Source organism: Schistocerca cancellata, chromosome 9 (genome assembly GCF_023864275.1).
Source record: "Schistocerca cancellata isolate TAMUIC-IGC-003103 chromosome 9, iqSchCanc2.1, whole genome shotgun sequence".
Taxonomy (NCBI): Eukaryota; Metazoa; Arthropoda; class Insecta; order Orthoptera; family Acrididae; genus Schistocerca; species Schistocerca cancellata.
In genome coordinates, this window is record NC_064634.1 from 120,845,298 (window position 1) to 120,989,476 (window position 144,179).

Genomic DNA, 144,179 nt, shown 5'->3' on the forward strand with positions numbered 1-144,179 from the left:
AAACAGAACCGGACGACCTCATACATTGGCAGAGAAGGACCGTCCAGCCTTGGGGAGGGTGGTTGTAAAATTTGGCACCTGTGAGTTCGAAAGTGCTACCAGCAATCCAGCTAGTACAATGATTTGGAGTAGGAGTTGAATATAATGAGGTACAATGGTCGAAAAATGGTTCATATGGCTTAAGCACTATGGGACTTAACATCTGAGTCATATATCCCCTAGACTTAGAACTACTTAAACCTAACTAAACTAAGGACATCACACAACTCCATGCCCGAAGCAGGATTAGAACCTGCGACTACAGCAGCAGCGCGGTACCGAACGGAAGCGCCTAGAACCGCTCGGCCACAGCGGCCGGCTCACAATGGTCGAACAGCTCCGCATTAGCGACGTATTTCTGTAGCCACTGCTAAGTGACTCTAGGGTTGATGCTAACAGCAATGCCACTGGACAGCGGATGACTATAATCGAATGATTTGGAGTGATAAATCACGCTATATCCTGCGGCAATACGATGTTGGCGCTGAGTATGGTGAATATCTAAGATCTTCCAGAATGAGAGTTTTCACTCTGCAGCGGAGTGTGCGCTGATATGAAACTTCCTGGATGATTAAAACTGTGTGCCCGACCGACACTCGAACTCGGGACCTTTGCCTTTCGCAGGAGAGCTTCTGTAAAGTTTGGAAGGTAGGAGACGAGATACTGGCAGAAGTAAAGCTGTGAGTACCGGGCGTGAGTCGTGCTTCGGTAGACAGATGGTAGAGCACTTGCCCGCGAAAGGCAAAGGTCCCGAGTTCGAGTCTCGGTCGGGCACACAGTTTTAATCTGCCAGGAAGTTGCATATCAGCGCACACTCCGCTGCAGAGTGAAAACTCTCATTCTGGAAACACCCCCCAGGCTGTATCTAAGCCATGTCACCGCAATATCCTTTCTTTCAGGAGTGCTAGTTCTGCAAGTTTCGCCGGAGAGCTTCTGTGAAGTTTGGAAGGTAGGAGACGAGGTACTGGCAGAAGTAAAGCTGTGAGTACCGGGCGTGAGTCGTGCTTCGGTAGCTCAGTTGGTAGAGCACATGTCCGCGAAAGGCAAAGGTCCCGAGTTCGAGTCTCACTCGGACACACAGTTTTAATCTGCCAGGAAGTTTCTTATCAGCGCACACTCTGCTGCAGAGTGAAAACTCTCATTCTGGAAACATCGCCCAGGCTGTGGCTAAGCCATGTCTCCACAATATCCTTTCTTTCAGGAGGTCTAGTTCTGCAAGGTTCGCAGGAGAGCTTCTGTAAAGTTTGGAAGGTAGGAGACGAGGTACTGGCAGAAATAAACCTGTGAGTACCGGGCGTGAGTCGTGCTTCGGTATCTCAGTTGGTAGAGCACTTGCCCGCGAAAGGCATAGGTCCCGAGTTCGAGGCTCGGTCGGGCACACAGTTTTAATCTGCCAGGAAGTTGCATATCAGCGCACACTCCGCTGCAGAGTGAAAACTCTCATTCTGGAAACATCGCCCAGGCTGTGGCTAAGCCATGTCTCCACAATATCCTTTCTTTCAGGAGTGCTAGTTTTGCAAGGTTCGCAGGAGAGCTTCTGTGAACTTTGGAAGGTACGAGACGAGGTACTGGCAGAAGTAGAGTTGTGAGTACCGGGCGTGAGTCGTGCTTCGGTAGCTCAGTTGGTAGAGCACTTGCCCGCGAAAGGCGAAGGTCCCGAGTTCGAGTCTCGGTCGGGCACACAGCTTTTATCTGCTAGGAACTTTCTTATCAGCGCACACTCCGCTGCAGAGTGAAAACTCTTATTCTGGAAACATCCCCCAGGCTGTGGCTAAGCCATGTCTCCGCAATATCCTTTCTTTCAGGAGTGCTAGTTCTGTTAGGTTCGCAGGAGTGCTTCTGTAAAGTTTGGAAGGTAGGAGCCGAGGTACTGGCAGAAGTAAAGCTGTGAGTACCGGGCGTGAGTCGTGCTTCGGTAGCTCAGTTGGTAGAATACTTGCCCGCGAAAGGCAAAGATCCCGAGTTCGAGTCTCGGTCGGGCACACAGGTTTAATCTGCCAGGAAGTTTCATCTGAGATCTTGTTTGGTACCAACAGTGAAGTGCAGAGGAGGTGGTTTTATGGTATGGGAGTGTGTCTCATGCTCAAGGGGCGGGACCCACTTTGCGCTTAAGATTGATATTTTTCTCTGCACAACGCACTCTCTCAGAGAGTAACGTCTGAAACGCAAATGACAGGTTTGCCCAGAATCATGACCTCAATCCAATGAAAGATATTTGGTATCCGTTATAACCTCGGCATCGCTATAAAACCCAAAACATATAGGGTCACTATCACCTTCGATTTCGGCTCTTGAAAAGAATTCCCCCACGAAATTCAGACAACTCATTGCAACTCTCCCAAACAGAGTTGCAACCGCCATAAAGACTAGGGATCGCCCGTCACCACATTAATATCAACCAGTATATGTCCGGACTCTTTCAACGAGGTAATGTACCTGCTTAAACAAGAATGCAGACGTATTAATATGGATCTAGTGAAGCAGGGGATACAACCCCATGTGTGTGTGTGATGTCCTTAGGTTAGTTAGGTTTAAGTCGTTCTAAGTTCTAGGGGACTGATGATCACAGAGGTTAAGTCCCATAGTGCTCAGAGCCATTTGAAGCATTTGATGCAACCCATCGACTTTGACCAGTGACGCTCGAATTGGCCAGAGTGCATTAATTACTTAGTTGAAAAAACTGACAAGAATTTTCAGAAAGAAAGGAATACCAGGGACGAAAAATATAGTTGACATATATAAAGGCCAGTAGTATTTTCACGTTAAGGATATCGTGTGTTTATATCGTATTACTTCTCTGGAAAATAATTGGGAAAAAATGGATGAAAAATATTCGTAGCATAGAATACATCACGTCACATATATATGAGTTGTATCTCGAACCTCATCCGAACTGTATTGCTTAAGTTATGAAACGTCCCCTTAGAACAATTATACATCACTGTGCTTAAACTGACACACAATATTTTTAGCGCAAAGCAATCTGACTTTCAAAAATCCCTACAAAAGAATGGCCCTGACTAACATTAACCTATGCATTTCACAAATCGCTTACCTCACAAAAATCTTGGTTACTCGAACTACTGCATTACAGCGAGCGCCACTACTGCCAGCTAAATAAAAGATTCAAACTATGGACAGCACTAACTACTGATAGGCATAGTTAGCAAATAAAAGATTTTAATAGAGAACAAACAATGTATTTACCTTAATAGTCATAATATATATAGTAGTTCATGACATCCATTCTGTACTCAAAAATCCGCCATCTCATTTCCCACATCCACCACTGCTGGCGGCTCACCTCCATCTGCGCAACGCTACGCGCTGTTCACATCCAGCTGCCCAACACTATAATGGCAGACAACAATGCGCACAGCACAGCCAGTGATTTTTCATACAGAGCACTACGTAACGTTGCCAATAAGGAAATACAAACAGCCTACTTACATAGCCCCCATGTTCCCCACAAAAAATTTTACAAATTGTTTTGGGCAGTGGCCAATAATGATTTGATAAAATTTTTCATAATTACAATAACAAAGATATCTAATGCACACACTTATTGATACAAATTTGGTCAAAAGCTAAAATTTCCTCACAGTCCATAAAGACAGTCCTGATCATCCATCACAGTAAAATTGCAGTGTTTTTTTTCAAAGTCTGAGCAGTAAAGAAAATGCACACGGAAGTAGTAGATTTCCATGCAGTCTTAAAGGAGTAGTGTTGTCCTTCCAACAGAAAGACAGTGCTGACTCTGGACATGCAGACAAGTAATGGGCCACAACAGAGCAAACCCACAGCAGAGTCATTCGAAGTTTTGAAGAATACTGGTATGTAGGTCACCACAGAGTAGACCCACTGTAGTCCTGGTAGAGATTACGGTATTGGTGGACCACCAGAGGTGCAGACCCACTGTAGTCCTGGTAGAGATTGTGGTATTGGTGGGCCACCAGAGGTGCAGACCCACTGTAGTCCTGGTAGAGATTACGGTATTGGTAAGCAACCAGAGGTGCAGACCCACTGTAGTCCTGGTAGAGATTGTGGTATTGGTGGGCCACCAGAGGTGCAGACCCACTGTAGTCCTGGTAGAGATTGTGGTATTGGTGGGCCACCAGAGGTGCAGACCCACTGTAGTCCTGGTAGAGATTGTGGTATTGGTGGGCCACCAGAGGTGCAGACCCACTGTAGTCCTGGTAGAGATTGTGGTATTGGTGGGCCACCAGAGGTGCAGACCCACTGCAGTCCTTGTAGAAATGGCCAGCAGCCATCTGTTGTGACTGTGCAGGTGCACAATCACCATTGAAGAGTCTTGCGGAAAATATAACAAGTCCATAACCACCACTTGTGCACTCACAAAGTTTTTGGAAATGTCCTTAGAACCAGCAATGCTGTTATCCAGTCCCTTGCTGAATTAGTAACACATGTACAAACACTAACAGTCCCAACTTCTCACATATTGTGCATTACTATGACCAACAGAAATGTGTGCAGCGAAATGAATGCTTACAAGTTACGTAATTTGATGAACTGGTGTCAATCACAATATTATAACATGAGAATACAATTACAAAGGTACAAAATACATCATTAAAGAACATAACAATATAGATAACATTTGTAGTAATACAGGCTTTACAAAAGAATAGAAATAACATACACATCAGTGTTACAGGAATTATGACATGAGTACATACGTAAAAGATCAGAATAGCTTTCGAAACATCAACTTCACACATGAGCATTAAAACAAAACGGAATAAATAATGTCTAAACATCTTTATAAAGAAAATAGCATATTATCAGAAAAATTCTACAACATAGCTCTCATCAGCTAAACACATAAAGACAGGAAAAAGACAAATAAACAAGGGTACATAAACACATAGTGGGATAACACAAGAAAAGGACAGGTTTTGTTTTATTGCAGTATTTTGCAAACAAAACTTTCTTTGCTTCTTAGAGATCTCCCTTCATTCATCATTATTCCCAAAAAGTCCTATCTATACCTCCTTCCTGTATTCTATTCATATTTCTTTCTAATTAATTATTTCTCATTGTACAATACTCATTTTGGCCCAAATCTTTTTCATATAACTTCACAATGCATTCTTTACCTATTCTTCATAGTCAGTTTCTTATATAGTCTACCCCTTTTAAGCTAACTTAAATCTACTGAGCTCAGATGCTAAACTAAGGGATGAGGCAATGCAGCAGCACAAAACAATTAATGCAAACAGCAATGAAAAAAATGCAGATTTGCGAAGCAAGCAGCATTATAGAAATTAGCAAAGCAATTGCAATATTACAACTAATATAAGGCAATGTGCAGCACACAAGAAAAATAAATCAGTGGTAAACTGGCTTAGCAGAGTAACACAAAGTCAAATTCAGTAACACTATGCCTGGCAAACAGCAGCAGCAAACGAAATAACTTATATCTAAACATGACATAGCTCAAGCAGAAAAAAACATTACACTAAAGACAATAATGCAGACAAGGGAAATGTATAATCACATCTTAATGTCTATGTAATTGAAGTTGTGCACCACAAAAACTTATTCTATTAAATAAATTACCAAGTACTTGAAGAAAATTATATATGCAGTTATTGTTATCAGTCCCTTCTTATTGTTCTTTCCATTCCAAGAGCTCCTTTTTCGAAGAATGTGGATCATAAAATAATTATTTAATAGATCTGTTGACAGAAAGTGTTCACATTAGCAAATGCATCTAAGTTTATTTTATAAAACTAATGCTGCAACACAGCTGGAAACCAGATATTAAACAAAATGAGCAATCTCTCAACTACAAAGACAATAGATGTAAAATGTTTCTCATCATTTCATTAGGCATTGTAGTAAATATCATAAATTACGAGCTCCACAGTATGCTTTCAACAAGGAAATGTCAATAGCGAGGATAATGGCCTCCCCTTTCTTTTTTTTTTACCTGTGCCTCTGAAAAGGCACACAATAATGGCTTGTTCTCCAGGCGTCTGACACAGCTGGGTGCCCACGACGCATTACGTGCAGGTGGTCACTTAACTTTCTTACGGAAATATTTACGACAGCAGTTTCCGCTACAGTGACAGTCTCATATAAAATATTTCACAGTTCAAGAATTTGTGTTACAAATCTGTAGAAACAAAATCCTATAAATATAACAGTGTCCAAAAAATTTTAGTCGGCATTGTAATACATTCACGCATTTACAAACATTTCATAACTCTTAAAGTACAATTCTTGGTTTCCAACAACCTTTTTCACAAATCAGCGTCCCTAACCACTACTCATTATTCCTTACTTTATTACACATATACATATTCGTCGACACTTATTCAATATTTCATCATAACAGATATGTAGCATAATCAAATTCCTCATACACGGTAGCATCATCTTATTGATCATAAACATACCTCAGCAGCATAGTACACATCGTCGTCATAAAAATAACATCATAACACCTCAGTCAAATCTCAAAAACGTCGTAGCTTTCTGCAATAAATTCAAAACCTAAAGAAAATTCTCTGCTCGTTTCAGTAGTGTCATCTACCTCAAACGTATTTTAAAATCACGCTTCCTTACCAAATACATCATTCAAAGCTCTTACAGTATCACAATGGTTCCGAAAAAATATGAAGAGTTCACACAGTACAGACAAAATACAATTTCATAAGTGTGAAGTTACCCAACTGTGTAATTGCGTAAACATCTGTCACTGACGTAGTAAAAAAGAAAGTTTGTCTCTCTTAGTTAAATGATCAGATAGCTATGTAATTTATGTGTTAGAGAAATATGGTACCGATGTGTAAAGTTGTATAAGCAAATACCATATTAGCTAGGGCTCCTTGCGCTTGCCAAACACATGGTACACAAAGTAGGTGTGTACTCCCTGAGGATTAATGTAATTATACCCTCAGGTGTTACAGATTACAACAATGGAATGAAATGTGTTACAGAAAACCTTTGTAGCATTGTACTTCAAATATCTTTAAAAGATAAATGATTTAAGTACAAAATTCATCACTCAAATACATGTCCTGTAGCGCTAAATGTGCGTCTTGCTGTAAGATAATCTCTGTGGAAGTGTCGTAGTTATTGTCCTCCGAAAGCTAAGTTCTGCAGAAGCCAATGTACTTACCTCATTATAAACAAAAGTGAAATGCTTTGCGTATAGATATCTTAGTTATTACGCTTATGGCCATGATGAAGAAAGTACTGTGCTGTAACGTATTGTTGTGCTGCGAAAAAGGCTGTCTCATTGTAGCTATACCACAAAAGTTACTATTAAAACATGTTTTACTTTCCAGGAGAATTCAGAAAAACTGTGCAGATATAAAACAGAAACACCGCAAAAGCAACATTGTAAATTGTCACTCATTAGTAGCGTCGTGATAAAATCGTGAAGCTGTCACAAAAACTAACCACTGTCTCATCTGGTATCTCACAGAAAGTACCTAAAATCCAGAATGTATTTTCAAGTAAACCAAAATGTTGCATTAGAATCTCATTAGCAGTACCAGTATATGTTCTAAGTATGTGAGCCTTATAGTCATTACGTAATCGTGCAACTAACAAGCAAGAATGTACACACACAATAACACTGTGTCATCTGTTTGCAATAACAATGCAATCGTAATTTCTGTTTAAATAAGTTCTCTTCGTTCTTGACTGGATATTTAACTTCAAACACTGTTGCATGTTAACAGATACTAAGTCTGACAAAGCATACTGGTAATGTAAAGTGAAAAGTTATATGGCAAAGACAAAGTTAAAAAGCAGATTATCTTTCAATAAACGGTTTTACATGTGAAACGTGGTGTAAACCTTTACTCTTCCTAGTACGCAGAGTTTCAACTTCAACGCAATTATCATGCGGTGTTCGTCCGTAAAAAATACTGGAATTTTGCTCAAGGTTAGCGCCAATGTTATTTTTTCCTGACCCAGTGGGCGCTAGTGTTTCCCTGCGGTGTGAGTCATTGTCTGTTTCTCTGTTGGCGCGCGTCGTTATTGGGATTAGGAGACCTAACTTCTACAAATTCACCTTGCCGAGAGGGCCCTGCCCTGTTTAAATCCCGCCAGTTCTGATGAAATTCACGTCTGTCGTTATGATTATATCGTCTGTCGTCATATCGGTAGTTCCTGTAGTTTCTTTCTTGTTGGTTAAGTGGTGGAGTATTTCTCCCTGAATTATCACTGCACGGTGGACTCTTGCGTCTGAAGTTATTGTGTCTCCCGTGATAATAATTATTTTGGTTCCCATATTGTCTGTTTCTCTGATTGTCTCTGATAGTCATTACCGCGGAGAGGTTATCTTTCCCTGTAATTATTACTACTCTGCCAACGGTTGTAATACGGGTGGTGTCTGTTTCGGTCACGATTTACATTGAAAGAATAGCCTTGTCGTATATTATTTCTGTCATCGCGGAATTCTGATGGATGTGATCTGTAATTGTTGTGCTCCTGTTTTCTCGTTCCGCGATTGTCAGTGTCAATTTCCAGTTCTTGTAACAGTCCCAGAAAAGCTTCAATGTCGTCTTTGCAACGTCCTGCTAAAATAATATGTCGCAAATGTTCAGGCAGTTTGATTAAGCAAATGCGGATGAGTTCTGAGGGGCTGTATGGATTTGACAGGTACTGATTCTTGTGCAACATGTCTTCAAAATATTTCACAAGACTGGAAAATTAAGATTGTTCGAAATGTTTCATCATTATGATGCTATGTTTTACTCGGTCTTGTGTAGCTTGAGACCAATATGCTGAGAGGAAGGCATGATAAAAATCTCCTTCACTGTGACAATCGTGAATGACTGATCGCATTCTTACAGCTGGTTCATTCTCCAAGTAGCCACACATAAATTATAACCTGTGCTCCAATGACCAGTTGGGAGGAAAACAATGAGAGAATTGATGGAGCCACGCTTGTGGATGAATGTCGTGGGCAGAATTCTTAAACGTTTTGAATTTACGTGTAGTAATGAACAGCTTATAGTCAAAATCATCGTGTCGGCGAGTAGCATATCGGTCATTGTTACGTCGTGTTGGCGGTTCCATCTAAAAATTCGGTGTACCTTGCCAATTTCTTTCATAATTTCCAAAGCGCCCCAAGTTATTATTTTGTGGCTGTTCCATATTTCTATGTCCCTCTTCCCATATTGGAGTGCGAGTGGCCTCTGAAATACGTAATTCTTGTATTACCTGTGTCAGCTGATCTTGTACTTCCCGGATTTCTGTTTGGTGTTGCGTATTAATTTGATTCTGATTTTGTTTGAATTTCCTAATTTGTTCGCACTCTTTTGTGTCAGTGATGGCTACAGGTCTTGTGTCATTCAGATCATCATCTACCTTTGTAGATAAGTTAGTGAACTGATCCGAAAGTTCGGCTACTTTCTCTGATAGTGTACTTATTTCCTCCGTGTGTTTTTATGAACCAAGTTTCAGAGTGTCCATTTGTGTTGAATTCGTATCTACTGTGTCCTTTAAGTTTTCTTGAGTTTTTGCAAGTTGCGTAACCGAATCGGTAGATGCAACTGAGTCAATTTTAGCTTGCAAGGTGTCGTGATTTTCATGAACAATAGTTTGCAGTTCTTTTATGGCTGCTTCATGATTCTGTAATGCTTTTTCATGACGCAAAAAAATAGGTTGGAAATGCTCACATATTTGTGTTTTTACGTCATTACAGACTTTCTGACATTTCGATTCAATGTTATGTAACTCAGCAGTTAAATCTTCACGTGTTTGTTCGAGAGTGTGTTCCAGTGAGTCTAATTTTTGAAGCTTTTGCTGTGTTTGTCTCTGATTTTGTTTCATTGGGTGTAACTGTTGCTGTGTTTGTCTCTGGTGTTGTTCCATTGTGTCTAACTGTTGCTGTGTTTGTCTCTGATTTTGTTCCATTGTGTCTAACTTTCGAAGCTTTTGTCCCATTTGTTGCATTAATTGTAATAACAATGCACTGGTGTCTGAAACATGTTCCTCAGTGCTTTTCGGCAGTGAATTTGCACCGGCAACATTCACATTTTGACAAGCGGAAAATGTGTCTTGACTCGTTTGAGAAAACGTTGAAAACCCAAAACCTGAGTCTACAGTATTTGCAATATTGTGTTCTGTCATTCCCGATTCTTGAGGCGAGCTGTTGCCGACCGATCGATCGATAATACTTCCCTGTTCACTACCTGTTTCACTGTCTACACCATTATTTGACGCCTGCTCCATTTCCCTATGCACAATTGCCAAATTACTACTTTGAATATTTGTTAATTCATTACACAGTGGTGCTGATAAGCTACGCTCGTCGTCACTATTATTTCTCAGTTTACTTTGAAGCCTAGTGTTACGTTTTTCACACGCCATTATTGTCACAATATTTCACACGATAACACAGAAAAGCACAATTTGAAGAGCAAAAATAAGAGAACACATTAACATAGCACCGAAAATAATATGTAGTTAATTGCAAGCGCAGCTGCGAAATACTTGGTGCAAATCTACATGCATACCACAACTGTTTTACTGTACAACAATGAAAGACTGCAACTACAAAGGAGATTCTCTCTACAATTACGCGCTAGCAATAAACAAAATCTACACTAATTACACAAACTACAAGAAAAAATCAGAAGATTCCAGTGAGGTATCCTCGGCTAAGGGTCGACATATGAAACGTCCCCTTAGAACAATTATACATGACTGTGCTTAAACTGACACACAATATTTTTAGCGCAACGCAATCTGACTTTCAAAAATCCCTACAAAAGAATGGCCCTGACTAACATTAACCTATGCGTTTCACAAATTGCTTACCTCACAAAAATCTTGGTTACTCGAACTACTGCAATACAGCGAGCGCCACTACTGCAAGCTAAATAAAAGATTCAAACTATGGACGGCACTAACTACTGATAGGCATAGTTAGCAAATGAAAGATTTTAGTACAGAACAAACAATGTATTTACCTTAATAGTCATAATATATATAGTAGTTCATGACATCCATTCTGTACTCAAAAATCCGCCATCTCATTTCCCACATCCACCACTGCTGGCGGCTCACTTCCAACTGCGCAACGCTACGCGCTGTTCACATCCAGCTGCCCAACACTACAATGGCAGACAACAATGGAAACTACCCACAGACTGCGCACAGCACAGCCAGTGATTTTTCATACAGAGCACTACGTAACGTTGCCAATAAGAAAATATAAACAGCCTACTTACAAAGTGCAGTATGGGATACAAGTTTGGCGTATGTCGATTTCTTCGTTTCCAATAACATTAGTGTCCTGTTGTTCAGCTGAACTATGTATCCCCTGCTTCACTAAACCCTGAAACAAGCACGGGATACAAATTTTACATCTGTTGTTTATTTCGCCTCCGCTATCACTAACAGTCTGTTATTACGTAGATATTAGTACTATGGATGGCAGAATGAGCTACGTACATAATATTTGTATCCCATACTTCCGTTGACTTCTATATATGTGCACTGTTAACGAAAATGTGGAAATGGATGTACGTTACTTTTGCAACCTATACCTCAGTTGAACTACGTGAAGAGGCAACAAGACGACACATATACTATTTGTATCCCGTATTCACTATGAAGTACAGTTTTTTTTGTCTTCGATGCTAATAGTGTCCCATTCATTACTTGAGCTATATAGCTATACACAACATTTGTATCCTGCTCTCCAGCTGACATATATTGGTAAATCTCGTCAGTGTTACATATGTCGTTCTTTTCGAATACATAGTGTCAGTGCAAACGTCAACTGAAGGACGGGATACAAATTTCAGTTGTATCGACCGTTTTGCCTTGAATATTGCTAATACAGATTCGAAAAGAATCGCACTGATGCTAGTGCTGGGAAACGAAAGAAGAACGACAGCTGTGAAATTTCTATTACGTACTGAACTACACGAAAACATACCTATTGGTGTAATACAACAATTAAATATGTCAAAATAGTCAAATGCAGTAAAAGAAGTACATGGAAAAGTGAACTTACCAGATGGGAACTTCCTAAAAGAAACAATGCTCGCCTAGAGAGACATCAACAAAAATCACATACCACATACACAAAAAGCACCTCATTACGAAAACACATACACACACACACACACACACACACACACACACACACACACACACACACACACACGTACACACACACATACACACACACGTACACACACACGTACACACACACATACACACATACATACACACACACAGACGCACGCACAGACACACATACATGCACAGACACACACATTCACCCCCCACCCCCAATCCTAATGTGAAATTAGCTAACATATTTCGGACGGTACATGTGCCCAACATGTTAATTAAAACATTTAAACGGGCAATACGTATGGGGAGTACTATGTCTCCATGCATGATTATTCGTCTAGGTGACTTTGAAGTGTGGAAATCTGGCGTTTCCATTTCCCTACAAGAAATTTCACAGCTGACCAATAACCTGCTATGCTATTTGTGCAAGCCCCTCTGGATTATGATATGAACTTACTATTGTGATTTACTATGAGATGCTGATAACCCCTTTCCCACCAATCCCTATATGAAGAAAACCTGTCTGTAATTAAAATGGAACCCTCTGTAACGTGATCTTCAATTAAGCTGACCAAAATTTCTTTCCTTCGACTGAGTACTACTTTGAAAATTACATCGTCACCCTCCGGACCTGAAAGTAGTGCCCCCCAAACCCATAGTCCCATCGGAGGTCCCCCCCCCCCCCCCCCCCTGTTGTACCTCCTTTTGCCAAAATGTGATTCGTCAATTTTGGCCATACCACCCGCCCCACCAAAGGCCCCCTATATTTCATGTATTCCCCACCAACTTCCCCACAAAAAGAGTACCAATCCACAACTGTACGCTTACTCGCACGAGATTCATGGGCACACAGCCACACAGGATATCTCAAACACCAAGAGTAAATGATTTTCATAATGTCTATCAATGCGAGCTTAGATTTTTCAAACCACGTCCCTCTTCTAATGGATCGCCACAACCCATCTCTGCTACAGCACCGTGCGAATAAGTCGTGAGTACCGCGACGAGATACATTTGTGAGGCGGAAATGTTCGCCGCACTCACGACATCGAACATACTCAGGAATGAGATCACACATTAGCAAAAAATAAATCGTGGTCAACACGTCTTCGCCCAAAGCCGCCCGTAAATCATCAGATAAAATCGAAAATGAGATAGTAAAAATTGTTCTAAAATAAGAAACTAATAGTCCAATTTACTTCAATATCAGGAAGAAAGAAGTTAAGTACCGAATCAGAAACAACCGATTGATTTAATAAATGCACACGGAGAATATTTTCAGCATTACGTAGCGATCTCTTTTAAAATCACATTCAATTACTTTAATGTACAATGATAGCGCTTATCCGGAACACAGAACTGTTGTATTATCTATGGCTCGAAATGAAGACATTACTATCTATGACGTCACTGGTCAAAGCCGACGGGTTGTATCCCCTGCTTCATTAGACGCATTAATATTATGCTGCTGTATTCTCGCAGTAATTTCGTATCGTTCTATTTGTTATTCGTTGTTTGAATCAAAGAATTGTAATTCCCAGAGATCAGAAAATGACGTCATTAGTGATGAGCGGTCACTGGCGATTGTTGTATCCCACCGCCATTTCCATGGAAACTACGAAGTTAACAGCATTCGGCGTAATCGGATCGTCTTTCGGACCGCAGCTGTATAGCGTGAGTATTTCAGCAGCGCGATGTTTCTCTTTTTATGTGGAGTGAACGCAGCCGTGTAGCACGGCATACGAACACTAGTCGCAGCTGCTGGAGGCGACTGTCACTCTTGTTAATGACAGTCGGTTTCAAACCCGATAGGAGTTACTGCTGTCTGTGTCAGTCAGTTCCCGAGTGAACATTGCGAAGCGAGCTGCGTACAGTGAACATAGGAGTCGGGCATCTCGTAACAGGTTATTGCACACAGCGGCATTTGCGACACTAATTGTCGACTTTGATGAGTGCCGTCATTCTAATGGCTCATTTGACGTCATTATTTCGGAAATTGTTTTCTTGTTTTCTTCATAGCGTTATTAATTGTCATATTTACGTAGAGTAGGAAAAAATTACATTTTAATTGCTCCTGTGCACGAGAAACAAAATAATGCCATTTATATTTTGGTGGGGAATTCGGTAATTTCCAAGAATGATTGCCTCTCGAAGTCGCCGGGTTCAAACGATACATATCGAACGTGCGATCCTAAATCGATCACGCGACTCTGGTGGCGGGCGTTATGAGTATGTTTACGGTGATCACTGATAAAAGAAGACCGTAACAAAAATACTTGTAATTACAAAGGAGACGACTTGCCTTACTCGTTGTCGGTGTTGTCGTCATATTAAAGTCAATGTGATGTGTACGCTACGGGAACAATTCCCTTTTTGTCATTAATTCGCGGAGTTGTGTAACTTAGAGCAACTGCGGCAACGACGGAAAACAGAGAAAGGTGACGATCACAAATAATTGATCATAACGCACGCCACCAAAGTCGCGTGAACGATTTAGGATCGCACGTTCGATATGTATCGTTTGGACCCTGCGACTTCGAAAGGCAATCATTTTTGGAATTTAGTGGGAATTCTATTACTTCGTCATTTACCAGTTTTCTTTCTTCCCGAAAAATGAGATTTTCTTTTTATTTCGTACTGTGAATAGTGGTCTCCACTACAGTTGTAGAGTTTCTTTTTACGATATTACATTCCCTTCCATTTCGCTAAATATTTTAAACTCTGGTTGTGGTAACCGCTTAAGTTTATCAGTGATACATGCGTATTTTCGTAGCTACGTTTTCCCGCCTCCACATAGCTGTATAGCTAAAACATGTTTTGGGATACTAAATTCAATAGCTTTACTCAATTTGTAGACTTCAGGGCCTCATTCGGTAAAAACGGAACACTTACAGGATTATTTCGTTGTCTGTCTGCGTATCTGTCTGTCCAACTGTTGAGACCACTTTTTCTCAGTAACAGGTAGACGTGTGAAGCTGAAATTTGTCACATTCTAAGTTCGGCAGACTCTCTGCGATTTAAATAATTTAATTTTCTAAGGCAATGCAGTCAAATCATGCGTCCATTTATGTCAAATATTTTGATAGTCGCAAACCCACTCATCAAAACCTAAGATTACTTGCCCTCGAAATAAAATCATGAAATTTGGTAGGACGTAAGGCTACACAGTACAACCAAAGAAAAAAATTCGGAAATTCGTAATCTGTAACTATGTGACACGAAAAACATTGTTTCGTTATTTGTTATGCGACTCTGCGTCCGTCAAAGACGTCCTTTCTCTCACAATCAGGTTAATGTATCAAGATGAAATTTATGTCACATACTAACATCTATGCACGCTAGGCGATGTGAAAAATTTAAGCTTCCAAATCTATGCAGTCAAACGGACGGACATTTACGTTAAATATTCTATAATCCACAAACTTACTAATCAAACTACAGGAGGAAATCCGCAGTTACACAATAATTGTAAACATTAAACTCAAAATTTAAAAAAATTGGAAGTCTTGGTAATCGCGAGTTCGATATCTTACCAGCATCGTTATCGATAACAAGCAAAAATCGACATCATCTAGATTCCCGGGACGGATGAAATATCTACATACATAATTAAGTTTGTGCAGAAACCTATGAACACTAGTCCTAGTCGAAACTGACTCTTTTTTTTAGTTCATACACTGTATTGTTGTTTGTACCACAACTGTAACGCTTTTTTAACGACATTCAGATTGTTTTCTACGTTAATTTGTGATAAGTATGTAGTTGTGGCTCCAATCTACTCTTTTCCTCACAATCTAAAAACTGACTCTTTTAGTTACTTTCTAAAACATAGCCAAAGCTAAGAGGCTGCAATCGCCATGGTTTTTATGTCGTCCGACATATTTTCGCGGCGTCACAGGTCAAAACCAACGACTAATATCGCAATATTAGATTTCATAGGTTTTTACGTAGAAAATCTCCTTTCTAAAACATCATAGGCAGCATTATGATATCAATTTAATTATCAACCCCATCGTGCTTCACGCATGGCAGTGACTATCGAACTACTTCGTTATCACGAAATAACTTCGTGGTGTAATAAAGAGACAATGTATTACTCGTTTAATATGTCTCCCCCCCCCCCGCTTCCTAATGCTACGTGATGCTGTGTTCAGATTGTTAGGTTTTATTTGACCAGGACGAACATAAACCAACGACACTTAAAGGCGGCAGTTTTAAGACATAGGATGGGGTGTTCACATCAGCAAGTACTGGAAACCATCGCTGTGTGACGTTAGGGGGAGGGACCCGTTCATACGCATTCTCTCTCTCTCTCTCTCTCTCTCTCTCTCTGACTCCCACTCGCTCTTACAAACACACACACACACACACACACACACACACACACACACCATCATCAACATACGTGTATTCGAAGCGACGGCGAGCGCCGATACGGCTAACTCTGCCTCAAGCAGTTATTGTCCAGGCGGGTGATCAACGGACCAGCTGAGCCGAGAGGGATGGAACGGGAAGCAGGCGAGGAGCGCCCCCCCCCCCCCTCCCAAACGCCTTCTGTTCACCGTGTTACTCGCGACGCGCTGCTCGCGCCCCTGGCGGCAGCCAGCAGAAGCAGTTTAATTAGAGCCCGGAAGCCAGACCGAAAGCCCCGCCGGCGCGCACAATGGCTCCAGCAACAGCTCGTGTTCCGCACGCCCGCTCCAACTCCTCTCCCCGCGTTACGTCATCACTTTCCCGCCCTGTCTCTGCTTGCTTCCTAGCCAGGCGTACGCTCGATCGTGGATCTTGTTTCGCGAGGGTCGCTTTCATCAAACATCCTTCGGCAGCTGATTCAGGTAACGCACATGTCTCGTGTAAGTTTAGGAAGCGAGGCACATAGATTAACCCAAAATTAAACCGCCTGTTTATAATCCAATATATACACGTTTCAACACAGGGAAACATATCGTTTATAAGCGCTCTACTTGACTGACTCGGTGTTGGCGGTTATCTTTGCCCGGCATGAGCTGGCATGTGATCTCGTAAAAGGATAATTATCACTTTACAAAACCGTTGCAACGAATTGTAAATATCCAGTACACATGGTGAGAATAAACCTCTCCCTGGTTACCGTTTTTTACGGAACTATGTTAGATACAGCTATGCAGCTCGATGCTATCTGTGGCTTAACACGGAAAGTTCTTTACAGACGCACTTCCACTTGTGCTCTGTTTGCTTTTCGTAGAATGTTTAGGCGTAATTCAATTCCTCTTCATGTCTGTGCCAACACATTTTCCGTCACTGCCTCTACAGGCCACAAGAAAAGGGAAGAGGTAAATGTGGTAGCCTCGATGTAGGACCATATCTGTCAATACATCAGCGTGGAATGGTTTCATCATAGAACTTTTAATAGTACCCGTTCTTACAGAGATAGCAATCCATCGATAATGTTACTTCTGCGAAAGGAATTAGATTTGACTGTAACTATGTAATGATTGTTAAGGTATCGGACTTTTTTCCTTTCACGAATAATTTCTATTGAATGGAAGTAATACCAGCAAAACAGGGTTCGTGCCAACGTTTTATTAGTTCTAAGTGAGCTGCAAATTTTTGAGGAAACGGAACGGTCACAGGCCTAGTTAGGCAAAATTGTAATAAATACTTTCACTATTCGTGAATAAAGTTTGCTATTGGAATGGATTTTCCTTATTACTGAGGGTATGTTTTGCAAAACAGCATAAGAGACAGTCGCACACTGTAGCTATGGTTAGACATGAACAACACAGTAGTAACAATAAATGTTGTAGCAACAACTGGCTCTGAATAACACTTACCATCAGTATAATATAGTAGGAAAGCTGATGCTCATAACATGCAAAGGATTACCGCTGACAGAGTACAATTATACTGAATATGACGTTCTTTTATCACTTTAACTATTGGAAAACAATCTCACTGAAATGATTTTCAGGCTGTAATTTTTTCTGTTCTGATTACTAATTGTTTTCTTAAGGATCATTCACTTCTTTATGCTATATAACTCAAATGAAACATGTTGCCCCTAATCTGTTACAGTCTGAACAACAGTAGCCAGTTACTTATTAGAGCACACAAACTGCATAAAACTGGTAGGTGCACTTCATTAGAACTGTTATTGTAATATGGAAAGCAAAAGGGGCTCAACAACTAGCATGGGGGCATGAAACTAATCTATCATTAGACTCAGAAGAAGGCTGAACATGAAAAACACTGAGATAAACACATTATTACAAATCTCTACGGTAGTTATTCCTTATGCCCGCATCTCGTGGTCGTGCGGTAGCGTTCTCGCTTCCCACGCCCGGGTTCCCGGGTTCGATTCCCGGCGGGGTCAGGGATTTTCTCTGGCTGGGTGTTGTGTGCTGTCCTTAGGTCAGTTAGGTTTAAGTACTTCTAAGTTCTAGGGGACTGATGACCATAGATGTTAAGTCCCATAGTGCTCAGAGCCATTTGAACCATTTTTTTAGTTATTCCTTATGCTGGTCCTTGACGATTACTAGCGAGTAATTACTCTGACTGATCATAGCTTTACGCAGAAAATCTTAATACTTCACTCAGATTTCAAAAAGGATAACATTTAAATAAAGCACATCAGACCTTTTATTTGTCGTTGTAACTTTGTAATACCTTAATTATCTTTCTATGAAAATGATGTGCAGTACTTGAGAAAAAAGGCTCACTGTTTGGAAATAAATATATTACTTCACAAAGGATATTCAACGTTATTAAAGGAAACAATTAGTTTTCAATGTAATGGAATAGGATACTAGGACGCTTTGCAGCACGTGGATAAGCACCCTGCCTAGGTAAATGACTAAATACTAAACATTTGTCTTCAACAAAAGTTTAAGCAAAACAACCCACTATTTGGATAAGAAACCAAATAACACGTACATGCTACTATACAGTACTCAACTGGTTATTTGAGATGAAGGTGGGTTGCTTTGCAACACGTGGATAAGCACCCTGCCTAGGTAAATGACTAAATACTAAACATTTGTCTTCAACAAAAGTTTAAGCAAAACAACCCACTATTTGGATAAGAAACCAAATAACACGTACATGCTATTATACAGTACTCAACTGGTTATTTGAGATGAAGGTGGGACGCTTTGCAGCACGTGGATAAGCACCCTGCCTAGGTAAATGACTAAATACTAAACATTTGTCTTCAACAAAAGTTTAAGCAAAACAACCCACTATTTGGATAAGAAATCAAATAACACGTACATGCTATTATACAGCACTCAACTGGTTATTTGAGATGAAGGTGGTGGCTGTCGCGATCTTCTGTCGCCACCTAGAAAGGCCGTGATTCTTACTTTATAACAAGCATTCAAAATTCTCTTTTAGCGCCTGATTTACGTATTTCAGAGATAACTAATGTATCTCATCAATTACAAGCTAAAATTGTGCCACATCCGAGTCTTTATTAAACAATATTGCAGCTCTTGTTGCTCATTCAGCACACAAGATGCGAGCAGTTTGCATAGTAGCCACCGACTAATTTTTTCCAGAATGGAACCTTGCAGGTAGTCAGCCAAATTCACCTTTTCTGTTCGCGACAAGCCAATTTCGTTGGGGAGTAACTTATCTTCAGATTTTACGTCATTAAAAACCTACTTTCCCTGTGCATGAATCAGTGTTACAAGAATAGCTTTGACATTTAAGTGCTTTTACAGAATATTAGTTTTTATATTACATATGAACATTAACACTACTGACATGAATCATTAACCAAACACTTTCATTGGTTTAACATCAAAACTTGTTGAACCAGATGTCACCTTAGTACCAGCAGCCACGTAAGATATACGACATAAGTACTAGCCGGCCGGGGTGGCCGAGCGGTTCTAGGCGCTACAGTCTGGAACCGCGCAACCGCTACGGTGGCAGGTTCGAATCCTGCCTCGGGCATGCATGTTTGTGATGTCTTTAGGTTAGTTAGGTTTAAGTAGTTCTAAGTTCTAGGGGACTGATGACCTCAGAAGTTAGGTCCTATAGTTCTCAGAGCCATTTGAAACATTTTTTAAGATACTAGAGTTACAAACTGGCAAACAAGTAACACGGTGTGTCATCCAGTTGAAACAACAGAGACTGAGAGGAAATCAGATGCTGTCAGAGCCTTTGTAGAAGTGTATCCATAAAACCTTCATCAGTTAAACTACTACTTGCTGCAAACTGAGCAACTGCACCTAACATAGTTTATTGGCAATAAATTTTTGGCGTCACGGAAAGAGTTTACGCTCACCCTGTGGGTTAGTCAGCGCCTTATCTGCCTAGTAACCGTGGATAGTTAGCGGAAGTCAGGTGCTTTCCGTACTTTTTCTACGTAGCCCAAGACCAAACAAAGTCGTCTCTGCGTGTTCTTGCGGCAGACAAAGTTAGGCAACACTGTAACATCAAATTTTAACATTTTGAGATCATATATTTTCTCTGCTGGCTGGTGTAAAAGCACGTAGAAGTAAGGAATGCGGAATCTGAAGATAATCATATAGACAGTTTCCCTAAAATTTTGGAAATTTTGCAACCAGTACATATTAAAGCTACGTATTTGAAAATTTTACAATATATCTCTTTGGATACAAATAATGATGTAGAAGGCTTGGTAAAGTTATGTTTATTACTTTTCGAGATTTCAAGAAAAATATACATTTTGGACTAGAAGAGAGAAAATCTTAATATATTATTCAGTTCATTGATATAAGATGCAGTATGCATATCACAACAACTTATTATCTGTACAAAACGATGACGATATAACGAATTTGAAAAGAGAGAGTTAATTTAACAAGAAAAAGTGACAAAAAGCAGACTTCAGAGTACCTGTTGGCTCAACACAAAAGGTGTGTCTCAAGTACAGAGAGTGTTGAAGATCAGTGGCCAAGTTCAAAACCATCGTACATTATGCGTTAGATGAGTATGTGCCAAGCAAGATCGTAAGAGATGGAAAAGAGCCACCGTGGTACAACAACCGAGTTAGAAAACTGCTACGGAAGCAAAGGGAACTTCACAGCAAACATAAACATAGCCAAAGCCTTGCAGGCAAACAAAAATTACGCGAAGCGAAATGTAGTGTGAGGAGGGCTATGCGAGAGGCGTTCAGTGAATTCGAAAGTAAAGTTCTGTGTACTGACTTGGCAGAAAATCCTAAGAAATTTTGGTCTTATGTCAAAGCGGTAGGTGGATCAAAACAAAATGTCCAGACACTCTGTGACCAAAATGGTACTGAAACAGAGGATGACAGACTAAAGGCCGAAATACTAAATGTCTTTTTCCAAAGTTGTTTCACAGAGGAAGACTGCACTGTAGTTCCTTCTCTAGATTGTCGCACAGATGACAAAATGGTAGATGTCGAAATAGACGACAGAGGGATAGAGAAACAATTAAAATCGCTCAAAAGAGGAAAGGCCTCTGGACCTGATGGGATACCAGTTCGATTTTACACAGAGTACGCGAAGGAACTTGCCCCCCCTTCTTGCAGCGGTGTACCGTAGGTTTCTAGAAGAGCGTAGCGTTCCAAAGGATTGGAAAAGGGCACAGATCATCCCCGTTTTCAAGAAGGGACGTCGAACAGATGTTCAGAACTATAGACCTATATCTCTAACGTCGATCAGTTGTAGAATTTTGGAACACGTATTGTGTTCGAGTATAATGACTTTTTTGGAGACTGGAAATCTACTCTGTAGGAATCAACATGGGTTTCGAAAAAGACGGTCGTGTGAAACCCAGCTCGCGCTATTCGTCCACGAGACTCAGATGGCCATAGACACGGGTTCACAGGTAGATGCCGTGTTTCTTGACTTCCGCAAGGCGTTCGATACAGTTCCCCACAGTCGTTTAATGAACAAAGTAAGAGTATAAGGACCATCAGACCAATTGTGTGATTGGATTGAAGAGTTCCTAGATAACAGGACGCAGCATGTCATTCTCAATGGATAGAAGTCTTCCGAAGTAAGAGTGATTTCAGGAGTCTCGCAGGGGAGTGTCATAGGACTGTTGCTATTCACAATATACATAAATGACCTGGTGGATGACATCGGAAGTTCACTGAGGCTTTTTGCAGATGATGCTGTGGTCTATAGAGAGGTTGTAACAATGGAAAATTGTACTGAATGCTGGAGGATCTGCAGCGAATTGACGCATGGTACAGGGAATGGCAATTGAATCTCAATGTAGACAAGTGTAATGTGCTGCGAATACACAGAAAGATAGATCCTTTATCATTTAGCTACAAAATAGCAGGTCAGCAACTGGAAGCAGTTAATACCATAAATTATCTGGGAGTACGCATTAGGAGTGATTTAAAATGGAATGATCATATAAAGTTGATCGTCGGTAAAGCAGATGCCAGACTGAGATTCATTGGAAGAATCCTAAGGAAATGCAATCCGAAAACAAAGGAAGTAGGTTACAGTATCCTTGTTCGCCCACTGCTTGAATACTGCTCAGCAGTGTGGGATCCGTACCAGATAGGGTTGATAGAGGATATAGAGAAGATCCCACTGAGAGCAGCGCGCTTCGTTACAGGATCATTTAGTAATCGCGAAAGCGTTACGGAGATGATAGATAAACTCCAGTGGAAGACTCTGCAGGAGAGACGCTCAGTAGCTCGGTACGGGCTTTTGTCAAAGTTTCGAGAACGTACCTTCACCGAAGAGTCAAGCAGTATATTGCTCCCTCCTACGTATATCTCGCGAAGAGACCATGAGGATAAAATCAGAGAGATTAGAGCCCACACAGAGGCATACCGACAATCCTTCTTTCCACGAACAATACGAGACTGGAATAGAAGGGAGAACCGATAGAGGTACAGAAGGTACCCTCCGCCACACATCGTCAGGTGGCTTGCGGAGTATGGATGTAGATGTAGAATCACAGAATGGACAGTTGAGAGAGTAAACACTATTTAAAATTCCAATTAAAAAATCGTACTACCTATATATGTCCATACATATTTTAAAAATCGATGTACCCTTATATGTATCAGCTCTCGTTTCACATCCCCTAAACCATGGGACCGGTTTCTAGCAAACTGGCTGCACATATCACTTACCATCTGGAAAGAATGGTGGTGGGATTATCAAAGCTCCTGTGGCGGGGGACAAAAAGTAGTACAGCCAACGATGGGTCAATTTGAAAATTGTATTAATCAAATATTTGTGAGGGGAGCACTTAGCGACTTGCAACGAACTATTCGCTTAACTGTAGACTTTTAGGAATTTTTTTCTCTTACAAAACACACAGAGTGATGAAAGGAAACAGGAATATTTCTCACTACATTTTCTCTGTTCATTCAGTAAAATGCCACATCAGAAACGATATTTTAATTTACTACTTCGATACTACTAACTGAATTTGCAATACATTTTGTAGACAGTATTCAGATGTACCACTGTATGTAGTTGCAAAATTGTGTCATTTTACGATGCGTATTTGAGGTGATACGACGTCATAACCACTGAGAAACGTGCACCATGCATGCCGTTTTAATTTACTGCATCTTACTACTAACTCTATTTGCAACTCATTTAGATTAGAGTTTCCGAATATACAAATGATTGTACCTGCAAAATTATATCATTGCACGAAATAATGTTCAGGAGCTATTACGTCATGTAAGTGGAGCTGCGTGAAAACGACAGTGCAGGGAGAAATTCGCTACAGACACAGGTCACATATTTAAAAAAATATGTGCGTAATATATTTTATGTAAAATATATGTGACATATGCATACTCTGGCAAAGCTGCTGGTATAGCGCTCCTCATAAACACTTTGATCAATTTCCACTAAACATGGTACAATTATTATTTATTCTGTGTATCTGAAAAGAAATGCTGTGAGGATAATAACCAGCAGTCACCAACTGTGGTGGGAATGATAACGTGGAGAGAGAAGGGGATAACAAGAGATGCGCAGAGAGGGGTAAAGAGAGACGGACACAGATATGAGGGAGGAGGGGGAGGTGAACACAGTGATAGGAGAGATGGACAGAAAATAGGAACAGGAAAGTACGGGCAGAGAAAGGCGGAGAAAGACATAAAGGAAGGATAAAGGGAGAGATTGACAGAGGGAGAGGGAAGAAGTAGATGGACAGAGAGAAGCGATTGTTCCGTTTCGCTATCCGCTCCCGTCAGAATCAGGAACTTCCTAGTGGGTTCACTAGCCCTAAGTATTTGAAAAACAGTTTTTGTCGCCATCGAATAGCTCCGAGCTTGGCGAAGGTGTTGGTTACGACGTTAACTGCGACAGGGAACGCTAGCGAATGGCTGTGTACCGTCACCTTTGAGTGATAAGGAGAAATTTTAAGATCAAGTTTTTATTAAACATTTGGTAATTGAACTTTCACGTGACCTACAAATAATGTAATTAAAAGCCGTTTCCGTTTCAGGGTAGGGTGTTTCGCTTGTCACCCGTTTCCTGAATCCGCGTGGCGGGTGGAATATTAAAACCTACCACTTTTAGGCATTCGAAACTGTACTTGGTGTTTTCCAACAATTTGTCTCTAAGAGAATTTCATACATATAGCATATTTGATAAGAACTAGGCTTTGAGCAGTACATGTGCTGATTAGAGCAACAAGGATTTTATGTGCATTATTAGCAAATTAGTGTATTTGCAGCAAAAATGTTTTTTGTACATCTGATTATCGAATACAGTGACTTCTTACTATTTCATTGTTACTTCGTGACTCCCTTCGCAGCAGTGGGTAGAAATTTATTTTTCAGTACCGGCTGGCCAAAATGTGGGCTCCTCACAGTGTTGGGAGGTGAAGACTAGATTAGAACAGAATATGAGGAATCCGTGTCCCGTCCAAGATTCGTTCCCACGACCTATCGTTTTCTAGGAATCCGTTTTTCCACTGAACCATCTTTGTATCTAAATATTTATTTTTTGCATTTTTGTCTTGTGTTTGATGACACTGCAACACACACATGTAGTTAGTTTCAGATTAATTGCAGTTTCTCTTCAACTGAGTCAGCCAATATACTGTACTGGTTCCCGCTAAGCACATCTCATGAAAAGACCGTGGAGGTAGACATCAGAGGGAATCGATCTTTCTCGGTGACCTGCCAACAATCGATCTTATAGCGAAACATTTTCGACTGGATCAGAACAAGGGGGAAATAGCAATGTTTCACATATTACCGTCCGCCATGTACCTAACAAGCGAGTTGATATAGCATTGCCCTCTAGTTCTGAGTTATGTAAAGAGTTCAAGCATGTAGCTGCCTGGAAAGTTAGCATAAAATTAATTGCAAAATTTACATCAAGCAGAAAGACAGCAAAACAGTGTACCCTCCGTCACACACACGAGACAAGGAAGCTAGTTACTATAGCATTCTCATCCATATAATTTGAGGGCTCTGTAGAATGTTTCAAGTCACTAGCTCATCGGGAGGTTAACTTAAAACCAGGGGTCCCGTAAGAAGCATTACAACTTTTATAAATTTAAATAATGACAGTATTTGGAGTAAGTACAGTCGTTGGGATAAGGGTAGTAGTGGGAATGTAGACAGAAAAAATTAACCAAACGACGTGAAATAATGATCATGAATTTATCATACATCCTTGTATAAGCAATTTGAACAAAATTCTTTACAGAGCATTAAACTACTACGGTGTAAACGATATTTGACGTAAGAATGTAGACTTCGTGCATTTTTTGTTTTTCATTTTCTATAAAGGGTACAAAAATATAGTTAATTTAGTTACTCTTCAAAAGGTAACATATAACTGTCCATAAGTAAAGACAGAATTTGGTAAACACAATCCTGCTCTATGAAGCGTTTGTCCCTGTGATTTGTTTATAGCGATAGCAAATCCAATTTTAATATGCAACTGTCTTCTATGTTTGTTGTGCTAGAACATATATTCGTTTAGAAAAGTAAACTTGTACAATCACCGTTGTTATTGTTTGTGAAATTCTGTATATAGATTATCAAGTTAATATATGTACTTGAAAACTAACAAGATGATATTTGTCATCAGGTAATACGAAAAAGGAACCTCTTGTTCTTGGTTAATGAGTTAGCTTCGTAAATTATTGGTCAGAAGATGGGCATCCATGAAGCTCTTTTGCCTGTAATAGTCAAAATTCCCTTTCATGCTAAAGTTTTCCACAAATAGTAGCGTTATACGTAGAATAGGTATGCAATGGCATAAGCCGGTTAAAAAAAAATTCTAACGGTTCCTTTTTCATCGCTGTTCGATTAGTAAGTGGTGAAAAAAAACGGATATTGACTTGAGAAATAATATATATAAGATTGATTGCAAAATGTATACCGGACAAACGAACAAACAAGAAAGTGATGTAGTTACAACGTGTTAAAAGAAAAAAAATCTCGCTTGGTGAAAAGACACCCCTAATATCCATAGGGAAAGAGGGGTGATATGTTTCTAAAATTGAAAACGACGGAGGTTATTGTCAAATAAATTATTTTGGACACACTTGTACGATTGATAACAACTGGCGCTGTGGCCTTAAAGAACAAGATTAATCGAACATAAATCGCTGTACATAAAAGGAGATGTCCAGACTGAATGATTCACCATCTCCCAGTCAAAACCGCAAACAACAAAACCTTGAAATTTTGAGAGAACATTTATCTCATAGGGTAGGCATAATTTAAGATCAAATTTTTCGAAATTCCCACTCTAAGGAGGCGAAACTAGAGATGAAATATTTTTTTGTAAACTGTCGTTGTTAAAGTAATTTTTCAACAAAAACTACGAAAATTTGTATTTAGTTTCTTGGTATAAGACAAAAAAATGTCAGTTGCATACGTTTTGGAACCTCAGCGCCTAAGGGGGTGAAATAATCGGTGAACGTGGTTTTACGTAAATCGTTATTAAAGAGCTATTAAAGCGGTGTTACAGCCACATCTATGAAAATTCGCATTTGATTTCTCGGATAGAAATAAAAAGTACGTGTTTTAGTGTTTTTGGAAATTAAGCTCCTAAGGCAGTGTAATAGGGGACGAATAGTATTATGAAAATATTTCATTAAAAGAGTACATTTAAAGCTAAACCTATGAAAATTTGTTTTTGGCTTCTCGGTTAGAAAAGTGACAGTATGTATTTAATTGATTTTGAGGATAAAATAGGAGATGAAAGAATATTGAAACTAAATCTGTGAAAATTTGAATTTGGAGTATCGGTTAGAAATAAAAGAGAAACGTCTTTCAGTGCTATGGAAATTCAGACGCTGTGAGGGTAAAAGAGAGGACGAAATTTTGTATGAAAATATTGCGAAGTACTGAAACATTTTTAAAGCCAACAGTGTTTAACTTTTCGGTTAGAAAGAAAGAAATATGTGTGGAAACATCACCAGAAGAACTCAAAAGGCAGGATTAACAAAAAAACTCTGACTCCTGTTGCCAGAATCCCTTTTTAGCCAGAAAGACATTCAGAAAAGCCTATGCTACTTTGACCTTAACTAATATGAAAAATTTAGAACGTGTTGCAATTTGTGTACTAGATCAAACAAAGCCATTTAACTGCCACCGCCGGCCGTAGTGGCCGTGCAGTTCTAGGCGCTACAGTCTGTAGCCGAGCGACCGCTACGGGCGCAGGTCCGAATCCTGCCTCGGGCATGGATGCGTGTGATGTCCTTAGGTTAGTTAGGTTTAATTAGGTCTAGGCGACTGATGTCCTCGGAAATTTAGTCGCATAGTGCTCAGAGCCATTTGAACCATATTTTGAACTGTCACCACGTCAAATCGGCTTTCTCAGTGCTGCATAAAAACAGAAACGAATCTTTAACACTAATTTTTCAGAAAGCCTAATATTTGTTCATAAAATTACTTTTGATGTCATTAGTACACAAACGCAAGTGAAGCAGTGTGCAGCGAGGAGATATTCTGTAATTTTTTTCATAAAAAGGGTTGCGACGTGGTAAAAATTATTTTATTATACGTCACGAAGGCAGTCATATGGTTTTTACCTCAAAAAAATCAAGCAGCGACACTGAAACATGGTGTAGATGTTAGTCCTTATCCATGTATGTGCAAATTGCACAACCTGAAAGAATTCAGACACAACCTACGCAAAGTGAGGATCCAGGATAAGGTACTTGGCAGGAAGAGGGCAGGATTTAAAGTTTGTCATGATTTGGGTGAGTTTCGAAATATGTTGCATCTTAGGCGTCTGTGTTTGGTGGAGGGCAGTGTAATGTGTCGCCTGCGCCAGTTCAAGATTTGGTTGCTATCGCTCATCATGGAGACTATTTTTACTATAGAATATCCATGTCCACAGTTACTCCTCCCCATCCTTCCATCAGTATAAGAACGGATAAATACAAATGTGGGTAGCACTAGGAAATAATTGCTTGTAAGGAGGTCACGAATCCTATGACCCGCACCTGGAGGATGTGTAAAACAGCTGTAAGTGCTAATGACGGCAGACAGATAGTGTAGATGTAGACTCAGAAAAGTGCAATGTTAATGAAGTGAGAAGGTTAGTATTGTTGCAGAGTTATTAAAGAGCAGTCAAACGTGGTGGAAACATGAAAGAAAATAACAGAGTACCCTTTCGATGACAAATTGAACGGAGCAGGACTGGAAGTCTCTCAGAAACAGATATGTGGTTGTGTAATTTTTTACGATCTTCATTTCTCTTTGTGTTAAACATTTAAGCATCATACAGGTATCTCACATACTAAACAACTGCCACTAATGTTTACATTATATGTTCACAATATCTGTACACCTATTTCTCTCTCTCTCTCTCTCTCTCTCTCTCTCTCCCTCTCTCCCTCTCTCCCTCTCCCCCTCCCTCTCAAACTGAAATACACACACACACTCCATGAATTTAATGCCCGCATATTAATTATAGGTCATGTCAGAGTATATTTTAGACTTGATTGAGTCCCTAGCTGCCATATTTCGACCAAATTCCACACTAATCCCACGACCGTGTGTTTCTGGTTGACAGTGTGTTTCAGTCACTGGCTGGCGGGTATAATTCAGTTAGCATCCTCTTTCATTCTGCACTCTCACTGTAGAGTGTCAATCTACTCTTTTCCATGTAGATGTTATTGAAAGCCTCCATCATGGAAGTTCAGGTGTTCCACTCTCAGGTAAAGTCTGTGTGAAACATTTCATGTAGTATACCAATGGCTTGCAACTCTATTACTGTTTACGTCACTGTATCTTCTGGCAGTGTCACATTCTCTTTCACTGACAGTCAAAATTGTTTTCTTAACCTTGCATGAACTGGATTACGAATTCGGTGTAGAGTTTACTGTGAGATTCTGAACCGTGCAGGGAAGGTTCCTGAAGTAGTAACGCATACATTAAACCAATGGACAAAAGAATCGTAACTAGCGTGGGAGAGGAACTGGACTTGAATGTGACATAGCATGTTGTCGCAGTCTTTTTTGCGAGTGGTCGAACGCACTGCACAGCATCTTCCAGAATTCTGACAAAACTCTTCCTCTTGATATGCACGGTACATGAGTCACACTATATATATGCTCTTACTTCAGTAAAGAGGTAATAATGGTAGTTCGAAAGAAGGAAGTGTGTGACAGAAGTGAATATTACCGAAGCATCTGTTTAATATATCATAGCTGTGAAATACAAAACAAATTATGTACGGAAGAGTGGGAAGATTCAAAAGACATGGGAGGAAGACTGGTTTCAGTTTCATCAGAATGTAGGAACCCGTGACGCAATATTGACCTTACAGAAAGATAGACACAGGAATGAAACTAAAAAAAACGACATCTATATTTCGTTATGTCATAGACATGGGAATGAAAACGTCAGTTGGACGGTGTGGTATGAAAAGAGGCTGTAAGTGGAACTTTAACAAAGGTGAAGTAAGAGCAAAGCGGTGTAACATAATTAAATCAGGCAATGTTAAACGAATTTGATAGGGAAATCAGGTACAAATCAATTTCGCTATTTGGGCAGAAAAATAAATGTCAATGTCGTATATAGAAAGATATAATGCTGACTGACTATAGCAAAAAAAGCGGTACTGAAAGATAGGCGTAGCATTAAGAAATCCATGCTTGTTACACACAAGAGCCAAAGAAACTGGTACACCTGCGTAATTTCGTGTAGGGGCTCCGCGAGCACGTAGAAATTCCACGACATGGCATGGACACGATTAATGTCTGATGTAGTGCTGGAGGGAAATGAAACCATGAATCCTGCAGGACTGTCCATAAATCCGTAAGAGTACGATAGGATGGAGATCTCTTCCGACCAGCACGTTGCAAGGCTTAGAACTACTTAAACTTAACTAACCTAAGGACATCATACACATCCATGCCCGAGGCAGGATTCGAAGCTGCGACCGTAGCGGTCGCGCAGTTCCAGACTGTAGCGCCTAGAACCACTCGGCCACCCCGGCCGGCCAGTTTAATAAGTCATGGTTGCAAAATACTCACATGAATTCTTTACACACGAATGGAAAAACTGGTAGAAACAGACCTCTGGGAGGATCTGTTGGGATTCCGTAGAAATGTTACAACACGCGAGGCCATACTGACCCTACAACTTATCTTAGATGATAAGCAAAGGAAAAGTGAACCTATGTTCCCAGCATTTGTAGACTTACAGGTATCCTTTGACAATGTTGACTGGAATGCTCTCTTTAAGATTCTGAAGGTGTCAGGGATCAAATACAGGGAGCGAAATGCTATTTACAATTTGTACGGAAACGAGATGGCAGTTATAAGAATCGAGGGGCCTGAAAGCGAAGCTGTGATTGAGACAGGGCTGTAGCCTATCCCCGATGTTATTCAATCTGTAAACTGAGCAAGCAGTAAAGGAAGTTAAAGCAAAATTTGGAGTAGGAAATAGAATCCATGGAGAAAAAATAAAAACTTTGAGGTTTGTCAACGACATTGTAGTTCTGTCAGAGACAGCAAATAATCTGGAAGCTGAACGGAACGGACAATGCCTTGAAAGGAGGATCTAAGATGAACATCAACAGAAGAAAAATGAGGATAATGGAAATTAGTCGAATTAAATCAGGCGATGCTGAGGGAAATACATTAGGAAATGAGATGCTTAAAGTAGTAAATAAGTTTTGCTATTTCGCAAGAAAAATAACTGATTATGATGTTCGAAGTAGAGAGGATATAAAATGTAGGCTGGCTATGGCTAGGAAAATGTTTTTAAGAATAGATATTTGGTAACATCAAGCATAGAGTCAAGTGTCAGGAAGTCTTTTCAGAATGTATTTGTGTAGAGTGTATGGAAGTTAAAAATGGATGATAAACATTGTAAACAAGAAGAGAATAGAAGCTTTCGAAATGTGGTGCTACCGAAGAATGCTGAAGATTAGATGGGTAGATCACGTGACTAATTAAGAGGTACTGACTAGAATTGGGGAGAAAGGGAATTTGTGGCACAACTTGACAAGAAGAAGGGTTCTGTTTGTAGGACACGTTCTGAGGTATTAAGAGAATATCGAGTTAGTATTGGAGGGAAGCGTGGAGGGTGAAAATCGTAGAGAGAGACCAAGATATGAATACACTAAGTAGATTCAGAGGGACATAGGTTGCAGTAGTTATTCGGAGATGAAGAGGCTTGCACCGAACAGATTAGCACCGAGAGCTACATCAAACCAGCCTCTCAACTGAAGACCACAACTACAACAACAACAACAACAACAACAACACAAGTTTCGAAAAGGTTCCGGGTGGCGAAAATCTTGAAAATGCTGGTATAGATTTATTGTTGATGTATTACTTATTAGTTCTCCTTCAACCCCAGGTCTTTAAATGAACTTCATCTGTTATAGTTAAGGATTAACCTAATATGCCAAATATAGGTATCAGGTGTGAGGAAAGTCTAAAGGAATGTTGAATTAAGATTTTAGAAGTAATTTTTTGATAAAATTAAGTCCATTATTGTTTGTTCGTTCTCTGGCGATAACATTGTTCCCAGATTCCGAGGGTGCCTTGACCAGTGGAGGGGTGAGGGAAAGAGTTCCTTCCGCTGTCCGAAGTGTGTGGATGGTTTTGGACGGCACTTACATTCCAGACCATACCGTCTGTAGCTCGTGCACCAGTTCACACTGACTGATATGGGCGATGGATTAAATTGCAAGAAGCACATGAGGATGCATTTAGTGTCCAAGTTGATATTCAGTGAAAAGACAACCTTTCATTATCTAGAAAAGTGAGCGAGTTTAAGGCAATGAAAATGAAATTATGGTTCATTAACAATATTTCGTTTATCTAGAAAAGTGTGAGAGTGTAGGGCAATTGAAATGAAATTATGGCACCTTAACAAGATTCACCAAAGGCTAATGATTTCTGTGCAGTGTTACAGACAAAGCTGTGTGGTCCGTTTTCCTTAGTGGGAGCCGGCCGGAGTGGCCGTGCGGTTCTAGGCGCTACAGTCTGGAACCGAGCGACCGCTACGGTCGCCGGTTCGAATCCAGCTGCGGGCTTGGATGTGTGTGATGCCCTTAGGTTAGTTAGGTTTAATTAGTTCTAAGTTCTAGGCGACTTATGACCTCAGAAGTTAAGTCGCATAGTGCTCAGAACCATTTGAACCATTTGAACCTTAGTGGGAACACCGGTACCTCTTACCGCCGTAGTTATGGTCGTTTCTACAATTGACAGAAATACATGGTCCAACAAGAAGGTGCACCCATTCATTGGAGCAACTTGTCATCGCTGGATATGACGTATGGATTAAGGCAATGTGCCAATATTTCCTTGCCCCCTGCCCCCCCCCCCCCCCCTCCCCACCTTCGCTCCCTGTTCCTGACCGCCACGGGGTCTCCTGAACTAACACTTTGTTACTTCTTCCTTTGGGGATATGTAAAACGCGAAGGACCGTGGTTTTGTACCCCCACTGCCAAGAATAATGCAACAGCTCAGACAAGGCATCAATACTGTGTGATGGCCATGGACCAAATGTTGCTAGATAAAATATGGATCGAACCTGACAACCACTTGGATAGGTGTCGTGTGATCGAAGGCGTGCTCTGAGAAGGTTTTTAGAGTGCAAAATGCAAACTTGCTGAGTTTCCGGTTTTATTCACGCATCAATCAAACTTGTACGTGTAATACTTCGGAACATTTACAGCTTTGATAATGAAGAGTAATTTATAATAGCCATGTGCAGCACAAAATACATATTTATAGTAATAAATAATATCATGTTTTCCATAAAAACGCACACCTGTGCGTTATATAAAACTTAACCTTTAACAAAATGTTAACTACCAGCACGTTTACTCATTGTCGACGACGAGGGCGCAGAAGACTTCGCACCTCTGACAGCTAAGGCAAATATACCGAATTTAATTCTGCAAAAACTATGTACCCTGACAGTTTCAGGAATTACGAAGAGAATACAAGACCTGTACAGCATGCGAGCTATTTCAAACCAGTCTTCTGATTTAAGACCACAACGAACACTCTCGAATACGTGTGTTCTTCTTCTTCTTCTTCTTCTTCTTCTTCTTCTTCTTCTTCCTCTTTCTTCTTTTTCCTCTTGTACATTTGTCTCTACACTGGGTCGGCATGGTTATTGACTGGACACAAGAACATAAATGACACCTGTCACACTTTTTACCTTCATTGCTATGTTCATTTTATTTACTTGATTAACGAAATCATAAGACTTATCTAGCTTTTTCTCCTCTTTACGATGATGTATTAGGATTTACCAAGTATTTATATTTTCTTTGATATCTCCTTCCATATACATAGAACGGCGAGTTCGAGTCTCGGTCCTGCACACACTTTTAATGTGCCAGGAAGTTTCAAAACTTCAGTAGTTAGTACACTGAACTAGATTCGATGTGAAATCCCCAATGAAGTAAGACAGCCCAATGCTGAAATACAGTCCATCGCCATCCGGCACCATAGTGCAACACACACTGCGCTATGACTGTATACCAAGGACAGAAGAATAAAAATGTCACTCTTCTTATTACACTGCTTGCTGAAGTATCAATAAATGGGGAAGGCTAAAGGAAACCTAAAACCACAACATTGTACAATGAACAGAGTATGGGGTGGACACGGTTGATCAAGTGGTCCGTAAATACACTAGAAAGGTAGCGTGTAAGAGGTGGCCAGTGCATGTCTTCTTCCACAACTTCATGGATATGGCGGAAAAAGTGCATGGGTTATCTATAACGTAGTAACGAACAAGGAAATAGAAAGGAAGATGTTCACACTTCAACTACCGAATGAGCTCAAGCGAACGAAAGACCAAGAACATCAGGCGAAGGAAGAGAATACGGGCATGAAATCACCTAGAAAGCGGAGAAAACATTAAATCAGCCTCTGCAAAGGCCAGAAGACTAGCGAAAACTATGCACAATGCCGCAAAGTGGTTTTCGGAAAATACGGGTGTAAAGGAGAAATCACCTGTGCGTCCAGCAGATTGCATTGACTTGAGTGAGAAGTAATACAAAAACATGCGTGAATAATGCGGACCAAATACTGCTACTTGTGTCTAGAAGGTCGGACAAATAGTTAATGAAATTTGTTAGGATTGGCAACAATAAGTTTTTAAGATACTTTGTTGTTGAAATACATAAGTAATCACTAATTATTGTGTTAAATAAGTATTGTGATTACTAGGAAAAAGGTATGACTTTTACAAACTCTAAAACAAAGTACTCGTTTAAGTCAAATATGAAAATATTTTATGTGGGGACAAAATGACTCCTCCCCGCCGTTTCAGGGTTGTCAGAAACTCTTTCGGTCTACGGGTCTAGTGTTCCTCTGCCGAGCGATTCCGATCCAGTTTCAGCGTATAATTCCGTCCCGAAAGAGGTTCTTCAGCTTGCACAGTTTTCCGGGCTGGCACAGGTTAAGAGTACTTTGACTTCCATTAAACGGAAACAATGTGAGAACCATTGCATCAAAGATGGTTTAGAGCCGAGGTACCACATATTCTAATTCTAGGGACAGCAGCAGACAGGCTGTTGCGGGAGAGGTAATGAGCAAAGATATAACTAACAGAGGTAGTTACACAGGGTGAGTCACCTAACGTTAATGCTGGACATATTTCGTAAACCACATCAAATACTGACGAACCGATTCCACAGACCGAATGTGAGGAGAGGGGCTAGTGTAATTGTTTAATACAAAGCATACAAAAATGTACGGAAGTATGTTTTTTAACACAGCTCTACGTTTTTTTTTTAATGGAACCACGTTCGTTTTGTTAGCACATCTGAACATATAAACAAATACGTAATCAGTGCCGTTTGTTGCACTGTAAAATGTTAATTACATCCGGAGATATTGTAACCTAAAGTTGACGCTTGAAACCTCCGACGTTCAGTTGCTTGTTGTAACAAACACGGGCCACGGTCGGCGAGCAGCATCTGCAGGGACATGTTTACGATGACAACCGTGTTTACGAGTGTGGCTGTAGTGCACTGTTGTGGTTTGGTCTAGCTGTCGCAGTGTCCGCATGTAGCGCTTGCTGCTATTGTTATTCTGCATTCGTCTCCGCATGCAGACCAACTGTAGTACACCGTGTTACCAGACGTCTGTGATAGTGTAGTGTTGTAGCAACTGTGACCATGGTGTATTCGAACTCTGAAAAGGCGGAGATGATACTCATCTATGGCGAGTGTCCATGAAATGCAGCTGAAGCCTGCTGGGTGTATGCAGAACGGTACCCGGACAGAGAGCATCGAACGTGCCGCACATTGCAAAACATCTACCGCCAACTGTATGCAACAGGTATGGTCGTAATACGCAAACGGGTTCGTAACAGGCCTGTCACAGGAGAAGCGGGTGCAGTTGGTGTGTTATCTGCTGTTGCCATGAACCCGCACATGAGTACACGGGACATTGCGAGAGCCGGTGGACTGAGTCAAAGTAGTGTCATGCGCATACTGCATCGTCACCGCTTTCACCCGTTTCATGTGTCGCTACATCAGCAATTACATGGTGATGATTTTAACCATCGAGTAAAATTCTGTCAATGGGCATTAACAGAGAATGAGTTGCAGTTCTACCTGTTTACCGATGAATCGGGTTTCACAAACCACGGGGCAGTGAATCTACGGTACATGCATTACTGGTCCGTGGACAATCCTCGCTGGCTCAGACGGGTAGAGCGACAGCGACCGTGGACTGTAAATGTATGGTGCGGAATCATTGGCGACCACCTCATTGGTCCTCACTTCATTGCAGGGGCCCAAACAGCTGCAACATACATCGCGTTTCTACAGAATGATCTGCCAACGTTGCTCGAAAATGTCCCACTGGAAACGCGTCCACGTATGTGGTATCAGCATGATGGTGCACCTGCACATTCCGCAATTAACACTAGGCTGACCCTTGACAGGATGTTCGACGGGAGTTTCATAGGACGTGGAGGACGCATAAATTGGCCAGCCCGTTCTCCTGATCTTACACCTCTGCACTTCTACATCTACATCTACATCCATACTCCGCAAGCCACCTGACGGTGTGTGGCGGAGGGTACCTTCAGTACCTCTATCGGTTCTCCCTTCTATTCCAGTCTCGAATTGTTCGTGGAAAGAAGGATTGTCGGTATGCCTCTGTGTGGGCTCTAATCTCTCTGATTTTATCCTCATGGTCTCTTGGCGAGATATACGTAGGAGGGAGCAATATACTGCTTGACTCTTCGGTGAAGGTATGTTCTCGAAACTTTGACAAAAGCCCGTACCGAGCTACTGAGCGTCTCTCCTGCAGAATCTTCCACTGGAGTTTATCTATCATCTCCGTAACGCTTTCGCGATTACTAAATGATCCTGTAACGAAGCGCGCTGCTCTCCGTTGGATCTTCTCTATGTCTTGTATCAACCCTATCTGGTACGGATCCCACACTGCTGAGCAGTATTCAAGCAGTGGGCGAACAAGCGTACTGTAACCTACTTCCTTTGTTTTCGGGCGGGTACGTTAAAGGAGAATGTGTACCGTGATGTGCCTACGCCCCAGAGGATATGATACAACGTATTGTGGCAGCCTGCGGCGACATTACACCAGAGGTACTGCGGCGTGTACGACATTCATTACGCCAGAGATTGCAATTGTGTGCAGCAAATGATGGCCACCACATTGAACATCTATTGGCCTGACATGTCGGGACACACTCTATTCCACTCCGTAATTGAAAACGGAAACCACGTGTGTACGTGTACCTCACCCCTCATGGTAATGTACATGTGCGTCAGTGAAAAAGACCAATACGAAGGTGTTAGCATGTGGACGTAATGTGCTGTTCCAGTCTCTTCTGTACCTAAGGTCCATCACCGTTCCCTTTGGATCCCTACGTAATTTGGTGCTCTCCGATACACACGATCGAACAGCGGAGGAGTGGTACTCAAGCGTCAACTTTAGGTTACAATATCTCCGGATGTAATTAACATTTTACAATGCAACAAACGGCACTGATTACGTATTTGTTTATATGTTCAGATGTGCTAAGAAAACTAACGGGGTTCCATTTTACACTTGAAAACTTTTACAGTTTTTATATGAAGTAGAGAATGGGAAGGAGAGGGAAGGGATGAGTAGGAATTCTTGACTGCCAGCAGCGCAGAGCATTGTGATAATGCAATAGGTAAAGATAAAAATTTGTATCTGGCAAGGATTCGAACCCGGACTTACTGCTCCCCACGGGCGACTGCCTTACCCACTTTTTTTTTTTTTAAGAAAGAACTTCAATAAAAATTGGAGAGAATTTTGGCCAGGAGAGGGGCAGAGTGGGCAGGGGTCGTCACACGGGGTTTGGACACAGTGCCCCTTCGCACCGAATTGAAGAAGCAGGATAAGAGGATTAAGGGTGCAAAGAACAATCTAAACACTATCCAGCAGTAGGATTTTTTCAGTTGATATACATGTCACGTCGTGCCATGAAAAAAGGAAACGTAGGTCAGCCCTCTGATTGCATGAAAATGAACAGTCATTTGAGAAGTAGTTGCAACTAGGGTCTTCACTTTGCCATACCATCCTAGAGTATCTTCTCGTATCTTTTGTTGGGTCACCGTTGTTCTTTTTAAAGTCATCTGCGTTACACCACTTTCATTGTCTCTCGCCGTGGATGATCCAGTGGAGCGGCGGGTTGTGTTGTGCGCTCTATATAAAGTTAAAAAAAAATGTCAATCGCTGGGGTTCCCAGCCACCAGGGGCCCTATTCTATATCGTTCATACCGATCGGTGTAGAAGGTTAGTCTCGGTAGTGACGTCATTTTCAGTTCTTTCTCGAAAAATCCTATTCAGTAAGCTTCTGAGACTTGTTACCGAACGGTCCTACCACCGATTTTACGACAATTGTACCGAGAGGTTTGGGATTTCGGTCAGGCCCTGCCGATCGGTGAGCTGTGGTTTATGTACACCTATAATTTGTTATTTTAAACATATTTAACGGTTTTAGCTTTGGATTTAGTGATTGTGTTACTAAAGAATCACCAGAGGATGCATCCAGTTGGAAAGTGAGCATGTAGTAGACTAGTTTCCTTTATTAGAAATATGGTTAGGTTAGGTTGTTACTGTGAATGACTACATAAAAAAAACGTTTTCGGTCAATATTCTCTCAAAATACGTGTTATTTTTCTGCAAATAAGAGTTTAAAGATCATTAAATATAAAGACATCGGCTCTGATTATGTGTATTACATGAGTGTGAACTGACGTTATTAGTGCCTATGTGTACTTTTTCCCACAAATAGGTTGGTTAGTAATTATCAAAACGTGTTTACAACTTTCAAGTAACAATGGAAAGCAATTATGTGAAGCCTGATATTGGAAACCTTTCAAACTATCACGCATTTATGACGTACACAGCACCGTTTGGCAACGAAGTCAGCCTACGTTTCTCTACACAATACTACAAGAAATGAGCACTATGTGGCGTGGCCAGATGGGTACATTAGGTCGCCGGCACGGATATACTGCGCCTGATACTCTTGAGGAGGAGGCAAGAGCAATGAAGGCGGGCGCGTCAGCTCGATGGAATGCGGCGTCACGCCTTATGGCAACGTAAACGCAATTTTCGGTACTTGGAAGAATAGCGCGCCTGTGTCGTCTGCTAGCCGCTTTGTGTTCGTGGCGCTGTGCGCGCTGCAGTGCGCATGCGCAGATCTGCGGCCGCTTGATTTTGATTGGCTTGCGCGACACGAACTGACAATAGCGCTTCGGTTCTCTAGACCCAAACGGTATCGCTACCGAAATGCATACAGAATAATGCAGAGACTCTAATTCGAGTACTAGACCGTTCGGTGCTATTGAGTACCGAAACGATCGTCACAATGGCGGGAAGATACAGAATAGGCACCCAGATATGCATGCATGTCAGAAGGAACATTGCACAGTACTTCACAAGGAAACAGGCACTGCAATATCGTATTTAAGTGCCAACATCAGACAGGCCACTTTAATTAAAGTGTCTCCCCTGTATGAGAATGTACGTAATGAACATACGAGTGCTGGTTGTACACACATGATTGACAACATACGGAAGTTTGGGTGTGGGCATGAACCATACCTGGATAGCATATTGGTAAGGTGACTGCTTGCGGTATGCGCGAAATCCCAGTACGAGCTCAGGTCCGTCACAAATTTTCATTGTTGGCATTCCATTATACAACTGATGCTTGTCCGTAATCGCAAATGCCACCTTCAAATGGTTTTGTTAAAATTTTCTCAGGCCTACAGCCACGCCCCTTGGTTTAAAATCCACGAGCTTTCGGCAGAGTTCACCTTGGCCATTGTCACTTGACAATGGCTGAGGAGAACTCAGCCGAAAGCTAATGGATTTTATGTCACTAGATGCGGCTGGAAGCTCAAGAAAATATTTGTCGGTACATACCGCCGCAAAACTATTCATTCTTATATCAAATGCTTCTTCGTGTTAGACTGTAACATTTATTTATGGTCCATTCGCTTTGTAGTTTTCATACTTCATTTCTCGATACTTGCATGATGTGAAACACTTCACTGCTGGTCAGAGTAACTTAATTTTATGTTTCTGCAAGGATGCAGCGTTTGAAGTTATAAAAAGATTACGAACTAATTATTTAAATATTCAGAGTCAAGGATTCTATTACAGAAAAGAAAAACGTTACGTGGATTACTTGAAGCTTACAGCATTGTTAGTGTTTATCCTTCGGGAAAATTTCAATTACAAGATTTTGTTTCGGTTATCCAATATCTATTCATTTTGACACAGCTTCCATCAGTTACATTATTTGTCCTCTGCCTGTTTACATGGCCCTACTGTGTAAATTTAATTTCGTATTATTTTATTTCGTGATGCTTGTATTAACAGAGTTTGCTCTTGTACCAATTACTGTGACGCTACACCGAAGAGCAAATGGGGTAGTGGATCTACTTGCTTTAATTCTACTGATGCTGACATTTCAAATTTGATTTGGAGCTATGTACACACAAGTGAATCACGGTAGCATTTTTGAATCGCATGTTGAAATCTTCACACATAGTAAATCTAAAAGAGAGACTAATTCAGGTGTGCTACCTACTATTTTTACCCTTTATGTTTATTGTAAATAGAATGTAGTTCTTTTATACTGTAAATCTTCAGATATAATTCTATGTGTTAATTAGGAATGTGATATGTACTGTAAACCGTGTAAATTATTTTGTATTAAGAAGTATTTATTCTGGGTTAAAGCCATGACGGAAAGATAGGGAAAGTGGTACCGTTGGCAGAGCGAAAAGGCTCGTGTAGAAGCGTTGTCTGTGGGCAGCTGTAAGAAGCTCCAATACATCAAGACGCTGCCCCATAAACGATCATTGAGAATCAAGGTGTGCCTCAAATATTACATGGAGCAATGGTAGCATCGTACACGACAACCAAGACGACGGCTTAACTCCACCAAAGGACTGTAGGGTTGTTTTACTTTCGTTCACGTTAGAAACCTTGTGAGGCATTACCCTGTGACTTTCTCGGTGAACTTTAGTTCGGTAATAAGTGCTGTAAGTAAGAACTATAGGTACCTGATCTTGTTATTATTCTCTGTAATGAAACGAAATGATCGTATGGCATTGTTGGCCACTGTGTCCCAGTCTGGTTCGGTAGCTAGGTGCAAGTCTTATTTCAGTCGGCGCCACATTGGGCGAATTGTGGCCGCTGATGTGGATGAAAGGAAGACGAAGACAACACAACACCCAGTCCCAGAGTGGAGAAAATCTCCAGCCCGGCTGGGAATCGAACCCGGACGCAGTGCATGGGATGCAAGCACATTACCACCCAGCTAGGCAGGCGAACATTATTCATTGTCATTGCCACGTACTTAGCGTCGTATTCCTTTCCAGTTACGGAATATCTGAGTATTGTTGTTTAAATAGATAAAACAAAAGTATTCAAAATCACTGTCAGTTTTGCTTCTTTGTTAAAATAATTGAAAGTGATTAATAATAAAGCCTCAATAAGATGTTAGTTCTGTTCAGTAATATTTATAGGCAATATCATTCACGCCAATTAAATGAAGATATAGTAAAGTAACTAAAATTAAAGTAATTCTGGCAACTTCAGTTCAAAGAAAAGAATAAAGTAAGTTCACTTCTCCCCCATGAACCATGGACCTTGCAGTCGGTATGGAGGCTTGCGTGCCTCAGCGATACAGATAGATGTACTGTAGGTACAAGCTTAACGGAGGGGTACTTGCTGAGAGGCGGAACAAAGTATGGTCCCTGAAGAGGGGCAGCAGCCTTTTCAGTAGGTGCAGGGACCACAGTCTGTACGACTGGCTGATCCCACGTTGTAAAACCAACCAAAACTGTGTTTCTGTGCTGGTACAGCGAACGGATGAAAGCAAGGGGAAACTATAGCCGTAATTTTTCCCCAGGGCGTGCAGCTTCATTATATGGTTAAATTATGATTGCATCCCTATGGTAAAATATTCCGGAAGTAAAATAGTCCCCTATTCGGATCTCTGGGCGGGAACTAATCAGGATATGGTCATCAGGAGGAAGAAAACTAGTATTTTGCGGATTGAAGAGAGGAATGTTAGATCCCTTCATTGGGCAGGTAAGTTAGAAAATTTAAAAAGGGAACTGGATATGTTGAACTTACGTGTAGTAGAAATTAGTGAATTTCGGTGCCGGGAGGGTCAGGATTTGGGGTCAAGTGAATACTTGGTTACAAAGACGAAGTAAAATAGGGGTAATGTAGGAGTGGTTTTAAAAACGAATAAGAAATTAGGAATGCGGGAAGCTACGATAAAAAGCATAGCGAACGCACTATTCTAGTCAAGTTAGACACGAAGACTACGACTACCACAGCAGCACTAGTTTACGTGCCAACTAGCTAGGCAGATGATGAAGAAATTGGAAGAAATATATGATGACATAAAACGAATTATTCTGGTAGTTGCCGGCTGTTTTGGACGTGCGGTTCTAGGCGCTTCAGTCTGCAGCCGCGTGACCGCTACGATCGCAGGTTCGAATCCTGCCTCGGGCGTGGCTGTGTGTGATGTCCTTAGGTTAGTTAGGTTTAAGTAGTTCTAAGTTCTAGGGGACTGATGACCACAGAAGTTAAGTCCCATAGTGCTCAGAGCCATTTGAACCATTCTGATAGTTAAGGGGACGAAAATTAATTGAGATAGGGGACTGGAATTCGGTAACAGGAAAAGGAAAGACAGGGATAATTGTAAGAGAATATAGGCTGGGGGAAAGGAATGAAAGAGGAAGCAAGCTGGTAGAATTTTGCACAGAGCATAATTTAATCGTCGCCAACACCTGGTTTACGAATCATGGAAGTACGCTGTGTATCGTGGAAAACCCCTGTAGACAGCTTAAGGTTTCAGGTCGATTACACAGTGGTTATAAAGAGATTTAGGAACCATATTTTAAACTGTAAGACATTTCACGGGGCAGATGTGAACACTAAACATAATTTATTGGTTATGAACTGCAGATTAAAACTGAAGAAATTGCAGAAGGGCAGGAAACTAAGGAGGCGGGACCTAAATAAATTGAAAGAACCAGAAGTTGAGAGTTTCGGAGGAAGCATTAGGGTACGATTGTTAACACAGGGGAAAGGAATACAGCAGAAGGCGAATAGATATCTTAAACAGATGAAATAGTGAAGGCAGCAGAGGATGAAATAGGTTAAGAGACAAGGCCTATTAGAAATCCTTGGATAACACAAGGTATATTGAATTTAATTGATGGGAGGAGAAAATTTAAAAATGCTGCAATTGAAGCAGGCAAAAGGAACACAAATGTTGAAACAATGTTAAGCAGGAACAGCTAGACGTAAAATGTCATCGTATATAACACATTTCACTAGAGGGAAGACAGTTACCGCCCACAGAAAAATTAAAGAGACCTTTGGAGGAAAGAGAATCAGCTGAATGACTATCAAGACCTTAGATGGAAAAACCAGTAGTATGTAAAGAAGGGAAAGCCGAAAGGTAGGAGTATATAGGGTACCTATACAAGGAAGATAAACTTGAAAGCTGTATTATACGAACGGAAGTTTACGTAGATGAAGATCAAAAGGAGCGTATGATTCTGCAAGAAGAATTTGACAAACTTCTCAAAGATCCAAGACCAAAAATGATCCCGCGGTGGGACATATTCCGTCAAAACTATTGATAGCTTTGGGAGAGCCATCGATGAGAAAACTCTTCCAACTAATGTGCAAGATGTATAAGACAGTTGAAATACACTCCGGCTTCAGGAAGACTATAATAATTCCAGTCCCAGAGAAAGCAGTTGTTTACAGATGTGAAAATTACCGAACTATCAGTTTGATAAGTCATGGTTAAAAATACTAACACTAATTCTTTACAGAAGAATCGAGAAGCTAGTAGAAGCCGACCTCAGGGAAGATCAGTTTGGATTCCGGAGAAATGTAGGAATACACGAGGCATTACTGACCCTACGGCTTACCTTAGAATATATGTTAAGGAAAGTAAACCTATATTTACAGCAGAACGAAATTTTCACTCTGCAGCGGAGTGTGCGCTGATATGAAGCTTCCCGCCAGATTAAAACTGTGTGCCGGACCAAAACCCGAACTCGGGACCTTTGCCTTTCGCGGGGAAGTGCTCTACCATTGAGCTATCATAGCACGATCATGACCCGTCCTCACAACTTCAATCATGCTAGTAACTAGTCTCGTACCTTCCAAACTTCACAGAGGCTCTTCTGCGAACCTTGCGATATAGTCTGCAAGGTTCTCAGAAGAGCTTCTGTGAAGCTTGGAAGGTAGGAGACGAGGTACTGGCAGAAATGAAGCTTTGGGGACGGGTCGAGTGTCGTGCTTGAGTAGCTCAGTGGCGGAGTAGTTTTATATTTACAGTATTTGAAGACTTAGAAAATGCTTTTGACAATGTTGATTGGAATACTCTTTGAAATTCTGAAGGTAGTAGAGGTAAAATGCTGGGAGCGAAAGGCTATTTACAACTTGTACAGAAATCAGACGGCAGTTAAAAGACTCGAGAGGCATGAAAGTGAAGCAGTGATTGAATGGAAGCGAACCATGATTGTACCCTATCCTCAATGTTAGTCAATGCGTACATTGAACAAGCAGGAAAGGAAACCAAAGATAGATTTGTAATGGGAATTCAAGTTCAAGGAGAAGAAATACAAGCTTTGAGAGGTTTGCCGATGATGTTGTGATTCTCTCAGAGACAGCAGAGGACTAGGAAGTTCAGTTCAACGGAGTGGACAGTATCTTGAAAAGGGGGTATAACATGGACATCAACAAAACAAAAATAGCTATAATGCAATGTAGTCGAATTAATTCAGGTGATACTGAGACAGTCATTATCGATAGAGACACGTAGATTAGTAGATGAGTTTTGCTATTTGGGCAACAAAATAACTGAAGGTGACCAAATTAGAGACGATATAATGTGTAGAGTGGGGGAAGAGAAAATTGTAAACATCCAATATACAGTTATGTGTTACGAAGTCTTTTCTGAAGGTACTTGTATGGAGTGTAGCCATGTATGGTTGTGAAACACGGACAGTTAACAGTTCACATGAAGCAGAATATGAAGTTACCATGGATCGTTCACGTCACTAATGAGGAAGTACTGAACGCAGTTCGTGAGACAACATATTTGTGACACAAGTTGATCAAAAGAAGGGAACGATTGATACATTCTCAGATATCAAGGGGTCACAAATTCAATATTCAAAAGGAGAGTGTGTGTTTGTGTGGGGGGGGGCGGGGGTATGGTGGTAAAATTGTAGAGGGAGACCAAGAGATGAATACAGTACGGAGATTCATAAAGATGTAGGTTGCAGTAGTTATTTGGAGATAAAGAGGCTCACATATGATAGAGTGTTTGGAGAGCTGCATCAAACCAATCTTCGGACTGAAGATCACCGCGACAACACTTATATCTTATCTGTGTCTGTTGTAATAATACAATTGTGTACGGGCCTGGTTCGTATTTTGGCGTGGTCAGCCTGGTAAAAAGAAGCAATTGCTTAATTAATGCAGCAGAATTTTCATCGCAATTACAGTGTTTTCAAAGTACGCAGCTTGGCAGGTCCAGGAATCTAGTACACGTGAGTAAACGTTAATTTGAGCTTATGTAGATTATTCTCATAAGAGGGCTACCAGCAGTCAGTCATTTATTTTGTAACAACGACTTTTAAATAGCTGTTTCTATGATATCTGCCTGTTACTCTCTTAATTCGTTATTATTTCGTAACGTATTGTGTTGTCAGAAACGTATATAAGCCTTTTGTTGCTACACCTATAATAAAACTATTCCTTAGTCATTGCTGACCGCGTTATTGATCGGATAGTGTACAGTGTGTGCCCAATTGGGCTGGCGACCGTATTAATGATTTTCTATGTTGTTTCAGTTAGTTTTGTTGTGGACATACTGAGTCACGTGCTACCTGTTTTCGTTTCTTATCATATGTGATTGGTGGCGCTGTTTTAAGTTCTGAACAAATTACACATAAGTAAAAAGTGCAGGAGTAGAATACATTGTTCTTTAGAATGACTTGTACACTTCCTTCAATTAAGTGGTCAAAATTTCTTCGGAGACATTAGCCTCACCCAAAATGAAGAGACAGAAATGAAATTCTTCCGCAAATTGCTGAAGATTTCAATGCTGCACCATCAATAAGTGTCAGCATGCGAACCATTCATCGAAACGTCAGCGATATGAGCTTTCGGAACCGAAGGCCGATTCGTGTACCCTTGATGACCGCTCGACACAGAGCTATACCGCTCACCATCAACACCGACATTGGACAGTTGAGGAGAGGAAATAGGTTGCCTGGTCGGACGAATCTCGTTTGAAATTGTATCGAGCAGATGGACGTGTATAGGTATGGAGACAGCCTCATGAAACTATGGACCGTGCTTCTCAGAAGGGGACTGTTCAAGATTGTGGAGACATTGCAATGGTGTGTACCGTGTGCAGTTGTGTGATATGGCACCCCTGATACATCTACATGCGACTCTGACAAGTAATGTGTACGTAGGAATCCTGTCTGACAACCTGCAACCATTCATGTCCATTGTGTATTCCGACGGACTAGGGCAACTTCAGTAGGACAAAGCGACGCACCACACGTCCAGAATGGCTACAGAGTGGCTCCAGGAACACCGTCGTGAGTTTAAACACTTTCTCTGGGCACCAGACTCCCCAGACATGTATATTATTGAGCTTATATGGGATGCCTTATCAATACACTAAGCAGATTCAGAAGGATGTAGGTTGCGGTAGGTACTGGGAGATGAAGAGGCTTGCACAGGATAGAGTAGCATGGAGAGCTGCATCAAACCAGTCTCAGGACTGAAGACCACAACAACAATGGGATGCCTTGGTACGTGCTATTCAGAAGAGATCTCCAGTCCCGTCGTACTCTTAGTGATTTGTGGACAGTCCTGCAGGATTCATGGTGTCATTTCCCTCCAGCACTATTTCAGACATTAGTCAAGTCCATGCCACGTCGTGTTTCGGCACTTCTACGTGCTCGCGGGGGCCCTACATGAAATTAGGCAGGTGTGCCAGTTTCTTTGGTTCTTCAATGTATAAGTTCTGTATACTTCAATGAATTACGTCGTTCTCTGATTATTTCGATTATTTAAATTGTGCTTCAATAATTAGGGCTCATTCCTTCATATTTGTAACATTTTTCTTCTGCATCTCGTGAATAGAAACACGATGTTTTATACATTCCAAACATGACCATCAAACAGTCTTAGAAGACGAAGATGGAAAAATTCGAAGTATCGTAGTGTTGAGAAACGCCAAAACTGAATTGATTGATTGAGACATGAAGTACTCTCAATCTTACATATAATCGTGTTCAGATGAAAACCTGGTTAATATGACGTGTTGTTAGATATCCAGAATAACCTTTTACACAGCATTGATAGGCATGGAGACCTAAAACTGTCGGAAAGAAAAAGCTGTATCGCTCAGCGGAGACTGCTGGCGTTACAGGTTGTGCTTGATTACAAATACAGAGAGATCAATATGGAGTTGATACAAACGAACCACACTGTCAGTCGAATGGAAACGCTTACAGCGAAGTACAAAATCGAGTTCCCAGGGTATTGAGTTCGGCGGGGAGGTGATACCGAACGCTCCGGTATAACGTATTAATATATTCACTTGTTTGTGTATAATGTTGGCAGCTGCTGAATAAATTTCTCGTCGTTTCGTTTCCATGAATATTAACTATTGCTGTGACGACTAAAATGACACATACTTATTGTTTTCCATAAATGTATTTGTGTTTCTGAACTGTAGGAGTGGGCTTGCTGTTTCATTCAATATGTGGAAGGGCTTGCTGTGACGACTAAAATGACACATACTTATTGTTTTCCACATATGTATTTGTGTTTCTGAACTGTAGAAGTGGGCTTGCTGTTTCATTCAATATGTGGAAGGGCGCATGAAATCTGCGCAGTCGACAGCTACTTTTAATACCACCGTTTTAATTATTGTCTACCTTTTCGACGTTCATCGATTCTTAACAAAAGATAGTTATTCGAGGAATTAATGATAGCTCGAATACATCTAGCCGTTTGCACCGGAGATAATTTGATTGTCAGGCATTCATATTGTGCAGAGTTACCTGTGACGATGTAACATTATACGGCGAAAGAAACACAGCAAATCACCTCTGTGATTGCTTACCTACTTGCAGTTACTATAAATAGACACTACGAAATAATGTAATCTGTCATTTTTCCTTGAATTTTCTATATGAAAAAATCGTCCATCGTGCTTCGTACTTTTATATGACGAGCAGAAAGTTCTTAACCAACTTTTATGAGAGCGTTCCTGTACTATTTCTTTACTAGTGGGTTTCGAAAATAGTGGATTAAGAGATATTGAACTGGCGAAATTTTCTTGAGGAGCAAAGTTTAGTGTAACGTCTAGTCTTCTTGAGTTGAGGTATAAATCTTTAGTTACTTTCTACGAGTCATCCGAGGCACAATACAAGATGTTTCGTTCAATTAAAGTATTGTCATTTTACTGCCCTTTCTTGTACAACTGACTCCGAAGTCGCGAGAGTAGAAAACACTAACGTTCTTTCCGGTTCATAATATTGTTTTCTGCTGTTCTTCTGAGCTGGGCTATTTCTTTTTGTATCACAATGAACATATTACAATTTTGAGGAAAGATAGTCTTGGACTAAAATGCAGTGCCGATAAGACAAATATCATTTAGGAGTTAATAGAAACTGAATACACTGTTGACAAATGTCAGTCCGTGACATAATAGTGGTATAAATGCTGATATTGTATTCATTGGTATCTTAATATCAACCCTCAGCATTGTGTTATTGTTTTTTCTCTGCCGTCATCCCAAAAAGACATCACAAAATTTACTGCCTCCTGTTTCCTGCATATTCGTAACTGAAACACTAAAAGGACTAGGCCTGTCAATATTGACCAAACGTCTTGTGGTCATGTGTCCATGCTTCAATACCTGATCGGCTGACTACTTCTAATACCTATAATTATAAGTCTGTATATAATGTAAATACTAACGTAATGTAGTTCAGTATACTCCCCTCAATCACCAATAAAAATCTCCATTTATATACCTAACACTCTGTATTTAAGAAAACGTTAACATTAAATACGTTTTTTTTATGTTCACGATATTTTCATATAGAATTAAACCAATACGACATGCTGATAGCTCGTAATTTTAATTTACTTTTTCTGTAATTTCTTGTCACAAACATTAATTCTTTATTAATTGATGTTTAGTGGGGCGCCATGAATGGGTGGTAAAGTGGTGTCGTGTGCGAATCCCAGTGAATCCTGTAATTTTTAGCTTTCACTTATCACATTTTGTTCCTCTGAAAAATAGTGTTGATGTGAAAATTACCGGGTAGCATCATCATTCGGGGTTCACGTGAAACTGTAGGTATCTCTACAATTGGCTAGGTAAATCAGTTCTAAGTTGGAGAAAGGCAACAGCATAACATCTCCAGTACGACTTTGCTTAATAATGTACCATGGCTTTACACAATGTTTTGAAAGCTGCTTATAATTCACGTTTGTATACTCGATACATATACGAACATGTTTCTAATAGTACGTTCTAGAATCATGGAGGAGACAAAAAGTAATAAGGCTAAATTTGAAAATCAGAGTACCCGATAGAGGGAAGCTTGTACTTTGCATCTAGCGGCTTCTAGTGAAATTGCCTGCTTATGGAATATCGTCTCAGTTATGTGACTGGATATGTAACTTCCTCTCAGAGAGGTCACAGTTCGTAGTAATTGACGGAGAGTCATAGAGTAAAACAGAAGTGATTTATGGCGTTACCCAAGGTAGTGTTATAGGCGCTTTGCTGTTCCTTATCTATATAAACGATTTAGGAGACAATCTGAGCAGCCGTGTTACGTTTCTTGCAGATGACGCTGTCGTTTATCGACCGATAAAGTCATAAAAAGATCAGAACAAACTGCAAAAGGTTTAGAAAAGATATCTGAATCGTGCGAAAATTGGCAGTTGACCCCAACTAACGAAAAGTGTGAGGTCATCCACATGAGTGCTAAAAGGAATCCGTTACACTTGAGTCAACGATAAATCAGTTAAATATAAAGGCCGTAAATTCACCTAAATAACTAGGAATTACAATTACAAACAACCTAAATTGGAAGGAACACACAGAAAATGTTGTGGGGAAGGCTAAACAAAGACTGCGTTTTATTGGAAAGACACTTAGAAAATGTAACAGATCTTCTAAGGAGACTGCCTACACTACGCTTGTCCGTCCTCTTTTAGAATATTGCTGCGCGGTGTAGGATCCTTACCAGATAGGACTGACGATAGGACTGACGGAGTACATCGAAAAAGTTCGAAGAAGGGCAGCACGTTTTGCAGTATCGCGAAATATGGAAGAGAGTGTCACTCAAATTAAACAGGATTTGAGCTGGACACCATTACAAGAAAGGCATTTTTCGTTGCGACGGAAACTCCTCACGAAACGACAATCACCTACTTTCTCCGCCGAATGCGAAAATATTTTGTTGACACCGATCTACATACGGAGAAATGATCACCACGATAAAATAAGGGAAATCAGAGCTCGTACCGAAAGATATAGGTGTTCGTTCTTTCCGCGAGCTATACGAGATTGGAATAACAGAGAATTCTGAAGGTGGTTCGATGATCGCTCTGCCAGGCACTTAAATCTGATTTGCAGAGTATCCTTGCAGATGTACACTACTGGCCATTAAAATTGCTACCCTACGAAGATGACGTGCTACAGACGCGAAATTTAACCGACAGGAAGAAGATGGTGCGATATGCTAATGATTAGCTTTTCAGAGCATTCACACAATGTTGGCGCCGGTGGCGAGACCTACAACGTGCTGACATGAGGGAAGTTTCCAACCGATTTCTCATACACAAACAGCAGTTGACCGGCGTTTCCTGGTGAAACGTTGTGGTGACGCCTCGTGTAAGGAGTAGAAATGCGTACCATCACGTTTCCGACTTTGATAAAGGGCGGATTGTAGCCTATCGCGATTGCGGTTTATCGTATCGCGACATTGCTGCTCTCGTTGGTCAAGATCCAATTACTGTTAGCAGAATATGGAATCTTTGGCTTCAGGAAGGTAATACGGAACGCCGTGCTGGATCCCAACGGCCTCGTATCACTAGCAGTCGAGATGACAGGCATCTTATCCGCATGGCTTTAACGGATCGTGCAGCCACGTCTCGATCCCTGAGTCAACATATGAGGACGTTTGCAGCAGCATGGACTATCAGCTCGGGGACCATGGCTGCTGTTACCCTTGACGCTGCATCACAGACAGGAGCGCCTGCGATGGTGAACTCAACGACGAACCTGGGAGCACGAATGGCAAAACGTCGTTTTATCGGATGAATCCAGGTTCCGCGTACAGCAACATGATGGTCGCATCCGTGTTTGGCGACATCGCGGTGAACGCACATTGGAAGCGTGCATTCGTCGTCGCCATACTGGCGTATCACGCGGCGTGATGGTATGGGGTGCCATTGGTTACACGTCTCGGTCACCTCTTGTTTACAATGACGGCACTTTGAACAGTGGACGTTACATTTCACATGTGTTACGACCCGTGGCTCTACCCTTCATTCGATCAATGTGACCTGCACGACCGCATGTTGCAGGTCCTGTACGGGCCTTTCTGGATACAGAAAATGTTCGACTGCTGCCCTGGCTAGCACATTCTCCAGATCTCTCATCAATTGAAAAAGTCTGGTCAAAGGTGGCCGAGCAACTGGCTCGTCACAATACGCCAGTCACTACTATTGATGAACTGTGGTATCGTGTTGAAACTTCATGGGCAGCTGTAGCTGTACACGCCATCCAAGCTAATTTTGACTCAATGCGCAGTCGTATCAAGGCCTTTATTACGGCCAGAGGTGGTTGTTCTGGGTACTGATTTCTCAGGATGTATGTACCCAAATTGCGTGAAAATGTTGTCACATGTCAATTCTAGTATGGCATATTTATCAACTGCATTTCTTCTTTACGTAGCAATTTTAAGGGCCAGTAGAGTGGATGTACATCTGTGTACTCTGCAAATCACTGAACGGAGGGTGGAAGAAGGGACTCTGTATCACTTCTAATTGTTTCCGTTCCTGTTTCACTCCCACAACACAGCGAGGTAATGCGACTGTCGATATGCCTCTGTATAAGCCCTGATTTCTCGATCTTATCTTCGTGGTCCTTACGTGAAATGTATGCGGACCGCAGTAGAACCGTCATCTTCATAAGGCGGTTTTCTAAATTATCTCAGTAGTATTCCTCAAAAAGATCGTCGCCTTCCCTCCAGTGATTCCCACTTCAGTTCTCCAAGCATCTCGGTAATACTTGCGTATTTTTCAAAAACGTCGATAATAAACCTAGCAGCTCGCCTCTGAATTGATTCCAAGTCCTTCTTTAATCCGACCTGTTGTGGATCCCAAACACTCATGTAGTACTCAAGAATAAGGACGCGCTGGCGTCCTACATGTGGCCTCATTTACAGAAGAACCATTCTTCCGTAGATTTCCCCAATAAACCGAGGTCGACGATTCGCCTTCTCTGCCACAGTTCTCATATGTTTGTTCCATGACATATCGCTTTGCAAGGTTGCTGGTAGTCTTCGCCGATGATACAAATATAACTATCACTTCCAACAGACAAAAATTAACTGCTGAAATTGTAAGTGATGTTTTTCAGAAAATCATTAAGTGGTTCTCTGCAAATGGGCTCTCATTAAACTTTGACAAAACACAGTAAATACAGTTCCACACAGTAAATGGAATGACACCATTAATAAGTATACACTTAGATCGGAAATCGGTAGCTAAGGTAGAATATTCAAAATTTCTAGATGTAGGCATTGGTGAGGGGTTGGACTGGCAAAAACACACTGAGGATCTGCTGAAACGTCTGAGTTCAGCTACTTATCCTATAAGGGTCATTGCAAATTTTGGCGACATACATCTCAGTAAATTAGCTTACCACGCCTATTTTCATTCTCTGATTTCGTATGGCATCATATTCTAGGGTAATTCATCATTGAGGAAAAGTGTTCATTGCACAAAAGCGCGCAATCAGAATAATTGCTGGAGCTCATCCAAGATCATCCTGCAGATACTTATTTAAAGAGTTAAAGATATTCAGTGTAGCCTCACAATGTATATACTCACTTATGAAATTCGTTATTAACAGTCCCAACGAATTCAAAAGTAATAGCAGTGTACATGGCTACAACACTAGGAGAAAGGATGATCTTCACTACTCATGGTTAAATCTAACTTTTGCTCAGAAGGGGGTAAATTATGCTGCCACAAAAGTCTTTGGTCACTTACCTAATACCGTTAAAAGTCTGACAGATAGCCATACAGCATTTAAGAGGAAATTAAAAGAATTTCTTAATGGCAACTCCTCCTACTCATTAGATGAAATTTGGATATAGTAAGTGGGTAATTTCCCCAACCGCCGCCCCCCCCCCCCCAAAAAAAAATTAAGTGTCATGTAATATTTTGTGTAATGTAATATCTTGTATAGACACCTTTTATTAACCTGACACTTTCCACATCATTACGAAGTGTCGTATTCATGATCCATGGAACAAGTACTAATCTAATCTGCACCTAGATATTTAAACTACATGACTTTGTCAAGCATGACATAACAAATGCTTTATCCTAATATTAGAGCTTTGTTTTTTCCCACTTATCTACATTAACTTGTATTTTTCTACAGTTAGAGCTAGCTTTCATTTATCGCATCGACCAGAAATTATGATAAGGCATCTTTTATCATCCTTAATTCACTTATCTCCAACACCTTCCTGTACACTGTCGCATCATCAGCAAAAAACCGAAGATTGCTGCCCACCTTGGCTGTTGAAAGGCAGTTACGCTACCTCGAGCTTGCTGATGCCGTCCTTTCTTTGTAGTTGTCATTAAATATAATAACAAAACTGAACTACATGACATAAAAAACCAACATTTGAATATAGGACCTTTGTATAAACCAATAATAAATGAAAATGGTGTGGTAAATATTGTTTAATATCCAGAATGTATATTTCCATTTTACGTTTCACTGCAGGTTACAAATATGCCTCGAATGGCGTAAGGGAAGTGCATATGCAATATGAAACGATTTTTACTGTAGGAAAAGCGTAATCCATTCATATTTCGCTGATTTTACCTACAAAATTAGTGAATCAATACTTAATATAGGAATTACACATTAAATCACCTGTACCACATCAAGAAGTTGCGTATACAAATAGTGAGGTACAGGTGTCACATATCAACAAGAAATATGTCCTGATAGTTTCATTTAGATTATATCTGCTTCGTAACTTAATTCTGGCAGAATGGAGAAAAAAGTATCTGAAAAAAAAGCACGAAATACGAAATGAAATTACCACTTGGACAGCGATCTTTGTAAATCTCTATTATCACCGTATCCTTACCTCAATCTCTATCTCTTTATTTCCTTCTACAGGTATCTCTACCTATCTCTCTCTCTTTCTCACACTCTCTCATCGTGTCTTTTTGCCGCCCTTTGATTTCCCCTACCGTCCAAAAACTAATGTGAATCTAGAAGCTACAATTACTGTAATTCTGCCTCTGTTTATTGTCATGAAATTCACAATCCTTTCTAGACCACACTTGTGTTGTAAACACAATCCATGCTACATCTGGTAGAACCGTAATGGCTATGTCACGGAAGAACTGAATCTCTGTTTCCGTCTAGAAGCGCCTTTATTGTGCTCAATGTTTCCAGCAACCATGCAGCTCCCAATTAGAAAACTGTAAAGGGTTCCCCATAAACCGAAGAAAGAATAAAATATCGAAAACGTAAGAGTGACCTGCAAACAATTTGCAGAAGCAGCAGTTATATAGGGTGCCCAAAGGGGTCCGAATACGTTGCAAGGATGTAGTTTCTGCTGAGGGGATAGTTTCTGCTGCGAAAGAATTGTTAACAAAAATACTCGATAGGTTGCACCGTTTCCGAGTTAATTAGCATTGGAATTAACCAATAAGGGCGGTGCCCGGCATACTCACACACCCCGTCAGAGACGTTGTCGTCCAACGCATTCCTAGTTTGGTTCAAATGGCTCTCAGCACTATGGGACTTAACATCTGAGGTCATCAGTTTCCTAGAACTTACAACTACTTAAACCTAACTAACCTAAGGACATCACACACATCCATACCTGAGGCAGGATTCGAACCTGCTACCGTAGCGGTCGCGCGGTTCCAGACTGAAGCGCCTTGAACCGCTCGGTCACATAGGCCGGCCCTAGATTGGTTTCCTGAAGCTGAACAATAAAGCGATGCAGTAATTAGACATAGTGAAACATCACCTTCGAAAAAATAATGAATTCCTGTACTGACAAACCTCTACGTTATTTGATTTTCAAACAGCTGAGCAAAACTGAACGTACTCAGACATTACTCTCTTTACTTATTCTGATCAACACTAAACTGACACACAATATTTTTAGCGCAACGCAATCTGACTTTCAAAAATCCCTACAAATGGCCCTGACTAACAATAAGCTACACCTTTCATGAATCACTTACCTCACAAAAATCTTCGTTACTCCAACTACTGCAATACAGCGAGCGGAACTACTGCCAGCTAAATAAAAGTTTCTAACTCCTAAAGGCACTAACTAATGATAGGCATAGTTAGCAAACGAAAGATTTTGATAGAGAACAAACAATGAATTTACCTTAATAATGTTCAAAAGTCATCATATATAGCTCTTAAAATTCTGCCACCTCTCTCCCAACAACCATGACTGCTGGCGGCTCACCTCCAACTGCGCAACGCTACGCGCTGTTAACATCCAGCTGCCCAACACTACAATAGCTAACATTCTAACAATGCAAACCAGCCACAAACTTCACACAGCACAGTCAGTGGTTTTCATATGGAGCGCTACGTGGCGTTACCAACATAAAAACCTAAGCAGCTTACTTACAATAGGATGGTAGGATGCTCGAACTCATGCCATAGGCTGAGCAGCACCGTGCCCTATCATCCACGCTATGAGAACAACCGACATAAATTGTATGTGTTAAGCCGTTTTTATTTGCGACGTGCAATCTCCTAATTGGCAAACTTCAATATTAATTAGCTCGGAAACGCCGCAAGATATCGATATTTTTCTCTTAAATATTTCTCAGCACAACCAACACTGCTACACTTTTATATGCTTCTCAGACTGTTTCTGAGCACCGTGTAGCAAACTGAGAGTAATATGGCGAGCCTGCCGGTATGGCCGTGCAGTTCTAGGCGCTTCAGTCCGGAACCGTGTGACCGCTACGGTCGCAGGTTCGAATCCTGCCTCGGGCATGGATGTGTGTGATGTCCTTAGTTTAGTTAGGTATAAGTAGTTCTAAGTTCTAGGGGACTGATGACCACAGATGTTAAAATCCATAGTGCTCAGAGCCATTTGAACCAATATGGCGAGAATTTTGACTCATCTCCGTTTACTCGTTCAAACAATGGAACGGTTTTCTTTCTTGCGATGGTAAACTTTTTGTGGACGATGCAAGTGCCAGTCCTAATTATCTGAGTTACACGGCACATATGCTATAAGACTCAGTAGCGTACAGACTACGTCGTTGTGTCCACCTCCGTAGCTGATTGGTCAGAGCGGCTGACTGCCAAGCAGGAAATCCGGGTTTAGTTCCCGGTACCGAAGGGGCTTCTCCTTGTTGCGAAGTCTGTAACTGGCTGTATTCAACCACTTGAAGCCAACTGTGGAGCTACTTAACTGAGTGCTAGAGGCACCACATCTGCTAACTCAACTGTCGGAAGTGCGGTGTGCTGACGTCATCACTGAATGTCGTATCCGAATGAAGTTTTTGGCAGTGAGTGACAAGGCAGTCGATCGGTCCAGAGTAGCCCATCTATGACTAGGATGGCGCTACTAATCTCTTTTTATGTCGTTGTAGAACACTTACCTTATTTGTATAAAGTGTCTCCTAATTTTTTCCAAGCCAAGGACAGTCCACTGCATTTCTATGCAACGTACACTACTGGGCATTGTAATTGCTACACCACGGAAATGACGTGCTACAGACGCGAAATTTAACCGACAGGAGGAAGATGCTTTCATGTGCAAATCATTAGCTTTTCAGAACATTCACACAAGGTTGGTGCTGGTGGCGACACCTACAACGTGCTGACATGAGGAAAGTTCCCAACCGATTTCTCATACACAAACAGCAGTTGACCGGCGTTGCCTGGTGAAGCGTTGTTGTGATGCCTCGTGTAAGGAGGAGAAATGCGTACCATCACGTTTCCAACTTTGATAAAGGTCGGATTATAGCCTATTGCGATTGCGGTTTGTCTTATCGTGACATTGCTGCTCGCGTTGGTCGAGACCCAATGAATATTAGCAGAATAAGGAATCGGTGGGTTCAGGAGGGTAATACGGAACGCCGCGCTGGATCCCAACGGCCTCGTATCACTAACAGTCGAGATGACAGGCATCTTATCCGCGTGGCTGTAACGGATCGTGCAGCCACGTCTCCATCCCTGAGTCAACAGATGGGGACGTTTGCAAGACAACAACCATCTGCAGGAACAGTTCGACGACGTTTGCAGCAGCATGGGCTATCAGCTCGGAGACCATGGCTGCGGTTTCCCTTGGTGCTGCACCACAGACAGGAGGGCCTGCGATGGTGTTTCAACGACGAACCTGGGTGCACGAATGGCAAAACGTCATTTTTCGGATGAATCCAGGTTCTGTTTATAGTATCATGATGGTCGCATCCGTGTTTGTCGTCATCGCGGTGAACGCACATTGGAAGCGTGTTTTGCTCATAGCGATACTGGCGTATCACCCGGCGTGATGATATGGGGTGCCATTGGTAACACGTCACGGTCACCTCTTATTCGCATTGACGGAAATTTGGACAGTGGACGTTACATTTCAGATGTGTTACGTCCCGTGACTCTACCCTTCATTCGACCCACGCGAAACCCTATATTTCAGCAGGATAATGCGCGACCGCATGTTGCAGGTCCTGTACGGGCCTCTCTGGATACAGAAAATGTTCTAATGCTGCCCTGTCCAGCACATTCTCCAGATTTCTCACCAATTGAAAACGTCTGGTCAATGGTGGCAAGCAACCGGCTCGTCACAATACGCCAGTCACTACTCTTGATGAAATGTGGTATCGTGTTGAAGCTGCATGGGCAGCTGTACCTGTACACGCCATCGAAGCTCTGTTTGACTCAATGCCCAGGCGTATCAAGACCGTTATTACGGCCTGAGGTGGTTGTTCTTGGTATTGATTTCTCAGGAGCTATGCACCCAAATTGCGTGAAAATGTAATCACATGTCAGTTGTAGTATAATATATTTGTCTAATGAATACTCGTTTATCATTTGGATTTCTTCATGGTCTATCAATTTTAATGGCAAGTAGTGTATTTGTAGTTCACACATGTAACTGATGACTTCTTGTAACATCATGAACAATTAACTTGTAACTCAGGTTCCGCACTAGCACCCAACACTTCTGTTGCAAGTATATTGTGTCTAGTTTCTCTTTAAATCCTTGGTGGTACAGTCGCAGCGCAGGAAGTGTTCTAATTACACTCCTGGAAATTGAAATAAGAACACCGTGAATTCATTGTCCCAGGAAGGGGAAACTTTATTGACACATTCCTGGGGTCAGATACATCACATGATCACACTGACAGAACCACAGGCACATAGACACAGGCAACAGAGCATGCACAATGTCGGCACTAGTAAAGTGTATATCCACCTTTCGCAGCAATGCAGGCTGCTATTCTCCCATGGAGACGATCGTAGAGATGCTGGATGTAGTCCTGTGGAACGGCTTGCCATGCCATTTCCACCTGGCGCCTCAGTTGGACCAGCGTTCGTGCTGGACGTGCAGACCGCGTGAGACGACGCTTCATCCAGTCCCAAACATGCTCAATGGGGCACAGATCCGGAGATCTTGCTGGCCAGGGTAGTTGACTTACACCTTCTAGAGCACGTTGGGTGGCACGGGATACATGCGGACGTGCATTGTCCTGTTGGAACAGCAAGTTCCCTTGCCGGTCTAGGAATGGTAGAACGATGGGTTCGATGACGGTTTGGATGTACCGTGCACTATTCAGTGTCCCCTCGACGATCACCAGTGGTGTACGGCCAGTGTAGGAGATCGCTCCCCACACCATGATGCCGGGTGTTGGCCCTGTGTGCCTCGGTCGTATGCAGTCCTGATTGTGGCGCTCACCTGCACGGCGCCAAACACGCATACGACCATCATTGGCACCAAGGCAGAAGCGACTCTCATCGCTGAAGACGACACGTCTCCATTCGTCCCTCCATTCACGCCTGTCGCGACACCACTGGAGGCGGGCTGCACGATGTTGGGGCGTGAGCGGAAGACGGCCTAACGGTGTGCAGGACCGTAGCCCAGGTTCATGGAGACGGTTGCGAATGGTCCTCGCCGATACCCCAGGAGCAACAGTGTCCCTAATTTGCTGGGAAGTGGCGGTGCGGTCCCCTACGGCACTGCGTAGGATCCTACGGTCTTGGCGTGCATCCGTGCGTCGCTGCGGTCCGGTCCCAGGTCGACGGGCACGTGCACCTTCCGCCGACCACTGGCGACAACATCGATGTACTGTGGAGACCTCACGCCCCACGTGTTGAGCAATTCGGCGGTACGTCCACCCGGCCTCCCGCATGCCCACTATACGCCCTCGCTCAAAGTCCGTCAACTGCACATACGGTTCACGTCCACGCTGTCGCGGCATGCTACCAGTGTTAAAGACTGCGATGGAGCTCCGGTTGCCACGGCAAACTGGCTGACACTGACGGCGGCGGTGCACAAATTCTGCGCAGCTAGCGCCATTCGACGGCCAACACCGCGGTTCCTGGTGTGTCCGCTGTGCCGTGCGTGTGATCATTGCTTGTACAGCCCTCTCGCAGTGTCCGGAGCAAGTATGGTGGGTCTGACACACCGGTGTCAATGTGTTCTTTTTTCCATTTCCAGGAGTGTATGTGCCGAACAGCTGTCCATCACTACATATAAGCTGGGTGTTATGTGATGTCCTTATGTTAGTTAGGTTTAAGAAGTTCTAAGTTCTAGGGGCTTATGACCATAGATGTTGAGTCCCATAGTGCTCAGAGCCATTTGAACCACTACATATAAGGCTGTGATGTCATCAGTCATCTCGATTTTTATGCATACGCAAGTGAACTAATGACCTCATTTAGATTCTTTATACCAGTATTTCACTGTACACAGAACAGAAATATTTTCCTATTTTTCCAGTTTGTGAAACTTACGAACTTCTTAAAAAATATGTGTTCATTCGGTTTCGGTGGCACATGTTCCGAATCAGAATATAATGCTCTATTGTGTTCAGCTTCCTTAGTCAGTAGCATTTCCAATTTTACAGAAAACCTGTCCACCTTCTGCTATCTAGATAGGTACCATCACGTATCGACAAGTGGCTGACTCTTTAATTAGACATATTGCGAGAGTCAGACTGCTCCACCATCATTCCTCGGCCAACACTGTAGCTTCCTTCCCTTCCCAGGGACACACGTACTAGGTGTCAACCGACAGATGGTCCTTTTAATGTCAGTTTTTACTAAAAAAGAAAATCAACTGTGACAAAAATGTGGAACTTTCTTTCCTGTAGTGGTATATTCCTTTCTTGACAGTTCCGTTATCACCCACATCATCCAAATACATTTGGATCTCCTTTCTGCATGGTATTGTTTTTAATGCAATAGGAATAGCATTCTAGAGATCATACTGCAGTCACGGAAGAAGAAACATTGTGCAACAGACAGATGAATCAGTTGCACCACGGTAATGAATAGTAGTTCAATGTTTGTCATCGCCTGCATCTGCATCGTCATTGTGACTTACATCCAAATAAGGATAGTTCGCTAGAATTATGCTTGCTTCCAAGTAGCAGAAGTAGTAATTTCATCACATATATATTGGAAAATTCCAGTAACAGACTTCTAGGACTTGTAGATGGGACTGAGTAGACAATATTTTGAATCGTAACCCATTTCCTGAAACGTCCTGGTTTCGTGGTGTGGCCGTTGGAAAACATGTTTGCTAGGTAGGTATGCAGCAGCGTATTCATACTAGCTGGTGCTTACGTCAGGTGGGTTGATATCATGTGACGTCGATTCAAGCTTTCTGACTTGCTTCGAATCTCCTTCACGTGACTGTGAACATGGTTGGCTACAAGGTTGCAGAATACACCGACATGATCCTTCAGTATGGTGTGGCACGTGGTAGTGGAAGAGCTGATCGTCACCTGTATCAGAATCGTTATCAACAAGGTACTACTGCATCGCATACTCTCTTTTTCCTAGAACTACTCAACGCCTTCGAGAAAGGGGTACCTTCACTGTCAGCACGCGTGACTGTGATCCTCCAAGGACACGCCGGACACCCGAGTTGAGGGCAGTCTGTCAACGAGTGCACGAGAAATTGCACGTGCAATGAATGTCGCTCCCAACACAATCTGGTATATTCTGTATGACCAACAACTAAATCCATACTACCTCAAAAGGATATAGTCACTAATGCCAGCTCATTTCGCACCACACTTCGAATTGTGTACGCAGTTTCTGCGCTGTCGATCAACGAGCCCCTAGTGTTTCCACGACGCCTTCTATTCACAGATGAATGTAAATTAACTAGGGGCTGTGTGCTCAATTTTCGAAACAGACATGTCTGGGCAGATGAACACACACATTCCATGTATGTTCACGCATTCCAACACAGATTTGGTATCAATCTGTGGGCAGGTGTCATATGACTGTACTGTAGGTACTTCCACCTAAGCGCAGACGTTCCATCTACTTGACCTTCCTACAAGAAATATTGGGCGTGTTGTTGGATACTATGTCGCTGATAGTCCGCCCAGACGTTGTTTCAGAATGACGGCGCATCCGCTCATTTTTACGCCATGTTCGGGAGTATATGGACCAACGATTCGGACACAGATGGATAGGCCGAGGTGGTCCAATCGCATAACCTCCACAGTCATGGGATTTGACTGCATTGGACTTTTTCTTCTGGATTTGAATGAAGAGTTTGGCTTATGAGACTCTTGTAGAGACAGAAGAAGATCAGGTGGCACACGTTGTGGTCGCTGCAGGACAGACTGGTGATGCACCAGGTGTGACACAGCGTGTCTACCATGACATCAGTCGTTCGTACCATGTGTGCGCCGAACTTGGTGGACGCAACGTCGAACCTTACTTGCAGATCAGAATGCCAACCCTCCTTCGAGAAAAGGCAATTTACGTGTAAAAAATAGTGTTTGTGAAACCTGATTAAGTTTAATTTTTGTTTCTTGGTTTTCAATGAATAGAATTGTAAGACAAGAGATGTACTGGGTCAAGCCAAATAAATTACTTGTAAAAGTGGTTGAAATACCAAAATGTTTGAAAATGGCGGTAGCAGCAGATAACGGTTCGTTTCCTAACATCGTTTCCAGGTCAATATATTGTCTACGCAGTCCCCTCTAAAAGTCCTACAACTCTGTAAGGGCAATTTTAGAGCACCATGTATACAGGTTGTTAAGGGTATGAATGCAGGTATTTCTATTTATAACTGAGGCGAGTGTACTGAACAACATTACATAGCCGTTTACTTAATTGGCTGACTAATAATTTTAGCTATTACTATCAGTATGTTTTTAGGTTGGTTAGTGCTTCTTACCAGGCGTGGCACAAGAATTTCACTGACGTTTATTTTCCCGTGGGAAGTAGGTCAAGTACTGAAGGGTGGACACGACGATGCGTAAAGGATAATTTATACTGACGTCGTAGTCCAGTTAGTGGTGCAGTTACGACCCTACAGAAAACATCAGGTAGTAAATTATGTGACGTGTTTGTGGGAGGGCTGCTAGACGCAGAGAAAAAGCACCTAACACACTTAATTGGGTAATACAGATATTGATGAACTCTGTACATTATTTTGGTCGGTCTACTTTCAAATTTAATGCTGAGTATTCTTCTTTCTTTTGGTGACGTTCTCACTAAATTTCCAAGACAAAATGTTGTCTACTTTCTGTTTCAACCGTTACAGTATCTTTTTGTGTGTTGTTTCCTGTACAACGTCTTTTCTTCTACGTTCCAAATGAGAGATCCTCGATGCTCGTCTTAGATAGTTCACTTCGACAGCATCAATACTCTTGTGGTTCTATCCCGTAATCGTCCAGTACTACGTAACGAAGATCGTAATTTCCTCAATAATCTCTTGTTATTTATTCAGTTTTTATTTAAGCCATCTTTTGTGGCTCGCAAAAGGGAGATCTGTCTTGATACTGCCTTGCTTTCTGATCTCAATCTTTTGTTCACGTCATTTTCAAAAGTTCCATCTTTATTACTTATACTCCTAAACATTTTCAATTCCCACAACTGTCGACGCTTACATTTTCTGATACTTCAGGATCCACCGAATCCATTTTCGTGGTCAAATATTCATCAAATATTGATCGTGAGTTTCAATACATATATCGCGACTTTACTTTGTGTCTTAGATACAACCCGCGAACTTCCGATTCGTTAAACAATCTAACTCGCTTGTGTAAAACAGCTTCAAACGTGTGATGAGTAAATGTGGTAATTTGACGCGAAGCCTGTAAGCGAGAAAACGTGTAGAAAAAGTTTTAAATTATGTTTAACGTTCGTTGGAAATCGCTAAGGGCTCTTATTATCAAACACTGAGTGAGTGTAGTGTGAGTAATCTTCACTCCAATGAGAGCAAAAGTTACATTGTCATGCCTGTCGGTATTTATGACGTGATATCTGTTGAACTACGAGTCGTACAATAATTCTTTGGCATATACATGCAAAATTTTTTGCAAATAGTTAGTAGTAAAGAGGTAATAAATTAAAATTCATATCTGATGCTGATATTATACTGCATGATGAACGAAAATGTAGTAAGCGATAAACTATGTTCATTTCGTCATTTTATGTTGAGTACCAGCGAGAGAGGGTTTAGTTGAAGTTTGGAAGTCGCTAAGAGCTCTCTTTCTCAAATATTGGATCAATACTATCAGGGTGAAATAGTAATATTACAAATTGAGTCCGCCTTGTTGCAAACACCGTGTAATTTGTTTAGTTCTTTATTATCCCAAACTAGTTTCGGCGACAAATATCACCATAATCAGTGTTTTTTTTTTAATCTAAAACATGCAGAAAATGGTATCTGTTCATTGTTTCAAATGGCTCTGAGCACTATGGGACTTACCAGCTATGGTTATCAGTCCCCTAGAACTTAGAACTACTTAAACCTAACTAACCTAAGGATATCACACAACACCCTGTCATCACGAGGCAGAGAAAATCCCTGACCCCGCCGGGAATCGAACCCGGGAACGCGGGCGTGTGTGATGGGGAAGTGGTTCTTTTATTACATTTTATTTCTTTTATTACATTTGTCCCTTCGACTATAGCCTTTTGTATGTGGTAGTTTTCTTCTATTGTTAGTTGTCGGTATAGACTGTTGCTGTTTCTCAGAATGCGTAGATCGTTTTCGATATTAGTCGGGTTATAGTTTTTGTTCATTAGATGTTCTGCGAAAGTTGAATGTGTGCTGTCACTTCTTAGAGCTGTCATGTGCTCTGTGTACCTCCTTCGGAAATTTCTGTGTCCGCAGCTCGTGGTCGTGGGGTAGCGCTCTTGCTTCCCGCGCCCGGGTTCCCGGGTTCGATTCCCGGCGGGGTCAGGGATTTTCTCTGCCTCGTGATGACTGTGTGTTGTGTGATGTCCTTAGGTTAGTTACGTTTAAATAGTTCTAAGTTCTAGGGGACTGATGATCATAGATGGTAAGTCGCATAGTGCTCAGAGCCATTTGAACAATTTTGAAATTTCTGTTTCTTTGTTCTATGTAGTGAGCCTGACAAGAGTTGCAAGTTAGTTGATATATTCCAGCGTTGCTGAATTTGTCTGAGGTTTTTCTGACTGGTCTTAGTCTTTTTTGAACTGTATTGTTTGTTCTGAATATTATCGGGATCCCTTGCTTTTTTAAGATTTTTCCTATTCTATGTGATATTTTGTTGTTGTATGTTAGTGTGTACCATCTCTCTCTTTTTTTCTGAAGTGGTGTGGTCTCCTGTGTTGTCTGTGTGTGCTGCATGTTTTCGTTTTACCTTGTTGTTGAGTTTGTCTATGATGTCTGTTTTGTAGTCGTTTTCAACAGCAATTTGTTTGATTATGTTTAGTTCCGGGGTGTATTTTCCTGGTTTGAGAGGTGTTCTGTTTATCCTGTGGAGCATGTGTGTGAAACTGGCGTATTTATGCACTGTCGGGTGGTTGGATGAGCTGTGGATAACAGTGCTGGTGGATGTGGGTTTTCTGTACATGGAGAATTCATGCTGGTGGTTGTTTCTTGTGATTGTAAGCTCCAAGAAATTTAGTTTCTTGTTGTTTTCCATTTCCATTGTGAAGTGGATTTGTGGGTGTGCTGGTGATATTTGTCGCCGAAACTAGTTTGGGATAATAAAGAAATAAATAAATAACACGGTGTTTGCATCAAGGCGGACTCAATTTGTGATATTACTATTTTTCTGTGCAAACACGGACCAAATAGAAGAGTTCCAAGATAATATTATTGTTACTACCCGGGTAATATACGCTCCGTCAGTTATGCTGCATCAGACCATATACAACGTTTCTGACTGTATTAGTTGCCTTCGTGTCTTAAACCTCTTACATACGATTATACCTCTCAGAAATGAGTAGATTATAACAGCAATTTAGATGTTTCAAATCAGTCAGTAACTGAATCAAATGTTGAAAATCTAATTTTTGTTGCCTCGGGAAACCTTTAGATAGACTCCAGAAACTTGGATTTGGCGACTGTGCACAGCGTTATTCATTCAGTTATACAGGGTGAGTCAGAATGAAAGGTGCATGTCTTCAGCGGTGATAGTATTTGTGATTCTGAACAAAAAGGCTTAAATGAAACTATATGCCCATTTCTTAACCGTATCTGACATACAACAAATTCAAATTCACGTATGTCAGACACATATCTTTCTTCACCAGCGCTCACATGCAAATACAACAAAAGCGACATTAGGCTACGAAGTATCGTCTTTACTGATCATTTCAGTGCCCAGGTGTCAACTGCGTATTTTTGGTAGCCTTACCATGCGCGGGTGACGTCCGCATTTGGCGTTGGATCGGTCGCCATGGAGTCATTTCTTGGCCACTGTGGTCACCCATGTCACTCCACTGGATTACAGTTTGTGGAACTGGCTTCAGAGCGACGTCTACAAGCTCAGAGTGGGCACGGAGGAGGAATTCTCTCTCGTACTGTACTTGCGTGTGCTCAAGTAAAGGAGTGTATGAATCAGTCAGATCAGGAACATAGAAGCTGTATACAAGAGCTTCAAAACGCATGGTAGTGTACGGTGAACGTTTTGAACATCTTTTGTGAGGAAATATGCACAAGTAAACAAAACAGTAGATCACAACGCTTCATCTACTATCACCTGCGCTTGTCCTGTTCCCATCTGTTTTCATTAGTCTCCTCGGAAACTGTCCAGAACAGGGCTTATATTCATAATACGTAAACTGAAGGTGGAGGGGGAGGAAACGAAATGAAAAGGAGGGCTCTATTGATATCAACTGCTTTCGGACTTGACGCTGAATCAACGGCAGTGAGTGGGAATATGTGCCGAACCGTGATTCGAACCCGGGGTTCCCTGCTTAATAGGCTCTGCGTTAAGCACTGCCACCCGAACACGGTGTTTAACTGCATGGACTACTTCGACACGCCTCTCGACCGACCCACAATTCCACCAGAAGCCACCTTTTCGCTGTCCCTGTCCATGCCTTCCGTGCTCCCTACTTGCGATTCCCGTAATAGGTCAGACGTAATTGTGTATAAGCACCGAAGGAGGTAGATTTATTGTCGATCGAGGTCTCTCAATTACAAGAATGGGCGTTGTCTGTTCTTCCGGACATGTCCGGAAGAAGAGACACCACGCATTGATATTATATTCATTGGACGTTGTTTATTGAGAATCACTAATACGCTCAACCCTCAAAGCGTGTATCTTTCCTCCTGGTTCACCCTCTGTAAAATGTTTAAGCCATTGGAAGTGAAATAGCGATAATAATCAGTGCTGTGTACACAAGAAAAACTGCTGTCAGTGTAAGTGATTTTTTCGATGCTGTGTAAGTTCCTCGAAAATAATGGTGCAATTTTGTCTTGACGGCCTCTGCGGGAGTGATACAAAATAGCCAAGAGAATGAAGGATACCCCTAGTTGCAAACTGATGATCAGCCCCAGATAATGTCTAACTAGCTATTTTACGATGCATTAGACTTTTCTCTCCGACTGCCGGCCAGTTAAGACGTTCCAGAAAATCTGCTGCATTTCTCGCTTGGTAAATGTGCCTGCGATGACTGAGCATTTCCTCTCCCCTTCTTTGTGTACTTTCTGTTTCCACGGCTATTCCAACTTTATACTGACCCATCGCCGTTGACCACTGTATCATAATATTCTCTCAACGTAATCATTAAGTAATCACTTTCGCAAATGGCCTGCAATTGATGGAATGATTCGTTCGCTCTGCAGCAGTAATATGTAACTTTGAAGTTTCTCAATATTCAACCAATAAATAGGAGCCAGCCATTTCGGTCATATGTCTGTGCTAGAAACTACCACTTACCTGTAGTCGATCTGAAATCATGCCATATTCTAAAGGAGACAACAGATTTTTCTCAAGACACAAAGGAATTAAAGATATTTGCTGCCAGCGGGCACTGGTTTATGTTTCCTCCTTACTAGGCATATGCGCTGACCAGTACGCCACCTGGACACAACGGTCACTACACCTGCGTGGACTAACCTAGCATGCCTCTAGCTAGACCCAGATTCTCAACATACAGCACACACTACTGATGTAGTGCCACTGCTCATTAACCTCTTTACTCGCTGCATCTCGCAGATTCCACGTCCAAAAGAACAGACATTTATAAAGATTTTTTGTTATCAGCAACGAGACATCCCTTTTAGCATAATCTCTACTGGCCCATTGTATCACTCATTCGTTAAAAAAATCAAAATAAAAGAATAAAAAGGTTCAAATTGCTCTGAGCACTGTGGGACTTAACATCTGATGTCACCAGTCCCCTAGAACTTAGAACTACTTAAACATAACCAACCTAAGGACATTACACACATCCATGCCCGAGGTAGGATTCGAACCTGTGACCGTAGCGGTCACGCGGTTCCAGACTGCAGCGCCTAGAACCTGGCCACACCGTCCGGTAATCCGTTCAACTTACGTTTCGTAAAAAAGTGCATTGTATTTCATATGAGTGTCAACTCTATCTCATTGGATATACTCCAGAGAACGACCATGTTAGCTATTTGTCATTCCCAGGGCAACCACTATTTGTCAAGAGAAACTGTCAGAAGTGCTTCCAGGGATGTTGGGTATGGCTTCACGGTATCAGTATCGTTAATTTCGCTTAATTCTTTCAGAATCACAGCTACACTTGTAACACGCCCGGGAGTACAAATGGGAGTGGGAAACCCTAAAGTGGTTGTCGTTCCTTGACCGTGCGCCCTGTCCACACCACGTACCTGATAATACCGCGGCGGTCGTATTGTTCTGCTCCACACTGCTGCTGGCTTGCCTGAAATTATCTATCTAAATATGAAAGCGGGTTTAGGGGAGCCACTTAACGTCAAGAACAATACTGTTCTACGTCTAGTATGACAATCTGTATTCTGAGACGATAAGAAATCTCAGATTGCACTGCTTACAGTCTAAGTCATAAGTTTCGATGTCAACTTCTAGGTGATTGTATTTCCACCAAATTACTTGGCCGAACGTACACGTAACGGAACGCGGCGCGGACGACAATTGATGATGCGAAAGCCCAGTAATCTACGAAAGTTCTTACGCTCGCTAGGCATACACAGATCTTTGGCTCAAATGGCTCTGAGCACTATGGGACTTAACATCTATGGTCATCAGTCCCCTAGAACTTAGAACTACTTAAACCTAACCAACCTAAGGACATCACACAACACCCAGCCCACAGATCTTTGGCACCAGTCCTTGACAATAGTAATAAATTTTAACACTGTTCACAAAGTTAAATTTATGGTTCACAGTTGTACGAGCGTGCGCGTAACCGGCGCGGCGCGGCTGATTGTTGATAATGCGGAAACACAATAATCGAACGCACGTCCTCACACTCGCTACAAGACACTGGCACTTGACTGCACTCTTTTATGGTGATTAATTTCTACTGATTCACATCAGTTCATTCTGGGAGACCGAACACGGCGCGGGTGATTGATACTGTACGGTACGACACGCAACGAGGGGATACTCAAATACGTTATCAGCAGCACTGCTCATTTTTAAATTACTTCTTGACGCACTTTCCTCTGAATTATTTTCTTATTTTATCACTTTACTGCAGTAGCACTTGTAGCAACATTCAACTTCCATGCTAAATGCCTCTCACATGCAGAGCTACACACTACGCAACATAACAGTTCCGTGTCCCGCGCTACAGACGCGGCTGCCCGCAAAGATACTCAGCAACCAAGCCAGTTGACAGTACGCTTACACACTTTTGCTAACAATCTCATTTTATTTCTACCAAAGAAAATAAAGTGGAAGATGCTTTTATTTCCTCAAAATATTGCCATATTGGATACATAGTATACATGTTTCGTCTAGGGAACTAGATACGTCTTACGTGTCACGTTGTGTCTAGGCGGCCATACTACAAATACCTGTAAGTTATTGGCTGATGGTACCGTTTTAATCGTTCCATTCGTAATATCAATAATAACGCACATCTTTTTATTTTTTGGATCGTTTCTCGGTTTTTCAGTTGTAGATACCATTCTGCTTCATTGCTCTGTATCCTGGACGTGTTACAAGCGGCATCTTAAAACGTTAGAAGAATATCACCTGCAAAGCTTCGGAAGGTGCCTGCCTACAGCATGCCAAGACAGACACACAAATGTCAGGCAGGCACAAACGGTACAGGAGTTACGGTTTTACGAAGCCAGTTATGATGAATTGGCATTTATTTAGCATGTTCAGTAATAGTTTTCCCAGACAAATGTTTTACTCTGAGTTAATAGCGGGTAGGCTCTTTGTGGAAAGCAAAGTAGCGCTCTATCAAAAATACGGTTAGGTTCTTTCGGCGCAGTCCGTAAATGATGTAGTAAATAGTGCTATTATCGGTAGAATTGTTAGCTTTGTTAGCCACAGAACCATGAATGTGTGACAAAAGAACTCGTAACGGACAACTTCTTTTTGTTTTCTGTTTGTTTCTGTGTGTGCGCATAACTGCAACAGCAGATCGTTTAGTGTTAGTCCATTGAGTACTTTGTATCTTTATAAAATCTAAATTAGATAATGAAAATTATTTGAGCATGTAACTTCTGAGTTTTTATGTAACCAAAGCAATTATTTTCGATTCAAGTCCAATGTACGTGCAGAACATAGAAAGCACCTATAATCATTGATATTTTGCATGAAATAGAACGTTCTTCATCATGGTCTAGTCGAAGGTTGTTTATGTATAACAGAAACACGTTCTATGAAAGTTCGATGAAGTATTGAAGGGATATTTGATACGTGTTCATTTAGCGTTTTCTTATAATTTTATCTTTTTTTGAGGCAGCTGCTTTTTCTAGCGCTTAATGTATTATATTTTTCTAGTTTTAGATCAACAATTTACCAATGAACGTCAATTAAACATTACCAATTTCAGTATTTCTGTACTGTAAATACTATTTCTTTTTAAGTAATAGATGGTGCAGATGGCTTTGAGCACTATGGGATTTAACATCTGAGGTCATCAGTCCCCTAGAACTTAGAACTACTTAAACCTAACTAACCTAAGGACATCACATACATCCATGCCCGAGGCAGGATTCGAACCTGCGACCGTAGTGGTCGCGCGATTCCAGACTGAAGCGCCTAGAACCGCTCGGCCACTCTTTTTTGCGGCTTTTAAGTAACAGACAGGTGGATAACTATGCAGATCGAAAGTGTTCTGTAGGTTATACGGCCCTGTGTATACCATCACTCAGTTTCTCGACGACTTTCTACGAGAATCGAGTAACACACTGATCACGTACGCGAAAAAAGGGATCAGAAAGAGGTAACGACCGATGGACATGCAGCCCACCTAACGCAGACGTCACAAGGCTTCGACATTAACTCTGACGAAGCTTACAAGCGAAAGAACCACAATCTACGCTTACTTATGACAGTATACGGTAGCCTACAGCAGTTTTACAACTCTAGTGTGATGTCAGAGGAAACGATGTCGTACTTGATGTTATCATGAAGTTGTGTTGCATCAGCGTCAAGAACTGGGAGACTTCAGCACTTGACTGTTCTACCTGGAGATTGCTAGTCCTTCGCGAGACACTGTTTTTTGAAGGGAAGAGCAGGTGATTAAAAGTAATTTGTAAGCGGCAGCGTTGGAAGGAGAGCAATGGAAGAAGGGAAGCAGCTGCAGCTGGGACCATCTGTCATCACTGCGACAATGGACTGTACAGTCATCTCCTCACTCAGATGATTGGAATACCAACCTACACGACTACGAATGTTTGCTATGCTGACATGATGGCTACAATTGATATCGACTAACATTTCATTCATTTAATGTGAGACAAGCTACGACATCGTCGCGAAAAAAACAGTGACCCGTATATGTAATAACTTTCCTTTAATTTACGTCTATGCTCACAAACATTTTGTTAACAGATTATCTGATTCGGTCTTTAATGACCATCATCAGATCTGCAGCAAAAATGGGAAAAACATAAATACACTCGCAAACTGTATTCAGCTTAAGAAGAATACATATACCATAATGAAAAGTAGTACTAACAAAATTTACATTTGTGCGCTTTAAATATGAAGAGGCATACCTGTTTCACAAAAATAAAGTACTAGTGTACTGCAGCCATAGTGGCATCGTCAAATGTTACATACGGAATCACCACCAGCATCGTCAAATATATATAAATAAGATCACATGCACGAGTCCTGTTGTCAGTAGTACTACTGTTCAAAACAAGCTGCCGTACAGTAGCCACAAGATGTTTGAGTTGTAAGTTCACCAGATGTCGCTAATGTCGGCATAGACTAGTCTTCAATAATTAATTGAAACAGCGAAAACAAAGGGGGATGCAATAGTAGAAGTCTGTAAAAAGGTTGTTGTTGTTGTTGTGGTCTTCAGTCCTGAGACTGGTTTGATGCAGCTCTCCATGCTACTCTATCCTGAGCAAGCCTCTTGATCTCCCAGTACCTGCTGCAGCCTACATCCTTCTGAACCTGCTTAGTGTATTCATCTCTTGGTCTCCCTCTACGATTTTTACCCTCCATGCTGCCCTCCATTACTAAGTTGGTGATCCCTTAATGCCTCAGAACATATGCTACCAACCGATACCTTCTTCTAGTCAAGTTGTGCCACAAACTCCCCTTCTCCCCAATTCTATTCAACACCTTCTCATTAGTTATGTGATCTATCGATCAAATATTCAGAATTCTTCTATGGCACCACATTTCGAAAGCTTCTATTCTCTTCTTGTCTAAACTATTTACTGTCCATGTTTCACTTCCATACATGGCTACACTCCATAAAAATACTTTCAGAAACGACTTCCTGACATTTAAATCTATACTCGATGTTAACAAATTTCTCTTCTTCAGAAACGCTATCCTTGCCATTGCCAGTCTACATTTTATATCCTCTCTACTTCGACCATCATGTGCCCCCCACATAGCAAAACTCCTTTACTACTTCACGTGTCTCATTTCCTGATCTAATTCCCGCAGTATCACCCGACTTAATTCGACTACATTCCATTATCCTCGTTTTGCTTTTGTCGATGTTCTTCTTATACCCTCCTTTCAAGACACTGTCCATCCCGTTCAACTGCTCTTCCAGGCCCTTTGCTGTCTCTGACAGAATTACAATGTCATCGGCGAACCTCAAAGTTTTTATTTCTTCTCCATGGATTTTAGTACCTACTCCGAACCTTTCTTTTCTTTCCTTTACTGCTTCCTCAGTATACAAATTGAATAACATCGGGGAGAGGCTACAACCCTTCCCAACCACTGTTTCCCTTTCATGCCCCTCGACTGTTAAAACTGCCATCTGGTTTCTGTACAAATCGTAAATAGCCTTTCGTTCCCTGTATTTTACCCCAGCCACCTTCAGAATTTGAAAGAGGGTATTCCTGCCAACATTGTCAAAAGCTTTCTCTAAGTCTACAAATGCTAGAAACGTAGGTTTGCCTATCCTTAATCATTCTTCTAAGATAAGTTGTAAGGTCAGTATTGCCTCATGTGTTCCAACATTTCTACGGAATCCAAACTGATCTTCCCCGAGATCGGCTTCTACCAGTTCCTCCATCCGTCTGTAAACAATTCGCGTTAGTATTTAGCAGCTGTGACTTATTAAACTGATAGTTCGGTAATTTTCACATCTATCAACACCTGCTTTCTTTGGGATTGGAATTATTATATTCTTCTAAAAGTCTGAGGGTATTTCGCCTGTCTCATACATCTTGCTCACCAGATGGTAGAGTTGTGTCAGGACTGGTTCTCCCAAGGCTGTCAGTAGTTCTAATGGAATATTGTCTACTCCAGGGGCCTTGTTTCGACTTAGGTCTTTCAGTACTCTGTCAAACTCTTCAAACAGTATCGTATCTCCTATTTCATCTTCATATACATCCTCTTCCATTTCCATAATATTGTCCTCAAGTACATTGCCCTTGTACAGACCCTCTATATACTCCTTCCACCTTTATGCTTTCCCTTCTTTGTTCAGAACTGGGTTTCCATTTGAGCTCTTGATATTCATATAAGTGGCTCTCTTTCTCCAAAGGTCTCTTTAATTTTCCTGTAGGCAGTATCTATCTTACCCCTAGTGAGATAAGCCTCCACATCCTTACATTTGTCCTCTAGCCATGCCTGCTTAGCCATTTTGCACTTCCTGTCGATCTCATTTTTGAGACGTTTGTATTCCTTTTTGCCTGCTTCATTTACTGAATTTTTATATTTTCTCCTTTCATCAATTAAATTCATCATTTCTTCTGTTACCCAAGGATTTCTACTAGCCCTTGTCTTTTTACCTACTTGATACTCTGCTGCCTTCACGACTTCATCCCTCAGAGCTACCCATTCTTCTTCTACTGTATTTCTTTCCCCCATTCCTGTCAATTGTTCCCTTATGCTCTCCCTGAAACTCTGTACAACCTCTGGTTCTTTCAGTTTATCCAGGTTTCATCTCCTTAAATTCCCACCCACTAGAGTTAGACATTGTCAAATAAAGCAAAGTAAGCATTGGGCACAAAGTCTTTTTGCCAGTTAAGCAAAGGGCTATGGTGTCTTCTCCTACATCGGACTAGCGTTTCACCCATACAGTAAATTTATTACGTCATAGTAGTTACCTAACATGAAAAAGTTGTATTAAAATGATGAGTCTCTGCAGTGTCAGTGTGAGTAAGTAATACTGGCAGTACTTCTATTACTACAGCTAACAGTTATAGTAGTAACAATAATAATAATGGCAAGAATTAATAGGTATACAAAATAGATGTTTTCTGATATAGTGAGTTTTAAGGGCAGGAGACTGGAGACTGCATCAGCTGAGAATACTGGGAAATGAGAAAGATCTATTTGGGGAGGACGAGTACAACGGTCACCAATCTGTAAATATAATTCTAACCTTTATTGTTGTTTCAGTAGATATGTCATTAACTGTCTCTTGAAGCTGGAGACATTTTAGTTCTCTAATATAGTGCAGGAGATTATTCCAGAGTCGAGTTGCTGCAACTACTGAGAAGGACTTCGAGAAAGTAATTGAGAGAGAGCGTGGTACAGAAAGGATTTGGCTTTGCTGGCAGAAGTGTTTCCTGCCTGTTGTCCCGACAAGAGCATTAAGGTTCAGGAGAAATATGAGGGACAGTGTTCGTTGGTAAGACAGTAGAGAAGACGGAGGGTATGGAAATCTGCGCTTGTGTGCAAGCAGTCAGGGAGCTGTGCATATGATATTGAAATATTATGAAAGAGTCAAACACCACAGATATAACAAACACAGGCATTCATAATCATTTCCAGGTGGCGTGATATTCCCTCAGAGAGGCCTTTCAGGATAACAACGCTGCAATCGTTGTAGCTGCCTCTTATATAAACGTATTATGTACGGTATTCCTGTGAATGTTAGGAATATGGGTTTAATAAATCCTACGTCGACTTCGTTCCTCTTAAGAATTTTTTCATCACAAAATGAACATCGTCTCTACTGACACTATTATCGACGTGACGTTAAACTCAAATCTCCGCTGTGAAAATATTAAGATACCGTAAGGAGGACATCCGTTCGCTAGGAGCGACTGCTACAGCTATGGCTCCTGCCTACAGCACTGCATGCCCCAATTATCTCGACGTACCTCATTAGTGGTTCTCCCAGGAGTGATTAAGCAGGCATGATCCACGGAGCAAGTACCTGTCACCTCCGTGACTCGAGCATCTGAACTGACGGACGCAACGCCTGTCGGGCATAATCACACGACCGCATTAATTGGACGATAATTCCTTTGTGAAAAGAAGATACAAGAGGGTCATTAAAAACCGCAGCGTCGATGACGTAGCGTCAGGTCCGAGATAAAATGGCACGTCTTCAGTTTAAAAATACGAATGTTCAAGATCAACTCGCGTTTCCGGTCTGTCTGGACTGAGAGGATTCTGCTTTCATACAATTATCCACGATGTCCCTTCCTGAAATGTCTAATTCAGCTTTTGACATTTATAGAAGGCTAAGGTACGCAAATTATACAGTAAAGAAACTGCAGTAATATATACACGGCGCATCATAATTCTCTATACACACATTGAATGCCTTGATATATTTTTAATTGGAGAATTAGACAAGGCAATGGTGTTGTTCCAGGCACATTTATGTTTGCATTGGAAGACAAAAGTACATTTTCGTGATATCACATGTTATACCTAAATAGAACTGTGGTGTCACCGCCAGACACCACACTTGCTGGGTGGTAGCTTTAAATCGGCCGCGGTCCATTAGTACATGTCGGACCCGCGTGTCGCCACTGTCAGTGATCGCAGACCGAGCGCCACCACACGGCAGGTCTAGAGAGACGTATTAGGACTCGCCCCAGTTGTACGACGACTTTGCTAGCGACTACACGTACGAAGCCTTTCTCTCATTAGCCGAGAGATAGTTAGAATAGCCTTCAGCTAAGTCCATGGCTACGACTTAGCAAGGCGCCATTAGCATTACATTGCATGAATCTAAAGAGTCTCACTTGTATCATCAAGAATGCTGTACACAAATGATGGATTAAAGTTAAGTATTCCATCAGCTACGTACTTTTCTTTATAGCATTCATTACGTATCCTGTTCCAGACCTCACGGCAGTCTGCATTAGATTATAGCGTGCATTTCGGCCTCCTCGAACTACAAGGTGTTGGCACATCTGTCAACACATCAAGAACATTTCAAAAATGATTAGTTATTGCAGTTTACTTGATGGCCACAGTAACGTGGCGACCATCTCAATAGATCTAACATCATCCCCGTATTGTTAGTTGCAAATCGAGGATGTGGGGCGATGAAGTTGTCAGTGCGTCCGGGTAGCATTAACCACTAACACGAGCCCATCGAGGTGACAGAGGTGGACCAAAAGCGATGAAGAGTAGCTGGTTTAAGGGCATGGGGAAACAGTGCCAATGCAAGCTCCAAGGGAAAAAAACCCTGCGGAAGTCTGCGACACATCATGCAAGGGTAAGGTTGGTTAGTGAATGGGTATCGTGCAGTGCTCGGTACCAGTGTTACAGCTTAGGTTGTTCATAAGAGTATCAATCAGAATCGACGGAGGCACCGCTGGGCTGTAGAAGACATAGTTGTCATATTAGTGGTAGATTTGTCACAGAGTCAATCGCACATTGTAGGAGGTTGTGTGGGTCCTGTTGCTGTTTATTATGCTAAATTTGGCTTCCCAGGTGTGCCCGGTTGAGCGACTATATGCATCATCTGGCGATACCAGTCAGCTTTGCTGTGATGCAGGAGTTCGCTGTTATTTGCGTAGTGTGTATGCCTTAGTTTGCTATAGAGGTTACATGTGGCTATTAAGGAGCTTCTGCTCATGGTTGTGGTCGTAGGTTCGCAGATTAAGGAGTGTCTCGAGTTCCTCTATGGTCGTGTGGTGAGTTTTTTGAATACTCCCGAGAGAGTCTCGAGGCGGTATTCATCGTGAAGAAGCATGGTGCGTGCATCCTGGGGCGTTGCTTATGAAACGTAGCACCTTGTTCTATATAACTTGCTGGCGGCGCAGGCGTGTTGGAGCTGCGTGTTCCCAAAACTGGAGCTACATACGTCATCAAGGGTCTAATCAGTATCATGTGTCATTACAGTTGCTAAATGCACACTTACGAGTAAACACGTCTATTTTGTTCCGTGGATGGCCAGATTGTGACAGAAGTCTTCATTCAAAATAAAAATAGCTACAGCTGTTAAATGGCTGACGAACGCTGTTGAACACCATGCTCGGAAATCTGTCATGAATGTGGTATTGATAGATACTTGTAAAGTGACGTACTGTCACCACATACACCATACTGCTTAATGCCCTCTCCCTTTCATCATCTTGTGCGACAAAAATGATTCTTCCAGACTTTGCTATGTATCACGGTCTTCCGCTATACACACCCGTGTTGCTTCTACTAATTTGTTGATGTCCGTTACCTACCCTATCCCGATCGACTATTTGCTCTCAAAAAATGGCAGAAAATTTGTTCGTACTTCTGCCATACATTTACGTTACCACATGGTGCACTCAACACAATTTTTTTTCGTTTCAAATGCATTCACATTTATGTTGTTTTCCACTACACTTTAATCTGAGATCAAGCCGTTGGCTTTCTGTCTCTTACTGTTTTCGTAATTGTAGGGGGTGTGGGGCTATTCACCAATAGCTAAACAATATATGGCCTAACTGAAGAGCGAGAATTTAAAATAATAGAGTTAATGTTCATCTGCATTGATATATCTTTTTGGCTGATCCCGTCAGTACAGTGGTTCAAATGGCTCTGAGCACTATGGGACTCACCATCTTAGGTAATAATTCGCCTAGAACTTAGAACTACTTAAACCTAACTAACCTAAGGACATCACACACATCCATGCCCGAGGCAGGATTCGAACCTGCGACCGTAGCAGTCCCGCGGTTCCGGACTACAGCGCCAGAACCGCACGACCACCGCGGCCGGCGTCACTACAGTGATCGAGAACAACGATCACTTGTAGAAAGTCTAGTATTGCTCTCCTGGCAGTGACACTCGACACTGTTCTGATGCTGTCTTGAGGTATTGTCTGTAACGTCTTGGTACTGTTGGTACTGATTACAAGGAGCGTGTGTCCACCTATACCACCTGGAAAGTATTTGAGTGATAAATGGGTAAAGCGGTAAAAAGACACTGGTTTGTGGCGCCCTCCGATTAGCCTCAACTCAAATGCATCTGAGAAGTAGTTGGCTTGGCGTTCTGCTATGTCTATGTGTTCCATATCTTCTGGATGGTACAGCACTCCTAGAGGGATTGGGCAAAAATATGGAAACACCAAAAACACAAGACATTACCCTGACTGATATGGTGTAGAAAGCTCGTTGACAAATAAGTGTTCTTGTCTTGCCGCGGATACATACTGGTCCTATAGAAGTAATATTATAGAATGCATCTTCCAACATGATGACAAATTCAGGTAACGATGACAGAGGTTGGTAGCGATCACGAAACCTTCTGTCCAAAGTAGACTACTAACGCCAAATACACTCCTGCCCTTTAAAACTGCTACACCAAGAAGAAATGCAGATGATAAACGGGTATTCATTGGAAAAATATATTATACTAGAACTGACATGGCATTACATTTTCACGCAGTTTGGGTACATAGATCCTGAGAAATCATTGTGACGAGCCAGTTGCTCGACCACCATTGACTTAACGTTTTCAATTGGTGAGACATCTGGAGAATGTGCTGTCTAGTGCAGCAGTCGAACATTTTCTGTATCCAGAAAGGCCAATACAGGACCTGCAACATGCGGTCGTGCATTATCCTGCTGAAATATAGGGTTTCACAGGGATCGAATGAAGGGTAGAGCCACGGGTCGTAACCCATCTGAAATGTAACGTCCACCGTTCAAAGTGCCGTCAATGCGAACAAGAGGTGACGAAACGTGTGATCAATGGCACCCCATACCATCACGCCGGGCGATACGCCTGTTCGGCGATGTCGAATACACGCTTCCAATGTGCGTTCACCGCGATGTCGCCAAACACGGATGAGACCATCATGATACTGTAAGCAGAACCTGGAATCATCCGAAAAAATGACGTTTTGCCATTCGTGCACCCAGGTTCGTCATTGAGTACACCATCGCAGGCGCTCATGTCCGTGATGCAGCGTCAAGGGTAACCGTAGCCATGGTCTCCGAGCTAATAGTCCATGCTGCTGCAAACGTTGTCGAACTGTTCGTGCAGATGGTTGTTGTCTTGCAAACGTCCCCATCTGTTGACTCAGGGATCGAGATGTGCCTGCACGATCCGTTACAACCATGCGGATAAGATGCCTGTCATCTCGATTGCTAGTGATATGAGGCCGTTGGGATCCAGCACGTCGTTCCGTATTACCCTCCTGAACCCACCGATTCCATAGTCTGCTAACAGTCATTGGATCTCGACCAACGCGAGCAGCAGTGTCGCGATACGATAAACCACAATCGCGATAGGCTACAATCCGACCTTATCAAAGTCGGAAACGTGATGGTACGCATCTCTCCTCCTTACACGAGGCATCAAAACAACGTTTCACCAGGCAACGCCGGTCAACTGCTGTTTGTGTATGAGAAATCGGTTGGAAAGTTTCCTCGTGTCAGCACGTTGTAGGTGTCGCCACCGGCGCCAACCTTGTGTGAATGCTGTGAAAAGCTAATCATTTGCATATCACAGCATCTTCTTCCTGTCGGTTAAATTTCGCGTCTGTAGCACTTCATTTTCGTGGTGTAGCAATTTTAATGTCCAGTAGTGTAATATTGACAAATGGCGACTCTGGTGGCTAGGGGAAATACGACATTTCATCCTCGTATCCACTAAATGAGTCCTGGATGAGAAAAGCTGGTGAACGGGTGGCTTGTTGTCTTGGAAAACAGCATCTTCTTCGGAAGCAAAAATTGTACGGTGGGGTAGACATTACAGCGAAAATGATCACATAAACCTTCGCATTGACGTTACCTCGCAGAGTAACCATAGTGTCCATGGAATACTACGATATGGCTGCCCAAATCATAAACGAGCCTTCATTATATATCACTGCATGGATGTAATCTTGGCCGTAAGTTGGAAAAAAGTGTGAGAAAAGACTTATCTGGTTTAATGGTTTTCTTCTATTACTCCAGAGTCCAGACTCATGTGTGGTTGTGGAATTCAAACGTGCCCTTCAATTCCCTGTTTCTGTTGCTCCCTTTCTTTTGTTTTGGTGTTGCCACTTCGCGAGGTGGCATTCATTCTTGCAATGTCTTTTGCTGCGTTGTCCTCTTACTGCTCGTCAAAATCCACTTAATGATACTGTGTCACGATTACGCAACACACACTTTGGTCAGCATTGTGACGTAGGAGATAAGTTTCCTCTTTTCTTGTGTTTGACATAAATCTTCGATACAATGCCTCTTGACACACCAAACATTTTGGCTCCCCTGGCTACGTATGCAACCATCATGCGAGCATTGAGAGTTTGCCCCAGTTCAAACTGATTTAGCACTGACATAATGCACTCTCAACTAAACGAACAATGTAATGACGGCGATTGACGCTAGCAACGTAGTGACGTTATTGTACAGATGCGAGAGGTGATGAAATATACCAGGCCCAACTGCAGGCCCGTCTGACATCTGCATTTATGTTCAAGTTTGCTTTTCTTTCGACGTTTCGATATTTTTTGCCCAACTTCTATACATGTTCTCTGAATAAAATTAATTTTTCAACGGTTCTCCGATTAAAAGGCCTTGTCTTATTGCCACTAGCCGAAACTCTCAACAAACACAAATTGTATTCTTTCCTTTCCACTCACATCGGAAACATGGTTCCGAAAACTTACTTCATGCATCAAAAGCAACCCAGGTCATAATTACTCATTTGTTCCTTCCTTCTGTACCCGACCGCGTCGTCTTCTTCAATATATATGTATACGGACATTCTTAAGCTAGGTGCACTACTGGTCATTAAAATTGCTACACCATGAAGAAGACGTGCTACAGACGCGAAATTTAACCGACAGGAATAAGACGCTGTGATATGCAAATGATTAGCTTTTCAAAGCATTCACACAAGGTTGGCACCGGTGGCGACACCTACAACATGCTGACATGAGGAAAGTTTCCAACCGATTTCTCATACACAAACAGCAGTAGACCGGCGTTGCCTAGTGAAACGTTGTTATGATGCCTCGTGTAAGGAGGAGAAATACGCACCATAACGTTTCCGACTTTGATAAAGGTCGGATTGTAGCCTATCGCGATTGCGGTTTATCGTATCGTGACAGTGCTGCTCGCGTTGGTCTAGATCCAATGACTGTTAGCAGAATATGGAATCTTTATAAACACTGGATAACCCTGATTCTTTGCACTGTGCGCAGTTACTTCTCCACATTATGCCTGGCCATACCGTACATGGAATCTTGCAGTGAACCAAGTCTTGCGTCCTCTCGTAGCAGAATTCCTGCGTTGCATCCGACCCGCTCACTCGCTACTAATCGACTCCCGTTACCACGTGACAGACACTGCCCGGCAGCGCCGCGCTCCTGCGCGCAGAGACAGTACGACAATAACTGTAACTTCACTGGTTTAGATAACAAAATTCCCTGATATGGCGACTGCGTACACTACTCTTTCATGGGCTATTTGCATACAGGAAGTTATTAACATACAGACTTCATGATAATGTACACAGCATATTTATACAGTTCATTTAAATTTACATAGTTCCTAAACCAGTGTAAAATTTATATGTGGGCGCTGTGTTGTTGTGTTAAAAGTTGACAGAGCTACGTAGACTTCCGGCGCCGGTGTCATAATGATTTTAATTATTTTGGCTGCTGTACTGCGTCACTTATTATAAAATGTAAAACCGACGTCCCGGCCGTTTTACGAGGCCTTCCTAAGGGGAAAGACTAGTTTTTACGGGGAAACGTGACAATACCTTATATTCGCGAAAGGGACCAAGGCCAAGCGGACTAAATCATGAGAAGTAGACAAGGAAGAGAAGCTCCCAGCAGGGTACTTACAGTATGTGAAGGGCTTCAGTGACCTGCTAGGCAACGTCCTCCGCCGATGAGGTTTCGAACCAACTGTCCACAGAGAAGCCACAGGCTCCACGGCATGGTCATAGGCTGCCCCCAGGATTTAGTGAACAAACTAAATTCTGCAGGAGGTCACAGACGCCTACTTAGATGAGGCGGAGAGGCCAGTCAGCACACGACTTGCAGAACGTAAATGTTATTTGAGATTAGCACAGCATAATACACTACTGTTCGTTAATACTGCTACACCACGAAGATGAAGTGCTACAGACGCCGAATTTAACCGACACGAAGAAGATGCTGTGATATGCAAATGATTAGCTTTTCAGAGCATTCACACAAGGTTGCAGCCGGTGGCGATACCTACAACGTGCTGACATGAGGAAAGTTTCCAACCGATTTATCATACACAAACAGCAGTTGACCGCCGTTGCTTGGTGAAACGTTGTTGTGATGCCTTGCGTAAGGAGAAGAAATGCGTACCATAACGTTTCCGACTTTGATAAAGGTCGGAATGTAGCCTATCGCGATTGCGGTTTATCGTATCACGACATTGCTGCTCGCGTTGGTCGAGATCCAATAACTGTTAGCAGAGTATGGAATCGGTGGGTTCAGGAGGGTATACGGAACGCCGTGCTGGATCCCAACGGCCTCGTATCAGAAGCAGTCGAGATGACAGGCATCTTAACCGCATGGCTGTAACGAATCGTGCAGCCACGTCTCGATCCCTCAGTAAATAGATGGGGACGTTTGCAAGAACAACCATCTGCACGAACAGTTCGACGACGTTTGCAGCAGCATGGGCTATCAGCACGGAGACCATGGCTGCGGTTACACTTGACGCTCCATCACAGACAGGAACGCCTGCGATGGTGTACTCAACGACGAACCTTGGTGCACGAATAGCAAAACGTCATTTTTTCGGATGAATTCTGTTTGCAGCATCATGATGGTCGCATCCGTGTTTCGCGACATCGCGGTGAACGCACATTGGAAGCGTGTAGTCATCGCCATACTGGCGTATCACCCGGCGTGATGGTATGCGGTGTCATTGGTCACACGTCTCGCTCAACTCTTGTTCGCATGGACGACACTTCGAACAGTGGACGTTACATTTCAGATGTGTTACGATCCGTGGCTCTACCCTTCATTCGATCCCTGCGAAAGTCTAAGTTTCAGCAGGATAATGCATGTCCGCATGTTGCAGGTTCTGTACGGGACTTTCTGGATACAGAAAATGTTCGACTGCTGCCCTGGCCAGCACATTCTCCAGATCTCTCACCAACTGATAACGTCTGGTCAATGGTGGCCGAGCAACTGGCTCGTCACAATACGCCAGTCGCTACTCTTGACGTACTGTGGTATCGTGATGAAGCTTCATGGGTAGCTGTACCTGTACACGCCATCGAAGCTCTGTTTGACTCAATGCCCAGGCGTATCAAGGCCGTTATTACGGCCAGAGGTGGTTGTTTTGGGTACTGATTTCTCAGAATCGAAGTGCCCAAATTGCGTGAAAATGTAATCACATGTCAGTTCTAGTGTAATATATTTGACCAAAGAATACCCGTTTATCATCTGCATTTATTCTTGGTGTAGCAATTTTAATGGCCAGTAGAATATATATTAATCGACATCATTCACCATCCACATGGCTGAAATATTTAATTTGCAAATCGAGGACACCTTATCTGACTTGGCATACAGTATTCGAACCATACTGATCACCGACAACATTATGACCACCGCCTACACCGATGTTGTACGCCGACCGGTGACGTTGCGGGAACTTGATGAGCTATGAAAAGTATGTAAGCGCAGCAGAGGCGGATGGGGATCAGCCTGGTTAAAATAGTGGCTGCAAATGGGGAAGTCCACTGAGACAAGCGACTTTGTCAAATGGCAGATTATTATTAAACAAAGCCTGTGAACGAGCATCACGAAAACAAGGAAGCTGGTCGAATGTTCTGCTGTTACTGTTGAAACTTTCCCGTCTCCTCTATACCTCTTTTGTTACGCAATAAGCGTCTCCTCTAAATCTCTTTTGTTAGGCATCCTTCCCTTTTACAATAACCTATGTAACCTTTCTTTAGGATCTCTATCTCCTTCTTAATAGTAACAAATGAATTCTTCCCTCTGATATTTATTCTCTTTCTCAATCTTCGCATACAAATTTAATTGCTGAAAAAGTGATTTTCGGATTATTTCGACGAAACATAGAATGTGTCGTCGTCGTGGCCCTCAGTCGTTATCATCAATAACCCAAAACTATTCCTTATCTTTTCTTTTACTGTTACTGCATCGCCATCTGACAGCTACATCGAACAGCGACATGAATATACACTCCTGGAAATTGAAATAAGAACACCGTGAATTCATTGTCCCAGGAAGGGGAAACTTTACTGACACATTCCTGGGGTCAGATACATCACATGATCACACTGACAGAACCACAGGCACATAGACACAGGCAACAGAGCATGCACAATGTCGGCACTAGTACAGTGTATATCCACCTTTCGCAGCAATGCAGGCTGCTATTCTCCCATGGAGACGATCGTAGAGATGCTGGATGTAGTCCTGTGGAACGGCTTGCCATGTCATTTCCACCTGGCGCCTCAGTTGGTCCAGCGTTCGTGCTGGACGTGCAGACCACGTGAGACGACGCTTCATCCAGTCCCAAACATGCTCAATGGGGGACAGATCCGGAGATCTTGCTGGCCAGGGTAGTTGACTTACACCTTCTAGAGCACATTGGGTGGCACGGGATACATGCGGACGTGCATTGTCCTGTTGGAACAGCAAGTTCCCTTGCCGGTCTAGGAATGGGAGAACGGTGGGTTCGATGACGGTTTGGATGTACCGTGCACTATTCAGTGTCCCCTCGACGATCACCAGTGGTGTACGGCCAGTGTAGGAGATCGCTCCCCACACCATGATGCCAGGTGTTGGCCCTGTGTGCCTCGGTCGTATGCAGTCCTGATTGTGGCGCTCACCTGCACGGCGCCAAACACGCATACGACCATCATTGGTACCAAGGCAGAAGCGACTCTCATCGCTGAAGACGACACGTCTCCATTCGTCCCTCCATTCACGCCTGTCGCGACACCACTGGAGGCGGGCTGCACGATGTTGGGGCGTGAGCGGAAGACGGCCTAACGGTGTGCGGGACCGTAGCCCAGCTTCATGGAGACGGTTGTGAATGGTCCTCGCCGATACCCCAGGAGCAACAGTGTCCCTAATTTGCTGGGAAGTGGCGGTGCGGTCCCCTACGGCACTGCGTAGGATCCTACGGTCTTGGCGTGCATCCGTGCGTCGCTGCGGTCCGGTTCCAGGTCGACGGGCACGTGCACCTTCCGCCGACCACTGGCGACAACATCGGTATACTGTGGAGACCTCACGCCCCACGTGTTGAGCAATTCGGCGGTACGTCCACCCGGCCTCCCGCATGCCCACTATACGCCCTCGCTCAAAGTCCGTCAACTGCACATACGGTTCACGTCCACGCTGTCGCGGCATGCTACCAGCGTTAAAGACTGCGATGGCGCTCCGTATGCCACGGCAAACTGGCTGACACTGACGGCGGCGGTGCACAAATGCTGCGCAGCTAGCGCCATTCGACGGCCAACAGCGCGGTTCCTGGTGTGTCCGCTGTGCCGTGCGTGTGATCATTGCTTGTACAGCCCTCTCGCAGTGTCCGGAGCAAGTATGGTGGGTCTGACACACCGGTGTCAATGTGTTATTTTTTCCATTTCCAGGAGTGTACTTACTCTGGTTTACTATACTCTATGAACTGCTGGTGGGCTGTCATAATAAGTGTCTGTATTTATTACCAAAGCTGACGTTATTCTTTATTAGCAAAGCTAACGTTATTATTTAATTAATGTAACTGAAGTTACGTAATTCATAGTTAAACTTTTTCTTGACAACAATAAAATTTTTGCAAAGTTTTATGTTGATGGGTTTTGGGATTGATTATAATCAGTAATGCAACATTGCTGGCAAAAATTAATTATATTCTGAAAACGCTTCAAATATTTATTGTTGGTAATGAAATGATTTTGCAAACATTCAAATGGGACTTACTTTTTACAATAATCTTAAAACTAGCATTGCGCAAACATACCTTCAGTAGTCTTGAGTTTCGCAAAGAAAAGTTTTCAATAACATTAGTTCCTCTTATGTTACTAGTTAGTTGATGTCTCTGTACATCCGTTTATAATCTCTTGTAAATCATAGCTGGTGGCTCGCAGGTACACCGCTCCTCTCAGCCTCTCGCTTCAGACCTGCTACCGACTCGCTTCACTTCTGGCTTACTACTGACTTCCTATGAACGGTAAAGTGCGGTCTCACCTGCCAACAATACTTTCTGGTGTAGACAATCCCTGCTACAAGTAAAAAAACGGATCAATGCGCGGTCTTTCCCGCTCTTTTCTTAAAACGTATCCATACGCGGTATCTCCCGCCCTTTTTAAAATTATATCAATTTGCGGTCTCTCTTGTCAACAATACTTTGGTGCAGACATTCCCTGCTACCACAATTATTTCCAACATGACAAATATTAATTATTCCTACTTAATCCTGTTAATAAAATATAAGCCGGCCGCGGTGGTCTCGCGGTTAAGGCGCTCAGTCCGGAACCGCGCGACTGCTACGGTAGCAGGTTCGAATCTTGCCTCGGGCATGGATGTGTGTGATGTCCTTAGGTTAGTTAGGTTTAAGTAGTTCTAAGTTATAGGGGACTGATGTCCACAGACGTTAAGTCGCATGGTGCATAGAGCCATTTGAACCATAGTCTCTTGCTTAGCTTTAAGTTTCTGTGTTGCTGCTGCATTTTCTGACTTCGCCGGGAACCCATCACTAGGATGGTGTGTAACGCGCCCAGTTCCGCCTGGTTGGAGTCTGCGAAGTGAAACTTCGCGTAAGGATTTCCAGTACTTTGGAAATGAGACGTATTCATTTTTCGCACTTCAGTCGTTTCTACGTTCGCGCAGATACTCTATAGTGGTTTTAAATGTCATATCTTATTTGTTTCATATAATTCTTTTGAAACATTAATGATTTCTCTAATCATAATGTCCATTTGCAAGTAACTTGTTGTGAGTACTTTATCTTTGCTTTTCTTTTCGCCTTTATGTGTCGAAAACATTTGTAATTACCCAGCTATTAACTACGTCGATATGAACATGAATTTATTCTCCAGAACAATTAACAAAAAGAGAAAATACACTCTAACAGAAGATCAGCAAAATAATAAATGTTCTGGAAATTACTTAGCACGTAGATCGATTATAGCTTGTGCTATGTGTTGGATCTTGCTCGCTATTTGTACGGTCTGCAGTGCTTCTTCCGTCAGCAAAAGGATAACAAACCGGCAATAAGCCAAATTAATTAACTTTAGCCAAGAGGAGGCCACTGCAGTAATTGAAATTCTCTCGGCAACTTTGGTCATCACCGTTGCCGGTGCAAAGAAGCGAAACTTATTGCAAAACTTTACGGTCTCCACCTTCTTTGGGAGAACCGCAAAGAGCGCGGAGAACATCGCTGACATTCAAAATGGCTGAGAGCCCACAGTTGTCCAAGCAGGAAAGGAAATAAGCATCTCCTTTGTCTCATGAATACTACTGCACGGATCTTAGGAACTGTTCTGGAGTTCTTTCATACGTCATTTTTGTCTCCTAAATATGACTTACAGTCGCAGTACTGCCTTGGTTTGCAGTTCTTCAGACAGCGCTTTATGCAGCGTATTTCGAATGTCTTTTATTCCTAGTCCAAACAGTGTCTGTGGCAACCAGCTACAGCCCATTCCACACCAGCACGCGATGTCCGAACCTTTGATTTCTCCTACGTTTCTCCTCCTCTACTCCCTTTCTCTCCCTGATAAAATCAATCGTCCTTTAGAGACTGAGCCGTCTTCTGATCCCTTACACAGCCACTATTTTACAGAATATCGTTAGGTATTGTCTTATCCCATACATGTACAATCTAGACGCAGAGATATTCATCCGCCGAACCAGGTTTTAATGGCTTTTAGCTCGGTCTTTCTGCTCATTCTTTCTGCAAGGGTACAAAATAAAACTCTCTCTGTGACCGGGAATTTTAGTCCAAGTAAGACGCGATATACATACTCGTACACATAGCATTACAAATATATTGATATGTTTTTACTTATATTTTCTCATTTTTAGACTTGACAACGGCTGCAAGACGGAAACAAATAATCAATTTTTAATATAGTATGACAGTGATTTTTACCATCTAATCCGATTCATAGGTAAAATATCTCTATCGCAAATCCTAACGACCTCATTTTCCGATGTTAAAAAAAATTCTAGTTGCCCTTGTATACTTAACTATCAGTTTTAGACCTTGTCACATATCACATACAAATAACAAGATAAGGCAAGTTAGCCGAGTCAAAGAAGAAAAATTAGGAGAAAAAATTCGACTACTGGCAAATTTACGTGCAGTGGTACAAGGGGGCGTTTATGGAGCATATTTTTTGTAATAACTGAAAAACCGCGGCTTCTAGCAAAAACGTTGCACAGTACAAAATTAAACTATATTAAATATCCATGCGTGGAAGCGACGTCCTACGTGATGCGGGCACAACATTACTATCTGCTTTTAAAAGAAGTAAGTTAAGACGAAATATTAAATGTATTAACTACATGTAAGTTCAGTAGAGCCTTAGGAAGGGATCAGTTGTGTTCTGGGGGTGTAACTTGGTGTCTGAGGGAAGTGTGGTGGGCAGGTGCGCAAGGGAAGGTGGATGGTCGATTTGTGGTCACGCACTTCGCTCCCTGCTAGGCCCGCAAACTGAAGAACCAGCATGTGATTCCCTACTCTGTCTACCCAACTACGTCGCATGAAACAATTACAAGGCGTTTCATGTATCTACACAGACCCTCCGGTAGTGCACTTCATGATCCGCTGGCGACGTAGAGCGCAGACATGCCCAGGTGGTGCTCGTTTCCACAATCTACATTAACGCTACGTGGAATACAGATATGAGTTACTAATAATACTAACGCTAGAAAAGCATATGGAGAGAATGCTTTCAAATATGTGCATATTGCTGTACATCGTTAGACATCCCGTACGGCAGCTGTGGCGTTCTTTCACGGAACGTACCTTTGATCGCCGCTAGCTTTTCACTTTGCAGAGAGTCTTTACCTTCCCGTCATAACTGGTCAGTTTTCTTACGTCAGTAGACAAAACAACTTCACAGATCTCTATTTATTGTTTGCAGTTTATTACGTAAATACACTACTGGCCATTAAAACTGCTACACCAAGGAGAAATACAGATGATAAACTGGTATTCATTGGACAAATATATTATACTAGAACTGACATGTGATAACATTTTCATGCAGTTTGGGTGCTACATTCTGGGAAATCAGTACCCAGAACAACCACCTCTGGCAGTAACAACCGCCTTGATACGCATGGGCATTGAGTCAAACAGAGTTTCGATGGCGTGTACAGGTACAGCTGCCCATGCAGCTTCAACACGATACCACAGTTCATCAAGAGTAGTGACTGGCGAATTGTGACGAGCCAGTTGCTCGGCCACCATTGACCAGACGTTATCAAATGGTGAGAGATCTGGAGAAGGTGCTGGCCAGGGCAGCAGTCGAACATTTTCTATATCCAGAAACGCCCGTACATGACCTGCAACATGCGGTCGTGCATTATCCTGCTGAAATGTAGGGTTTCGTAGGGATCGAATGAAGGGTAGAGCCACGGGTCGTAACACATCTGAAATGTGACGTCCACTGTTCAATGTGCCGTCAATGTGAACAAGAAGTGATCGAGACGTGTAACCAATGGCAACCCATACCATCACGCCGGGTGATACGCCAGTATGGCGATGACGAATACACGCTTCCAATGTGCGTTCACCGCGATGTCGCCAAACACGGCTGCGACCATCATGATGCTGTGAACAGAACCTGGATTCACCCGAAAAAATGACGTTTTGCCATTCGTGCACTCAGGTACGACGTTGAGTACACCATCGCAGGCGGTCCAGTCAGTGATGCAGCGTCAAGGGTAACCGCAGCCATGGTCTCCGAGCTGATAAGCCGTGCTGTTGCAAACGTCGTCGAACTGTTCGTGCAGATGGTTGTTGTCTTGCAAACGTCCCCATCTGTTGACTCAGGGATCGATACGTGGCTGCACCATCCGTTACAGCCTTGCAGATAAGATGCCTGTCATCTCGACTGCTGGTGCTACGAGGCCGTTGGGATCCAGCACGGCGTTCCGTATTACCCTCCTGAACCCACCGATTCCATATTCTGGTAACAGTCATTGGATCTCGACCAACGCGAGCAGCAATATCGCGATACGATAAACCGCAATCGTGGTAGGCTTCAACCCGACCTTTATCAAAGTCGGAAACGTGATGGTACGCATTTCTCCTCCTTACACGAGGCATCAGACAACGTTTCACCAGGCAACGCCGGTCAACTGCTGTCTGTGTATGAGAAACCGGTTGGAAACTTACCTCATGTCAGCACGTTGTAGGTGTCGCCACCGGCGCCAACCTTGTGTGAATGCTTTGAAAAGCTAATCATTTGCATATCATAACATCTTCTTCTTGTATGTTAAATTTCGCGTCTGTAGCACGTCATCTTCGTGGTGTATCAATTTTAATGGCCAGTAGTGTACTTCGTTGCAGATGCCAAGTGCGCTTTAAAGTAAAACATGTTCCTATAAACAGTGCCTGAGAAGTGCACCTTTTCAGTGGCCTTTGTAGTGTTGATGGGAAAGGGACTGTACGGACAAATGTGGCATATTGCTGCTGTCTATCGTTGACAGTATACTGTAAAGCCACGTAATTGTGATGCAGTAACTTGGTATGAATCAATGGATGATCAGAAGGCTGCTGAACTTTTCTAATGTTAATTGTGTTACTTGCAGGCTGCTTAAATCTCTTCCGTTCATGAACTGCTGGAATTTCTAGAGTGGGCTGCACCGAGTGGAGCCACTGTCCATATCACATCTTCCAAGGTGAATATGAATATGTCGGGTGAAATGGGGCTGATCATGTTCAAGTCTGTATGTGGTGCAATGCATTGCTCTACTTACGTAGAAATATCTGAGTTCCACACCACCAAGGCGACCCATTTCCGTTGTAGGTGGACACAATTTAAAGTTCTGCACCGCTTTAATGACATGAGGCTGGGGTGATGTACGTAATGTTTCTCGCGGTGTGGAAAGTATTCCTTCCATTATTAGTAGACCTTTGTACGACATTGTCAAACTGACACCATGTTACTCTTAGAGAAGGCGCGTCAGTACGGTACGTAGTTCACGGCACCAGCTGTTGAACTTTCTACACAACTGCTCAATTAATAACTGCAAACAAGTATACGTTTAATAAACTGAAAATAACTCCACTACACAAACGAAAGGTCAGTGAAGTCATTTTGTCCACTCAGATAACAGAACTGGGCAATGAATACTGGAGATTTGCAGCCTGTCTGAAAAATGAGAAGAGAACAACGCTTGAAGCTGCCTTTCTCGAAGGAACGCCACCGCTGCTGTACGGAATGACTAAGAATCAATTTCCCCTCCACCAGTGCAGAACAGTGTGTACAGATTCACGTAGATTCTGTGCACATGCCTTTCTTACATTAATATTATTAGTAAGTTATGTGTGTATTACATGTAGTGTTAATGTAGTTTGAGGAAAATAAACACCCCCTGAGCATGTCTTCGCATTGCGTAGGTGGTGATCCATATGGCGCCGGCCGTTGTGGCCGTGCTGTTCTAGGCGCACCAGTCCGGAACCGCGCTGCTGCTACGGTCGCAGGTTCGAATCCTGCCTCTGGCATGGGTGTGTGTGATGTCCTTAGGTTGGTTAGGTTTAAGTAGTTTTAAGTCTAGGTGACTGATGACCTCAGATGTTAAGTCCCATAGTGCTCAGAGCAATTTGAACCACCCATATGGCGCACTGCGGCGGGTCGGAGTAAAGTTGTGGGACACACCGTAATTTCTTCTTGTAACGGAGTGGAGTAGAGTGTAAAATCATTTGTTCGATCGCCAGTTTGACGGCTGATGAAGCTGGGAAGGGTGTGACTACAATCCGCCGATGTGTCTTCGCTCACGCTTCTGCACTCCACCTCCGCACTCTCGACCATGCTACACCGTCAGAACACTGTTTATACCTCTTTCGGGCTCTACTGCACCTAGACGCTATACACACATGTGTATATTTCTTCCTAATCCACCTCATTTAACAGTAAATAATAATCTTATACCATTAAAATACTAGACGAGTTGATGGATGAAAACTTTTACAAATTGGCATGGCACATCGGGTGTACAAGAAGGATCGGTAATCATATATGAACCTGGGGTCGCAAAGACCATTCGGAGATATTAAATGGGTTTGCAGGTATTTCACAACATGCTGGAAATGAATGCCCACTAGAGAAGATGCCCAGTGGTTTGTCTAGATTCAACGAGACACACCTCATATCGAAACTGCACTGATCCGCGAGCCCTCTCAGAGATACCTGGTGTACTTCGAAGACAATCCTTCCCACTAGGTTCTTCGGTGATGTAACAGGTCCCGTCAGATTGCTCCACAGAAAAGTAATCTGTTGGAAAGAGACGGGTCGATTGTGGTGACCATGCGACAGATCCACCACGACCAATCCAATGGCCGGGAAAGTTTGCCTGCACATGTGCCCCATGCTCAAATGCGCGAGGTCTCCTTCGTGCTGAAATCGAATGCGGTGATGAAAAGGCATGGGAATGTCGTGCATCATGTCCAGCAGAACCTCTCGCAGAAATGCGGGATACGTGCGACCGTCGAGTGGACCAGGAAGAGGTACGGCCAAATTAGACGCAAGGCTCTCACGTGACCGAAGCTCCCTCTGGCGGCGTTTGCCGGTACCTGTGTGTGATTACTCATCCTTGCTGTATGGCCATTGCGCCATGTGAGTTTGTAAACGTTTTCATGAATCACCCCATATTTCAAAATCTTCAATATTTGCATCCCCTACAATGCAGAAAGTACTAGTCATATAGCATAAATGAATGTTTCCCATTTTTTTAAAGGTAATTTAATGTAATTCAACTTTGTACTGGGAAAGAAGCCACGGTTTTCGAGTAACTAAAAAAAACGTAAAAAAGTGATATTTAAACGCCTCCGTTCTTTCATCCCGACGCTCACACCCCACCTGTGGGGATTTTTAATACCTTATTCGCGACACTCCTTTCTACCACAGTACAAAAATTTGCGAGTATACGAATTTCTTTCCGTACTCAATCATTCCCCCCCCCCCCCCCCCCATGAACCATGGACCTTGCCGTTGGTGGGGAGGCTTGCGTGCCTCAGCGATACAGATAGCCGTACCATAGGTACAACCACAACGGAGGGGTATCTGTTGAGAGGCCAGACAAACGTGTGGTTCCTGAAGAGGGGCAGCAGCCTTTTCAGTAGTTGCAAGGGCAGCAGTCTGGATGATTGACTCATCTGGCCTTGTAACAATAACCAAAACGGCCTTGCTGTGCTGGTACTGCGAACGGCTGAAAGCAAGGGGAAACTACGGCCGTAATTTTTACCGAGGGCATGCAGCTTTACTGTATGTTTAAATGATGATGGCGTCCTCTTGGGTAAAATATTCTGGAGGTAAAATAGTCCCCCATTCGGATCTCCGGGCGGGGACTACTCAAGAGGATGTCGTTATCAGGAGAAAGAAAACTGGCGTTCTACGGATCGGAGCGTGGAATGTCAGATCCCTTAATCGGGCAGGTAGGTTAGAAAATTCGAAAAGGGAAATGGATAGGTTAAAGTTAGATATAGTGGGAATTAGTGAAGTTCGGTGGCAGGAGGAACAAGACTTTTGGTCAGGTGACTACAGGGTTATAAACACAAAGTCAAATAAGGGTAATGCAGGCGTAGGTTTAATAATGAATAGGAAAATAGGAACGCGGGTAAGCTACTACAAACAGCATAGTGAACGTATTGTTGTGGCCAAGATAGATACGAAGCCCACACCTACTACAGTAGTACAAGTTTATATGGCAACTAGCTCTGCAGATGACGAAGAAATTGAAGAAATGTATGATGAAATAAAAGAAATTATTCAGATAGTGAAGGGAGACGAAAATTTATTAGTCATGGGTGACTGGAATTCGAGTGTAGGAAAAGGGAGAGAAGGAAACGTAGTAGGTGAGTATGGATTGGGGCTAACAAATGAAAGAGGAAGCCGCCTGATAGAATTTTGCACAGAGCACAACGTAATCATAGCTAACACTTGGTTTAAGAATCATGATAGAAGGTTGTATACATGGAAGAATCCTGGAGATACTAAAAGGTATCAGATAGATTATATAATGGTAAGACAGAGATTTAGGAACCAGGTTTTAAATTGTAAGACATTTCCATGGACAGATGTGGACTCTGACCACAATCTATTGGTTATGAACTGTAGAAATTGCAAAAAGGTGGGAATTTAAGGCGATGGGACCTGGATGAACTGAAAGAACTTGAGGTTGTACAGAGTTTCAGGGAGAGCATAAGGGATCAGTTGAAAAGAATGGGGGAAAGAAATACAGTAGAAAAGAATGGGTAGCTTCGAGGGATAAAGTGGTGAAGGCAGCAGAGAATCAAGTAGGTAAATAGACGAGGGCTAGTAGAAATCCTTGTGTGACAGAAGAAATATTGAATTTAATTGACGAAAGGAGAAAATATAAAAATGCAGTAAATGAAGCAGGCAAAAAGGAATACAAACGTCTCAAAAATGATATCGACAGGAAGTGCAAAATGGCTAAGCAGGGATGGCTAGAGGACAAATGTAAGGATGTAGAGGCTTATCTCACTAGGGGTAAGATAGATACTGCCTACAGGAAAATTAAAGAGACCTTTGGAGAAAAGAGAACCACTTGCATGAACATCAAGAGCTCAGACGGAAACCCAGTTCTAAACAAAGAAGGGGAAGCAGAAAGGTGGAAGGAGTATATAGAGGGTCTATACAAGGGCGATGTACTTGAGGACAATATTATGGAAATGGAAGAGGATGTTGAGGAAGATGAAATGGGAGATGCGATACTGCGTGAAGAGTTTGACAGAGCACCGAAAGACCTGAGTCGCAACAAGGCCCCCGGAGTAGACAACATTCCATTGGAACTACTGACGGCCTTGGGAGAGCCAGTCCTGACAAAACTCTACCATCTGGTGAGCAAGATGTATGAAACAGGCGAAATACCCTCACACTTCAAGAAGAATATAATAATTCCAATCTCAAAGAAAGCAGGTGTTGACAGATGTGAGAATTACCGAAAAATCAGTTTAATAAGCCACAGCTGCAAAATACTAACACGAATTCTTTACAGACGAATGGAAAAACTAGTAGAAGCCGACCTCGGGGAAGATCAGTTTGGATTCCGTAGAAATACTGGAACACGTGAGGCAATACTGACCTTACGACTTATCTTAGAAGAAAGATTAAGGAAAGGCAAATCTACGTTTCTAGCATTTGTAGACTTAGAGAAAGCTTTTGACAATGTTGACTGGAATACTCTCTTTCAAATTCTAAAGGTGGCAGGGTTAAAATACTGGGAGCGAAAGGCTATTTACAATTTGTACAGAAACCAGATGGCAGTTATAAGAGTTGAGGGACATGAAAGGGAAGCAGTGGTTGGGAAGGGTGTAAGACAGGGTTGTAGCCTCTCCCTGATGTTATTCAATCTGCATATTGAGCAAGCAGTAAAGGAAACAAAAGATAAATTCGGAGTGGGTATTAAAATCCATGGAGAAGAAATAAAAACATTGAGGTTCGCCGATGACATTGTAATTCTGTCGGAGACAGCAAAGGACTTGGAAGAGCAGTTGAACGGAATGGACAGTGTCTTGAAAGGAGGATATAAGATGAACATCAACAAAAGCAAAACGCGGATAATGGAATGTAGTCGAATTAAGTCGGGTGATGCTGAGGGAATTAGATTAGGAAATGAGGCACTTAAAGTAGTAAAGGATTTTTGCTATTTGGGGAGCAAAATAACTGATGATGGTCGAAGTAGAGAGGATATAAAATGTAGACTGGCAATGGCAAGGAAAGCGTTTTTGTAGAAGAGAAATTTGTTAACATCAAGTATAGATTTAAGTGTCAGGAAGTCATTTCTCATAGTATTTGTATGGAGTGTAGCTATGTATGGAAGTGAAACATGGACAGTAAATAGTTTGGACAAGAAGAGAATAGAAGCTTTCGAAATGTGGTGCTACAGAGATCACATAACTAATGAGGAGGTACTGAATAGGATTGGGGAGAAAAGGAGTTTGTGGCACAACTTGACCAGAAGAAGGGATCGGTTGGTAGGACATATTCTGAGGCATCAAGGGATCACCAATTTAGTATTGGAGGGCAGCGTGGAGGGTAAAAATCGGAGGGGGAGACCAAGAGATGAATACACTAAGCAGATTCAGAAGGATGTAGGTTGCAGTAGGTACTGGGAGATGAAGAAGCTTGCACAGGATAGAGTAGCATGGAGAGCTGCATCAAACCAGTCTCAGGACTGAAGACCACAACAACAACAACACTCAATCATTTTGGTCTTTGATGACTGTGGAAAGTGGCAGGCTGCGATTCGTCGGCAGGACACTGCGAAACTGCAATTCCTCTACAAAATAAAAACCATACTAAACACTCTTGCATGAACATCTACGTACATACTCCAAAAGCCCCCATTCAGGTTGTACCGGAGATATCTTTTCATACCTCCTTCGTATCACCTCATCTCTCACCTTGTAACACTTCCGTCTGCTACTGCTGTACCATAACCTTAAAGTTGGAGGCAGGTCGTGAAGTAAGACTATCTTGTTAAAGCAGTTATGGTATAAAGCAATAGAGCAGTGCTACCCTCTGAGAGGAATTTTGCTAGGATGACCGTGTTGTACCTAACGGAGATGGCTTATCGGAAATGAAAGTCAGAATTACATAAATATTCAGACAGTAACAAACAATGTTTTTTGCCTAGCTATACTGTTTAAAGAATAAGGAAAACGGTCGCCAGCCTAATTAGGCAAGAGAAAGATTAACGTTCTCGTTTAAGAAAATAGGTATGAGTAACTTCAACGGACAAACACAACCTAGACTTGGCCACACGCGAGTGCAATGAACTCTGACACATACATATGTTTATGGTAAGATGGTAGCTAACAACTAGAGCAGTACAAACTATTGGCAACAATATAACAGCTACCGAAACACACTATTACTTTCAGGGATTGTTCAAACTAAATGGTCTTCATAACATTACTATTAACATTCACTGCAGGATCATAAATTGGACATAGGTTAAGTCTCTTTCAGTTAAATACTTTACTATTTAAAATGAAAGTTAATTGGAATCCACTAACAGGATACTTCTTACTATCTTTTGAATAAAGAAATTATGGTTTTCATAAATAGTCGTCTTCCCATTACTTGTTACCTAGCATTAGCATAATAGACAAATTGTGGATCCGGTTATACTATTTATATGCGCTTCCAATACACAAGAGAGAAAAACACTTAGCAATCATGAACATATAATTTTCTACTATTGCAGTTTTCCACTTTTACTACAGTGAAACACAATGTTGACAAAATTGCAAGAAACTGACTCACCTTTAAGAATTTATTATAGGCAGCAATGTGACCATTTACTACGCAAAACTTTATAAGCCTCAGTTTATGAACTTTTAATCTTTAAAAGAAACAGCAAATTGTCTTTATTACCACAGTCTTCTGCTTTCAAGTAAATGATTAACTAGATGACCTTAAAACTTTACAAAACTGCATTTACTGCTTCCCACAATTTCACTAAATCCACAGTAAATCTGAACACTCCCTTCTTACCAAAGATCAAACAACATTATTTAATGTTCCGAGGCTTTCATTTTTTCCACAAACTAGGACACTCGGTAATCATAGTTTAAATGGAGAGGAACCTGAAAGGTATTGTGATAGGAAAAAATCACAGTAGGTACATGAATTCAATTATAAGTTACCCTATATTTGACCACACTAACACATCCAATAAGCTGATCCTTCACTGTACATTATTATAGTACTCCTTTACAGTGATTGCGCAATGTGGTGGCAACTGCATGTTGGTAGGCAGATTTGCAGACAGAATTGCTGAACTCTGTCCCTTCCTGGTAGCGTTGATGGATACCAATTCCAGAATCGTTCCAGCTATTTACCCATCCATCTGAGGTATTGGAAAGTGGCAGAATAAACCTCTCTCGGAACCAGCACAATATGCAACTTTTAAACGGCAGATCACAGTTTGGTAGCTCGTCCCCGACTGATTCTTGGTTCCACCTTTTCTACCTAGGTCAACCACAATTTGCGCGCGCTACACAGTCCCGTTCCCGAGGGGAACTACAACACATTTTATATACTAAAGAACTAAGAACCCTAAGTGAAGGTCAGCAGTTTACATAACAGCATACAAACACATTAAATAAAACAGAACATTTTCACATATTGACATCTCTACAAAAAATTATTCACACAGAAATTACAATTATGTATAGTAAGTTGTGTTCCCTCCAAATAAGACAAAGAATTTAAATGACAGATATACTACATTGCACATAATCAAACCATGACATCTAAGTTTTTACGAAGAAAGGAGTATACAATTTTATGTTATCGATTCAAAGACATTTACAGATACTCAATGTTATAACATTAAACCAAAGCAAAAGGCAAAATAAATGCGTACAGAATTAGAGCTATGGTGTTACAACCTTCCCTCTCTTGACGGTAGGTGGGAGGAATGGTTGTTGGTAAATCACCGAATGAACACTGATGTCTTTGACTTTCTCTTCGTTGTCCTTTCACTATATTTCTGTGGGAGGAAGTAATATGTTTAGTGACTCTTCTTCGAATGGATGCTCTCGGACTTTCAACAGTAAGCATCTGTGTGACGGAGAGCGCTTTTCTTGTGGCGTCATATAGGGGAGTTTGTTGAATTTGTCTGCAACACACTCGCACCCACTAAAGATGCCGCCACAAAGCGTGCCGTTCTTCATTGGCTCTTATCTGTTTATTCTGTTATTGCGATTTGTTGAGGTTCCCAGACCGATGTGAGATATTAAAGAATCGATCGAACAAGTGTTCTGTAAGCCATTTCTCTCATGGATGAACTACATTTGCGTAATTTATCCCAGTGGATCTCCACATAGTGCTTGTTTTTCCTACTACAGTATCATATGGTCATTCCACTTGAGGTCACTCTACGGAATTACTACATGGTATTTTTTGGGATTTACTGTTTCCAGTGATTTACTGACGCTAGTGTAATCGAATAGCTGTGAATCTCTTCTTCACATATTGATATACAATGATGATGTTGATGAAGTCCCATACTCCGTGACGGAGCGTAGGGGAACGATGCGGGAGACCCGCACCGCCGTACTAGGCAAGGTCCTAGTGGAGGTGGTTTGCCATTGCCTTCCTCCGACCGTAATGGGGATGAATGATGATGATGAAGACGACACAACATCACCCAGTCACCTCGAGGCAGGAAAAATCCCTGACCCCGCCGGGAATCGAACTCTGGACCCCGTGCTCGGAAAGCGAGAACGCTACCGCGAGACCAGGAGCAGCGGAAATTGATGTACAATATGTTACATTTATTTGGGTTTAGGGTAAACCAGCAGTTCCTGCACCAATCGTAATTCATATGGTAGTCTTTCTGTAATTCGATAGTATCCAGGCATTGCGGCCTTCCTGCAGCCAAAAACATGCTGTGAAGAGCCTAACGGGACTTCAAACTCACCGCTAGACCACCTACGTATTAAGTTTAAAAGTAACGACCCTGTATAACTTCCATGGTTCACTCTCGGGATTCGGGATGTCGACGAATAATGTAAACAACACCAAATGCAATACAAAACTGAAATGAACCTGTAGGTTCGAAACAGATGACAGCGTCATTTGTGTAAGTAAATAGTAACGTTATCAGAGGCTGGCAGCTGCTTTCTTCTTTCTAAGAATCAACTTAGCTTTGATGCATACATATCTGAAACCAATATTGTGGAGCACCAGTGGCGGATACATATGAGGGGGCGGAGGTGGGTGGGGGGGGGGTCAGCGCGGGGTGCCCCTATCCAACCCACCCTCCAACCCCCAGCCACCCTTCGGGGGCCTCCCGCATTGCCACCTGCGTCGCCCATACCAGTCAGCCCACACGCTATTTGTTCGCCTCTTTCATCAGTCGACTCGACTGAATCGAGTTATCGAGTAGTTGTCCTTCCCTATGTAGCTCGCGCGTCCTCGTCATCGTATTTTTTACGTTTCTGTCTGGCACATTGATAGCCAACACATGCCTACGAGAAATGTCGCGGCCATTCTAGTAATCTCGATACGCTATTCTGTCAGGCATTTGTTCGAGAAAAGTCGCCCATATTCTACTGTTTTCTTGTACACAGAACCTTCGACACGTAGCGTTATAAATACGGACTATTCGCCGAATGGTAAGCTAGTTTACATTCAGAAGGAGAAATATTAAGACTGAAGAATGAATAAGTAAAAAGTCCTAGTTGGATCAAGTGCAAGTGTGAAGGTTAGTCAAGAGCGAGAGTGATCAGATGATTGTGAAGCATTAATAATAGTAATTCATAGTAATTTCCCAGTAAAATATTGTTACAAGACCGGCTGTCGTGACCGAGCGGTTCTAGGCTCTTCAGTCCGGAACCGCGCTGCTGCTACGGTCGCAGGTTCGAATCCTGCCTCTGGCATGGATATGTGTGATGTCCTTAGGTTAGTTAGCTTTAAGTAGTTCCAAGTCTAGGGGGACTGATGACCTAAGATGTAAGTCGCATAGTGCTCAGAGTGAACCATTTGAATTGTTACGTAACTCTTAACAATATTTTTACTAATAACGTAACAATAGTTTCCCATACCTATCTCGTAATACGAGTAAGGTATGGGAAACTATTGATGCGCATATCTCCGGTAATAGTGACTTTCGAGAAGATTCCTAAAACGACATGGTTTCTATATAGTCTCGCTATTGAATGCACTAGAAAGAAACGGAATCCACAATAAGAGTTCCACTCACATAAATTTCCGGGTGACGTCATCATTGCAAACTCACCCTTATATTATACGTCGTAAGGTACATATTGGCTTTTCGGTTTCACAGTAGGTATTTGTCTATACTCCATAAAAGTCTGGTAGCGAAAATTCTGGCAGCGAATACTCTCCAAACAATCGAGCCATATGTATAAGGGAAGTAGTGTCTCTGCCGGGTAGTCAGTTTGATAGGTACAATCGTAGCGGTAACTTGAAAGTGATAAAAAGCGAACAACTGCGGTTATTGGCTATTACCACGGAATTCAGTCAGTGTTGTGTTTAGTGATATTATTGAGTGTGATCGTGTGTGTTTTACTGCTAAGTGTACGATTGTTGCATTTTTCAGTGCGAATAAAGTGATTATTCGAGAATAATTGGCATCTAATTTGCCTACGTTATAACAATATAATGAAATGGATCGTTATGTAATAAGAAAAAGAAAAGTGGAAACATTTGAAGATTCTGGCCACCATTCAGCCACAAAAACACCACCAAATGTGCAAGCAGAGCCTAGCACTTAGTCTAAATTTCCACAACAAAGTTCATCGACTGATTCCCTTAATCCCACTGATATCGGCAATTATCTGGACATATTAGCGTCAGGAAATATTAGTGATGATATAAAACACAAGCCTCTCACAGCTTCAAGGAAACCGAGAAAAGGGTATACCTTTCTTACTTCCGAGCACAACAAGAGACAAGTGCAGGATAATCACTTCTCGTAAGTTAAAAATGGACTTCTTTGCATTAATTGTTCAGTTTTTATGAGTAATAAAATGGTTGGAGAAAAGAAATCCTTTACCGCCAAGAGACTTGTGACTGAACCACTAATAAAGTTTGCCAAACCCACTGGTAAAGATTGTGACCTTGACAGTCACTCTCAGCTCAAGTACCACGTTGAAGCGTCAACAGATTCAAAATTATTTCTGGCGACAGGAGACAACCGCGAACTTGAGGTCATAAACCAATTCCCAAGACAGAGAATGGGAAGCATTAGGGAAAACAGAGACCGTCTTGTACCTGTAATAAAAAAATCATATTTCGCGGAAAGCAAAATATTTCTCTGGGGCGGCATAGAGACGATGGGAGTCTATTAGAAAGCGAAAATGATCGGGAAAGTATACGACTAACGAAGGAAATTGTAGATCTCTTCTAAGATTTACAATTGAATCTGAAGACTTGAAACTAAAACATCACCTTGACACCACTAAAGCGAACGCCACTTACGTAGGTAAAACAACACGTAAGGAACTTATTTCATGGTGTGAAACAGTGATGTTACCGAGAATACTGGAGGAGATCAAAGATTCTCGTTATCACAGCATAATCTTCGATGAGACAAGGACATAGCGCAGATCGGCCATCTGAGTTTAGCTGCAAGATATATTGATGGTGACAGCACATTACAGGAGGGATTTTTGGGTTTCGTTGACATCCACAAAGACAACTACTGTAGTGGAAACACCGACGATGAACCTCAAGAGAGTCAAGATGAAGAGCGTAGCGTTACTGTTGATGTATTATGTACTACGATACTAAGGAGAATGGAAAGCCTTTGTCACTGGACAACTGTGTAGGTATAGGCTGTGAAGGTTGCTCAGTTAATATGTCAGAACTGAAAAGAGCTGTGGTACAGTAAAAAAAGAAAGCTATTAACACGCGCCAAGTAGCACCGTGTCGAGGTCATCAGCTCGTACTTCCTGTCTCTCGCAGTTGCAAAGTTACAAGTGTGAGAAACTTAACTTGGTACTACTGAAGAAATAGTATCGTTCTTTACAGCGCCTAGCAAGCTTTTCGCAACACTGAAGAGTCACCTAAAACACTTGCTGCAGTCACATTGTCGAACGAGATGGGCTGAGCGACATGATGCTGCTATACTATTAGCAGCTGATCTCGGAACAGTTTCCAAAGTTCTTAAAGAAACACAGTGTTGGAGGGACAGAACAACGGCTGCCAAAGCCAATATTCTCCTTCGAGCTTTCTCTAATTGTGAGTTTATTATGACTCTGTTTACATTGAGTGACTTTATGAGCATAACATATCCATTCAGCAAAATCTTACAAGACCCTAGCTTGGACTTCGCGATGGCAAAAGCAAAATTACATTCGAAGCTCAAGGCGTACGACGGCATGAGAGCTAATGCTGATAGAAACATTGATCGTATTGTTGAAGTGGCGAAGGCAGGTATGGAAGAGTTGAACTTGAAGGTAAGTGTTCCTCGTCTTAGAGGCAGACAAAGACACAGGGAAAACTGCGATCATAATGATGGTGCTATGACATATTTGAAAAGAACTGTTTTTATTCCAACACTGTACTACGTTATGACTGACATGAGAGAAAGTTTTGCTGAAGAAAATATTTATCATTTAAAATTCAACATACTTTTGTCCTCATAACTACTGAAACATGACGGTAATGATCTGGCACATACATTGAATCAGTTCTTAACTGAACTACAGTTCTTTGAAGAAGAGTCACTCTTTGTGATTAAAAAATAGACTACTGGGAGAGATTCTTTAACACAATGGAACGCCCTTAACGATCGTGATTCTGTTATGCAAGGGTTGTCTGTTTGTCCTAGATAAGACTGTCCTAGTTTGCACACCCTGTACCAAATATTTGCTCGTCTACCTGCATATATTGCTACCGTGGAAAGAAGTTTTTCAACACTGCGGCGTACAAAGACATGGCTTAGGTTGACAATGAAAGAGGATCGAGTGACTTAATGGCTTAGCTCTGTTGAACACTCACCCTGACATAGATTGTCCTATTGACGACGCAATTAACCAATTTGCCTGGAAGGATAGGGGCACAGAATTCATCATTTAAGGAAGAGGACCACATCTGTAAGTTTTTTATATCATAAGCTGACATTGCCTTGTATATGTGTACAAACAGTTTAAACGAAACTTTCTTTAACTTTGCATGTGACCTGATTATTTTTTATTACAGTACAAGTACAGATTGCTCCAGATATCTTTAGCTCGCCCTCCTTGAAGTTTTTCTGTATCCGCCACTGTGCAGCACTGAACATACTAAGGGAGATTCGAGACTTTCAGTGCTTCTGTAATTATTGGGAGACGTTACTGATGAATAATCTCCTATGTTATTGTTTAATTTCGAACGTGGTATTTTAATGAATTCTGAGTATTTTGCAGATAATTTTTCTTGATTAAAATTCAAATTTTGGGAATACTGTATGGTATTGAGAAAGGATTCTCAAAGTGATATTTCTTGTCTAAACAGTCTGGTGTTTTGTAGAGAGTTAGTGGACATTTAGTGGGAGATTTGTGCTGTAAAAGCCTGTTTGGACTTGAGTGATGGGTCGTTGTTTTGTAGTTGCCGTCTCTGCTTGGTGGTTTACTATTCACCGTACGATGGGGAAGCTTACATTTACGCAAAGAGAGACAAGCAGTGGTCGTTTTAGGACAATTCCAGGGAAGAGACTAATGGAGCAGTGTGATTTTGTTGTCCTGGGCATTGCTATTACTGAAGGGATTGATAATATCTTATAGTGATTCATTTAGTATACAATTAACGAGGTAGAAACTGTTGAATCTAGTGCTGTTGATATCCTAACAAAACAACGCAGTTGTGTTGCAATTAATGAGGATACAAATGACTCTCGTGAGGTTCAGTCACTTGAGTCTATTAGAAAATAATATTTCTCTATATCGGATATAGAAGCACAATGCTTGAAACATAATTTATCTCTATGTGATTTTTGTTTAATTATCGACTGCATTTTGTTCTTTTAAGAAAAACCTAAGTACCGTAAGTCGACTTCTTCTTGCTAACTCTTATTGGTCTGACCGCCATACAGTAATATCAAATATTTTTTATATTCTGTAATATGGCTTGAATAATATCAGATTTAGGCTTAAATAAGTTTTTAAATATTTGATGAAATCTCTGTCATGGCTAGCACTAACGGTCTCTGGTACTCTGTAATTAAAGAAGTCATCGAAACAAAAATCGCTGATAAGATCCTTAATAGAGTCGGTGACCTGAAGCTCAACAGGGCGTATGATCCAACGACCGCGCCGTTGAAGCAGGCAAATCAAAAGCCGAGTCAACGTATCCCCATATGTGGCGATACAACACGAGTAACTTAACAGCCAGCAACTAGAGTACATCAGGGCGCACCAGAAGTCCAGTGGCAGTCATGCTATTTGGCAATGTCCAAGGAGAGTTTAGTCGAAAGTTCGTGGAATTTTAACAGATTAACGCAACTAGAGGCCCGAGAATTTTATGTGGAATGTTACCGCTGCTGGGCTCTGCAGTCTTACGTTCTTGTTCCCCGTTAAAAAATTATGCCAGAGCAACTGTGTCCTACAATGCACTTAAAGTAACTGAATCATAATCACTTCCAAATAAGTTATTGTATTAACTTTACTTATGACAATCAATTTGAATTTCAAGTTTTACCTAAACGTGTGTGTCGCCTGTTATGTGTATGTCTTATACAACTAATCTTAATCACAAGGTAGGTTAATTCTTAATCATTTCAGTTTTATGTCTTAAACTAAATTGTTGTTTATAATATGGATCTCACAACCGTCTAAGGTAGTTAACTTCTTTTATTGTTAATTAGCTCCATTTAGAGTATTTCATTCTTTTATCAATCGGGAAAAATTTATCTTTCTTGATTATCTATTATATTTCATACAAATAAATCTCAAGATCCTCCAGTAATGGCCGCATGGTTTAATTTTATGTGGCACCGAGTCCAATAACTTTTACAACACTTTCAGTGCTTTTGTTATCATTAAGAGATCCTTCTGATGAATAATGTCCTGTGTTAAAACAATCATTTAATTTCAATTATTATTTAATTTCAATTCATACATTTAATATAATAGTCATTTGATTAAGTTTTTCCTAATGAAACAGCACTTCCTTAGAATTATAACGTGATGCAGAACATTAATTTCCAATGTCTTCTTGTGATAACCTCCAGAGGGAATTCCAAATCTGTTCCAACTGGACAAGTAGTTGGTGATGAAAGGTGCTTGCTCATTTGCAGTTTCATTTTTAGCACACAAAACACTACTGGCCATTAAAATTAGAACAACACGAAGATGACGTCCTACAGACGCGATATTTAACCGACAGGAAAAGGATGCTGTGATATGCAAATGATTACCTTTACAGAGCATTCACACAAGGTTGGCACCGGTGGCGACACCTACAGCATGCTGACATGACGAAAGTTTCCAACCGATTTCTCATACACTAACAGCAGTTAACCGGCGTTGCCTGGTGAAACATTGTTGTGATGCCTCGTGTAAGGAGGAGAAATACGTACCATAACGTTTCCGACTTTGATAAAGGTCGGATTGTAGCCTATCGTGATTGCGGTTTATCGTATCGCGATATTGCTGCTTCATAATAATGTACACAGCATAATTATACAGTTCATTTAAATTTACATAGTTCCTAAACCAGTGTAAAATTTATATGTGGGCGCTGTGTTGTTGTGTTACAAGTTGACAGAGCTACGTAGACTTCCGGCGCCGGTGTCATAATGATTTTAATTATTTTGTCTGCTGTACTGCGTCACTTATTATTTTCGTTATTTATCTACTCAACAACAGCAAAAATCAGGGGATGTAACTTCAGTTTTGCCATTAACGTGTATCGTATTTGACTGTGATCAACTAAAATTGTGTATATATATATCTCTCTCTCTCTCCATTAAAATTGCTACACCACGAAGGTGACGTGCTACAGACGCGAAATTCAGCCGACAGGAAGAAGATGCTATGATATGCAAATGATTAGCTTTTCAGAGCATTCACACAAGGTTAGCGCCGGTGGCGACACCTACAACGTGCTGACATGAGGAAACTATCCAACCGATTTCTCATACACAAACTGCAACTGACCGGCGTTGCCGGGTGAAACGTTGTTGTGATGCCTCGTGTAAGGAGGAGAAATGCGTACCATCACGTTTCCCACTTTGAGAAAGGTCGTATTGTAGCATATCGCTATTCCGGGTTATCGTTGCGACATTGCTGCTAGCGTTGGTCGAGATCCAATGACTGTTAGCAGAATATGGAATTGGTGGGTTCAGGAGGGTAATACGAAACGCCGTGCTGGATCCCAACGGCCTCGTATCACTAGCATTCGAAATGACAGGCATCTTATCCGCATGGCTGTAACGGTTCGTGCAGCCACTTCTCGATCCCTGAGTCAACAGATGCGAACGTTTACAAGACAACAACCATCTGCACGAACAGTTCGACGACGTTTGCAGCAGCAGGTACTATCAGCTCCGAGACCATGGCTGCGGTTACCCTTGATGATGAATCACAGACAGGAGCGCCTGCGATGGTGTACTCAACGTCGAACCTGGGTGCACGAATGGCAAAACGTCGTTGTTTTCGAATGAATCCAGGTTCTGTTTACAGCATCATGATGGTCGCATCCGTGTTTGGCGATATCGCGTTTAAGCGTAAATTCGTCATCGCCATACAGGCATATCACCCGACGTGATGGTATGGGGTGCCATTGGTTACACGTCTCGGTCACCTCCTGTTCGCATTGACGGCACTTTGTACACTGGACGTTACGTTTCAGATGTGTTACTACCTATGGCTCTACCCATTATTCGATCCCTGCGAAACCCTAAATTTTAGAAGGATAATGCACGACAGCCTGTTGCAGGTCCTGTACTGGCCTTTCTGGATACAGACAATGTTCGACTGCTGTCCTGGCCAGCACATTCTCCAGATCTCTTACCAATTGAAAACGTCTGGTCAATGGTGGCCGAGTTACTTGTTCGTCACAATACGTCAGTCACTACTCTTGATGAACTGTGGTATCGTGTTGAAGCTGCATGGGCAGCTGTACCTGTACACGCAATCGAAGCTCTGTCTGACTCAATGCCCAGACGTATCAAGGCAGTTATTACGGCCAGAGATGGTTGTTCTGGGTACTGATTTCTCAGGAGCTATGCATCCACACTGCGTGATAATGTAATCACATGTCGGTTCTAGTACAATATATTTGCCCAATGAATACCCGTTTATCATCTGCATTTCTTCTTGATGTAGCAATGTTAATGGCTCGTAGTGTATTTTTGCTGTTGTTCAATCGTGAGTTGTCTGTGCAGTTATTGACATATTACACCACAGTCAGCTTGGATTAGCTGATATTAGCACTTTGAACTATCTCTTGTTGATTCCACTGACGCATTTCGTATGTTTTGAGGTCGCTTTATTTATTTACCCAATCACAAACATTCTTTGTTTTTCGGACCAGTAAAAACCATTCTCCCATTTCAGATTCATACAATGATGAAGGAACTGGATGAGACCATTTCAACTACTTGCTGGTGAACATTAGGGGAATGTACTGACTATTTCAAAGGTGGTTTCTAAATATCGACCCAGTTAGATTTGCCATTCCACTTCACACGTGCAGTGATATTCTTTCACTCTGTGAAATAGAAACTCATAAATTAATCACTTTTCGCTAGAAGGAAAACGCTTATAGGATCGAATATTATTTTTCCAACCGTCGTACTTTAGACTCAGATTTATCATTCTCTCCTGCATTGTAAAACAGTTACTTCCTTGTTAGAATTTGTGTGCTGAGACCATATGAGACCGATTATTCTGTGTGAGAATCATAGTTGTATTTCCTGTTCTGAGGGCTGATATGGGCAGCAGCTGTACCGAGCCGCTTCTGAACCCTCTGTTCATTTACAGGAGCTGCTGTTTCAGCCATTACTGCCGGCCGTGGTGGCCAAGCGGTTAGAGGCGCTGCAGGCTGGAACCGCGCGACCGCTACGGTCGCAGGTTCGAATCCTGCCTCTGGCATGGATGTGTGTGATGTCCTTAGGTTAGTTAGGTTTAAGTAGTTCTAAATTCTAGGGGACTTATGACCTTAGAAGTTGAGTCCCATAGTGCTCAGAGCCATTTGAACCATTTTTTTTTCAGCCATTACCGCTCTTGTACCGGTTATCGCGTCAGACTACTGAAAATCCACTATATCCTTTGAGTATGTAAAATACTGTTTGTATTGAAAACCAAATCTAATTTCTACCGAGCCGAAGACACTGAGCCGAAGCAGAATACACCCCCAGATATCTTTCTTTGTGCCAACCACTAACGTGCATCATAAAAAGAAAAAATTCTTCGTAAATACCAGACACCAGACAGCACTTGGAGACATAAAAGTGCCCAGAGTTACAAGATATGTATATCTTTGAGCAGTTCCAGAAGCAACGATCGAGAGCATTTATGTTCCCACGGGTGACACGAAAGAAATCAAGCTTCAGAAATAAATTTCTCATCTCACAGAAAATTTACACCCATGGTCTGTTAGACCACACGGTCGACGAGACCTTAAACAATGACCTTCCTTTTATTCTTATATTAATCCAACGATACGACATTTACAGTTCTGACTGCAGCTTGCGGCTGCTTCAAAGAGTATTCAATTCTCAAAGTCAGGAAATGTGCAGCTCTCGAAACGTAACCTGTTATGTATATTGTACTGTACCTGTTGTTTTGCATAAGTCATTTCAGTATGTTCTTTATTTATCGGTACGTTTCTGGTATTCACAAACTTCAATTTATACACTTCATCATTCACTTATTGCAGTAATGAAGTGTCTCACTGAAATATTTCCTTTGGTACCTTGCTATATATTTAAATTAAAATTCTGTTCGAAAAACTTATACATTCTCTGCAGAATTGCAGTATTGAAGTATCAGCTGTGTAATAGTTGATCTGCCGTGGAGCAGTTAAATTAAACACTTTTCAGTTCAACTCACCACTGCCCATTACTTACAATTTTTTTTAATTGACACTCTATTCAGATATTGTCAAAGCATAATCAAACAGCATTCGATATCGCACTTTCTGTTCTTGTCGGTTAATGTTACATATTGTAGAATAAGTTGCCACATCTGTCTGTGAAGACTAGTTAAGTTATTGATTTTTACCCTGAAACTAGTGCGCACGTAGTTGAACCTATAAATTTTACGTCGCGCAAATCATTCAAAAATCAATACAATCTGACATAGATCAATTCGTGCTTCTCGGATTTAATGAGCAGTAATTCACCACCAACAAGACTTGTGGTGATATTATCGTTCCACGACCCGATCTAAATCTATGTGATATATCCTGTATTTCACACTCAAATGAGTGACAGAGGCTTCATAGAATCTAAATCTACATCCGTATCAATACTCCGCAAGCCATTTGACGGTGTATGGCGGAGATTGCTTATGGTACCAAAAACTGATTCCCCTTCCACCCGCGAATGGCACGTGGGAGCAATGATTGTCTGTAAACCTCTGTATTAGCTTTAAGTTCTCGAATTTTCTCGTCGATGTCATTTCGCGATAAGTATGTGGAAGGAAGTAATATATAGTCAGACTCTTTCAGGAACGTGCGAGTACTATCTCGAAATTTCAACAGTAAACTTCTTCGTGATGCACAACGCCCCTATTTCAACGTCTGCCCTGGAGTTTATTGACCATCTCTGTACTGCTCTCGCACTGATTAAACGATCCCTTGACGAAACACGCCGCTCCTAGTTGTATCTTCTCTGCCTCTTCTACTAACCCTATCTCTTCTACTAGCCCTATCTGGTATGGGTCTCAGATTGAACGATACTCAAGAATAGCTGAACAAATGCCGTTTAAGCCACACCGTTCATGGATGAGTTACATTTTCTTATGATTCATCTTATCAATTACAGTCTGGTATCTGCTTTTCCTAGTATTTGTTCTACGTGATCCTTCGACTTAAGGTCATGCACTCATAGATATTTTACGGTAGGTACTGTTTCCAGCAATTTGTCATCAACAGTGTAGATGTACATTAGTGGATTTCTCTTCCCATGCTCGCTCAGTATGTTACGTTTATTGACATCCAGCATCAACTGCAAAACCATGCACCATTCACCAATCCTCTGTAGTTCATCATGCAAACTGAGACTGTCTTCTGGCGTTGCTACAGTGTTATAGATAATCGCATCATGTGGGAACGGACTTAAAAATCTTCCGATGCTTCAAGCTGCATCATTGGAATGCATTGTAAGTAACAGACTTATCACACTCCCTTGGGGCACTCCATAAATTACCTTTTATTCCGTTAAGAGCGTCTTGTTTATTTCTGTATGGGAGGAAGTCTTGAATCGAGTTGCATATCTAGTCCGATACTGTCTAAGTTAGTATTTCTGTCACTAGACGGCAGTGTAGGACGGTGTGAAGTGCCTTCCTCGTGTCACTGAACACGGCGTCAGCATGATAGTCGTTGTCTGCAGCGCTGTGGATCTCACAGAGCAACAGAGGGAGTGAGTTTCGCTGGATCTCTGTTTACGGAGAGCATGTCGATTTTTATAAAGGAGATTTTCGTTTTCCAAAAACGTCGTAATACATTTTCTAAATCCTACAACAGGCAGATGCACCTGTCTTTCGACCCTTCTTGAAAACTTGAACGGCAGGCGCCGTTTTGCTACCCTTCAAAGCGCCGTAGAGCTGTGATAAACTGCTGCTAGAAGAGGAGCAATTTCTTTCGCGTAATATTTGTATATTTTTATAGATGTCTCATTGGGTCCTGATATCTTTCCGCTGTTAAGCGACTGTCGTTTTCTATTCAGCAATCAATTGTCTCAGTATCTGTCATTTCGATGTTCGAATGATTGAAAGGAAGGACCGTATAACCATATCCGTATTGAAACAATTTCGGAAGACCGAATTCAGTATTTAGGCTTTCTCTGTGTTATCTTCCGTTTCGGCTCCAGTATTATCATTCCGAGACTGAATAGATGATTTCGAACCGCATACTGATTCCATGTAAGACGAAAACTTGTTAGGGTTTTCAGTCATATCGGTAGACGGAATTTTACTTTCGAAGTCATTGAACGCTTGTCTCTTTCTCCTTACTCTCATTTCTGTTTCGTTCACCTTTTGTTTGTCAACTAGGTTTTGATTTCTCTGACATCTGTGATGAAGCTTTCTTTCTATATGTAGCAGATTTACAACACTGCTATTAAACCACAATGAGTCTTTCCTACACCTTAACATCTTGCTGGGAACATATTTGTCTAAGGCATATTGAATAATGCTTGTTAGTTTTCTCCGTTTGTGCTACATATCCTCTTACACAACAACGAATACTTAGATCTTCTACAATCTGTATCCGATCACTCTTGCTAAGCACAAATATATTCCTTATCATCTTAACACAGTTGGAGTTACTCTTAGTCATAGCTGCTATAGCTGCTATATGATCAGTGATGCCTTCGTGTATGTTAATTGATTCGAAGAGACATTACCCTCATGCGTAGCTCCTCTAATTATGAACTCGAAGCAATTTTCGAACAAGACATTCTCAATCATGTCACACTAATCCCTGTCACTGCCACCAATTTTGATAGCACTACTCCCACAATCAATACATAGCAACTTGGAATTATCCCCTACTGCAACGACATTAGCGGAGAAGTTACTAAGGATATTCTGCAAGATCTCCCTGAAGTCCCCTATCACTACAGTTTCTGACCCATGCAGTCCACAAAGCATCTGCTCATCAACTTTGGCCGACTTTTGATGCGAAGCTTCACCCTCATTAATTCACTTTGGGAAATCGTGATAACCTCCGTATACAGGATGTCCAGTTCATCTTGACCACCCTGAATAACTGTATGTCCAGATGCAAATTACAAAATGTTTCGAGCAAATGTTCTTTAGCCATCACGGGGACATCAATCTGCATGATTGCCTTCGTTGACGCTTTGTTTTTTTACGAAGATACGAGCAGCGGTTAGACTTTTTCAAATGGTACCCTGTATTTTTTATTTGGTAATTCATTTCCTCTCCTCAAGACCTATTCAATAATGTATCACAGTGTACCATTCACTGAAACACAACGTTATTAACTACATAACACAACATTGACTTTGAGCCTGGGATTACAGACTCGTCCACTTGCTGGAGTTGTCAGAAAACAAATGGAAACCAAGTAAAAACGTAACACAAAATTTACTTTGACTCTCCTGTACCATTGTCCATGAGTAGAACATTCAAAGGTGCTCAAAGTGGTGGCCCTGGACACCCATAGACTGGTGCACTCATTTAAAGAAATATTTATTTAGTGCTTCCAGTGTTGCCTGCTGAAGAGAATTACAAGCAAGCACGATACGTTCCTGCATGTCCCCTGGAGTTATTGGAATATCGCGATAGAGAACGTCTTTAATGCATCCCCCAAAGATAAAAGTTCAGAGGATTTAAATCGGGAGTCCTAGCAGGCCAAATAACTGTTCCTCCTTGACCAATCCATCTGGCAGGATACCTTCGGATCAGAACACGACGTGCACGCAAGGCATTATGTGCTGGACGTCCATTATGATGATACCACATAAGCATTCTGGTTCTTATCGGCTCGTCATCCAGAAGAGGAGAAAGAATTCGTCTGAGGAAGCTGGGATATGGCGTGCCGTTTAGACTACCATTGATGAAATAAGGGCCAATAATTGTAGTACCAAGCATCCCACACAAGAAGTTAACTCTCCACTGACGCTGATGTCCCACCTGTCTAAGCCATCGTCGGTTGGCGCTGGGCCGATAATGCATGTTCCTTTTATTTACCTGTCCTTTGTTTGAGGAGGAACATTAGTCGGTAAATAGAACATTGCAGAAGAAGTTCGGGTTGACGACGATTTGCTGGGTGTTCCCACTGACAGAACTGTACACGATTCTGAAAATCATTCCCATGCAATTCTTGATGTAGGTGTAGGTAGTATGGGTGGAACCGGTGAGGTGTAAGAATACGACGTACACTGGTTTTAGGAATGACAATATCGTGTTCAAGCTGTCGTGTGCTCACATGTGGATTCATAGCAACGGAAGCGAGAACAGTAACTTCGGCAGCTTCGTCTGTGCGAGTGCTACGACGACTGCATTTTCCTGGGTTGAAACTTCCTGTTTCCTGAAGCGTCGCAACAAGACGATAAAACATCCGTCGGGAAGCTGGGTACCTGTCAGTGTATCGCTCTCTGTACAGTTCCGTTGCCTGCGTAGCATTTCGTCGACCTTCAACAACAACAAAAAGAAAAGAAATGTAATGTCGATGCAGTTTGTAGGAATGAAATCCTCTATTGTATGTCTACTCTACACAACAGTATTTAAAAGGACTAAACTATACTAAATGTATACGTACATAAGAAAACAGTATTGCAAATACTGTTCCGCTAACGCAAATTCCCCATAGATGAGTAGCATTTCTAACTTCTCTTCGTTGGTGTACATTCTACTCACACAACTCTTCAATTGACGATGGTTGACGGAATGATGGGTGTGCATTTTACTTATGTTTACATTTGTCCTCTGGCAACGTCAGCACGTGGATGCGTTCCATCGGAGTACCTGCACTAAGCGCTGGGAGCGTCAGCGTCATTGTTGTGTAATTAATAATGTTGTCTTTCAGTGAATGGTACTCTGTGATATATTTTTGAATAGGTATTTAGGAGATGAAATGAATTAACGGATAAAAATACAGAGTGTCATTTAGAAGAGTAATACCACTGTTCATATCACTGAAAAAAAATCCTGCAACGAAGGCAAATATGCTGATTGATGTCTCCCTGACAGCTAAAAAAGATTTGCTTTAAACATTTTGTAATTTGCTTCTGGACAAACAGTTATTTAGGGTGGTCAAGATAAATGGGACACTCTATATGTCACCGAATTCCTTACTTCAATAAATACGCCGCCATCATTGGTGATTAACCTATCCTTACGATAAGTACTACGATGTGAACTTAAGATTTCTTTGCTATTCATTTCTTATTTCAACCAAATATCTATTCCTGATAATATCTGGGTAGTAAAAGCTTCAATCAGAGATGCAAATTCTGGGACGTTTCCTTGGAGGCTCGTACAGTATACTAATATCACATTAACCTCTTCTGTGCCGATATGCCAAGGAGTCATCTACCTCAAAACGCCATGTGCACTCCACACGTACTCTGCTACCCTAGGAGCCACTTCCTCTGTGTAGTGTGCGGGGAACAAATTCGCAGTCGATACCGTCGCTGTATCATCTGATGCTCCGGTTTAGACCATCCGCTCTGCTTCAATCCAAAGGACTGCGTTCGACCCTGGGTTCCTGCTGCAAATAGTGAGCATAGCCTTTTCCCCAAGAACGATTTTCGTTGCCTTCACACAGTCAGCCACCCAACGAAAGGAAACTGAGGATGGCCTCAGAACCCAAGCGGCAGGCGTCAGTCGTGCCGACATGTGCCAAGGTTTATAATTAGTTGCTACCACTGCGCTACGCATCTTGGACGAAACCCCCTGACATACACACCGAGTGCTCACTCGAGTCACTTCTTGCCTTGCCTTTTATTTCCCTAAGGAGCTTCATTACCTACATAACATTTGAGCTCCAAAAAATCGGTAGCTGGCCCAAAGTGAGAGCATCCTATGCTGGCTCAGAAGTATTATCGACTTTGAGTATCATCTGATAACTGTTGCTAAGGGGTAACCCACCAAGTCCGCAACTCACTCACTCTTTAATGAGGACGAACAGGCCAGATGCTTCGTATTGGAAAAAGCAGTGGCACCAAGGTCACCAGGGGATTCCAACGATACCAAAGGAGTCGCATATCTCGTCACTGGCAGCCCGATGATGCCATAGCCTCGGCATTAACCAGAAGTCTGTCGACTGCTGATAACGCAGCTTCCAGCTACAGGTATGTAGACAGCAGCTAGTTCTTGTTGTGTACGCTCAAGGCTAGTACAGAATCTATCCATAACGTTCTGTGGAAAAATGTGGAAGAAGATCTCGAAAAATACAAGCAAAACAGTCAATAATAACTGAGAAAATGCAAAAAGACCTCTGCGGAAGACAAAACTATCCTCCTCTGGCGCTACTGACATTGGCGTGTACTCTTAATACAAACAAGGAGAAGAAAACAATCCTAAAATCTTCTCTACAGAAATCTCCCTACAGTCAAAGATAAATACTATCTAACTGAACACTAGTGGACTACACAAAGGAAGACAACGAACTGTGACTTCCAACTGGCTGCTCTATAAGTTTCGAATTACACGACTGTGGCGCAGCAGGTGGCGTAATCTTATGCTACTAAAGCAACGATACACACAAAAATAAGAACAAGAAAACAAAAAAACTATCTCTGGTACCTTTTTGACTGCGCTGAAAGTGATACTAATAATCAATGTTACAGAATGAAATGTACAAGCTGATACATAAATACTATCTCACTCAACACAGGTGAACAGCACACAGGCAGACAATTTTCAATCCATTTATTGGTCGTTCCATTTTATAATGGCCAGTGGAAAAAATTAACTCCTAAATCTTTCTGTGCGAACGCCGATCTCTCTTAACTTTTTATATTGGCAGTTTCTCCACATGTGTGTGGGAGGAAATACAATATTTTCACATTCGGAGGAAATATTTTAAATTTCACGAAAAGATGACACAGCGACAAAAATCCTTTCAGTACTTTGATTTAATTATTGCCACTCCGAGTCGTGTGCCATATTAGTGACTCTCTCTTCCCTGTTGCGGCGGTCGAAAATGAGGAGCCTTTCTTTCAACTTTTGCGATGTCCTCCTCCAATCACACCTCGAAAGGATTCAACAATGCGCAGCAACACACCAAAAGAGCATCTACAAGCGTAGTGTAGTCAATTTCTGCAGTAGATTTGTGGTATTTTATAGGTGTTCTATCAATAAAACGCAGTCTTTCAAAAATGGTTCAAATGGCTCTGAGCACTATGCGACTTAACTTCTGAGGTCATCAGTCGCCTAGAACTTAGAACTAATTAAACCTAACTAACCTAAGGACATCACACACATCCATGCCCGAGGCAGGATTCGAACCTGCGACCATAGCGGTCACGCGGTTCCAGACTGAAGCGCCTTTAACAGCACGGCCACACCGGCCGGCCCGCAGTCTTTCGTTCACCTTCTCTACAACTTATTCTGTATGATGGTTTCGATTTAAGATCTTCGTACTTGGATTAGTTAGGTGTTTAGTTGAATCGACTTCCTTTAATTTCACATGATTTATCGTATACACGAAATTTAACTCATTTTTTAGTAATCGTGTGATGGACCTCACACCCTGTTTAGGGTGAACTGACACTTTTCACAACATATAGAGACCTAGTCTAAATGAATTTGCAGTCCTGTTGATCTTATGGTTTTACTTGATCGAAACGCCAGTATCATTTCTAAACAGTGTGAGAGCGCTTCTCATAATGTCTCCAAAGTTGTTGAGAATACGACCATCAGAGCGTCCATAGCACTTCGTTGAGGAACAGCAGATATTCCTTCTGCCTCACTCAGCTACTACATTCTGTGACCTTTCTGACAGATCACGAATACAGTCATACACGTGAGATAATACTCCATAGGCATGCAATTTTATTAGAAACCGCTTGTGAGACATCTAGAAATATGGAATCAGCAGAAGATCCCCTGTCAAAAGCACTCATTATTTCATGAGACTGAAGAGCTAGTTGTGTTGCACAAGAATCACATTTTCAGAACCCGTGCCGACTGTGCGTAAAATGAATCGTTCTCTTCGAAGTAAATCATGATACTGGAACACAGGACTCCAAAATCCTACTGCCAACCGATGTCAGTGACATATCTATAATTCCATTTCCTTCGAGTGTATTGCTGTGACCTACGCAACTTTCTAGTTTTGAGATGTGGATTTTTCATCAAGCGAGTTGTTGCATATGACTGCTAGAAAGGAGCAATTGTATCATCACACTTCGTAAGGAAGTTAGTTGATATATAGTTGAAACCTTCCCGTCTCCACTATATCTCTTTTGTTACGCAACCTTACAATAACCTACAAAACCTATCCTTAGGATTTCTATCTCTTGCTTAATAATAGTAAATGAAATCTCCCTTTTGAAATTAATTCTCTTTCTCAATTATAATAACTGCAATCTTCGCATACAAATTTAAATGCTGCTTATTAAAAGCGATTTGCTGATTATTTCGATGAAACATAGAATGTGTCGTCATCGTGGCCCTCAGTCGTTACTGCAATAACCCAAAATTGTTCTTTAACTTTTTTACTGTTACTGGATCGCCACCTGACTGCTACATCGAACTGCGACATGAATATACTTACTCTATTTTAGTATACTCTTAGATGCTGGTGGGCTGTCATAACAAGTGGCTGTATTTATTACCAAAGCTGACGTTAGTCTTTAATAGCAAAGCTGACGTTATTTTTGAATTAATTTTATGAAGTTATGTAATTCATAGTTAAACTTTTTCTTAACAATAAAATTTTGCAGAGTTTTACGTTGATGCTTTTTGGTAGGGATTATAATAAGTAATGCAATATTACTGGCAAAAATTAATTATATTCTGAAAACGATTGCTGAAATATTTACTGTTGGTATTTAAATGATTTTACAAACGTTAAAGTGGGACCTACTTTTTACAATAATCTTACAACTAGAATTGCGAAAAAATATCTTCAGCAGTCTTGAGTTTCTCAAAAAGAAAATAATTCAGTAATATTATTTCCTCTTATGATAATAATTAGCTGATGTCTCTGTACAGCCGTTCATAATCTCTTGTAAATCACAGCTGGTGGCTGGCAGGCACACCGCTCCTCTCAACCTCTCGCTTCAGACCTGCTGCCGACTCGCATCACTTTTCGCTTACTACTGACTTCCTACGAACTCTAAAATGCGGTCTCTCCCACCAACAATGCTTTCTGGTGCAGACAATCCCTGATACCATTACAAAATGTATTAATGCGCGGTATTTCCCGCTCTTTTCTTAAACTGTATCCATACGCGGCCTCTCCCGCCCTTTTTAAAATTATATCAATGTGTGGTCTCTCCCGCCATCAATACCTTGGTGCAGACATTCCCTTCTACCACAATTATTTCCAGAATGACAAATATTAATTATTCCCACTTAATCCTATTAATAAAATATAAATGTCCGCCGCTCGTGGTCTCGCGGTAGCGTTCTCGCTTCCCGAGCACGGGGTCCCGGGTTCGATTCCCGGCGGGGTCAGGGATTTTCACCTGCCTCGAGATGACTGGGTGTTTGTGTTGTCCTCATCATTTCATCATCATCCAGGAAAGTGGCGAAATTGGGCTGAGCAAAGATTGGGTAATTGTACGGGCGCTGATAACCACGCTGTTGAGCGCCCCACAAACCAAACATCATCATCAAAATATAAACATCTTTCATAAATTGTGGTTGAACAATAAACAATAGAACTATACACATCTTACATAGTCTCGTATGGTTCCTGAAGAGGGGAAGCAGCCCTTCCAGTAGTTGCAGGGGCAACAGTCTGGATGACTGACTGATCTGGCCTTGTAACACTAACCAAAACAGCCTTGCTTTGCTGGTACTGTGAACGGCTGAAAGCAAGGGGAAACTACGGCCGTAATTTTTCCCGAGGGCATGAAGCTTTACTGTATGGATAAATGATGATGGCGTCATTTGGGTAAAATATTCCGGAGGTAAAATAGTCCCCCATTCGGATCTCCGGTCGGGGACTACTCAGGAGGACGTCTTTATCAGGAGAAAGAAAACTGGCGTTCTACGGATCGGAGCGTGGAATGTCAGATCCCTTAATCGGGCACGTAGGGTAGAAAACTTAAAAAGGGAAATGGATAGGTTAATGTTGGATATAGTGGAAATTAGTGAAGTTCAGTGGCAAGAGGAACAAGTCTTTTGGCCAGGTGAATACAGGATTATAAATACAAAATCAAATAGGGGTAATGCAGGAGTAGGTTTAATAATGAATAAAAAATAGGAGTGCGGGTAAGCTACTACAAACAGCACAGCGAACGCATTGTTATGCCCAAGATAGACACGAAGCCAACGCCTATTACAGTAGTACAAGTCTATATGCCAACTAGCTCTACAGATGATGAAGAAATTGAAGAAATGTATGATAAAATAAAAGAAATGATTCAGATAGTGAAGGGAGACGAAAATTTAATAGTCATGGGTGACTGGAATTCGGCAGTAGGAAAAGGGAGAGAAGGAAACATAGTAGGGGAATATGGATTGGGGGTAAGAAATGAAAGAGGAAGCCACCTAGTGGAATTTTGCGCAGGGCACAACTTAATCATAGCTAACACTTGGTTCAAAAATCATAAAAGAAGGTTGTATACATGGAAGAAGCCTGGCGATACTGACAGGTTTCAGATAGATTATACACTCCTGGAAATGGAAAAAAGAACACATTGACACCGGTGTGTCAGACCCACCATACTTGCTCCGGACACTGCGAGAGGGCTGTACAAGCAATGATCACACGCACGGCACAGCGGACACACCAGGAACCGCGGTGTTGGCCGTCGAATGGCGCTAGCTGCGCAGCATTTGTGCACCGCCGCCGTCAGTGTCAGCCAGTTTGCCGTGGTATACGGAGCTCCATCGCAGTCTTTAACACTAGTAGCATGCCGCGACAGCGTGGACGTGAACCGTATGTGCAGTTGACGGACTTTGAGCGAGGGCGTATAGTGGGCATGCGGGAGGCCGGGTGGACGTACCGCCGAATTGCTAAACACGTGGGGCGTAAGGTCTCCACAGTACATCGATGTTGTCGCCAGTGGTCGGCGGAAGGTGCACGTGCCCGTCGACCTGGGACCGGACCGCAGCGACGCACGGATGCACGCCAAGACCGTAGGATCCTACGCAGTGCCGTAGGGGACCGCACCGCCACTTCCCAGCAAATTAGGGACACTGTTGCTCCTGGGGTATCGGCGAGGACCATTCGAAGCCGTCTCCATGAAGCTGGGCTACGGTCCCGCACACCGTTAGGCCGTCTTCCGCTCACGCCCCAACATCGTGCAGCCCGCCTCCAGTGGTGTCGCGACAGGCGTGAATGGAGGGACGAATGGAGACGTGTCGTCTTCAGCGATGAGAGTCGCTTCTGCCTTGGTGCCAATGATGGTCGTATGCGTGTTTGGCGCCGTGCAGGTGAGCGCCACAATCAGGACTGCATACGACCGAGGCACACAGGGCCAACACCCGGCATCATGGTGTGGGGAGCGATCTCCTACACTGGCCGTACACCACTGGTGATCGTCGAGGGGACACTGAATAGTGCACGGTACATCCAAACCGTCATCGAACCCATCGTTCTACCATTCCTAGACCGGCAAGGGAACTTGCTGTTCCAACAGGACAATGCACGTCCGCATGTATCCCGTGCCACCCAACGTGCTCTAGAAGGTGTAAGTCAACTACCCTGGCCAGCAAGATCTCCGGATCTGTCCCCCATTGAGCATGTTTGGGACTGGATGAAGCGTCGTCTCACGCGGTCTGCACGTCCAGCACGAACGCTGGTCCAACTGAGGCGCCAGGTGGAAATGGCATGGCAAGCCGTTCCACAGGACTACATCCAGCATCTCTACGATCGTCTCCATGGGAGAATAGCAGCCTGCATTGCTGCGAAAGGTGGATATACAGTGTACTAGTGCCGACATTGTGCATGCTCTGTTGCCTGTGTCTATGTGCCTGTGGTTCTGTCAGTGTGATCATGTGATGTATCTGACCCTAGGAATGTGTCAATAAAGTTTCCCCTTCCTGGGACAATGAATTCACGGTGTTCTTATTTCAATTTCCAGGAGTGTATAATGGTAAGACAGATTTAGGAACCAGGTTTTAAATTGTAAGACATTTCCAGGGGCAGATGTGGACTCTGACCACAATCTATTGGTTATGAACTGTAGAAATAGCAAAAAGGTGGGAATTTAAGGAGATGGGACCTCGATAAACTGAAAGAACTTGAGGTTGTACAGAGTTTCAGAGAGAGCATACGGGAACAATTGAAAAGAATGGGGGAAAGAAACGCAGTAGAAAAGAATGGGTAGCTTCGAGGGATGAAGTTGTGAAGGCAGCAGAGAATCAAGTAGGTAAAAAGACGAGGGCTAGTAGAAATCCTTGTGTGACGGAAGAAATATTGAATTTAATTCACGAAAGGAGAAAATATAAAAATGCAGTAAATGAAGCAGGCAAAAAGGAATACTAACGTCTCAAAAATGAGATCGACAGAAAGTGCAAAATGGCTTAGCAGGGATGGCTAGAGGACAAATGTAAGGATGTAGAGGCTTATCTCACTAGGGGTAAGATAGATATTGCCTACAGGAAAATTAAAGAGACCTTTGGAGAAAAGAGAGCCACTTGTTTGAATATCAAGAGCTCAGATGGAAACTCGGTTCTAAGCAAAGAAACGAAAGCAGAAAGGTGGAAGGAGTATATAGAGAGTCTATACAAGGGCGATGTACTTGAGGGCATTGTTATAGAAATGGAAGAGGATGTAGATGAATATGAAATGGGAGATATGATACTGCGAGAAGAGTTTGATAGAGCAGTGAAAGACCTAAGTCGAAACAAGGCCCCGGGAGTAGACAACATTCCATTAGAACTACTCACAGCCTTGGGAGAGCCAGTCCTCAGAAAACTCTACCATCTGGTGACCAAGATGTATGACACAGGCGAAATACCCTCAGACCTCAAGAAGAATATAATAATTCTACTCCCAAAGAGAGCAGACATTGACAGATGTGAAAATTACCGAACTGTCAGTTTAATAAGTCACTGGTGCAAAATTCTAACGCGAATTCTTTACAGGCGAATGGAAAAACTGGTAGAAGCTGATCTTGGGGAAGATCAGTTTGGATTCCGCAGAAATATTGGAACACGTGAGGCAAAACTGACCCTACGACGTATTTTAGAAGCTAGATTAAGAAAAGGGAAACGTTCGTTTCTAGCATTTGTAGACTTAGACAAAGCTTTTGACAATGTTGACTGGAATACTCTCTCTCAAATCCTGAATTTTGCAGGGGTAAAATACAGGGAGCGAAAGGCTATTTACAATTTGTACAGAAACCAGATGGCAGTTACAAAAGTCTAGGGATATGAAAGGGAACCAGTGATTGAGAAGGGAGTGAGACAGGGTTGTAGCCTGCCCCGATGTTATTCAATCTGTATATTGAGCAAGTAGTAAAGGAAACAAAAGAAAAATTCGGAGTAGGTATTAAAATCCATGGAGAAGAAATAAAAACTTTAAGGTTCGCCGATGACATTGTAAATCTGTCAGAGACAGCAAAGGACTTGGAAGAGCAGTTGAACGGAATGGACAGTGTCTCGAAAGGAGGATATAAGATTAACATCAACCAAAGCAAAACGAGGATCGTTGAATGTAGTCGAATTAAGTCGGGTGATGCTGAGGGAATTAGATTAGGAAATAACACTTAAAGTAGTAAACGACTTTTAATATTTGGGGAGCAAAATAACTGATGATGGTCGAAGTAGCGAAGATAGAAAATGTAGACTGGCAATGGCAAGGAAAGCGTTTCTGAAGAAGAGAAATTTATTAACATCGAGTATAGATATAAGTGTCAGGAAGTCGTTTCTGAAGGTATATGTATGAAGTGTAGCCATGTATGGAAGTGAAACATGGACGGTCAATAGTTTAGACAAGAAGAGAATAGAAGCTTTCGAAATGTGGTGCTACAGAAGAAAGCGGAAGATTAGATGGGTAGATCATATAACTAATGAGGAGGTACTGAATAGGATTGGGGAGAAGAGGAGTTTGTGGCACAAAATGACTAGAACAAATGATCGGTTGGTAGGACATGTTCTGAGACATCAAGGGATCACAATTTTAGCATTGGAGGGCAGCGTGGAGGGTAAAAATCATAGAGGGAGACCAAGAGATGAATACACTAAGCAGATTCAGAGGGATGTAGGCTGCGGTACGTACTGGGAGATGAAGAAGCTAGCACAGGATAGAGTTGCGTGGAGAGCTGCATTAAACCAGTCTGAGGACCGAAGACCACAACAACAACAACATAGTCTGGACCAGAGACCTTGCCTTTATTAAGTGATTTAATATGATCCTCTATACCGAAGGTGCAACTTTTAATTTCCGGCAGTGGTGGCCGTGCGGTTCTAGGCGCTCCAGTCCGGAGCCGCGCTGCTTCTACGGTCGCAGGTTCGAATCCTGCCTCGGGCATGGGTGTGTGTGATGTCCTTAGGTTAGTTAGGTTTAAGTAGTTCTAAGTTCTAGGGGACTGATGACCACAGCAGTTGAGTCCCATAGTGCTCAGAGCCATTTGAACAATTTTTTGCAACTTTTAATTACTCATGCTCCCAGTTGTTCATGATTACCATTCGTCTTCTTTGATAAATGATTTTCGTAAAAGCGTTTTTAGTAACTACGCGTTAGGGGCACTGTCATTAGTAGCATTACCACTGCTGTCGAGGGATAAAAATATTTGTAGTGTCTTGCCGCTGTTGTAGTTCACATATTACAACAATCTCGTCGGAATTTCTTGGGGATTTCGAGACGGAATATCGTTGTGGAAACTATTAAATGCCTTTCACATAGAATTCCGCGATAAGCTCTGTCAGTGTCGGTGTTATCAGTATCTAATCGTTGAAGGATTTGTAGGTGATTTATTCAGCAGGGATTTGCAATAGTTTTTTGTGAATCCAGTTTTGAGAATCACAGTAAGATACTTCATAACGAATCCGTATCAGGAAGAGAGTAATTCCGAGAATAATTCCTCTGTAGCAAGCTGCTGCTTAATGGTCTTACTTTGTCAAAAAGCTATTTCTTGCGAAAGCTCAAACCTGTAAACAGGGACACTTCGTACTGCAACAAAAGACTACAGAAAAGTAACTTCAGTTGTTACCAGATATTTATGTTATTTTTAATGAAACAGACATTGATGAATTATTTTTATTGCCAAGTGGCTTGTTGCTGTTACATTTAACAGAACCACAGATGTACCGCCAATTCCTAAGCAGCTTGTCACGAAGCAAACATCAGACGTACGCGAGAGCTTTAGGTATGCGCGTGCGTTCGGCGTACCAAATCGGCTTACGCACTCGCTGGGGGACCGCTTCCTCGTCTAAGCTCCTTGCGAGTCCCTGAAGCCGCAGCTGAAACGCGCGATGTTCTCTCTGCTATAGTTATGTTTCAGTGCAGAGAAATCCTCTGTTCCGGTACATTTCCCATGAGTTTAGTACAGTTGGAGGAAAAAGGAAAACTTTCTGCACTCTCAGAATTGCGATTCGTATGACATAAAACTTAGCCTTGCTATTCTACCATGAGCTAAACTTAGTTGGTTTTATATGATTTGTTTTTCCATTTTCTAACGTAATTTAGTTTACTTGTACGATCGTTTAAAATACGTATCCAGTTTCCATCATTATGTGTATTACAAAAAAGTCTAGAATACATTGCTTGAGAAAGAAGAGAAACACCCAGAGAAGAGGAGAAATGAAATGAAACTTCACAAGTTAGGAGGGCATTTGATGTTAATTCAGTAGTTACAAAGTTGAGTCAGGTTTACGAAGAACCTATCAGTATGACGTTGCACCGACCTTGCCGATACACATGTACTGTTTCTTTTGTGAAGGGTGCCATAAGACCACTGTATCCTCTTCTGAGGCAAATTGGCCCACAGCTATCACAACTATAGTAGGTGGCCCTTGACATCCTGCGTTGGACTTGACGTTCCAGCTGGACAAACACTTGTTCTATCGATGATGGATCTTCGAATCTTGCTGGCCACTGGAGCACCTCAAAATCACGCCGTTAGTTAATAGGGGCTAGTGCCACTAGTGAGAGTTCATTGTTCCGGGCGCATGTCCGAGATGTACCATTGTGCCATCAACGTTCAGTCAACCACTGCCAGTCTTGAGCTGAAATCGTACCCGATGGCACCTCACAGCAGGACTTTAGGAGTAACGCCACTATGCCCCTGAAAATCGTTGAAAGGGTGAGACCACTCCCGGCGGCCACCAAACTCAGCGACACTCGTTATTTGGGGTAGTGTAGAGCATCGGTTCATCACTGAACACAGTACCACACAGTTCATTATCAGCCCACACTACCCCGTCTCGGAACCACTCCAGACGCAGCCGTTTATGTTGCGGTGTAAACGGCAGCCTACAAGTAACATTTTAATTCCTTTGCTAGGGTACTGATAGTCTTCGATCAATGGTGTGGTATCATACAGTATATTGCAAGGAGTTCATTACCTGTTCTCGGATGGCAAGACGAGATGTGGAGGGATTTCAAGGTGCCTGATGTACAATACAGCAGTATTGCATTGCAGTGGTCATACATGCTCGACTGGAAACTAGACTACGAATATGTGTCCCCTCACCTTCCCATGCACTCCAAGATCACGGCACTACTGCACCTGGGTGCCTCACAGATCTGAATATTGTACGATTCGACCAGCCGGCCAAATGGAGATCAACAATGACGGTCGTTTCAAACGCTGTAAGCTGCCGATCACACTGTCTCGTCCAGTTACACGACATCGCAGTGTGCTTCAAAGTAATCACTCAGTATCTCACACAGCACACGACCCTTACGAGCCCTAACAGATCTGGTGATAACACTGAACACGAGAAACAGCAATGCACTCCGGTGCCTCTTCTACCTGTTACTGAAGATTGCAACTGTGACATCGACGTCCTACCTTGTCTTCTGTGTGCTTTACTTCTCTTGTCAGGCAGTGTATAAACCACCAATACGGTGCGGTATTATTTAATGCTGGACACAGTCACAGTAAATACTCTTAATACTCTTAATACTCTTAATCTATGCTACAAGTTAAAAAGAAAAAAAAACTGTCTGTCATAATATACGCGATAGCTGAAAGACCCGCAACGTTTCGTACAATGTTTCGTGACGGCAACCTAACTCGTTTTCGACAGTGAACCCTTCACTTATGCGCTTATCGTGATATGCGTTTAACAGTTCTTCCTGTTACCAAGCTAACTCGGCTGTGTAGAAGACCATTAATTTTAAAAGACGATTCTTTGGCAGAGATATTCACAAGTCGCAACAAAGCCGAAAATGTTCCAGTTGTCAGAAGACGCACATAAACGCCACTGCACTAGAGAAATCCAGTCGTTGTATTCGAGATGAAATAATTTCTCCAAATAGTGATTCTAATATGTATGTGCCGACTGTTCACAACAGGATTTAGTTCACAGTAATTCATATATCTTAATGTTCTAGCGAGAGCCACTTAGCGTCATGCCCCAGTAGTGAAGAATACTTATAAAAAAGTTATTTCCATTTTGTTCTATGTCAGTAACTTCCATGTCTCAATAAATTCGGTATAATTTGAATGTCCTACCACTCGTCATATGTACGACCACGAATGTGATATACAATAGAGACAATCGGAGCTCGTCTGCAACCAAAAAATACCACAGCCATTCGAATTATTTGAAAAAGGACGATCATTTAAACCCTGGTTTTAACATAAGCTAATATCTTTCCATTGTCGACCTTCAGTTATAATTACATTTTGAGGACACGTAACACTCATTATCTACAGAGTGAGTCGTGAAAGACGTAACACCCATTGTATTCCATGAGCAGTTCAAAATATCTAAACGAGATTTTCGCCTAATGGTAGTACAGGAGAGTATTTTAGCCTGGTACACTTTTCAGACTCTCGCTTCTAGTCAGCTCTATAATACAAGTCTCATATATTTCCTTATTACACTTTTAAATCAAGGCATTTACATTGTGCGTTCTTCAGTCTTTTCTGTAATGGAAAAAATTACACAAGACATTTAAGATTTTTTTTCCAAAGATGAAAACATCTTCCAAGTTACAAGTCGACAGCGTGAAAAGTAGACCACTCCTGAATTCCAATGTGTAGGCCGCACTTGAATGTATGCAAGCTACATACCACATTTGTGTCACCGGTCCTGTAAGCCCTCTGCAGTACTGTCGTTCGACACTATGCAATGGATACCACAAGAGACTTCTGTAGAACACTGATCTCTGTGGCAGTCACTTCAGATGTAAACAAATACCGTCATACAACAAACACTAGAAACATGTAATTAGAGGTGAGACAGTACCTAACGCTTTTAAATTAAACTTCGTTAGAATAAGTGACGCAGCAGGAGACTTTCCACACTCATTAAATAACAAGACGAGTTGTTGTTCGTGATATCAATTGCGCCCACTGTTAACCAAACAAAGCTTGCATGTCGGATCGAGCATCGACTAGGCATATAGAGACGTAAAATATCGAAGTGTTCACCAGTATCCGTTTACATGGCCGACTGTCCGAATATGGAAATAAATGACGATAAGTTAGCATAGTACCAGAAATTGCATGAAGCTCATATTGACCCTGACAAGTAAGCACGAAACGTGTGCAGTAAAGTGCAACACTCAAGTATGAAACACCATGAAATAAAATTGTGGTGATGGATGAGGAGTAGAGGCGAGTGCCTATGTGAATAGTTAATTAAGAACAATCAGATGTCAGATATTAAATATGTTCGCCAATAGCGTGATAAAGGAAACTGACAAGACAATACAAATGACTTTTGCCTGGCAGGGAGTCGAATCCAGAACCATTCATTATTGTCTTATAGCTACGAATAGATATGATATATTAATTGTTTCTTAACCAGTAGCGACATGTGCAAATGTTTAGCTAGAAGTACAGCAGCGAATAGCTCTCAGCTGCCAGGAACTCCACCCTGTGCATATCGTTGTTGACCTCAAACGAAGGGGTGTCAGCTATCAAATTCTCTTTCACTAGTAATTAGGATCGTGCCACTCGTAGAGACCTGGAAGAGGTTGGCATCGTGAAATGGTCGGCCGGTATCATCTCGAAGGGTTCAAATACAGAGGGAAATTGAAACCGGAGATGGATTCACAGTCCAGTGCCAATATTTTCAAAATCTCAACGCTACTTGAAATAAAAAATTAAGATCCTTTGACCTTACATGATGATTGGTTCATAAACTAAAATAACATCACTATTGTAAGAAAGCTTACTAGACACCAGTTTTTGCAGGCAGCGACTTCCGCCTCTGACAGCCGAAACTAATCCAACTCTGTTTCAGTCAGTAGCGAATGAACATGTTTAATGTTGATCTGCAACCACGGCACAGTCCTGGGTTCTTTACATGGCGTCAGTAGAGGTGAAGAGGGTATATTTGTGGCTGTTAAAAACTTACCCCCAGCGGGAATCGAACCATATCTTAGCCATTACAAGCTGGCCTCAGCCCAACGCACCACCAAACGTCACACGTGTTAGCATCATGTTTTTGACATAATGGGATAATAGGACACGGTACGAGAATTGCTGACTTCCAATTCAGCTTTTCTTGTGAATAACCTATTCTTGGTCTAGTAGTCAACGTTACGCAGTGCGACCGCAGAGCTGTGACATCAAACCCATCTCTTTCCGTTGCTTATTAACCTGTGTTCCGTCCGTCTGCTAAGAGCATCGGTCTGACAGAACCTCAGAGGCATTTTCATTCATTTTGCAAAATGTGAGAGTTGAACCTAAATAATAAAATTTGTGAATACCAAAACAATTCCGCTAAAGTTTGCTTACACGATAAATCAGTCACATTTAAAGGTTGTCGATTCAACTAGATATCTAGGAGCTACGATCACGAGAAGTTAAATTGGAACCATCATATAGAAAACATTGTGGGGAAGGAAACGGAATAACCGTGTTTTATAGGCAGAATACGTGGAAGATTCGATAAATCAATTACAGAGACCGCCTACAACGGTCTTGTCTGTCCTCTTGCCACGCTCGATTAGCCGAGCGGTCTGAGGCGCTGCAGTTATGGACTGTGCGGCTGGTCCCGGCGGAGGTTCGAGTCCTCCCTTGGGCTTGGGTGTGCGTGTTTGTCCTTAGGATAATTTAGGTTAAGTAGTGTGTGAGATTAGGGACTTAATGACCTTAGCAGTTAAGTCCCATAAGATTTCACACACATTTGAACATCTATCCTCTTCGTGAGTATTCCTGCGGTATATGGGATCGCCACGAGGTAGGACTGACGGAAGACATCAAAAAAAGTTCAAAGAAGGGCCGGTCATTTTGTACTATCGCAAAATGGGGGAGATTGTGCCATGCATATCGCAAACGATTTATTATGGAAATTAGTGGAACGTAGGCGTTTTACAATGTGCCGTGGTGTTTTTATTAAATTTCAATCGCCAGCATCCTCCGCTGACTACAACGATATTTTCTTTACCCCAACACACATAGGAAAGATGACTACAGTGATAAAGAGACATAAGTGCCTGCACGGCAAGGCTTTGATATTCGCTATTTTCACGCTCTTTTTGAAAGTGAAACGGCAGAGGAATAATATGACAGTGGTAAGAAGAAATCCCTGTCAAGCACTTAATTGTAAACTGCAGAGTATTCATGTAGATGTGGACACAGATATCAGGGGAGGGGTAGCAGGATAGAGGGAGGAGTCTGGAAGTGGCTAGGAGTGCAGAGGTGCAAAATAAAAGAAGTGGAAACTTGCAATGTATTCCTTACTTAGATGTATACAAAAGTTCGTTTTATCTTAGGACAGACAGAAAAGGCAGGAATATTTTCAGAACGAAGTTTGGATTATAGGTAAGGGGATATAAATGAATATGGTTTCATAGATATTGTGAGGAATGATACAGGACAGTAAAGAAAGCAGAAATTAAATGAGACCGTATAGTTTCAATTGAGACTGGTGGATTTGTTAATATCGTTCTGGGAGAATGGACTAGAACCAGCTGAGGTGATTATGAAATTGAGGCGAGAAAGAGTGAGATAAAAATTGTAGAATAAATTAACAAAGAATAAATGGAAGACGAATTCATTTGTGTAATTTTTGGTGGATGGAGGGTGTATTAATGAATGGATGGGAAGAGAGAGGTTTATTTGAAATAACACAAAATACGTTTGAAGCATCCATGTGAGCTGATTACTTTGTAAGTATATAGAAAGATTACAAATAAAATAAAAATAGAAAATTGAACAAACTGTTAACTCCAAAGAAACTCACTTCAATTAAAAAGGCTACTCAAGGGAAAACTAACTAAAGCTGTATTTTATCTGTGGCCAAGTGATCTCCCAGTGGCACTCAGTGAGGAAAAATGAAGAAATAGACGACAAAACAAAACGTTTGTAGGTCTCAAATATTTCATCCAGAAACTGACATTATTTTGTACTTCTATCATGCGTCTTGGCGTAGAATCTATAAGCCATTGGATGTAAAAGCCTGAAGAAGCAACTTCTTTCCAGGCTTGAACAATGCAGTCCCCAAGAGCCTCAGCTGTAGTTGGTTGGTTTCCTGGCCAATTCTCTGTTAACGTTGTGGTGACCTCAACCCACATGTTTTCAACAAGCCCTCTGGTGGCCACTCCATGACGCTGACGCTGTTGCTGAACGAAATTCTGAATAGTGAACAGTAGAATGATTATTTTGCAGTGTGAAGTCCTATTTTAAATACAGTATTCGCACTGACAGAAGCATAACATTTTCCAATAAGTGGGCGTACTGCTCGGTGGCTAGAGTTCCCTCTACCCTGTGAAGAATTCCTCCTCCTCTCGCAGACCTAAGAGAAATATTCTGATTGAGTTGTAAATAGTTTTTATATATTAGAAAGAGCAGAAAATATATATCAATTTACTTGCAAAATCACATTCATCACTTCCGTTTCACTAGGTGACATCCCATCAGTTACTGTGAACTGTGATCCTTCAGACGAGAAATGGGGAACTCAGTCGCACAGCTGTGTCTATAGGAAATGAATGTGGTTGGATGCCGCTTATGAGGAACGATGTCAAAAACCTTTTTGGAATTCTATGAATGCTGAATCAATCTGAGGGCCCCTGTAGTTGGTTGGTTTCCTGGCCAATTCTCTGTTAACGTTGTGGTGACCTCAACCCACATGTTTTCAACAAGCCCTCTGGTGGCCACTCCATGACGCTGACGCTGTTGCTGAACGAAATTCTGAATAGTGAACAGTAGAATGATTATTTTGCAGTGTGAAGTCCTATTTTAAATACAGTATTCGCACTGACAGAAGCATAACATTTTCCAATAAGTGGGCGTACTGCTCGGTGGCTAGAGTTCCCTCTACCCTGTGAAGAATTTCTCCACCTCTCGCAGACCTAAGAGAAATATTCTGATTGGGTTGTAAATAGTTTTTATATATTAGAAAGAGCAGAAAATATATATCAATTTACTTGCAAAATCACATTCATCACTTCCGTTTCACTAGGTGACATCCCATCAGTTACTGTGAACTGTGATCCTTCAGACGAGAAATGGGGAACTCAGTCGCACAGCTGTGTCTATAGGAAATGAATGTGGTTGGATGCCGCTTATGAGGAACGATGTCAAAAACCTTTTTGGAATTCTATGAATGCTGAATCAATCTGAGGGCCCCTGTAAGCAATATTTCATGCGAACAAAAATGGCACTTGTGTCTCACAAAACTGATGCTTTTCATATCCATGCTGGTTTTCTGCCAACAGGTAATATATTTCGGAGGTTTCATAAAGTGGGAACAAAATATTAGTTCAAGCGTCCTATTACATGTCGATGTCAATGAAATGGGTCTTTGACTTAGTGGATTAAGTTTACGTCCTTTCGTATGTGCTGCAGTGATGTGTGCAGTTTTGCATTCTTCTTCCTTGCCATAAATACTAGAACAATCCTCATGACGTCGTAGCAAAAGTAATCAAACCGCTGCATCGTTCATGCATAAGATAAATTCCTACGTTGTTAGCCCTCTGAAGAAAGACATAGCTTCTAGAAATATAATCGTTCTTCTATGACTATGATAGGTTCATGAGAACATAGTAGAACATGACTGGTGACACAGTGCTAATTTTGTTACTGCCTGGAATGACAGAGAAGTACCTTGCACGGTTCATTTGATACATTTGTGGTGTTCCAATGAAATATTCTCAACTAATTTCACTTTGGAGTATCAACGACTTATGAAATATACGTTTGCAGACAGGGGAGATTATTCTCACACAGCAGCTACAAATAATCTCTTTGTCCACATATCTGTAGATTAACTGTGTCAGCCCTCACAAGAGAAATGAGGAGGCGATGAACGCTGCAGTTGGTCGCTTGCTCCATGAAAATGTCGACGCACTGTAAACAGTATGAGGCAGTAGCACTCAGTTGCAACTGGCGCGAGAGTAGCATTTTACCTCGTGCATACAGCTATATCAAACGCAGAACGACGTATTTAGAAATACTGTTAGCATAAGACAACTCGCTACGTATATAACCAGTAGATCTAGAGATAAGGATCATAAAATACTCAGCAACTGCTACTGAAAGTAGACAAATCAGTTAATGAAACTGTATCACTAAATATTATGTTAACTGTGTTTCATTCAGTAACTATCCTCACAGCCACAATGTCGTATTTTCCTTCTAGTCTGGTAAAGTTACTCGAGTATGACAAAAGACTTCATGTTTAATAAAGATTGCTTGTCATTGTATCGTATTACGATGCGTCACCAATTGTATTAGTGTAGTGCATATTAATACCGATTCCAGTTAGGTTAGTGAACAAAATAGGCACAAGTATAAGGGACATTGACAACAATATATTCCTCCTCGTTATAGAAAACTGTCTGATGATGCGCAGGTAGCTTTTTGATCTCAAGCATATAACAACTAGTTGCTTTTGAGTTAAGACACGATTAAAGTGCAATCACCTAAACAAAACAAACAAATTAAAACAAAATCTAGCTTTCTTGGTGGTTGATCGATAGAGGGCGGATTGGGTGAAAATATACGGATGACAGATTAGAAAAGACACCGTAGACGTGTTTGCCACCGAAGCTACTTGGTGCTGACTTCCATGTCGCATTTGTAGCTCGGCAAGTGCAAGGCATCTCATTTGGTTGTAACAATTGTGAGCTGTGAACGATACATCACTGCTAAGCAGTTTGTGACATTTAACATTTTCTTTGTTGCAGCAGATGTATATCAATAAACCAATAACAATAAATTTTGTGGATTTGTCACCATCGTCAGTTATCTGCTATATTAGCAGGTCCTTTTCCTCTCCATTTTCTGCGATTCATTGCTTCCTTCCTAAGGCTGCTGTATGTTGTACGGTCCATCATGTCATCCAGTATCTAGAATCTCTTCGTTCCTCGTTTCCTTTTCCCTTCTACATAACCTTCTAAAACTGTTTTATCAGTCCGTCATTCTTTCTTAATATATGCCCAATCCAATTTCTTTTTCTTCTCTTTATTACATCTAGTACCTGTCTTTCCTCTCCCACTCTTCTCAGTACCTCTTGAATTTTTGCTCTGTCCATCCAACTTATTCTTTCCATCCTCCGCCATGTCCTCGTCTCAAAAGCCTCCAGTCTTTCTCTGTCTTTCTTTCTCATAGTCCATGTTTCAGCGTCATATAGAAGAACACTCCATATAAGACATTTCATGAGTCTCTTCCTGAGTTCTCTGTCCAGACCGCTGCAGAAAATTCTCCTTTTCTTATAAAACGCCCCTTTTGCAATTGCTAACCTTGTTTTAATTTCAATGGTGCACTTCCAGTCGGTGTCTATCCTGCTTCCAAGATGTTTTGCACCTGTTCTAGTATTTCTCCATTCAGCATAATTTTTATTTCTTTATTTCCTCCTCGTGCCAATACTTATGTTTTATTTGTGTTAATTTTCATTCCATATTTTTTCCGTTAGTTTCAATGGTGTCCACGAAATCCTGTAATTCTTTTTCCTCTGTGGCTAGAAGGGCCATGTCATCAGCAAACCTCAAACACCCTACTCTTCTTCCTCCAATTTCTACACCTTTGTCATTTAATGAGCATTGGTCAATCATATTTTCCAAGTAGACGTTGAAAAGAGTAGGTGATAGACAGCATCCTTGTCTTACTCCTTTTCCTAGTCCGATCTTGTTTGTACTTTCTCCTCTCACTTTAATTGAAACTTTTTGATTAAGATATAATGAGTTTACAAGTCCTCTGGTTTTCCAGTCCACTCTCTTTTCCCTCATTATAGTCGCCAGCTTGTCCCAAACCATATTGTCAAATGGATGTGTACAGGCCATCAACTGAGATAATGTTTGTTATGCTTTACTCATTATTTTCTCCTTATGAAGTACCGTATAGTACTTCAAATCGTCATCGGGCCCCACTAGTTGAAGTTTACGGGTAGCTCCTTCAATCTATAATGGCAAATGCCAGGATCAATCCTTTGAACCCATCCTTCAAAGTTCGAGATTCTGCTTCGCGTCTAATCTCGTTTTGGCGACTTTTAACCTCAATTTGACTACTAAAAGCAAATGTGACACAAAGGTTAGTTGGTCGTCATACTTGCCAGTTATCAGACACACTGTCATTGATCATAGTACCAAACCGCGGAAACGTCCTTCATCAACACTCGTTTGTCTTCCTGAATGTGACGATTAATTTATCTCTATTTATCAGCTCAAAAGATAAAATCCGACTTTCTTGATAGCAGTCACTTCATACAGGACACAGATGTTTCGAATTGCCTCTACTGCTTTCACCATTTTATTAAACGCAAACAGAACACAATTTCCCAAATGTTAGACTTTACTCCATTTTAGACTCCGTTTTTAATGCATAAACAGCACTCCTCATAACGTCAAAAATGGAAAATATTTCAGTTTTAATGGTACGAGCTATACTAAAAATTTTAACAAAATAGTACTTATAGTAACATCCCACACAAAATCGCCACGGAACATTCTGAAAGATAACACTTTATAGTACGCAGCGTTACACAGTATTGCTAATACGAGTGCAGGATAGTCCTCTGGAGATCTTAGGCTCCATGCGCCATGCGTCGCTATCACTTTGACGGACGCCGGTCTGTATCAAGCGGCTGCTGGTTGATGGCGTTGAATTAGTCTTACCATGACAGACACCAACGAGCCCTTTCACAGACATGTTTCGGCAAGATTTTGCTGTTACTTGCTGGTTGGAAAATGGACGAAAACGTCTCTGAGCTTTTGTCAGACTGATGCACTTATCAGACAGACGGAACACAGTTTAAAAAAGAACGGAAAGGAATGTCTTTGATATCACGGTTTTGCGTTCGCACTGCATGACGTTGGTTACAAGACCAAGAATAGGTAATTCACAAGAACAGTTGAAGTGGAAGTCAGCATTTCTCGTACCGCGTGGTGTGTACCCCATTATGACAAAATCATGATGCTAAAAAATGTGAAATTTGGTGGTTGGTTGGACTGAGGCTGGTTTGTAACGGCTAAGGTGTGGGTTCGATTCCCGTTGGAGGTAACTGTTTTAAACAGCCACAAACGTACTCTCTTCACCTCCACTACGCTTAAAGAACGCACGACCATGCCGTGGTTCCAAATCAACATCAAACGTGTCCATTCGCCACTGACAAACACTCTGTCTCTAGTAAGCTTTCTGGTACTAGTTATGTTACTTTAGTTCACCAAAGAAACGTCATGTAGGTTGATAGGACCTTAATTTCTTATTTTAATTAACCTTGGGGTTTTGGAATATTGGCATTGGACGGTGAGTCGGGCTCCAGTTCGAATTTCCCTCTCTATTTGAACCCTTTGAGATGATACTGTCCCACCACGCCTTTGTTTCCACACGATGCCAACCTCCTCCAGGTCTCTACAAAAGGCGCGATTCTAACTACTGGTGAAAGAGAATTTGATAGTTGACATCCCTTCGTTTGTGATCAACAGAAACGATATTTGCATGGCTGAGTCCCAGGTAGATCAGAGCTATTCGAGGCGTTACCTCTAGCCAAACGTGTGCACATCCCGCTACTGATGGAGATACAATAAATATTTCATGTCTATTCATGGTCAAACTAACGTCTTTAATAATTTTTACCATTTAGACACTGGTCTTCACAATTTTTGCTGACAAAGACAACTCAAACTTAAGCAATTCATTTATTATCCACAATATAAAAGCCCAACGCAAAGTGACTGCTATACAGTGACAACATTGGCCGGCCTGTGTGGCCGTGCGGTTCTAAGTGCGTCAGTTTGGAACCGCGTGACCGCTACGGTCGCAGGTTCGAATCCTGCCTCGGGCATGGATGTGTGTGATGTCCGTAGGGTAGTTACGTTTAGGTAGTTCTAAGTTCTAGGGGACTGATGACCTCAGTAGTTAAGTCCCATAGTGCTCAGAGCCATTTGAACCATCTGAACAGTGACAACATGACTTCCATTAATTGACACAAAAGTATGGCCCTGAATTGCAAGTAATCCTAACAATAATAATAAAAAATATATATATTAAATTAAAGAAATATGAAACTACCTCCAACTCTGTTAACTGCCTAAACTCATGTCAACCGCATACCCTTTTACCCTTTTTTTTTATAAGTCACTTACCTCACAGGAAACCTACGTAACACGAACTACAGCAATTACAGAAAGCAGCAACTACAGCCACCTAAATAAAAATATTCTAACTACTATAGACGCTAACTACTAAGAGGCATGTGGTTAACAAAATAACGATTTTGTTGAAGAGCAAACAATGTATTCATAAAATTTTATCTTATTCATGTGACAACAAGTTCCAAAAATTATACAGGGTGTTACAAAAAGGTACGGCCATACTTTCAGGACACATTCCTCACACACAAAGAAAGAAAATATGTTCTGTGGACATGTGTCCGGAAACGCTTACTTTCCATGTTAGAGCTCATTTTATTACTTCTCTTCAAATCACATTAATCATCAAATGGAAACACACAGTAACAGAACGTACCAGCGTGACTTCAAACACTTTGTTACAGGAAACGTTCAAAAAGTCCTCCGTTAGCGAGGATACATGCATCCACCCTCCGTCGCATGGAATCCCTGATGCGCTGATGCAGCCCTGGAGAATGGCGTATTGTATCACAGCCGTCCACAATACGAGCACGAAGAGTCTCTACATTTGGTGCCGGGGTTGTGTAGACAAGAGCTTTCAAATGCCCCCATAAATGAAAGTCAAGAGGGTTGGGGTCAGGAGAGCGTGGAGGCCATGGAATTGGTTCGCCTCTACCAATCCATCGGTCACTGAATCTGTTGTTGAGAAGCGTACGAACACTTCGACTGAAATGTGCAGGAGCTGCATCGTGCATGAACCACATGTTGTGTCGTACTTGTAAAGTCACATGTTCTAGCAGCACAGGTAGAGTATCCCATATGAAATCATGATAACGTGCTCCATTGAGCGTAGGTGGAAGAACATGGGGCCCAATCAAGACATCACCAACAATGCCTGCCCAAACGGTCACCGAAAATCTGTGTTGATGACGTGTTAGCACAATTGCGTGCGGATTCTCGTCAGCCCACACATGTAGATTGTGAAAATTTACAATTTGATCACGTTGGAATGAAGCCTCATCCGTAAAGAGAACACTTGCACTGAAATGAGGATTGACACATTGTTGGAGGAATCATTCGCAGAAGTGTACCCGTGGAGGCCAATCAGCTGCTGATAGTGCCTGCACACGCCGTACATGGTACGGAAACAACTGGTTCTCCCGTAGCACTCTCCATACAGTGATGTGGTCAACGTTACCTTGTTCAAAATGGTTCAAATGGCTCTGAGCACTATGGGACTCAACTGCTGTGGTCATAAGTCCCCTAGAACTTAGAACTACTTAAACCTAACTAACCTAAGGACAGCACACAACACCCAGACATCACGAGGCAGAGAAAATCCCTGACCCCGCCGGGAATCGAACCCGGGAACCCGGGCGTGGGAAGCGAGAACGCTACCGCACGACCACGAGATGCGGGCTTACCTTGTACAGCAGCAACTTCTCTGACGCTGACATTAGGGTTATCGTCAACTGCACGAAGAATTGCCTCGTCCATTGCAGGTGTCTTCGTCGTTCTAGGTCTTCCCCAGTCGCGAGTCATAAGTCATAGGCTGGAATGTTCCGTGCTCCCTAAGACGCCGATCAATTGCTTCGAACGTCTTCCTGTCGGGACACCTTCGTTCTGGAGATCTGTCTCGATGCAAACGTACCGCGCCACGGCTATTGCCCCGTGCTAATCCATACATCAAATGGGCATCTGCCAACTCCGCATTTGTAAACATTGCACTGACTGCAAAACCACGTTCGTGATGAACACTAACCTGTTGATGCCACGTACAGATGTGCTTGATGCTGGTACTATAGAGCAATGAGTCGCATGTCAACACAAGCACCGAAGTCAACATTGCCTTCCTTCATTTGGCCAAATGGCGGTGAATCGAGGAAGTACAGTACATACTGACGAAACTAAAATGAGCTCTAACATGGAAATTAAGCGTTTCCGGACATATGTCCACATAACATATTTTCTTTATTTGTGTGTGAGGAATGTTTCCTGAAAGTTTGGCCGTACCTTTTTGTAACACCCTGTATAGTGGTCAATACTTCCTGTACCCAAATACTCCTTGCGTCTCACATTAGAATGCATGTCCCACCAACACAGTGTGTGCACTAAGAAAATCACGTCCTTACCCATCCCTGTCCACTCGCTAACTGCTAGTCCATCCAACCACAGAATCTCTTGCCGAGGGCGCAGAGAGGTGTCAACGATATTTACATAGTCTGTAGAGCTGCTAGCATACAAGCACGCTACTTAAAATAGCTGTAAGACATTAGACGAACGAATGCCTGACAGGTGATGATCACTTGTTTCGTCGTTTCATGTTACAGTATCATTCTGTTAGTGAACATATGTAATATCTGACATTTTATTTTGCTTAGTTAACCATTCATGTAAGTACTGGATTCTACTTCCCAGCCATCACTACAACTTTACTTCATTGTGTTCCACACATGTGCTTTGCCCTTAATTGCATTCTTTTCGTGCTTACGTGTTAGGGGCAATGTAAACGTCACGGGGTTTCCAGTGTAACGCTAATTGTATCATTATTTATCTACAGATTCGAAGACTCGGCCCTATAAACTGATAGTGGTGAACACCGATATTTTAGGTCTCTTTATGCCTAGTTATGTCTCGATCGTAGAAGCTTTCTTTGGTTAGCAGTGGGTACAATTCAGATCATGAACAACAACATGTCATGTCATTTAATCAGTATGATAAGTCTTCTGCAGTGTCACTTCTTATAATGAAGTTTAATTGATAAGGGTTAGCGACTGTCCCATCATTAGTAACGTGTTTTCTAAGATTTGCTAAATGACGACATTAGTATGCTTCTGGAAAGATTGACATAACCATCAGCGTTCTTTAGTGGTCCCTTGTAGCAACCACGTTGTATAGTCAGACGACTGCACTTGATGGGGTTTCACCGTGTAGAGGACCTGCGACAGAGCTATGTTATTTTGGTTACAGTCAGCAGTGGCCCTGTTTCTGCTGTCAATTGTACTTAGGATCAAATAATCGACTCAGATTTAAAATGGTTGTAGTAGAGAAAATCTTATCACCAAGATATCTGTTATATTAATACTTTACTACACACTGATAATCGGTAAATGAAATCAAATGAAGTACAATTACGTGTTGTGTTCAAAATAAATGTGGCCAGAATATGTATGTGAAAATTCTTAGAACTTCTTAAATTAAGCGGAAGTTGAAAGTTAGCCTGTAACGTGCCGTATTTAGGCTTGATTGATTTACATTCGCGAATATTAAAAAAGGAAGTTTTTTGATATCCATCACTTTCAAGAGGATAGATGCTCACACTGTGGCGCACGTGTTACTGAGTGTTAATTTACTTTGACAATTGTACATATACTAATGGAGTAACTAATTTCTCATAAATTCAAGTGCTACAGAAACTATGTGATAAACCCTCCAAATTGTGAGAGCTGGGAAAGGAAGTTAAGCTATACGCATGAACCAAAAAGACAATAGGTTAAGCTGTAACAAATGTATTTATTTGCTTACGCAAAAAATTAGAACATCGATCTTCATGCCGAATATTAAAGTGATAGTTTGTACAAAAATTACGAACGTGAGCAAATATTGCTGCTGGTTTGCTAATAATATTCTCCTGTATTCCTAGTTTGACTACAGCGAACGTGCTGTTGACTTTAATGTGAATGGAGGCCAATTAGTACTAATGGAGAATTTACCTAACTCAAAACGGTGATTGACCACAAATAGAAAAGACATGGCTACACGTGGAAACAGAGATTCACTGACTGCGGCTACTGCAAAAGGCTGAAAAGTAGCAAGTGGTGGTAGTGTAGCTCACAATTCTCTATCTGCCGGAGTTGCAACACTTTACTAAAACCGCATGCATATTATGTGGAGGCAACGGGTGTGTGGTGACGACGTCGAAGTTGCAAGAGTCGTCAGGTGCCCTGCGTCCCATCTGCTGTACTCCAGAGTGGTTCACAATTAATTCGAGACAGCATGAAAATTTAATTTTTGACCTGTTGTCCTTATGAGAACAACATCACTCCATGATCGTCCAGAAGCTAGTCCCGATTTTCTTTTCTTCGCACCACAACATGGGTACGCATTGCAATCCTTCAGAAAATTGACAGTCGCGCTTTACCAACAAAACCGGCACCAGTAATGACCCCGAAACAGACGCTCTCTGCTCTCACTACAAAAACAGAAAAGTTCACTGCACCAGTCTAAAGGCTTCCCCCCAAACAAAAGGCGGCTCTAAACGTGGGAAGAACTCACAGTCCGCCAGACGATCACAGGCCTAGCCAAGTCGGCAAGCAGGACAATTCAATCGTGAGGTGCGGTGACTGAACATGCAAATTTGCTGCTGTACTTGTGGTGGCAATCCGGCCGGCGTCCCGAAAAGCCAAAGGGCAATTTCTGTGAATCCTAACACTCCAAGCATTGCGAGCACCGCAGCCCAGTACTCTACCGTATGGAAACAAAACACTGCTCCCAGCAACACAGAAAGGGAGCAGTAAAGCGATTTGGCAGGTGCCGAGGCGGGACAACGCTGCGGAAACTTAAAAGACTCACTGTGACTGTGAGGCCCTTCCCCGCTATCACACATTGCACTCGCTTACTTCCGGGAAGGTCCCTGACTCGCCACGCTCACACAACCCCTGGCTACCCTGCTCGGCAGAATGAAGCCGCTGTCTACAGAGAGCGAAACGTTGTGTTCAGAAATAAAATCCGTCTCCTCACTGATGTTGTTGTTGTTGTTGTTGTTGTTGTGGGCTTCAGTCCTGAGACTGGTTTCATGCAGCTCTCCATGCTACTCTATCCTGTGCAACTTCTTCATATCCCAGTACCTACTGCAGCCTACATCCTTCTGAACCTGCTTATTGTATTCGTCTCTTGGTCTCCCTCTACCATTTTACCCTCCACGCTGCCCTCAATTACAAAATTGGTGATCCCTTGATGCCTCAGAGGATCTCCTACCAACCGATCCCTTCTTTTAGTCAAGATGTGCCACAAACTCTTCTTCTCCCCAATTCTATTCAATACATTCTCATTAGTTACGTGATCTACCCATCTAATCTTCAGCATTATTCTGTAGCACCGCATTTCGATAGCTTCCATTCTCTTCTTGCCTAAACTATTTATCGTCCATGTTTCACTTCATACAAGGCTACACTCCATACAAATATTTTGAAAAACGACTTCCTGACACGTAAATCAATACTCGATGTTAACAAATTTCTCTTCTTCAGAAACGCTTTCCTTGCCATTGCCAGTCTACATTTTATATCCTCTCTACTTCGACCATCATCAGTTATTTTGCTCCCCAAATAGCAAAACTCCTTTACCACTTTAAGTGTCTCATATCCTAATCTAATTTCCTCAGCATCACCCGACTTAATTCGACTACATTCCATTATCCTTGTTTTGCTTTTGTTGACGTTCAGTTTATATCCTCCTTTCAAGACACTGTCCATTCCGGACAGCTCTTGCAAGTCCTTTGCTGTCTCTCACAGATTTACAATGTCATCGGCGAACCTCAAAGTTTAATTTCTTCTCCGTGGATTTTAATGCCTACTCCGAACTTTTCTTTTGTTTGCTTTACTGCTTGCTCAGCACACAGATTGAATAGCATCGGGGAGAGGCTACATCCCTGTCTCACTCCTTTCCCAACCACTGCCTCCCTTTCATGTCCCTCGACTCTTATAGCTGCCATCTACTTTCAGTACTAATTGTAAATAGCCTTTCGCTCCCTGTATTTTACCCCTGCCACCTTTAGAATTTGAAAGAGAGTATTCCAGTCAACATTGTCAAAAGCTTTCTCTAAGTCTACAAATGCTAGAAACGTAGGTTTGCCTGTCCTTAATCTTTCTTCTAAGATAAGTCGTAGGGTCAGTATTGCCTCACGTGTTCCCATATTTCTACAAAATCCAAACTGATCTTCCCCGAGGTCTGTTTCTACCTGTTTTTCCATTCGTCTGTAAAGAATTCGCGTTAGTATTTTGCAGCTGTGACTTATTAAACTGATAGTTAGGTAATTTTCACATCTGTCAACACCTGCTTTCTTTGGGATTGGAATTATTATATTCTTCTTGAAGTCTGAGGGAATTTCGCCTGTCTCGTACATCTTGCTCAACAGATGGTAGAATTTTGCCAGGACTAGCTCTCCCAAGGCTGTCAGTAGTTATAATGGAATGTTGTCTACTCCCGGGGCCTTGTTTCGACTTAGGTCTTTCAGTGCTCTGTCAAACTCTTCACGCAGTATTATATCTCCCACTTCATCTTAATCTACATCCTCTTCCATTTCCATAATATTACCCTTAAGAACATCGGCCCTGTATAGGCCCTCTATATACTCTTTCCACCTGTCTTACATTGTTACGCTTTATTATATTAAATTAATAAGGTAAAAGCGACTGAAAATACAATGATTTTAAGAGAGAAGCCTCTACCAT